Source organism: Mesoplodon mirus (genome assembly GCF_964341445.2).
Source record: "Mesoplodon mirus genome assembly, chromosome: 11".
NCBI lineage: Eukaryota > Metazoa > Chordata > Mammalia > Artiodactyla > Ziphiidae > Mesoplodon > Mesoplodon mirus.
Window position 1 is genome coordinate 6696112 of NC_138987.1, and position 121896 is coordinate 6818007.

The window sequence follows — 121896 nt, forward strand, 5'->3', positions numbered from 1 at the left end:
TCTTTAAATTCCTTTTAAGGACATCCCTTTGGACCATGAATCCAAAATTATGTAGGTATTTTCCCTATTACACGATTAGACTGATTGGTTTGCACAAGGTACACAGTAAATGAGTAGCAGGATCAAAGGTCAAAGTCTCTGCTCGATATCCTAACGTGCCAGGATCACTAGGTCACACCTTTGCTAATAAGATAAAACTGTGACACCCTCTCTAATACCAACAGAATTCTCTAAGCTGAGCCTTAGTTTAGCCATCAGTTCCCATGCTAAATCTTACCAGATCTGCTTCTTTCTCTTTCTCTATTCATGCCTAACAAGCAAAACAACAGACAAAAAGAAAGCTGTAAATGTGGAGCAAAGAATCTGAATAATCCACAAGCCAGAAAAACCTGACTGAACAAGAGTTAACTAAATGGATTTCTTTTCTACAGTTTAGAAAGTGAGTTTTCTTTTTTTTTTTTTTTTTTTGCGGTACGCGGGCCTCTCACTGTTGTGGCCTCTCCCATTGCGGAGCACAGGCTCCGAACGCGCAGGCTCAGCGGCCATGGCTCACGGGCCCAGCCGCTCCGCGGCATATGGGATCCTCCCAGACTGGGGCACGAACCCGTGTCCCCTGCATCGGCAGGCGGACTCTCAACCACTGCACCACCAGGGAAGCCCAAAAGTGAGTTTTCTTAAATCATGTAATGAGTCCAAGGATTCAACAGGCTACAATGTGAGTTTGTATTAGAATTTTATTTTCATGAAAAAATTTTCAGAGTCACAAAATGGAAATAAGAAAATGCACAGGGACTTCCCTGGTGGTCCAGTGGTAAAGAATCTGCCTTCCGATGCAGGGCATGCGGCTTCGATCCCTAGTCAGGGAACTAAGATCCCACATGCCGCGGGGCAACTAAGCCCGCATGCCACAACCACTGAGCCCGCCGTGCCGCAAACTACAGAGCCCATGCGCTCTGGAGCCCACGCGCCACAACTAGAGAGAGAAAATCCGCATGCCTCATCTAGAGAGAAGCCCGCGTGCCGCAAGAAGAGCCCACATGCCGTAACTAAGACCCAACGGAACCAAAAAATAAAATAAAATAAATATTTTTTAAAAAATAAGAAAATGCATAAGTTGGCCTACAGAAAGAGAAAAACGCCTGTGAGAACTCTATCACAGGACAAAATTGTAAAAAAATCACAAATATCTTTCAGAAAAGGTAATCTAATCACCCAAAGAAATGTATAAATTGGCTGGAGAAGAGCTACTGAAAAATACAGACCCTGTCCTTAACAGATTAGTAAGAAATAACAATAGTAATAGTTCTGCATTTTCCATGTAATACATATTGATTTAGGCATTTAAAAAAAAAAACTTCGGGCCTCCCTGGTGGCGCAGTGGTTGAGAGTCCGCCTGCCGATGCAGGGGATACGGGTTCGTGCCCCGGTCTGGGAGGATCCCATATGCCGCGGAGCGGCTGGGCCCGTGAGCCATGGCCGCTGAGCCTGCGCGTTCGGAGCCTGTGCTCCGCAACGGGAGAGGCCACAACAGTGAGAGGCCCGCGTACAGCAAAAAAAAAAAAACAAAAAAAAACAAAAAACTTCATCCCTTAAAAATTGCTAGATCCCTAAGAAGTTTCACGAGTCCTTCAACACCATCTCTCCTTCCTCTGTGCTTGTTCACATTATATCGATCCTTTAACTATATGTAAACCTACTGAAGACAGAGACAGTCTGATTTATTTTACGACTGCCTTCAGCATATACCACAGTGCCCTGCCCAGTAAACAGTAGAGTTTAAAAGAGTGGTTTTCAAATTTTGGGTGCATAAGTATCACCACCAGATTTTGTTAAAGGGGCAAATCCCCAGACGCCAGACTCCAGAAAATTGGGTCTAGTATATCTGAATTGAATCTAGTGATTAATTCAAATATTCAATAAACATTTATGAAGTACTTACATGGTAGGTGTCATTCACTCGACTTTACAGATACAGAGCCGTGAGTAAGGTAACTTGCTAAAGGTCACAAAACATAATAAATAACGGTCAGGCTTAGGTTAAAGTAGCAACCAAGGTCTCCCGTTTACTTATTCATTCATTCTTGTATTCACTTATTTAACTGGTAATTGAAAACCTCCTATGGGTGGGCCTTTGAAAGGAAAATGTACACAGACACCAAATGCCAATCATTTCTGTACTGTTAGCTGACAGTCCCAGAAAACGTTATCCCCACCAGCGTAGTCCTGGCGTAGCCATCAGAAAGGGTGCAAGAAAGAAGAGAAGAGGGATGTCCTAGTTTTATTTCTAGGAGATAGAAGCACTTCACGATTTTAGGAATAGCCTTTTTCTTTGTACATTAATTTTTTTCATTGGGAAATATATTTTTTAAAGACGGCTTTTTCACATTTTTTTCTGTTTAGTAGCTTAGTCAGCTACCTTTTAGATGTTGAGAAAATCCATCTGTCTCTTTAAATCCATACTACCTTTCATAACCTCCACCAATTTAAACTGAAGTTCCAAATATTTTTGGTTGAAAAACAGTCTATCGCTTGCTTTAATTTTTCTCATCAATCTCACTCATGGGAAAAAACATTCCTACTATTTCTGAACTTAATTAAAATAGAGATTAAACTTTCTTATACTCCACAAATTTCATATAACAAGTAAAATACACATGTTTAAGCTGAACAGAGTATTTTCCTACTAGAGTGATATGCATATGTAAGGTCTAAGAATGGACACGTGTAAGATCCAAGATAATATCTCAGGAGAAAATACAACAAAAGGAGATACACTGTGTGTACAATTTCAAATTAATACATATAACTGGACAAATAAAATGTCCACATTCCAGTTAAGATTCTTTTTCTAAGTCAGAAGACGAACATTACTTTTAAACTTGTACAATTCAGGAGGGAAAAAAAAAATGTCCTAACCCTTTCATTGCCACTGGGGTGCCCTGCTTCAGTGATAAAAAAAAAAAAAAATCATCCCTAGTACTGACACCTGTAACTGCCATCCTCTGCTTTGCTGCCTAATAGCACGGGTATCCAAGTCAACAAAAACTGTTTCTTGTTGTACAGGAGCAGGTCAGGAGACAAACAACCTCTTGCTTTGATATGCTTCCTGTTTTCTGCTATCAGGACATACCAGTCTCTAGTCATCAGGTACACTGAAAAAACAAGTGGAGAAGTAGAGAAAGAAACTGACTTGTTGCCAGCCTTCGTGAATTCAAGCTGATTCACCCTGTTTGTTTAGTTCCCGTATCAGCTCGGTTAATGATACTCCTCTGGAATATATTTGTTCAGGAGTCCGGGCAGAGACATTTCTTAGTAGGAAAACAGGCCCAGGTTGAGCCTAGGGATTTGAAAGGAAGAGAAAGCTAACTGAGAAATACTCTGAGCTTCTCAAGTAAACTAAATCAAGAAGCTCTTTCTTTCTAAAATATGTTTGCCTTCAACCAAGATTTTGTTCAGTGTTTCTCGGGTAGCCACAATTTTCCAGGGGCTATAGAGATTGTTACATTAATATCAACACATAACGCATCCTCTTTCAGGACAGAGCTCTGACTTGCTTCAGTTGGACTTCTGAGGACGTCTCCCTAGCAAAGCAGATATTTAAGACCAGAGGGCAGTTTTAGTACTCATTCAGAGCCTCCTGATTACGTTTTGTTTAATTTCAGGGGGGACAATCATTATCTTCTTAACTTCTTCACTGGTAAAAATCACACTAAAAAAGGTACTTCATTTTAATTCTTCTCCCATCATAGCTATGAACAGGCATTGCGTCACATTTTCATTTATCCTTAACAATGAGTCAACCAAGTTAGGCATTGTTTTGTCCTGGTTGCAGATGAAATTATAAAGCAACTTGTCCAAGGTCACTCAGCTAGTAGTGGTACAGCCAGGTTCTGAATCTGAGTAGCTCTAACTTGGAAGCCAGCACTTCATGAGGTGGTGTGTGTATGAAGAACCTTAGCTGCAACCCTCGGGGGCGATACCATGGCTCATCAGACGTTGAGTATTATTTTCCTAAATATTCCTATGACTGACACCAGCCCTCCCTCCCCAGTTCCTTCAAACTTGCCTCAAATTCTAGGTCCTAAAGGTGTCTCCTCAGTCCTTTAAGGAATTAATCTCCCCCTCCTCTTTTTTGTGCACATCCTGTCTAATCCTTAACCACGTATATGCATTTTGAGAACAAACAAAGACAGTCTGATTCATTTGGGTGTCCCTATGGACCCCAGGTGATTCTGAGGCGGGGAAGAGGGACTATCATACTTAAAGAAACACTGCCTCCAGCTGTTTGTGACTTTGGATTGAAATCATGTTCTAAAGAGACACGGACAAAATAAAATTTAATTTCCACTCTCCCTCCGCTCAAAAAATTTTTATGATTTCCTATATCTTATGGTTTTATAGTATTGTTTAATCTCTGACCTTTCTCTAAACAGGTCGGTGTTGCAGACTAATCTTATTAGTGGTCAGACACCTCCATTTTCAGGTTCTAGTAAGATATGTGATTCTGTTTACATCACTATGTGACCTCAGAGTAAATAAAACACTCCTCTCGGTCTTATTTCCCCACCAACGCAGAGATATTCAGCTTTTTAAAGTTATTAAGATGTTATAAGCCTATTTGAGACCAAATACGAGAAACTTCTCAAGTACCCTGGGGAGGGGGAATAATTCTTACCAATTTAAGTTACTTTTAAGAGTTTAAAATAATCTAAGTATAAAAGGGAAAGGGCTATCCTAAGTTCGTAAGTGAATCGGGTAAATCCTCAAAACTGGTTCTAATTCCCCCACATATGTTCTTCCCCAAAGAAATAAATCTTTAGGTAACTCACAGGAAAAGGATAAAGTGTCCTGACCACTCAATTACAAAAAAAAAAAAAAGTAAATGGATGATGATTTCACCGTAGGGGGAGTGTTTCTCAAGTAACTAGACACCAAAAGCTTGTAAAGTACACTGTACTTAGTTCCATCTCAACTGCAGAGCTCAGAAGGAAAGAAAAACACACAAAGAAATAAGTTTTATTTAACCATGGGTGACTTTGGGAACTTTATGAGCTATAGGAACATAGATCCACATTTGCAAATCCATCATAAAATTAAGCATAGAAATGGTAAATAATTACAAATCTTTCAGATGATCAGAATGTACTGGAAAATGTGGAATCCTGACCTCCACTAAGAACTTACTAGCCTTGGCCATTAAGGACATGATTTGGGGGCAAAAATAAAATCCATGTAACAAATTAAATGAATGGAAATACAAATTTATGCTCTAAATGCCCAATTTCTCAAGATTAGGGGAATAAATCTGCCTTTTCCAAACATCAGACCTATCAGCATGTTTATAACACAAACTATAGCCCATGACACGTATTGAGGCTACTCTCTCTGTCAAAAGAGAAGTGAATTTCAAGTCTCATCTTTTGGAAAGTTCCAAAGGACATTCTGAGAAGCAACCACCCTGTGCCAACACTCTTTTTAGGGCAACAGAGAATAAAATGGTGTTGGCTAGGATTTGTCTTTTCATTCACTGTGATATACCAAGTACCTAGAACCAGAGCCTAGCACAAAGTAGTATACAAGGAGTACTTGTGAACTAATGCAAGATGCAAAATACAAGAATTCTAGGCTACAGCTGGTTTCCATGTCCTGGAAGAAAAGAGGGGATCCTTCTTTCTGGATGGATATTGGCAGGAAGAGAAGAAAGGTTTTGTCAATGTTAATTATCAGGTGGTCCCCTAGTCGATGGCTGCCAGCAACCTGGCTTTATTCTAAGCACCGCAAGAACTCGTGGTGGCTCATTCACAGGGCGACTTCACAACCTGCCTCTAGCCGTCATCCAACACTCCACCTCCTACACACCAGGACTGCCTCACAACCAGCTGTGAAAACTTGCTTGGCTGGCACCTCTACATAGACCCTCATTCATATGTGACTAGAGATGGAAGTGTCTAGCATCTATTAAAACCCCTACTCTGAGTTTGCGCCAAATTTTAATGGGGTGAGGAATGAGAATTTGCATACCACTTTTTAATTATGATTTTATTAGCTTAATTAACTTATTATATAAGCTCTCTGATGTCTTTTCACATCCAACTCAATGAACATCTATACATGTTGACATTAGTTCTGTGCTGCATTCTAATTTGAATACCACTTTACTGTGATTTAACTACTAAAAAAAAAAAGAAAAATATCTTGACTTTTATAGTCAATCTCCTGAGGTTCTCAACAGGCATGAATAGATTTAAATTTTTTTCAAATCCAGATATGTAAGATCTGCTTACCATTTATTTGCACAGAAAATGAGTGAGAGAATGAGAAATCACAAAGCAACAAGCAGCTTTCTGTCATCTTTTTAAAATTTTCTAGTAAAAGTATGAGTTGGAAAATGTTTCAAGGTCCTTACAGCTTTTACAGTTAAGAAGAACTCTGTAAGTGCTCTCTGGCTTTTATTTCATCTGATAATTCAGATGGTTATCAAGGATTTAATTTTCTACAAAGAAAGGTAGCTCTTAATTCCAGGTCTTGAAAAGGCAATGTACATGATGAGACTGGAACACCTAATGCCAGAAAACAAGGAGGCTATACATGACCAAAAGGACACAGGAGCTAACTTGGAAGAGGCACCCACTGGCCACATATGAAATAATCTGGACATAAAAAATAATGACTGCAATGGATTAAAACACTTTAACCATATAAGACAAACATATAACTTACCTTTGGAGGTGGCCTGGACTCTGGCCCATTACTGTAAAACTGGTAAATAAAGGAGAAGAATGTGATCTTATCTTCCTTATATTTTAGGGAAACCAAGTAACTGATGAAGAAGAGTTTCTCTTTAAAGAATTCCAACTACTAATGTAAACAGAATGATAGAACTTGAAAATTATCACTGCAATACCTAATAATATAATAGATCTGGACAATAATTATCAATGTTTGCTAAAACCATTACATAAAAGGTTGATGTGGAATTTTTAAATAGAGCAATCAAACTAATAACATCTGAATTTACTGACCTATCTTAACATCATTAGAAGTGAGACAACCAGACATTATGCACCTTCTGATGTGATTCAACAGAAATACACAACACTTATAAATTACTGCCCAAAAGGTATACATATATTGAATCTAATAAAGTCTCTTCATCTAATTAACAATTTATAGAAAATAGGGGGGATAGAGGGACAAGTTAAACAGCATCTTAAAGATAGAATCAGCTAAATCCAGAATGTGGGAAATTCTACAGCACAAATGATCTAATTTCTTCAGTTTGAAAAAAGGCATAAAACTTGGGGGGTTGTAATTTATAGGTTAAAAAGGCTTAAGAGACATAGTAACCAAATGCAATGAATGACTCTCATTTGGATCTTTATTTGAATAAACAGTAAAAGGACATTTTTTGAGGTATCTGGGGAAATTTGAACACGAAGTATTACAGGATGCGGCAGCCATGAAAATGGGCTTCTCCATGCTCCTACTGTGGGGTGGGTAATTAACTGACAGCTGCTGTGATTTGAATCTGCCATGGTGTTCAGCTAAGGCCCTGCTTCCTACTGGCTACTCCCTGCCAACAAAGGAGCATAGCAGGAATACAAAGGCAAGCCCATTCCTGCAAGATGTGGGACTACTCTGATGAATGGGCATCTTTGGCATGAAGACTTTTACAGACTTGCTAAAACTTTCTTCAAACTGCACTGTGGATTAAGACTTCCTGCTCAACCATCCTCCTTCCCTCTCTTCTTCACAGCAGTCAGATCTATACTGAGGTTTCCCAACCTGCCCTACAGCTCCTGCCCCATTTTTCCTCACCGGTGTTTTCCCCCAGTAGATCTCTTGCAGGCCTGCCAGAACCCAAACTAAACAGATGATATGAAGAAATTAGCATTAAATGAGTTGGGTATGATAATATTGTGATTATTTTTTAAGCCTTATCTATTAGAGACACATACTCAGGTATTTACAGGTAAAACGATAGGATGACTAAAATTTAACTGTAAAAATGCCTCAGCAAAAAATGAGAAAATGGGGGATAAATTAAGATTGGAAAAATATGGGTAATTTCTCTTCTTTTGTGTATATCTGAAAACATCCATAGTAAGATGTGAGAAATACCTGACCAATAATCCTCAAAACTGTCGAGGTCACCAAAACCAAGGGAAGTCTAAGAAACTGTCACAGCTAAGAAGGGTGTAAAGAGACATGACAACTAAGCATCATGCGGTATCGTAGAGTGGATCCTGGAACAGAGAAAGGACATTTGGGAAAAAGTGAGGCTACATGAACCAAGTATGAACTTCAGTCAATAATAATGTACCAGTATTGATCCACTAATTATCACAAATGCACCACATTAATGTAAGACATTAATAACAGGGGAAGCTGGGTGTGGGGTATTCGAGTACTCTCTGTACCATCTTCATGATAATTCTGTAATAGAAACTTGCTCCAAAGTTTTTAAAAAAGTAAAAAAAAAACAAAACAGTAGATTATTTAACTATCTCATCATATAAGAAAATAATGATCCCAAATAGACTTTAATGTTTTTCTTTACTCACTGGGATGCAATTTTGTGGCTTTATTCTCACTGGTCAATTAGCTAGAAAATGCTATTGAATTTCTGAGTGCACAGAGAGTAAACTGAAAATTCAGTCTCCCCATGGACCACCCCACAGTGTCTATACATACAAAAAAATGAAAACAAAACTATAACTCTGATGAAACATACATTTATTTCTTCCCATCAAGGTTTAAAATTTGACAAAAATGCATTTCTGTTACCAAAAACCTTCAGGCAATAACAGAGATCGACCTTAACACAGAAAAACAAAGATTTCATTCCACAGACTCTCGGACTTAAGAATTCATTTGAGTTCCAGAGATAATACTAAACTAATGGGGTCATGTCAAGCTGCCAGTATCCATACTGAGGCTTTTCCTGATACAATCTTTTGCAATGTAAGCAACAATGAAAAGATCACTTTTTTTTTTTACAAGTTCATGTTATATTACTTATATCATGTCCAAACACAAAAGAAGGACCAAGATCTTTGCTTAAAAATAGAAGCGCATAATGCAAATTTGCAAGCTTTGACCTGCATCAGAATCATTTGAAGGGCTTGTTAAAACACAGATTGTTGGGCCTCGCCTCATTCTATTGTTGGGTGGGGCCCACGAATTTGTATTTCTAACAGGTTTCTAAGTGAAGCCAATGATACTAGTGCGGGGACCACACTTTGAGAACCACTGGGAAAATATTTAATAGGACAATAATTATGTCATGAAAGTGAGTATGTCATAGCAAAAGGCACAAAGTATTGCTCTGTGACCTTGGGCAAATTAACCTCCCAATCTGTACCTTGCATAAGTTTTAAGGAATCAAATAAAAACAATATTTAAAGCACTTAACACAATACCTGGCATATGTGGCTACTAAATTATTAATTATTGAATGTTTTTACGCTATATGAAATTAAGGTTAAGTTATGTTCATACTGTTAACTGTTCATACTGTCACTATGCTTAACTGAACTTAAGATATATTGATTTCAAAAGAGTTACAAGAAACAAGAGGTACTTTTAGTCTTATCATCACTAATTACCATTCTGAAGTGTACATTTATTCATCCAATTACAATTTTCACTGATTAACTGATTTACTTTAAATAATAAAGAATACAGTTAATATGAAAATTACTGGCATAATTTTACTTTAGATTAGTGATGTTGTTTACTATCCTGAACTATCCATTCATGAAACTTTCAATCTGCTACAGAAGGCTAATAATTTTCCTACTTTTCTTAACACTGTATCAAATGAATGCATTCTTACCAAAACTGATTTGCAGGTTCTTCAAATGGAATTTCCTATGCCTTTGACTGATAGCTTTGTTTATACTTTTGCACTACAAGAATAATAAAAGGAATCAGATACCTTTTTATTATTTTTCCTAAAACTTTGCTTCCATAAAGCTAAAATGTCCACTGATGACATCATCTACCTTTGTTTAACCACAGTAAATAGTTTACATTTCAAAGGAATGCAAACATTTCCCTGGATAAAAGCCTGTAATGTAATACAGACTGTAAATTTCATGTCCCGTAGTATATCTAAGCAGGTATAGCTGCTGATCATATATGGATTAAGACAATAATTTATCCTGAATAATTTTTCACACTTCAACATGAAAAAACATACCTAGTAGTCAAAACCCTTATTTCGTTTTTCTTTCACAAGTATAAAGTCAAAGTCCAATCTACCTTTCCTAACTAGCTCATATTAATTTTTTTTCATACTGCTCAACTATCTGACACCAAGTAGCATTCTCCTTTATGAAAAGCATCTTTATTCAGTCAGAGCAGTTTTTTTAAAGTGAGAGTTGAATTGTGCATTTGGTCCAGAATTAAGAGAGAAGTGTTTTGCTTTCTTTTTAAACTTACATGGTTAGACATTAAAAAAAAAAAAAAAAAAAAAAAAAGGTTTGTAAAGGGTATTATAGCCAGCCCTACCTCTTTAACATGAAGGTCTAATACTACATAATTCTTTCCAAGAAGCTGACCAGGAGTAAAATGTAACCTCTTGTAGAGGTGAAAAGAGAAAACTAGAGGCATGAGATTAAAAAATCATATGGGTAGTTTATAGCTACTCATAGAATTGTGTGCACTCACAGAGTGAATCTAGAAGCAAAAAAAAAAAAAAAAAAAAAATAGGGATTTGATGAAGTCTAAGATAAAGAGATCCAGTTCCAGTTGAGACTAGGAGACCTTGCAAATTTTTTCAATAAACTTGCAAATGGAGTACATTCTTACATAATGACTTGAGACCTTATCTAAACAGTCTGACTGAAAGATGCTTGTTCACTTGTTAGACATGTATGACATTACTGAGAAGATTTAGAGCTCTAGAAGTAAAGAAGACTGATTGGCCTGTGCAGGTGTATGAAGAATGACACATTAGGCAAGAGGTTATGTAAACCATTTACTAAAAAAACACAGACCGGATTTTTACATTCCCAGACCTCTACTTATCTTTTCTAAGTATGAGGGGCCTGAGATTCTTTGACCACCATCAGATTTAGTGGATGATAGAGCCAATTTCAGATTAAGAAATTATTTGTGCAGTTTCAAAACACAAAAACAATTAAAATTTTCAGTCAGGTTGAACATGTACACTTCCTCACTCAAAAAGCCCCACCATGAATGTATTCAGATCTTATCAATACTATATTTTTGCTTTTTAAAACCCAATTCCTTCTACAATAATATACTAATAAAGATTCTAAAGTACTGCATATACTGTGTCAGTAAGAGGCACAGAATGAGAATATTAACCTTGTCCTTTAACTTCGAAAATAAAACTCATGGTGAGGGTTTCACCGATAGTACAGGAAGGAAAAAAATAATTAACCAGTGTTAAAAATTAAACAAAAATTTACTTTTTATTGAGTATTTATTACTTTACATGCAAAGCATATTAAAAGTGAATCTATATCACGTTGACTACCCCAGTGAAAACCTACGCAATGGGAATTATGAAAGCTGTCTACACAATACTAATGTGATCAATAAATGATCCAGATGTTTCTCTACAAATTTGCATTACCTGAATTAGCTGATTTTTCAACAAAACAGTAATTTTAGCTTTCATATGGTCTTTACTGGTAACAGCAGACATCTGATACTTAAATTTAGCAGAAAAGCATAATAATAAAAACCCTGAATAGCACAGTGAAAACTTTCAAGAAACAAGTTCACCAAAAAAAGGTAATATACATCTATTAGGTATCCAGAGGGGGAAACAAAACAAAACAAAACAGGCATGTAATAAATGTCCATCAAGTGATCATCACTAACATTCTATTATTAGTCATTCAAAGTGACTGCCAATATGTGAACTGTTTATTAGACTTAAATACCTAAAAACAAACCAGTAATCAATAATGTATACAGAAAAACTAACTTAAAATTACATTTGAATACCATTAACAGTTTGGTGTATCTGACATACACTGAATTCTTTTTACTTCACCACTGCTACAAATGCCTTTAAAATGTTCTTTTCATAATACATAATTATCTTAAAGAAACATGGTAAGATACTTCCCAATATGCATCAGGTCTTTCATGCACCATTCAGTAAATGCTGCAGCAAATTAAACAGTACCTATTAACCAGACCTAAAATACAATGGCTGGATAATAAATATAAAAAGAATACTTTTGAATGAACTATTCAGATTAGACTGGCTAATGCTACTTAAGATATAGCACTCTTAAGATAGCACTGACACACACTATACAGATTGTACAATGCTAGATAGAAGGGCTGGTCCGTGTCCATTTTTTGGAAACTTCTGTAATATCTAGAATTGTATACCCAGTTGACTAATAAATACTTGCTGAAAGAATAAGTATGAAAATTTAACGTAACCCCCTCAACCACATTTTTCTCACATATAATTATTTTGGGGGGGCAGGATGGGGATATGACTTTAATATGCTGTGAGATTCTAGCTAAGTAAACTAAAAAAACAACGTGGGCTCAGGTTTTCTTGGACCATGATTCAAGTCTACACTGAGAATGAAACGACCAACTTCTATACATCAATGAGAAAACCTAACAGGATGGGGGGAAGTGCCTTTGTTGATGGACCTGATGAGCAAAATGTTTGTCTTATTAGTACTATGTTTTCCGTTTATTGAAACAACAAAAGAAAAGTGTCACTAGTTCTCAGATAAGTCGTACAAGTTACAATCCTAATCAATGGGATGTCCTTTATTTATGAGAGCATAGTTCCAATGCAAAAGAAGTCAAGTTTACTGTTACATATTAGGAATGGTTTAGATATAATAAGAGAACGTTTACCACTGACTTTAACATGTTATTTTAAAGTTCTGATTCCTGAATGTTAGTTCCTTCTCACTTAATATATTCTCCCCAGTGAAAAGCTGGTGTGTTTGGTTTTTCGTCTTATAAAATGAAAATATATGCCTGAATCTTATAACAGGTTATTAACAACATTATGCATAGTTATTAAATAAGTGCCAACATTACATGAACTTACTAGGTACTGAGTCAAGATCAAAGAACTACAAAAAAGAGGAAAGATAACTATCGCTATACATATGAATACTGTGTAGGACATCAGATTAAAAAAATCATCAAACCCAAGGTCCTTCCTATTTCGTCTTTTGGTGTTGAACATACAGACGTGCTACTACATTGACTTGCATTATTTTCCACAAAGTATTAGTGGACTCAAAAACTTGCATTTTAATTTCCAATTATAAAAATCCAGAGTAATCCAGAAAACAGAAACCACATGTAACTGAGGTAGGTTTTTTACCTTAAGAATACATTGCTTTCTACTGCAACTAGAAAGTTATTTTAAAAAACACATTGTTTCAGGTATCTGCTCCTGATACTTAACCTTCTGTTATAAACTACTTGAGCAAGTATTACAATGTTAATCTACTATATTTAATAAATTCCCTTAGAAATACACACCCTAAAGCCTTCCTCTTCCTCTCTAAAGGTAACTATAGTGCAATAAAATTAGTAACAATTCTAGACAGATGAAACAGATATTACTACAGTAATTCCCAAGTTAATGCATGTCAGAAATCAAGGAGGAGAGTCATGTTCATTTTAAAGATGATAAACTTACTGTTTTGAAAATAATATCATAAACACATTCGAACTTTGGATATGCTTTATTATGCCACAAACTCCCAAGAGATATAAGAAATATTATTTCTGAACGGGACTAATAATTTCACAAATACTAGCACTTTATTGACAATAGCCAAGTTTTTTAAGGTCATGCACATGTATTTAAGTAATCTTTTTAAAATCTCAGTGCTTTTTATAAAATTTAAAGGGAAACTGTAGCAGATCCTACTTTATTTTTCAATATTCAGTGTAAAAATCTATATGTGATATAAATATACATTTTAAGGACAGGAGGGAGGACTGCAAATGAACTGCTTTGCCTAAGTTGTCAGGCTCCTGCACATTTGCACTAGGTACCGTTATGTAAAAGATCACTGTTGGAAATGCTCCTGATAAACTGAAATAAAGGAAAAATTTTAAAACAGCTTGGTCTTTAAAAGCATTAATACCTGGTATAATTTTAAAGGGGGAAATGAAATATTCCTTTACTTCCAAATGGATTAAACAGAAAATTCAGAATACTTCTCTTATTGAAAAACGAGTACACTAATACATTTTAAGGCTGGATACTAACACCATTTTCACAACATCCAAAGTATGGATGGGAAACTAGGCAACACCAATATTTCTGCCACACGCCTAGGGGTAAACAAAGGGAGATGAGGATTTCACCCCCAAAGATAGTGACTGAGCCTGGCATACCACTTTGACATGTGGGCAGCAGATCACTGTTCCCATGCTGGGACTATTCTCCAAAAAGGATGCCCTTATGCAGTAATTCTATAACTTTATCAAGTTTGGTAATCTAACATTGAACCTTTTGCTAAATATATATATGGACATATGTGAACTTCTCCAGTGACCAAGTTAATTATTAAATAAACTAAACAGTGAAAAAATGCTAATAGCTAAAATTATGTTAATTTCAGGGTTTCCAATGTAAGATATAGGAGGAAAGAGGCAAGGGTAGCTGTTTCCAAATCTAAGTTATGATCAGAATCATTAGATGTTGAGCTTTAAAAATTCTATCCAGGGTCTCAACCTAAACCTATCTAGAAGCTATAACCCAGGAATTCTTTTTAAGCAACCCAAATGATTCTGATGATTAGTCAAGGTTGAAACTTCTGAATTGGGGGCATGGGGGAGGGGAGAGGGCACGATCTAGGTTATTGCAGAGTTGTAGAGTTCAACATTGATATTTATCATTTACTCTGCATTTCTTCCCAATTGTCTCACCTTCCCTATTTTTCTAACAGTGAATAATGAAGTGGCTTAGCACATAAAAGGAAAAGAGTCAGTAGGGTACCCAAAATGGGTTTTTACTATGTTCAAGCCATTTACGTACATTAATTGGATAAAAGGGTACCAGTATACTGTTTGAGATTCAACTTCAGACAGATATTTCTTAATGTATTTTAAAGGAGGTTTCCTTACTCAACATGAGAATGTAATATAAAATAATTCTAAACATTATTGTTACTTAATAAAAGAGAAAATTTGTATAATTCTTCAAAAGAATTGTTTTTAAAAATCCAATGTTAGGAAGAAAATCCCTTAAATTTGAGGTAGGGGAATAATTCTCTCATATGGGAACAACTGTGTCACAGTATTATACTCCAAATTAGAAATTAAGCAAAGTATTTCAGTACTATTTCTGTTTACGTACTGTTTTGTTACAGTAAGTACAAATGTTTTAAATGTGGATAAATATTTTGGTTTTGATTTTAATGCATATGATAATTAAAAATATGGATTTTTTTTCCTTCTACATTGAAATTGTATACACTCTCTAGGCTTGATGAATAAACAACTTTTAAAATACCCCATGTTCACTTATAAACCTTGGAATAATAAAAAAAAAAAAGTAGTACCTACATAAGAAATTTTACATTAAGATTACAATTGTATGTTTTTCTGAAGTCAAAGTGATTTTAAATTTATTTCAATATTGGAATACAAAATAGTACATTTTAATTTACTATAGCATAATTCAAGTATTCTCTTAAATTCTGTGTTTAGCCAACTAGTATATGATATTAACTGACTTTTTATAATAGCTTTCCTTTTTAAAGATGACTGTTATACAAAAGAGTGTGACTCTATGTTCCTCTAAATTGCTTAGAATAAGTTGAGAGAACAAATGACAGTAGATAAAGACCTTTATGAGTAAATCATCAACATATAAAAGGTCACACACATCAGTAATAAAGCATTTGCAGGTAACTCCCTAAAAAGTATTTGAATTCATGTAAACAAAGACTATGTATATTCTTTTAGGGAGAAAATGCACTACCATAGATGAAATATATTCAGATGGTTGTGACTTTAAACCATATATTATTTGAATACCACACAAAACCGAAAGAGGCATAACCTACCAGTTTAATAACTAAAAGATGTTACTTATTCGTGAACTAAAAGGTTGATACTTTTTGAAGCTGATACTGAAAAAGAAATATTTTGAAAATAAACATCCACTGTTTTCTAGAAATAAATATACATACTTAGTTAGTTTAATGTATTACAGCATAGGAATACTGTCCTAGCGCCCATAACATTCAATCAGTAGTTTTAAAATATTTTTCCACACTGAGCCTTGAATCTTCTACCTTGTTAGCTGTCCAACAACTTTCAAAAGAGTTTTATTCTCCTGCTTTAGTTGTTCATTTTCATCTTCTATGTCATCTAGGTCCTTAAGGAAACAAAAAGGAAAATAATACGTAAGTTTTTAAAACACTTAAAAGTATTCTTCAGGTGATTAAAAATTTTTTCAAAAATATACAAAGATAATTCATACAAGCAATTAGTCTGCAAACGAGGGCTAGTTCTGAAAACAACTTTGGAAGGGATATGCCCCACCTAAAGGCAGCATCCACTACTAGACTCCTCACTGGTATCATGATAATGCAGGCCAGCTCTTGCCAGATCTTTCCGTTTTTAAAGAGAAGCCAGAAATCAGAACTCTTTATGGTGAATCTTCCAATTTTTAATCACTATAAGTAAGTTTTTAGTTAAAAACAAATCCCTCCTCCCCCAAATTGAGGGCTAAATACATATGCAGTCAATATGAGGTTTGGGGCCTTGGACTGCAACCTTGTGTCAAATTAGGCATCAAAAAGATCCAGGTACAAGTTCTAGATGTACCCCTACCACCTTGGTGATCTTTGACAAGTATGCATGTTGCAGGGGGGAGCATTTGGGGAGGTGATAGAACTGAGGTACACAGAAAAGGAGGCCCGGGGCTCACAGAGTTGATCTGGTTCAATTTACGTTGGCCTCCTCTATGACATTTTGTTGAAGGGAAAGTTTTCGAGCTGAAAAAAATGCGAAAGCCACTAAACTAGGTGCTTTAAAGTTATCTGATTCTAGCTCTATGTTCCCCATGTTAATCTTAGTACCATATATACAACCAGTTGGTAAATACAAAGACAATCCACTGTAAGTTTTCGTTTGAAGAAAGACTATGTCAAGGTAGGCTATTTACTGATGGTTGGAAAAGCAGACATTTATAGATTTATCCTTGCAATTCAAAATACTAAACTTGGAGAAATCAATTTGAATTCTAAGTGTACTACTGGATAGCAAAATTCTGATACATTTAGTATACTGTCTTTGAACAATTAGGTAAATGATTTTTAAATGTACAAACACAAAACCTGTATTTACTCGCAAACTAAATGAATGATATTAAGAAACTAATTTGTTGAAACTAACAATAATAAAGATACGGGATTCCTAAAATCACTACAACTGAGACCTACCTAAGGTTTAGAATTAAATAATAAAATACATTCACATATCATTACTAGATTATAAACTCTGTAAGGGCAGGTGTTTTATTCTTCTTCTTAATGAACACACTGCCTAAGACAGTGCAAATACATCATAGACATAAAAATATTTGCAGATTTTATTAAATCATATTCTAGAACCAAAAGAGGAATGCCCGTGTTCCAAACCAAGATGAAAGGCAATCTATAAGAATGGAAGAGCTTACTTAGAATTAAAACTATTGAATACCTGAGGGTCAAATACTGGCTCAGCAGATAACTATGTGATTACTACATATGACCTTGAGCAAGTTAAACTCTGAGTTTCAGTGTCCTCATCCAAACCCTGCAGTTAATGCTATAGAGCTGTATTAGAATGAGTCTGCACATAATGAAGCTTTCTAATTTCTCTTCTTTTAGAATTAGAGTTAAGATTGGATTAGGAATTTGTTCCATTTCTCCCTGAAGCAAATTTATTTCTTTCCTCCATCTTATGTAAAGCCTTTGAAAAAGGGAAACTATGAAATCTCTCCTCATTACCATTACCTAAGGCTAGCATTAATTCCTGCTTCTTAAGCAGGGAGTAAATTCTAGGGCTGAAAGAGAAAGAAAAAAAAAAAGAGAGAGAGACCTTAGGTTTAGGCTAAACCTAAAGCTGGGGATGCATATGCATATGTATAACTGGAGGAAAAAAAGTGGTGAAAATACCACAAAGACAAGGACATATGGAGTTTCTTATGGCAAGACAGTAGCAATTTTAGTTCTTCATTGGGGCAACTCTGTACCAGTACCATTTTATGTGTGGCACTGACCAAGCTGCCTCTTACCTCCAGACTCTAACAAAACACAGAACAAATCCATTCACTGGTCCATCCCCAAAAGAACCATGTTAAGTAAATACAACTGACTGGTAACTGGCCAGAGGAAATCAGTTTATGGAATGAAATGATGGTTCTGGCTACCACAAATTACTATCACATTAACAAAAGAATGAACTATTTAGTTCATATTATTATTTAATAAAATTAAATAATTTCTTCATATTTATGTATTTTCATCCAGTTGACAGAAAAAAAGGAAACCATTAAACTGAAATATGTGAATACTCACTCGATTTAACAAATCAATTTCTTCTTTGAGTTTTCCAATCATTTCCTCTTTATCTTGCATTAGTCTCACAAGTCTTAAGTTTTCTTGCCTTTCTCTTACCACTTCCTGGTAGATATAATTACAAAGTATTAATTGGGAAGTAACAAGTTGTTTATAATCTTAAATAGCATACATCTGCTAAGTCTGGTGAAGTACCTTAGATACATGAAGATTTCCAATGAATTTCTTAAGTCACTTGGTAAGAGAAGGAGGACCCCATCCCAGAAAAGAACCAGAGAATGAGAGGAATACAGGAGTTGTAAAATATACTTCTAATTAAATCTATGTTTACCCAAGTTTTTAACAAATACCAATACTCAATGACTTTAGCTCTTTAGTTGTTCACCACCATTAGTAATAAAATATCTTAACATTTAATGACTAATACCCTGTTGAAGGAAATTCAAAATTTTAATAAAAAATACGAAGTTTAAGAAAAGGAGATGGCTCTATGGAAAACTCTAAACAGAAAAATAATGATCGTCCATTTTACTTCTGGCTCGGCCAGTTAACTGACAATGGATAAAATGAAGGAACTGAAAACGATTACTGGTTTTTAAACTTTTTTTTTCTTTAAACAATGCAACACCTTTTCCAAAGAAATCTTATTCAGAAGCCAGGACTTTACGCTGGGTCAGCCACCTTGGGGGCAAAAGTGAAGCAGAACTGAAAAGGTCTCACATAGAATTTGGCTTCTTTCTTACTCACCCTCAGAGGAAAGCAGCCAGCCTGCCTCATTAATCAGCTGCTGCCAACTACTAGGAACTCAATCCAAACTCTTGTGGAACTTTAAAAGCCCTTCTGAAGAACCCCCTTGAAAACTATTATACTATGTACTCCTTAAAGTTTTTAATTTAAACTCACAGAAATTAGGGTTAAAGTTCAAATGTGAACTAAAAATAATCATAATATTATAAAAAGAAACAATTTTTAAAATTCAATCTCTACTTAAAGCAATTTTTATATCACAAGGAATAGTTTCAGTTCAGCAAAATAAAACACACTTTCAACAATCAGAAAGTAATTCAGCACCGTTATCAATTTTAGGGATTGAATGTTTACAGAACAAAGTTGAGACCCCATGGTTAATAAATTAACGCCAATATTCATTTGAGATGTTCTCAAAGATACTCCTAAACAGGTTTATCCTTAAAATTGTTTCAAACACCACAGTGGCTCTAGGCTCTAACTCACAACCCAGAAGAAAGTCTACAATCTGTACAGATAATATAATAAACACACAGTAGTACATACTGCTAGCAGAGACTTCTAACCATTTCAAAGGCAAAGACTGTTTTCAATATATTAAAGATAACACTTGGCAAAATGAGAGTATCCATTAAATATTAACCAATTCAAGAGCTGGCTCCATTTCTAAAAGTTTTAACATCAACAGAACTGGATAGAAAAGTATTAAGGAAATCAGAAAATGCTTAGCCACTATGCATCTAGAAAATATATAATTAAGAGTGATTCAAAGCGTTTATTTGGCTACACATGGAAGTACCGATTAACACTAATGGTATCTTCCATTAGTGCCCCTCATTCTTTTCCCTTTTTTGACACTGTCTCTTCCTTACACATTTCAATTTTTCTCTCTCTGCTGCTATGAAAGTGAAAAAGGCTTTCTAATGGTATATTAATTTCATAAATCTTAAATAATTTGTAATTCATACCTTTTCAAGATCTTCAATTTTCTTTTCCAATGTGCTACTTGAGACCAAATTACCTGAAGCATTTGCATCCCTGTTATACCTGCTGAACCCACTTCTATCTGTTCGGGGAAATCTACTTGAGACATCTTCTTCAGAGGCAGTGGTTGTGCTATGGAAATAAAAAAGATACAAAAAAAATTTTTTTTTTTAGATGTTGGGGGTAGGAATTTATTAATTAATTTATTTTTGCTGTGTTGGGTCTTCGTTTCTGTGCGAGGGCTTTCTCTAGTTGTGGCAAGCGGGGGCCACTCTTCATCGCAGTGCGCGGGCCTCTCACTATCGCGGCCTCTCTTGTTGCGGAGCACAGGCTCCAGACGCGCAGGCTTAGTAGTTGTGGCTCACGGGCCTAGTTGCTCCGTGGCATGTGAGATCCTCCCAGACCAGGGCTCGAACCCGTGTCCCCTGCATTAGCAGGCAGATTCCCAACCACTGCGCCACCAGGGAAGCCCCCCAAAATTTTAAAGATACCTAATATTCAGCAAGAAGAGTGCCAAGAGTATTTTCTATTCACCCTAAACAATTTTCATTCCCCTGAGGACACATGGTTATAATAGCCAACTTATTTATAATTATGGAAGTTAATCATTATTTCAACACAATAAAAAAAATTTTTTTAATTAATTCTTTTGACCAGTATCTACTGAGTAGCTGCTAAGTACCAGACACTGTTATGAGTACTGAAATGGAACAGGAAACACAGACGTGCAAACACGGACTCTGAGTTTCATAGAGCTTTCAGTGTAACAGGAATATAACCAGTGACAATAAAGCAAGACAACCATCACAATAAGGTAAGTGTAAGGTACTCTGAGAACTATGACAGGGGACCTAATGTAGCCTATCTGTAGTGAAGAACCACTTTCTCTTCTCCTTTTATTTTTAAATTCCATTACATCATGGACCAACACTTTTTTTTTTTTTTTTGGCCGTGTTGGGTCTTCACTGCTGCACACAGGCTTTCTCTAGTTGCGTCAAGCAGGGGCTACTCTTCATTGTGGTGCACAGGCTTCTCACTGAGCTGGCTTCTCTTGTGGCGGAGCACAGGCCCTAGGCACACAGGCTTCAGTAACTGCAGCATGCGAGCTCAGCAGTTGTGGCTCGCGGGCTCTAGAGCACAGGCTCAGTAGTTTTGGCACACAATAGTTGTTCTGCGGCATGTGGGATCTTCCCAGACCAAGGCTCAAACCCGTGTCCCCTGCATTAGCAGGTGGATTCTTAACCACTGTGCCACCAGGGAAGTCCCCATGGACCAATACTTTTGTAAGACCAAACAAAAATTAACTGGAAAAATAAAAGTTAAAAAGGCCATACAAAATACAAGCCTAAATGTTTTATTAGATTCAGACCCATAAAATTATATTTCAAAAATAGGATAAACAAAAAAGAAAAGGATTACATAAAACTGCATAATTTTCATTGGAAGTATGCATATAGGCAATTATAGAAAACAGCTATCGCACTAGCAACTTTTGTCATTTCATAATTCTTATTTAACCAAAAGTTATCACTGAAGTAGCCATTCTTCATATTAAATACCAATTCACACATTCTGAACTAATAGCGTATGTCAATATTTAAAGTTTTTAATATAACAAATAAGCTTACTTCTTGCTTTTGCATTAGTTATCTATTACTGCATAAAAAAATATGCCAAAGCTTAGTGGCTTAAAACAACACAGTTATTATCTGACAATCTCTGTTGGTCAGGAATCTGGAAGCAGATTAGCTGGGTGTTCATGATTCAGGGTCTCTTATGAGGTTTTAGTCAAGATGTTGGTTAGGGCTACGGTCATCTGAAGGCTTGTCTGGACTAGAGAATTTGCCTCACTCACAGAGCTGATGGTAAAAGGCCTCATCAGTTTCTCACTGGCTGTTGGTCAAAAGCCTCAATTCCTCAGTATGAGGGCCTCTCTACCGGGCTGTTCACGACAAAGCAGTTGGCTTCCAGAGAGAAAGCGACACAACAACCAAGACAGACACTGCAGTCTCTTTTAGGACCTAAACTCAGAAGTGACACACTATCACATCAACCCCACGTTGAATGTGGAAGTGGATTACACAAGGTGAAAATACCAGGAGGTAGAGCTTCCTGGGGGCTCTTTTGGAGGCTTGCATCATTCTTGCTAATCTACCTCATCTAGGTTGGACTGATGACAATGCTGATCACAAGGGGTAAGGTATATCTAAACGACCTCTAGGATTTGTTTTAGTAGCACTCACAACAGAGAAATTAGTTTCACAGATGTATATTGACCAGAACAGGGGAAGAGATTTTAGCAAGCTCAGGATATTCGGTTTTAACTTTTACCCAATATGCAGAAAATGACACTTTTCAAAATTTGTCCTCAATTCTTTATTGGTAGCCAGTTCCAATAATTTATCCATCAAAAGTATAGTTAAATCTAAAATAACTTTTGATGAAAAATAATAGATTCTTGATCTATTAATTTCCTATGCATGGGTTTTCTTTTGATGGAAAATAAAATTCAAAGTGTCTTATCAAATTTGTAAGGTATATGATTATAACATTTTGCAACAGTGCAATACTAAAATCATCACCTACTTACTGATAAATTGTGGAACCCATCATAACAATTTGAAGAATCTTTTCCCCCAAATTTCTAACTTTCATTATTGTCCTTTGACCTTATGTAACACTGAAAACATTTGATATTTCTTTCTTGCACGAAAGGCTAATTAAGATCATTTTTTAAAAAAGAATGATGCTATCAGACAAATAAACTTAATTCACATATTTTAAAAGCTGGGGACCAAACTAGTTTCTTTTTTTAAAAATTGAAGTATAGTTGATTTACAAAACCTGATTTTTTATCTTGTAAAAACATGAAGTGTTCATGCCAAAGGTCAAATACTTCGCCTGAAAATTCCCCTTTAAAAATTATTGTATACCTCAGCATATGGTAACAGCTGATTGGCTCAGCTTCCAAACTATCATTTAGTTTTTTTAAAACCTCAAATTTAATGTACTAGTGTTTAAGTAATTCACACTCTTAGTGAACTGTTAATTTAGTTGATATACCAATTACACTATTTAGTTCAGCCGACATAACAAAACTTTCTCAATGAAACAAGCAGGACGTTGATTTACATTCTGGCACAAGTTTCAACATTTTTTCCCTGTCACTGTTTATATAATAATCAGAACATACTCCTGCAAAGCAAAGCAAAACACCAAACTACATTTGTTGACTTGTTAACTCTTCCAAGTTTTAAATACTTCACACAAGCTGTGTTTGTCAGCAAGGAAGCTGAAAAATAAATTCTTCCTTCACATTACTGTCATGTGAGCAAAATCAATGTGTTGATCATATTGTAACAAAAATTCCTTTGCTATCCTGATTTGTCTAAGAGTTGGTCTTCTGTATGACTAAACTGTCCCTAAATATACCAAGCTATGGGTGTTGCTGGGAAGTATTACATGAACTACCTTCTTTGCTACAGATTCAACCAACACCTTCCAGCAAACATCTTTGTCTTGTCATTTGTGTGTAGTTTTTTAATGTTAGCAACCTGAGGTCAGACTGTAAAAGAAACTCACAAAATACTAATGAAATCCTGAATACATATGAAATCCTGAAGATCTGCTTCTGTCAGCTTCTTAACTGTAATAGTTCTTCTTTCAAATAAGGCATTTGTGGTTATGAATATAATTATGTCATGCATGTAAATGCCACTTAAATTTTGATGGTTTTATTGTTTTAGCAGCCAGTACATCACTGCAAATAACCCGCTGCGGTTTTAGCACTTCCCATCAATAATGGCTAAAAATTGAACGGGAGAATACTTCCCAACAAAACTAGTACAAACTCTTTTGGTCTGTACCTCTTTGAAATTACTTCCATCATCATCATTTGGTTTAGTATTACTGTCACATTCAGAAAAGATGTATCTTTTATTAAAAAAAAATCTAGGAAAGCTTCCTTTATCATAAGTAAATTAAGACTGAAAATAAAGAATATAAATTTTAGGGCTTCCCTGGTAGCGCAGTGGTTGAGAGTCCACCTGCCAATGCAGGGGACACGGGCTCGTGCCCCGGTCCGAGAAGATCCCACATGTCGCGGAGTGGCTAGGCCCACGAGCCATGGCCGCTGAGCCTGCATGTCCGGAGCCTGTGCTCCGCAACGGGAGAAGCCACAACAGTGAGAGGCCCGCGTACCCCAAAAAAAAAAAAAAAAAAAAATTTTACTTCCTAGATTTAGATAATACTAACAAAAGCAGAAATTGAAAAGAATAAAAAAGATTTTTAGTTTTTATTTGTTTTATTTTGATTTAACTATTATATATTTACTTTTTAATTATTTTACTTATGGAACAAAAATATGCCTGATTAAATTTAACACATGATTTTAAAGGTAAATAAATCCTTCTTCAATTCTTACACATTTTGGGTTACAAATGACTAACATAAAAATAACAGAGGTAGAGCAGAATACACATTCTTCTCTAGCTTGCATGGTATACTAACCAAGATAAATCATATTCTGAGCCATGAAACACACTTTCACAAATTTAAAAGAATAGAAATCATATAATGTCTGCTCTTAGACCACAACAGAATTAGACTAGGACCAGTAACAGAAAGATAACTGGAAAGCCCCAAAATAACATGCAGATTAAACACTGCACTTCTAAATAACACATAGGTCAAAGAAGAAATCTCAAGAGAAATTTTAAAATATTTTGAACAAAATGAAAACGAACCCACAACTTATAACTTGTGGAATGCAGTAAAAGCAGTGCTTAGAGGGAAATTTATAGCAATGAATGCATATATTAGAAAAGAAGATAGATCTAAAATGAATAATCTAAGCTTCTACCTTAGGAAACTAGAAAAGAAAGAGCAAATTAAATCCAAAGTAAGCAGAGTAAAAGAATAGCAAGAACCAGAGCAGAAATCAATGAAATTGAAAACAGGAAACCAACACAGAATAATCAATGAAACCAAAAGCTATTTCTTTGAAAATATCAATATAAGCAATAGGCCTCTAGCCAAGCTAACTAAGAAAAAGAGAGGACACAGATGACTAACATCAGAAATGAAAGAGGGACTACCACTAAAGATACCATGGACATTAAAATGATAATAAAGGAATACTGTGAACAACTCTGACCACAAATTTGATAACCTAGATGAAACAGATCAATTCCTTCAAAAATACAATCTGCCAAAACTCACACAAGAAGAAACAAACAATCTGAATAGGCCTGTATGTATTAAAGAAATTGAATCAGTAATTAATAACCTTGCAAGACAGAAAGAAAGCATGAGGCTCAGATGGATTTCCTAATGAATCCCACCAAACATTTAAGGAAGAAATTATACACATACTCTAAAATCTCTTCCAGAAGATAAAAGCAGAGGGAACATTTCCTAACTCATTTTATGAGGCCAGCATTACCCTAATACCAAAACCAAAGATATCGCAAGAAAAGAAAACTAAACACTAAGATGTCTCATGAACACTGATGCAAAAATCCTCATCAAAATATTTGCAATCAAATTCGAGAATGTATAAAAAGAATTATACACCAAAATCAAGTGGGATTTATTCAAGGCTGGTTCAACAGTTTAAAAAAAATCAATTAATGTAATCTATCACAGTAACAGGCTAAAGAAAATCACATGATCACACATAAATTCAGAAAAAGCATTTGATAAAATCTAACATCTATTCATGATAAAAACTGGACAAACTAAGCACAGATGGGAACTTCCTTGACTTGGTAAAGAATACCTACAAAAAACCTACATCATATGAAATGGTAAGACACTCAAAAGCTTTCCTGCTAAGATCAGGAGCAAGGCAAGAATGTCCCCCCCACCACCACTCCTTTTCAACATCTTACTGGAAGTCCTAGGTAATGCAATAAGACAAGAAAAGGAAATGAAAGTTATACAGTCTGGGAAGGAAGAAATAAAACTGTCTGTTCACAAATGATAAGATCATCTATGGAGAAAATGTGAAAGAATCCACACCAAAAAATTCCTGGAACTAATAAGCAATTATAGCAAGGTTGCAAGATACAAGGTTAACATACAAAAGTCAATCCCTTTCCTACACGCTAGCACTGAACAAGTGGAATTTGAAATTAAAAACACAATACATTTACATTAGCTCTCTCCAAAATGAGATACTTAGGTATAAATCTAACTAAATATGTACAACATCTACGTGAGGAAAACAACAAAACTCAAATGAAAGATACCAAAGAAGAACTAAATAGAGAAATAATCCCCGTTAATGGATGGAAGAGTCAATATTGGCAAGATGTCACTTGTTCCCAACTTTGATTTCTCACTGATCTACTGGCTCAATGCAAGCCCAATCAAAATCTTAGCAAGTTGTTTTGTGGCTATTGACAAACTAATTCTAAAGTTTACATGGAGAGGCAAGATCCAGAATAGCCAACACAATATTAATGAACAATGTTGGAGGGCTAACACTACCCAACTTCAAGACTTACTATAAAGCTACAGTAATCAAGCAGTGCAATACTGGTGAAAGAAGAGACAAATAGAGCAATGGAACAGCAATGGAAGCAGAAAGAGACTCACATAAATAACCCACAAGTGATCTTTGACAAAGGAGCAAAGGCAATACAATGGAACAAAACAGTCTTTTCAACAAATGATGCTGGAACAACTGGACATCCGCATGCAAAAAATGAAAAATAAGACAAAGACTGTATACCCTTCACAAAAGTTACTTCAAAACGGATCACGGACCTAAATGAAAAATGCAAAACTACAAAATTTCCTAGAAGATAACTAACATAGGAGAAAATGTAGAAGTCCCTGGATATGCTGATGACTTCTTAGATAAAACACCAAAGGCACAATCCATGAAAGAAACTGATAGCTGGACTTCATTAAAATGAAAAATTTCTGCTCTGTGAAAGACAATGTTAAGAGAACAAGAAGACAAGCCAGCCTGGGAGAAAATATTTACAAAAGACACATCTGATAAAGAACTGTTATCCAAAATATATGAAGAATTCTACAACTCAACGATAACAAACCACCCGATTGAAAAATAGGCCAAAGAACTTAATAGACACCTCAGCAAAGAAGATATACAGATGGCAAATTAGCATATGAGAAGATGCTCCATATCATGTATCATCAGGGAAATGCAAACTAAAATGAGATACCACTGTACACATATTAAAATGGCTAAAATCAGGATCAGTGCTGGTGAAGATGTGGAGTAACATGAACCCTTATTCACTGCTGGTGGGAATGTAAAACGGTACAGCCGCTTTGGCGACAGTTTCGTGGTTTCTTATAAAACTAAATATACTCTTACCACCAATCATGCTCCTTGGTATTGACCTAAAGGAGCTGAAAACATATGTCTACCCAAAAACCTGCACGTGGGTGTTTATAGCAGCTTTATTCATAATTGCCAAAACTTGGGAGCAACCACGATGTCCTTTCAAGGTGAACAGACAAATAAACTACAGAAAATGGAATATTATTCAGCACTAAAAAGAAATAAGCTATCAAGCCATGAAATGATATGGAGGAAATTTAAATGCATATTACTAAGTGAAAGAAGCCAATCTGAGAAGGCTATATACTGTATGGTTTCAGTTACATGACATTGTGGAAAAGGCAAAACTATGGAGAGAATAAAAAGATCAGAGAGTAAAATGATACCATAGTGATGGATACATGTCATTATACATTTGTCCAAACTCACAGAATGTACAACACCAAGACTGAACCATAATGTTAACTACGGACTTTGGGTGGTTATGATGTGTCCGTGTAAGTTCATCAATTGTAACAAATGTGCCTCCCTGTTGAGGAATGTTGATAATGGGGAGCCTATCCATGTGTGGGGACAGGTTTATATGGGAAATCTCTGTACCTTTCCCTCCATTTTGCTCTAAAAACTTAAATTAAAAAAAATCACGTACGTACCACAGCACCTGAACTAGTCGATATCCTGTTCAGAAAGGATTCTGCTTATCATGCACTTAGGTGTGATGATGACAATGTTAAAATGCAATTCAGGCTTCTAAATATTTACTCTCAAGTTTTATTCTGACCTTGTCATGGATTACTTACAAACAGTTCAAAGACCACACTTTGAGCAGCATTATGCTAAAGAATGTTTAAACTCAGACTTAAAAGAGGAATAAGAATGTGTAAATATCTAGAAACAAAGAGTATGTGGCCCTTTGAGAAACAGAAAAATCTAATATGGCTAAAGCATGAAAGGTAAACATAGGGGTGATAAGATATGACACTGGAAAAGCAAGCAGGAGACCTGAAAGCAAGATATGACACTGGAAAAGCAAGCAGGAGACCTGAAAGCTATTTTATGAAGAATTTCAACTAATGGTCTCCAAATTTATTCATTACATACACATTGGTATGTATATTTATCTACTATCTTTATAATCGATTTACAATATCATTATGTTTGGTTATGTATTATATATTACATATTCATATATCCTTTATTGTACAAACATATATGTAAATCAAATAACATGATTTATATGATATTGTTAAAATATTATCTGTATCACAAAAAACATAACATAAAGGGGTGAAAAGAATTTTAAATGTACATCTTTTTTTTTTTTTGGCTGCGTTGGGTCTTTGTTGCTGCACGCAGGCTGTCTCTAGTTGCGGCGAACGGGGGCTACTCTTCGTTGCGGTGCACGGGCTTCTCATTGCAGTGGCTTCTCTTGTTGTGGAGCACGGGCTCTAGGCGGGCAGGCTGCAGTAGCTGCGGCGCACAGCCTCAGTAGTTGTGGTGCACAGGCTCAGTAGTTGTGGCTCGCGGGCTCTAGAAGGCAGGCTCAGTAGCTGTGGCGCATGGGCTTAGTTGCTCCATGGCATGTGGGATCTTCCCAGACCAGGGATGAAACCCGTGTTCCCTGCATTGGCAGGCAGATTCCTAACCACTGTACCACCAGGGAAGTCCCTAAATATACATTTTAATTATTTACGGTACAAATTTTTTTGTTTTCACAGAAATTGACTACAGTATTTTTTTTTTTTTTCGGTACGCGGGCCTCTCACTGTTGTGGCCTCTCCCGTTGCGGAGCACAGGCTCCGGACGCGCAGGCTCAGCAGCCATAGCTCAGGGGCCCAGCCGCTCCGCGGCATGTGGGATCTTCCCAGACTGGGGCACGAACCCATGTCCCCTGCATCGGCAGGCGGACTCTCAACCACTGCGCCACCAGGGAAGCCCGACTATAGTATTTTTAATGAAAGTATAATTTGAATATGCTTTACTTCTGAGGAACTTATTTTAACTCTTTGTGATATACAGAGATTTGAAGGTGTAGTTCTAAAATGAGCATGCATATTTGATTTTTAATGTCTGTAAAGTCTGTAAGGCCTCACAGTAAGAATTTAAAGTTTTTAAAATTTTCACTTAAAATTTTCACTTAAAACTCCAAAGCAAGCATCAAAATTTTTTTCTAATTTATAAGAACAGATCTGATTTTATGTATCTTGCCAACTGAACAACCACATGATCACCTTTGCGTTTATATACTTGTTTTTATATTCTCCTTAAATTCCCCCCCGACCTATCCATTTTGTATTAAACAACATAATAATTCATAAATCCATCTAACCATTCAAATTACACTATTGTGCAACATTTAGAAAGTGAACAAAACACACTTTCCTCAGGATACCTCAAATACTAAGTAATCATCTGATACATAGAACAAGGGAATAAATAACAAGTACATAGTGCTAGCTATAAAGTATACAGTGGGTCCTATGAATCTGTGGGTTCCACATCCACAGACTGAACCAACCCACATCGAAAATATTCAGGGGGGGAAAATGCTAGAAATTTCCAAAAAAGCCAAACTTATATTTATATAGCACTCACACTGTATTAGGTACTATAAGCATTCTAGAGATAATTTAAGTATACAAGAGGATGTGCATAGATTATATACAAATACACCATTTTATATAAGGGACTTGAGCATCCACAGATTTTGGTATCCTCGGGGTCCTGGACCCAATCCCCCCTCCGTGAATATCAAGGGATGACTGTAAATGTCTTACTGTCTTTTAGATTAAAAGGTAAATATAAACAGAAGATCTAATATTTTCCTCCTGCATCCTAACATTATCTTGTGCATCACCCTGCCTGCCTTGGAGACCAGTTTAGACTCATTTAAAGGTAATAGGAAGTCATTAAAGCAGGGAAAGTGACAGAATCATTTTAATAAAATGCACTGGAAATGAGCAAAACTGAAGGCAGAGAGACCAGTTTGAAGGGTATTGTAATCATCTATGTAAGAGATGATGGTGTCCCTGGACTTCCCTGGTGGCGCACTGGTTAAGAATCCACCTGCCAATGCAGGCAACAAGGGTTTGCTCCTTGGTCTGGGAAGATCCCACATGCCGCGGAGCAACTAAGCCCGTGCACCACAACTACTGAAGCCCACACACCTAGAGCCTGTGCTCCGCAACAATAGAAGCCACCGCAATGAGAAGCCCGGGCACCACAATGAAGAGTAGCCCCAGCTCGCCACAAGTAGACAAAGTCCACACGCAGCAACAAAAAACCAATGCAGCCAACAATTTATTTATTTATTTATTAAAAAAAAAAAAAGATGATGGTGTCCTAGTTGGGGGGTTGGCACTGGAGCTACAGTGACTGAATTTAAGTGAGGTAGTGAAGAAAGGGGAGGGGAGGGGAGGGGAGGAAAGGAAAGGAAAGGAAAGGAAAGGAAGGAAGGAAGGAAGGAAGGGTCAAAAGCAATGTCCAGATTTCTAACTTGAGCAAGAATCGATTTTGATACCAACTACTGAAATCCACTAAGTTTCACAAGTTTACTTTTGAACATGCTGAGTTTAAGATGCTTCTAAGATATCTAAAAGTAGATATTTGAAAGTTGTTGGTTATATAGGTATAGAGCTAATGATTTAGAATCATCAACATAGGTATATGCAGTAACCAAAGTCACCAGAGTGAAAGAAATTTCTAGAACAAATACACAGAACAAAAAGAGAATAAAGTCTAAGACAAAGAGCTGAGTAACACCAACACATAAAGAGTAAGTACAGGAAAGGAAGAACTACAAATAAAAACTGGGAAATACTGGCAAAGTGGTAGGAAGAAAATCAAGAGGGTAAGGTATCACCAAAGCCATTATCTATCATGTTATAAAAGATCATTAGAATCATTTTAAAGGACCTCTTTTCACTTAAAAAGAAGTCCACTTATCTGCATCAACCACAGATTATTCAAATAGAAACCACAATGCTGACAACTACAAACGAAAACCTAAAAATGTGGATATCCCTTAATATGTTTGTATTTGCTTGATGTACAAGCTTAAAACAGTATTTCAAAAAGTTTAACTTATTAACAATTTTTAAAATCCTTCATATTAGGCCTGTCAATACACAAGGGATAATATCATACAAACTCAAAACAAGGAATAATTATTACTGAAAAACATAATCAGTGATTTATCCCCATTATGTATTAGGTCTGTAAAGAACACTGTCATAATTGTGAATAACTGTGTTAACTTGATCTTATTACCAAATTTAGCTCTGTTTATTTTAAAAACAGAAATGTTTTTAACCTATTTTTGAGGGCTGGATATGTACAGCGCAAAATACCCAGAATAAAAGATTGTTTTACTAACTCCAAAAAGATTGTAACGTTCTATTCAGGAATGTTAACACAAATCTCTAACCAATACAATTCCAAAAAGAATCCCCCTCTGCCCTTAGCTACAAAGTATTAACCATAATGTGCAGAAAAGGAAAAAGAATAAACAGTATCATCAAAGATAAATACCACCATTTACTGAAATTTTCCCCCTCTGGGAATTTTCATATTTTCTGTGGAAACACTAGAAGGTGTTGTGTTGGGGGATAAAACTATCACGAGAACAAGATTGGCAGCATTATGAGATTACAGCTAGAGGAATTTTGCACTAAAATAGGTATTTTAAACCTTAGCAATTAGAAGAAATACAAGACCCATGAGTAAAATCCTAGTTTTAGAATGGATACCAAATATTTAGAAGTATTAGGTAAGTCGTGAAATTACTAAATAACCAAGAAGTACATGACTGGTCTCCATATTTTTAATGTTTCACTACCTTATTCAATTCCACCACCACTGTCCCAAACAGCCCCTCACTCTGGGTAGGTCTTCTCTCTCTTCTCCTTTTAAACACACACACACACACACACACACACACACACACAGAGCAACAACTAAAGATCAAAATCATCTCTCAGACTCTTTATTAAAATTGTGATACATATTCACTGTGGGAAACAGATAACATGAATCAATATCTCCAGTAACTCCACCAACCCAGAGATAACGGCTGTTATATTCTACAATATATTAGTAGTTCATAACCTTTTTGGATTGCAGATCTCTTTGAAAATCTGATGAAAAATATAGCTCTTCTCCCAGATAACCATGATATTCTTTTACATAGAATTTCAGCAGCTCATCAATAGAGTTCAAGAACGCTTATATATATTATGATAGACGTTGTTTTACATCATACTCTTCGTTATATGCTTTCCCTCTCTCCATTTAACATAAATAGGTAATAATTTTCCTATAATTATTAACTCCTATAATTAACAGTTTTCTAAAGAATCAGTTTAATGCCTGTATTGTAAATTTATATTAATATGCTATAGCTTATAACCTATCTCATTGTCAGAAATGTAAGTTTCTCCAGTTAGGGGCTATCATACATGTTCATTTCTGGTAAGTTAAGTATAATGAATTATCCTAAAGAGTGATTATATTAACCAAGTAAACATTCTACTAAGAAAATTACACATTGGGGGAAAAAAAACCCAAAAATACATGACCACTGATCCATCCTTCTTAAACCTTGAGTTTCAGACATTTCAAGACCCCCCCCTCCAAATAATTATCCAAAGTTATTTAAACATGTTTTAAAAAGGAGTTCAGTGAATATGTTAAGAGACGTTCTAGGTAAACAGGAGCTGACTCAATAAAATAGAGCTCAACTACAGTGACTGCTTAACAAACTCAATGCTTAAAAAGTACATCCTTGATATTTGTAAGAAAAAATTTAATATTTAATCCATAATTTACAAGAGCACACAAACTAGTCTTGTGGGTGGCTTGTACCCTCTAATGACTTTTTAAGTTTGTCTAGTCGTATATATATCATAAGTTATTTGGTTTGCTGAAAATATTTTCTAACATATAATGCCAAATTTCTACCCTTTAGCCCATTCCTCCTTTTTTCACCCCCATTAATCAGCAGACGCCCTTCTCCAAAAAACATACATTCTCCAGTCTTTGCTACAACTTGCTGACAGATTAATGAAAGTCATGAACTGTTGATATACAATGTAACAAATACCTCTAGATAAGCAATTGATAATTTCAGATCTAGATTTTGTGTTTGTTTTTATTTGGTGTGTGTTCAACTACGAGTTGCTATGAGTCCATGAATAATGACTAGAAACTTAAAAAATTTTTTTTTTGTTGTTTGTTTTATAACAGTATTAAACATGGCTAAACCTTTGAGAGCTGAAAAGTAACAAACCATGTGCTTTAGGCTATGAAAATAAAAGAAGTAACAAGTATATGAACAGGTCACAAGTAAAATAATGGTCTAAAAATGGGTGGGATAGGGAGGGGAGGGAGATCCAAGAGGGAGGGGATATATGTATACATATAGCTAACTAACTTCACTGTGCAGCAGAAACTGACACAACATTGTAAAGCAATTATACTCCAATAAAAAAAAAGCTTAAAAATAAAAACATACACCATGTGAAATCAATTTTCTACCTAATTTAACACAATATGTAAATAAAGCTTTTGATGAGGATTTGTAAGAAAGTTATTCCCCTAATGATTCTAACTAAAGAATGCAAACCTGAAAAGTGCCAATTATAATTTAAGGTTTATAATTTAATAAGGATTAAATATGTATGAATGATACAGCAAACTTGATAAGTTACTGAAATTTATTTTTATTCCCCAAACCGAAAACTGATGATAAAAACTCTTTTGGTTTGAAAATGTGGCCTGGAAATAGGCCAAATCAAAGCTATTTGATTGGCAATGCTTGCTAGCAAAAGACAAGAGTCTTTCCAGTTTAAACTATTCATGTTAAGTAAACATTACCAAGCACAAGTTTCATTATATCTACAACAAAATTACTCAGAAATGAGAATAAAAGCAGCAGCAGTGGCAAACATATCAGACCTACGTAGTCAACTGTTGATTACCTTGGCCTTCTTATCTCTTTTAAAAGGTAAACACTGGGCTTCCCTGGTGCCGAAGTGGTTAAGAACCTGCCTGCCAATGCAGAGGACATGGGTTCAAGCCCGGGTCTAGGAAGATCCCACATGCCGCGGAGCAGCTAAGCCCTTGCGCCACAACTATTGAAGCCCACGCACCCAGAGCCCGTGCTCTGCAACAAGAGAAGCCACTGCAATGAGAAGCCCGCGCACCGCAACGCAGACCCAACACAGCCAAAAATAAATAAATAAATTTATTTATTTAAAAAAAAGTTAAACATTGAATTTTATCTATATAATAACTTAGTATTAAAATTAGAGCTCTTCTTAATGTTTTATTTTAGATGAATTATAATAACCACAACTTTTAACCAAATATTTTAAACTTTAACATAAAAGTAGGGGGAGACAGAGGTTTTATATGTATAAATCTAGGTAGATTGTCTTGTGCAAGCATGTGGGTTCTGGAGTCAGGTTGCCCGAGTTAAAATCCAGACTCTTCTGTTCACTAGCTTCGTAAGCACAGTGAAATGATTCTACCTCTTTATCCCACTTCACTCACCTACAACATGAAAGTAAATATTATACCTACAGTACCTAACTTACAAGATAACTTTGAGAATTGAATGAGATCTCTATGTAAAGCTTCTTGGACATTATAAGCACTTGATAAGATTTACCATTATTCCATACTTATTAGCACAAGCATGATCACACCTTCTGCAACCTTCATGGCTTCAACAGGGAAAGAAGCTAATATCTCAGTCATGTCCATTAAACAACTTATACTTAATTGTGATTTTCCTCCTATACATGTGCACACACACTCAAACACATTTTCTGATAAAAGCATTACTCCTTGTGTATAGCTGGTGCTATGGACTTGCTAGGGTCTGAATGTTTGTGTCCCCCCCAAAATTCTGTTGAAATCCTAATGTCCAATGTAAGGGTAATAGGAGGTGAGGCTTTGGGAGGTGCCTAGGTCACAAAGGTGGAGTCCTCATGAATGGAGTTAGTGCTCTTATAAAAGAAATCCCACAGAGCTCTCTAGCCCCTTCCACCATGTGAGGACACAGTGCGAAGCTGCAACTGGCAAGAGGGCCTTCACCAACCAGAACCTGACCCTGCTGGCACTCTGATCTCTGACTTCCAGGCTCCAGAACTGTGAGAAATAAATTTCTGTTGTCTGTGACATTTTGTTATAGTGGCCTGAATGAACTAAGATCAGAATGAATTGGATACTCCCAAAATTCATATGCTGAAAGCACTAACCCCGATGTGATGGTATATTTGGAAGCAGGGCATTTGGGAGGTAATTAGGTTTAGATGAGGTCATGAGGGTGGGGCCCTCATGATGGGATTAGTGTCTTTATCAAAAGAGACACCAGGGAAGCCACCTCTTCTCTCTCCACCATTTGAGGACACAGTAAGAAGGCAGCTCTCTGCAAGTCAGGAAGAGAAGCCTCATCAGAACCAGACCACGCTGACACTGTAATCTTGGACTTTACAGCCTCCAGAACTGTAAGAAAATAAATTTCTGCTCTAGCCATCCTGTCTATGGTATTTTGTTATGGTATCCCAAGCTGACTAATACAGATGGTATATCTGTATTTTCCATGTTTAAATACACAAGGGAAAATGACTCAGTTTTTCTTTTGCTAAGTTCATCAAACCCTTACAAATTCATGGTGTGTGCAGTGTTCAAAGACTGCAGAGTATGTCAGAATAAGTCGTGGTCAGAAAGACATTACACTCCTGCCTACGATGTAATTTCTTTTTAAGAGCACAATATTAAGGTTTCTTATTTTTCAAACAGCTGCTTGAAACAGTCTAGTTAGTTAAGCCATGGTCAGGAAGACATTACACTTATGTCTACAATATGCTGTTCGTCATAACTTAAGGATTCTTACCTTTTGTATCTGCCTGAAACTGTTCTAGATGGCTCCTGTAAAGTAAAAAAAAAAAATGACATATCAGTTTGGGTATGTGTATAAGCACACAATTCCGTGTTCCATAAAACTACTGATAGAGAATATTGGAACAATTACCATTGTTTTTTTTAAAATAATTCTTTTATAGATTTATTTATTTTTACTTATTTATCTTTGGCTGCATTGGGTCTTCGTTGCTGCTCGCAGGCTTTCTCTAGTTGCAGCAAGCGGGGGCTACTCTTTGTTGTGGTGTGTGGGCTTCTCATTGCGGTGGCTTCTCTTGTTGTGGAGCACGGGCTCTAGGCACACGGGCTTCAGTAGTTGTGGTACGCAGGCTCAGTAATTGTGGCTCGCAGGCTCTATGGCGCAGGCTCAATAGCTGTGGCGCACAGGCTTAGGTGCTCCGCGGCGTGTGGGATCTTCCCGGACCAGGGCTCGAACCCGTGTCCCCCTCATTAGCAGGCGGATTCTTAACCACTGTGCCATCAGGGAAGTCCCTTTAAAACTATTTTGAAACCACAGTAACTAGATTTAAATGTTTAATCACTGGTTATTTAGTTAAAGCAGAAAGAAATACTAAGGTTATGTGTATGCACTCAAAGTACATTTTATTGAATGTAGATAATAATGATTTCATATGGAACTTTACCCCTTAAGTTTCACAAACAGTACTCCAACTAACATTTTATCAAGGTTTTCTTTCGTAAACGTCCCTAATCTTATTCTATATGAACTAAAACTTAAGGCACAGACCTTGAATGATATCTGTCTAAATATGTATTAGAAAAAATGCTAATAATGACTTAAGTTACAAAACATAACACCTCTCTCACTTTGGTTATAACTGAAATATTTCAAAACATGACATCAGCTTGATTATCCAGACTATCTCTTGCTGCAATGAAATAGGCAAAATTGCTAAATAAGAATAGCCCTTGTTGCATTTACTGATTTGTGGGTAACTGATATATTGATTGTAATGGTAGAAACAACCTGGCAATAAATAATATTTCTGAGGTTTAAAGTAGGCATTTTCCCCTAACATGGTAAAACTCAAGACTAATACACATTTAGAGTAGAATTTTAATAAATACAGAAAGGTGAAATGGAGGATGTTTTCAGCAACACTACACTATCGTGGCATTACACTAATGTTATACTTTGACCCAACTATAAATAACTTAAAGTCAGTTATCAGGTAAGTTTCCATTTAAGTATGCTAATAAGTTGTATAATATCTGTTTTCTACGTTTCTCACAGCTTTTTTTTTAAACAACTAGTCACTTAAAACATATCTCAAGTTTTACAGTATTTTCTCTACAGCTAGTTTGGTGCAACTGATCAAATTACAACTCGGACATACTTGATCAAATTACTCCATGCTCATGTCCAAGATGTATAAACAATTAGATTTAAGCCTATTTCTGTATAACTAATATTCAAGAGCTAAGATTCTAAAGCAGACCAACAACTCTTAAGCTTACTGATTATTGGTCAGATTTGAGTACAGTTTTATTAGATTATACATTTTGTAACTAAATGTTATTTCACAGTGACTCTAGCAATCAAATTCTATTGCTTAGGGACTTCCCTGGTGGTGCAGTGGTTGGGAATCTGCCTGCCAATGCAGGGGATACAGGTTCAAGCCCTGGTCCAGGAAGATCCCACATGCTGCAGAGCAACTAAGCCCGTGCGCCACAACTACTGAGCCTGCACTCTAGAGCCTGCGAGCCACAACTACTGAGCCTGCGTGCCACAACTACTGAAGCCCGCGCGCCTAGAGCCCATGCTCCACAGCAAGAGAAGCCACCGCAGTGAGAAGGCCGCACACAACTAAGAGTAGCCCCCGCTCACCACAACTAGAGAAAACCTACGCACAGCAACAAAGGCTCAATGCAGCCAAAAATAAATAAATAAAAAATAAATTTATATATATATATAAAATTGCATTGCTTAACAATGGAATGTTCCCCAAATTGGATAGACTATATTAATATTAGCAGAGATTGGGAGGGGTGGTAGCCTGCTTCTCATGTGTATTCAAGACTCACATTTACAGATGGAATTTAACTATGCCCTGCCAAAAAGAGGAAACTGAAATGTTAGATAGAAAAAAAAAAAAAACAGCCCCTATAGTGCAGTAAAAGAGTCCTTATAACTTTAAGGAGGAGAATTCTTGATGCTTCTATACATTAATACAAAATTCTACACAAATATAAACCTTAGATTTGTTAACTAGAAGCCTCTATATTTCTGTGACCACAAAGATTTCCAAGCAAAGAGTGATAACTTCATAATTACTATAACTGTTAAAGTTGAAAATTCCATTCTAAATGTCGGGGGGGAGAAGAAATACCTACAGTATCACTGAAATTGCTTGTAAAAAATACGAATGCTAAGACTATATTGGTCTTAAAGGTTTCAAAGACTATGTAATTAGACCTTCCAATAACCCTGAAGTTTATTATACAACTGATTTAAAATATACTTTTCCTGAAATAATCTTTCTTATAATAGGATGGTTTGTATTACAAAAGGGAGGGGGAAAGACCTATGTAGAGCTTAGAAAACGTTGGCGAAGCACGAACTGTTTTATGTGAGTTTAAATAAAACATTCTGATTCATTCAAGCTTAGAATGGTCAATAAGGAAATTCCACGAACACTGTCTTTACAGGTGCAGTGGCAGATCAGCACTTGTAAAGTATAAACGAATATAAAAGCATATGTGAAATAAGATAAGACAAATACAGGCCCAGGAGAATATAGTAAAATAATACTGAAGTTATTCAAATAAACTTGAATAACTTCAGTATAGCCCTCGGTAAACTATGGCATACCATGGTAACTGGCCCTCAGGACTAACTTTAAAATACTTATACTGGTATATATAATGTACTAAGATACAATGTTGAAGATGAATGCAGAACAGAATATCTGTAATGTACAATTGATAAAATAACTTTAAAAATGAGAATAAAACAAGGACATTATCAAATTAACAAAGATTTTAAAAGGAAAAACTAAATAATAACCAATATTTGTAACTATATATGAAGTATAACCTTTAAAAATTGTGAATCATTATATTGTATACCTGTAACTTGTATAGTATTGTATAGCAACTGTACTTCAATTTAAAAAAAGGGGGGGGGCTTCCCTGGTGGCGCAGTGGTTGAGAGTCCGCCTGCCAATGCAGGGGACATGGGTTCGTGCCCTGGTCCAGGAAGATCCCACATGCCACGGAGAGGCTGGGCCCGTGAGCCATGGCCGCTGAGCCTGCGCGTCAGGAGCCTGTGCTCCGCAACAGGAGAGGCCACAGCAGTGAGAGGCCCGCGTACCGCAAAAAAAAAAATAAAATAAAATAAAAATAAAGGAAAAGCTCATTATTCCCCTCTTTTCCTGAACGACTTAGTCCTAAAGCCATTAGGTGGGGAGGAAACAAGGTGGCCCCAAACAGGCTATCAGAACACCGGAACACTCCATGAAGAAGAGCTGTTTGGCAAAAAGAGTCAGAGTCCAAGAAAACTGAGGACAGCATCCATACAGCAGGGGGACTTAGTCTCGCATCAGAAATCAGAGCCTGAGCAGAATGAGGAGGGGTCTACAAAGCATGAAAGGGAAGTCAGGTTATCAGGCCTGAGGCAAGGTCAGAAAGGGAGTCCCAGGAAGGGATACTGAGAGCCCCAAGCAGGGTGTGATGGTCATCCATTCATAAGGGGGGCCCAAAATGGGGATTTAGCACCCCAGAAGGGTAAAGAAGGTGTTCCCTCAAAAAGGCAGCCTGGGGCTTCCCTGGTGGCACAGTGGTTGAGAGTCCCGCCTGCCGGTGCAGGGGACGCGGGTTCGTGCCCCGGTCCGGGAAGATCCCACATGCCGCGGAGCGGCTGGGCCCGTGAGCCATGGCCGCTGGGCCTGTGCATCCGGAGCCTGTGCTCTGCAGCGGGAGAGGCCACAACGGTGAGAGGCCCGCGTACCGCAAAAAAAAAAAAAAAAAAAAAAAAAAAAAAGGCAGCCTGGCATGGAGAATTCACAGCCCTTGCAAGGTGTGGAGAGCATCTCTGTAGGGGATGACCAGGGCTGATATGCCGGAGCCCAAATAGGATGAAGAGAGTGTCCACAGAGTGGCAGTCTGGCCTGGGGGTGTCAAAACCCAATCAGGTGACAAGGGGTCCCCATGGAGTAATCCAGCATGAGGTCTCAGTCTGAGCAGGAACAAAGAAAGGCCCTAGGGAAGAGCAGCCTGTCACAGGATGGAGAAGCTAAGCAGGGTAAGGACGGGATCCCCAGAGGGGGTGAACTGGTGTGAGGAGTCACAACTCAAGCAGGGTAAAGAGGGCAACCTGCAGCTTCACAAGGGATGCCCAAGCCTGAAGAAAGTGAGGAGAGTGTCCATGCACAAGGTAAAGCCAACGTATGATGTCAGAACCCACTCACGGTGAGGAGGGCATAAGTGTGGGGAAGGAGTGGCAATGGGAGATAGGCTACATATGGGGGAATTGACTAAATAAGAAAACACATTAACAATAACGGGAAACAGGTTCCTCAGTGTCACAAAAGGGAGTTACAAATACTAGATTTAAGCCTTGTGATATCAGATTAGAATTGGCCATACTGGTATAAATTAATTTCAGTATCTACATAGATAAATGTAGTTACCTAGGTAGGTAGGCAGGCAGCAGACAAACAGATATGTATACGTATGCATGTACATATAGACACACACAGTAGGTCTGCACATAGAGAGGGACTACGAATGGTGACATCTCAACAACATGAACATAACTACAGCCCAGATCTTGGCTTCACAATATCATTTTCCGGTAAAAAGGAATCAGGGCTCCTTAGAGAAATAGCTGCTAGCTTCCAAGACTGGCGTAAGAAGCTAAAGATGAGTCTGCATTATCTTATTATGCCAGAAAACGAAGTATTCCAAGAATGATGGAGACGTAGCAAAGGATACAAAAGGCTAAAGGGGCTCCCACTGGCCAAATTTGGGATAATGTGACTATTAAAATAAATAATGACGGTGTGGTAGGCAGAATAATGACCCTCAAAAGATGTTCACATTCTAATCTCTATAACCTTCAAATATATTAGGTTACATGGCAAAGGGAAATTAAGGTTGCTCATCAATGCCACTAAATAGGGAGACTATACTGGGTTATCTGATGGGCCCGATGTAATCACAAGGGTCACTGAAAGTGGAAGAAAGAGGCAGAGGAAGGTCAGAGGGAGATATGGCAAAGAAGAAAGGTCACAATGCTGACTTTGAAGGGGCAAGAGGGACAAGGAGTACAGGTCGCCGCTAGGAGCTGAAAAAGGCAAGGAAACGGACCCTCCCCTATAGCCTCCAGAAAGGAATGCAGCCCTAACTTTAGCCTTTGATTTCAGTCCATGATTTTATTAGTCCAATGAGACTTCGAACTTACAGAAGTGTAAGTTGATAATTTTGTGTCATTTTAAGACACCAAATTTGTGGTAATTTGTTATAGCAGCAATAGAAAACTAATACAGATGGTAAGTAAAAGCCATCAGATAAAATAGGTAATAGTGAGTTGATACAGATATACAGATATAAATAGATGACAGATAAATGGATAGAGATAAACAGAAAGTTTGATGGAGATTAAGATATCTACATGGTTCAAAGCACTTATCCACAAAATACTTATTAAGAAGGGGCAGTGAAGCCTGGCAAATACCACCTTCATCACACAACCAAAGTGATCATCATCAGCAATGGAACAAATTAAAATCATGTGTCATCTGATAGGATACACAATGAGAAAAACATAGCACCAATTCTGTGATATTCCTGACAAAGACATACAACCTGAATCTAATTATAAGTAAATATTAGATAACCCAAACTGAAGGTCACATCACAAAATAAATGACCTATAATCTTAAAAAGTGTTAAGATTAAGAAAGTTAAGGAAAGACTGTATCAAATTGAAGGAAACTAAAGAGATATAGTGACTAAATAGAACATGTGATTCTGAATTAGACCCTCTTGCTATAACTTAGGACATGATTGGGACAACTGGCAAAACTTGATGATGGCTGAATATGTTAGATGATAAAAGAATGTGTCAATTTTAATTTCCTATTTTTAAGAGCTGTGTTGTGGTTATGGAGGAGATCTTGTTTGTAGAAAACACACACTGTAGTATTGGGGGTAATAGGGCATCAAGTTAGCAATTTACTCTCAAACATTTTAAGAAAAAAAAATTCTCTGTACAGTACCTGCGACTTTTCAGTAAACTTGAGATTGTTTTAAAAGGCAAATCAATAAATAATCAAAGAAAGGAGAAAAATAAAACTCATAAATGTCCTCTCACAAAATGCCATTGTTTACATAAACTGATAAACTTTTCTTTATAAGTAATTTAGGCAATATGTATCAGAAATTTTTAAAATCTTTAAAATGCATTATGGGGAATTCCCTGGCGGTCCAGTGGTTAGGACTCTGTGCTTTCACTGCAGGGGGCACGGGTTCGATCCCTGGGGGAACTAAGATCCCACAAGCTTCAAGATGTGGCCAAAAAATAAATAAATAAATAAATTTACAATGCGATATGGCTTTTGGCCCAATAAGTTCATCTCTGGTAATCTGGCCAAAGAAAATAATTCAAAACACAAAAAGCTTAATCTCCACAGATGTTAATTCCAGTATGACTTATAATAGTAAAAACGTTTAACCACTGAGGATTTCTATTAATGGGAAATTTGTGTCACCTATTATACACATTAAAAAAGAAAATTCTATGCCACTGAAAATAATACACAGAGTTTTGAATAACATGAAAAAAAATGTTCATGCTATAACACCTACAAAGAGAATTTTGGCAATACCATCAAAATTACAAATGCACAATCCTTTTCACCCAGAAATTCTAGTGCTAGGGTTTTATCCTACTGATTTACACACACATATGCAAAAGAACATATATTGGAAGGTTTTCACCACCACATTGTTTGTAAAAGCAAAAAACTATATATAACCTAAATGACCATCAATAGCAATTAGTTAGAAAAATTATGATACATATATAAAATAGAATATTCTGTGTTTACCAAAAAATAATAGGGAAGCTCTTTATGTACTCCAAAATATTAAATGAAAAGAACAGGATGCAAAACAGTGTGCTAAAAATTAGTGAATACATATATAGACATATATATACACACATATAGACATAAATTTGTTTATGGACTACCTCGAGAAGGATCTAGAAGGATGTGCAAGAAAAGAAAGCATTAGTTGCCTCCAAAGAAGGTAACCAGGTAGCTGAGGAAGACTTTTTACCATACACCTTCTTATGCTTTTTCCATTTTTTAGCATGTGACTGTATGCTTCTTTTAAAATTAATTGAGCCTAAAGCTTAAAATTTAATAAACAGTTCATAAAATACATAAGGAGACCAAACTAGGTAATTTCCCCTGTCTTTTACATTTTCATTTTTTTCAAATTTTCTAATTGATCATGTATTATTTAATCAGAGAATTAATATATTACTTTAAAAACTGGCATATTATCTAGAAAAAAACATGGTTAAAAATGTGTAAAATCATAGCTAAAAATATAAGAAAAAAATAGAAAGGCTCATTTTTTATTACCACTACTCCATATTATTTGAAAAATGCCAAACAGAAACTTAAAACACTCTAACCTTTCACAGAGCTTACTATTATGCCAAATTCATGTTCCCATTTCATTCTTCATTTAAAAAAATTTAACTGATTCACATACATAATGCTAAGAAACAAAATCTCTGTCCTATTCAAAAAAAGCCTTAAAACAACCAATGATGCCAATATTTTCTTTTTGTTGTTTTTGAAGTTGGAGTTATAAATAAAATCTATATCTTATCTGAGTAACAGAATATGTGAGTTTAGGTAGTAACTCAGAGAAAGGTCAGCTATGTAGACAGAAAAGTTCCTGTTCCCATTCCAACTTCAATGTGGCAATTTGGGATCCCTGGGAGAGTTTTTGCCTCACTTTCATCCTAAGCACATAGCCTGGAATATACATACTTAAAACCAAGGTCATCAGTGAGTTACATCCTAATTGCTAATGAAACAAACAAACAAAAATGAGAGAAATGCAGGGTAGACCTAGGAAGAGATTAGAAAAGCTACAGGAAAGAAGATAAACTGGGTAAGGCGGAAAGCTCCTCAGAGAGCCCGGAGCAGCAGAGACGGCTACATATCTGGGTATAAACTTGGAAATAAACTAAACACTAGGCTCCTCGGCTTTGACTGGGTAAGGAACAGAAAGAAATCAGCCCTCTTTCCAAAAGCTGCTGCCTGATGTTAAGTGACATGACCAAGAACTGAAACCAGTTCTAGACTCAATCAAAATGCTATACTGTCTCTATCCCAATAAATTAAGTCTATTTCTTCACCTGGAATAGGCACAGATTTAATTTCAACTTTGCTGTAATACACAAAAACAAAGGATACAAAGATACCTTAGATTAGGAACAGTCACAGAGGTGCTGAGAGAAGCACTGATGGTTAGCTTGCACTGTGTTATAACGGGGTATTCTGGCAGTAGCAACTTTAGTACAGCGGCACAGACAGACCCACGTTACCATTCCTCACATCAAAGAGCAGAGGAAAAAGAAGTTTTGCATTCACATCCAAACCATTTCAAAATATTTTGCCTCTCTCTGCCAAATGCCTTCTATCATAACCTTGCAAATGAACAGACAAGTGTACATTTCATTCTTTTCATCAGTAAAACAGGGAGATGTGTGTACTGCTCGGAAACTCCTTTTAGAGTAGTATCATAATAAAATGCATTTAAAAAGTCAAAGCTGGAACTCTGAAAAGACAACACAGTAGCTTATGATCTCAAAGTGTCATCAAATTAATTTAAGATTAGATATATCAAGATAATTCCCAAAGTACAGTTTATATGGAATGATTCTGAAGAGGGATTTGCTTTAAACTCAGGCACCCCAATGCCAACAACTCCCAATTTTCTGTGCTTCAAGAAGCCAAGATAACAGCTAATTGGAAACTGACTTAAATTTTGTTTTAAAAAGTATTTTATGATTACAAAGAAATACGGGGGTTTCTGGCAATTCACAATACTACATGTTGTGTTTTATTATGTTTAAACATTTGACTTGGTAGACACTTGTTATTCAACTCTTTATTTGCTACATAATTCTAATGCAAACCTCAGCCTAGAACAGAACTCTCCACTCAAACTCACTAATCCTTACTTTTTTAAGAGCAAAAGGGTAATTATTTTTCCTGCTTATTTTTACAATGGATACTGTTTAAACCTTAGTCAGTAAATATTCATTGATCAGGAACTAAGGACCAAATACTGCTTACGTCAAAAAGTGTTTAGATATAAGGAAAATCACTGGTTAAATCCATTGAAAGTACTTAAATGGAGTTGATGCAACCAAAATGAAACTGGAAAAATTATTAACAGTAACTTAAAAATTATTGTTAAAATAGCTAGTGACATTCTAGAATTTTTAAATACTCACTTGTAACAGATAGGAACTTCCTGGATCTAACAAGCTTACGGCCTCATTTTGCATCGTGTTCTGTTGTGTAATTGCATCTTCTCGTTTCCGCTCTTTCTGCCCAGCTTCATCATCTTCATACTCATCTAAGCACTGAAAGAAAGAATAGTTTCCATTTTACTTCTATATAATATTAATAAAATGTTTTGATAGTACGTGAAGATACATTTGATACCATTAAGAAATACTAAGCATTCAGAAACTACACAATAAAAGTGTTCCTTTCAACAACTGGTACATTTAATTCCTATAAACTAAATTATCTGCTTAAAATCCAAACCTCCACATTCACACCCTTGTCAACATCTTTCTAGGCTCTAGGCTCTAACTACCAGTGACAAGGTTTGCTTAAAGGTAGGGTTCACTCTTTCTTCATCATTCAATCTTCAAGTAAATGGACTACCTTAAAGCACTTTTTGGAAGGTAAAAAAAGACACACCACGCAGACATGGAATGTAGAGTCTAACGGGAAGGGGTGTGTGTCTGTGGGTACATGTGCAGATAACTTAATAATAAAGGCCACTGAAGGTGTGTGTGTGTGTGTGTGTGTGTGTACGTGCACAGATAACTTAATGTTAAAGGCCATTTTCTACCTTAGTAGCCTATGAGTATCTTCACCTAGGGAGTAAGTCTTCTACAAACACTCTGTAGAAGAATTTACAATTTAAAAAATGCGTTTAGGGGTTTTCCCTGGTGGCGCAGTGGTTGAGAGTCCGCCTGCCGATGCAGGGGACACGGGTTCGTGCCCCGGTCCGGGAAGATCCCACATGCCGCGGAGCGGCTGGGCCCGTGAGCCATGGCCGCTGAGCCTGTGCGTCCGGAGCCTGTGCTCCACAACGGGAGAGGCCACAACAGTGAGAGGCCCGCGTACCGCAAAAAAAAAAAAAAAAAAGCGCGTTTAATTTGGAATTGCAGATATAAAAAAAAAAAGAGAATTTCAGATGATGGAAAGAGCATATGGAAAAGCTTACATGAAAGGCTGCTGTTTAAAAAACGGAATCACCACCTGTGTTATCTATCCAGACTTTTTACATTAATAAAAAAAACAAAACCAACAACCCATAAACAGAAACTAAACTCTATCCATTACACCCACTGTGAAATAGGTCATCTGTTCCTTGTAACTGAACACATTCTTAACCAATACACTGCCTGTGTGTGTTCTGTAAGAGACAAAAAATAAATAATATCTCTGCAGGCACTTTGTAAACACTAAGACACTGACCAAAGCACAGAATAGCAGGAAAGACAATAGTATTTACAAATTGTGCAAAGAGAAAAGAAAGGCTGAAGCCACTGTGCAAACCAAGAAGGATCACTGGAGCATCTGAAATAGGAGAACACAGAAAATAAGCAGCACATTCAAAGACACAAGGTCCATAGCAGGGGGGTATGGAAGAAAGCATCTGTCTGAGATGGAGTCTTAAATCAGGATGATGTGGAGGGAAAGCTGGGGGACAGAATGGAAGGGATGAATTAAAGAAACAAGTAGGGGGCCTCCCTGGTGGCGCAGTGGTTGAGAGTCCGCCTGCCGATGCAGGGGATACGGGTTCGTGCCCCGGTCTGGGAGGATCCCATATGCCGCGGAGCGGCTGGGCCCGTGAGCCATGGCCGCTGGGCCTGCGCGTCCGGAGCCTGTGCTCCGCAACGGGAGAGGCCACAACAGTGAGAGGCCCGCGTACCGCAAAAAGAAAAAAAAAAAAAAAAAAAAAAAGAAACAAGTAGGCTGAGATTCCAGAGAATGTTTAGGGTCTCTCCTATAATGCAACTAACTATGTGTACAGGTGTCACCTGGCCCTCTTCTCACCCTGTGGGAACTGGGGCTTAGGTAACTGGTATAAGAAAAATGATAACACTGTGGCTACTGCTATTGCTGTGAGTAACAAACTGTTCTTGACTCCCAAGAGACTAGTGTCTTCTGCCAGGATCCATGAAACCATAGCAGGCTAACTCGTTAGCTTGTAAGCAGGGTAAGATCTCAGATCCTTCAAAGTCCTTGACAGAGGTGGGTACTGGAAAGGCATATGCTCTGATCACAAAGAAATACAGATAATAAATAGCCTAAGAAGTCTAGACTTTTCATTACATAACATTGAAACATGTTATAGTGCTATAATTCCCTGGAATATAAGTAAAACATTATCAAAACTGATTTGGGGAAAAGAACCTGTATACAGCAATTCAGAGTTCTGATTAACAGGGACCAAAAGTGGAGAGACTAAACAACATAGTAGGCAATGGGATCCTATGAAAAATGATATATCTGGGAATTCCCTGGCAGTTCAGTGGTTAGGACTCAGCACTTTCGCTGCCAGGGCCTGGGTTTGATCCCTGGTCGGGGAACTAAGATCCCTCAAGCCTCTCAGCATGCCCCTCTCCCCGCCAAAAAAAAAAAAAAAAAAATGTATCTTAGGTGCAAACAGAATCAATAAAAGGAATCTAGTAAAGGGTACCAAAGTTTAAGAAATTAGTCCTGATTAGAAAATGAATCTCTCTTAGGACTTTTAAAAAGACTTTCTCAAACCAATAGACAGTATCATGTTTTATGCCAAAATATCAACAAAATTTAAAAGCAAAGCCAGACTTAAGACACTGATGTCCACTACCAACAGGGTGGTTACCATCACTCTGGAAGTACTATTTGGTAAAACTAGGGAAGAAGAATAAGAGATTTCAGCATCAGAAAGGCAAATGTTCATTTCAAATGATACAATTTTATCAAAAATATTTTAGAATTACTACAGTTCCTTAAGATGGTTTTTCATTAAGCACACAGAAATAAATAGCTTCTCAGAGTAACATCAATAGCTAGTTAGATTATATGATTTTAAGAGTAACCATAAAAATAAACTAAAAAAACTTTATGAAAAAACTATAAAACTTTACTGAGTGGTATAAATTAAGATCTCTTCTTAAGAAAAAAACTAATACTGAAGGTGTCAATAATCTGTAAATTAATTCATAAGCTGAATTTATTTGGAAAGTAAGGGTGGATCATCTGGATGCATAATTACATAAGACATCCAGAAAAATTACTTTTTAAAGAGAGAGTTATGACAGAACACTGACTCTAACTAACATTAAAAATGTATAAAACCACAACACCGAAAACTATGTGATAAAGACTAGAACAGAAAAGAGAATGGAGTACAGAAATTCTTCAATAGATAGTACTGAGACAAGAGGTCAGCAAGACTATAAGATCTAGAAAGAATAAAAAGTGGTCTCATCTAGCCTTCTACTCTGTGAAAGCAATCATTCTCTGGTACCTGGGATGTAAAAATCCCTGACCGTAGAATCAAATGTCAGTAGCATGAATTCTTAAATCATAGAGTAATATAGACTCACCAGCATTAAAAGAAAGCAGAAAAAATAAACTTCAGTAAATGTTTGATAAATGAGTTAACAAGATGAGACAAATCAGGGAGATAGACTGTTGCACCCCAAGTTAAAAATTCTGAATGTTCTTTTTCTCGGCAACACTCTTACCCACTGACCTGGGAACCTATTTATCACACATACTATCTCTGTGGAGAGTGTGTACATCTTACTTTCCAGGAAGCTTTTAGAATAGGGATTACTTGATGAATCACAATTTCCCTCCAAAGTTCTTCTAGAAACCAGTATAGTTCTTTTAGCAACAAGCATCTTACAATTTCCTTAAACTATCTTACTTAATGGGGGATAAGTACACCCGGAGGAACAATTTGGTCGAAATGGTGAGAAATAAGAAAAGACTGAAAGCAAAAAGGAACTGAGTTAATGGACAAAGGTGGGTAAAGACATCTTCTACTTCTATTTCTTGCAAAGATTAATAATTTTCTAAGCACAGAAGCTGGCTGGTATCCTCAAGGGAGAGAGAGAGAGTTGGTCTTTAAATAAGTACTAGCAAAAAGAAACCAAAAAGAACCCTAAATATTTTTTAAAGATTCTTTCTATGAATTATAAGCTTTTCATCTGGGAGGGAAAAAGAAGAGAAGAAAATAGCTACTGATTTTATAGTATACTTACAACAATAATGTGGGACTGATTTTATAGTATACTTACAACAGTAATGTGGGACTGAATCTCCTACCTCTCTTCTCAGCTTTCATTTATAGATAAATGTAAACATGTAAAAGTTATTCTCTCCTTTCACACAGATGAGAGGGGAAGTTGCATGGGAACTGAGTTAACAATTATTGGAAACAAACCAAAAGGTCAGATTTTATGAAATGATAATAATAAGCATCACTAATTCTCATCAAGCTCTTTGCTCTTCCCAAAGGTACATTTAGAGTGTTAATATTTTAGCAAATAAAACCTCAGAACAAAAAGGGAAATGTATGATTTTCATTGCTAATAACAAAGTATCAACACTGAAAAAAAAGAAGCTACTTTGAATAATTTTTATAACATCTAAGATTATTGCTCAGCTCTGACAAAGTAACCAAATAAAAAGAAAATGGATTTTTTGTTAAATCCTATTAGTTAGGATTCAAAAAACTGTACTTCATAGGAGCACAACAGAAAGTTCAGAAATAGATCTAAATAGACAAATTGTGTTTACAATAAAAGTAGAAACTCTCACTGGTGGGAAAGAATGGGCTTTTTTTTCTTTTTTTTTTTTTTTGCGGTACGCGGGCCTCTCAGTGTTGTGGCCTCTCCCGTTGCGGAGCACAGGCTCCGGACGCGCAGGCTCAGCGGCCATGGCTCACGGGCCCAGCCGCTCCGCGGCATATGGGATCCTCCCAGACCGGGGCACGAACCCGTATCCCCTGCATCGGCAGGCGGACTCTCAACCACTGCGCCACCAGGGAAGCCCAGAATGGGCTTTTTTTAAAACACATGGTTCGGGGATAACTGGATAACTATATATTTTTTAATGTGAAATTGGATTTATTCCACATAGTAGGATAAATTCCAGTACATCATTAAAAATGAGCAAGGGCTTCCCTGGTGGTGCAGTGGTTAAGAATCTGCCTGCCAATGCAGGGGACACGGGTTCGTGTCCCAGTCCAGGAAGATCCCACATGCCGCGGAGCGGCTGGGCCCGTGAGCCATGGCCGCTGAGCCTGCGTGTCCGGAGCCTGTGCTCCACAACGGGAGAGGCCGCAACAGTGAGAGGCCCGCGTACCAAAGGGAAAAAAAAAAAAAAAAGAGCAAAAATTTGAACACTCTGCCGAAGAAAATATAGGGGTGACAAATAAATACATGAAAAAAAGGCTCAGTATCAGTACTTATTAGGGAAATGCAAATGAAAACCACAATGGGCTATCACTACATACCTACTGGAATAATAAAATTAAATATCGACTAAAATTAAAGTGTTAATGAGGATTTGAAACAACTGAATGTCTCCTATATTGCTGGTAGGAACTAACAGTGGCATAGTCATACAGGGGAAAGTTTGGCGGTTTTTATAAATTTAAATATACACTTACCATATGACCCAACAATTCTACTCCTAGTTAGCTACCAAGAGAAATGAAAACATATTCACTCAAAACTTACACAAACACTTGAACAAAAAAAAATCAGTTTTCATAATAGCCAAAAACTGGAAACAGTCCAAACGTACATCAACTGGTGAACAGATAACCAAGAGTAGTACAGCCATGCGACAGAATATACTCAGTAACAAAAGAATTATGCTAAGATACCAGGAAATGAAGACTATATGCTGTGTGATTCAATTTCTGTAAAATTCTAGAGAAAGCAAAATCACAGTAACAGAAAGCAGATCAGTGGGTGTCAGAAGCTGTGTCTGAGGAGAGGGGGCGGAATGAATGGTGGAAGGGTTCTATATCCTGATTCTCACGGTGGTTTGCCCAGTTGTGTGTATTTGTCAAAATTCATCAAATCACACTCTTTAGACAGTAGCATATTATTATATGTAAAAGACACCTTAATAAATATGACTTAGCAAAGAAAGAAATATCGTGGAGGTATTGAACAAATAAAATGAGTTTTTAAAAACTGAACCTAAATCTGATTAAGACTCTAGATCCAACTACCAATTAATGGGAATAGAGGGAATAGAACAGTATATTAGACAACACCATGGAGATGCAATCATGAAAATCCAGATTGTGGGAATATAAAAGACCACAGAGCAAACAGTCATCTGGGGCTACATAAGGTTTGTTGCTTTTTTAAAAAAAACAAAACACTTTAAAAACCATTCTCAGCTCTCCATCATATAGAAATAAGCCTCTGCTGATCCCTGTTATAACTATAAAATACAACTGGCCAGTTCCTACAACTAATAAATTATAAGAAGGGGAGAGAGAGAGAGAAAAGGAGAAGAGAGCCACAAATTTGAAACTCAAAGGACATATGAATGAATACCAATATATTGACCCCATTTGCATCCTTACTCAAAGAAACTATTTTTTAAATAATCATTTAAGAGACAGTTTGAACAATGATGAAATTTGAAATTAAGGAGTTTCATGAGATTAAGGAACTATATTTAAGGTTTGATAGTGATATTGTTCTTTTGTTTTAAAAAGATTCCTTATATTTTAGAGATATATGCTGAAATATTTAAGAATAAATTAATAAGTCATCTGAGATTTGCTTGAAAATAACATAGGGATAGAATGGGTAGTGTGTGGTGGTATAGGTAAGACAAAACTGGTCAGGAGTTGATCACTGTTGAAGCTGAAGGATGTGGACATGGGGGACTTCACTGCACCATTCTCATGACTTTTATATTTGACCAAAATTCTCACAATGAAGTTCTAAACGTAGCAATAAAATTTGAGTGTGTACTGACTAAGTAACTAGAACTAGGTAAGTATCTTTCCTATGAAGCATAACATTTCTGCCTCTAGAGAACAAAATGGTGGAATATTATTTGAAAACTGTTTTCAAAGAAATGGAAATGTCTGCAATTTAATGTAGAGTGGGAAAAAATAATACTATGATGAATGATAAAAAGAAAAATATACATTATCTCTAGATTGATTTTTTTAAAATTTATAACTGTCTATAAGTTATATTTTAGATTAAAAACATATAAGAACTCAGATTTTGGAATCAGAGAGACCTAGATTCAAATCCCAGGTTGGTCACTTAAAATAGTAATGGCACCTGCTAGTAACTGAATATTTTCTAGGTGTGTAGAGAGCACTGTTAAGCTCTAATATCTAGTACTTCAAATACAGATAATTTTCACAAAAACCTTAGGAGGTGGGTACTGCTTTATATAAGAGGGATGGGAGGATTCGAAGTAAGTAACAGGACACAAAGTTGTTGAGGGGTGCAGTCAGAACTCCAACCCGAGCAGCCTAACTACAAACCTCAACCTCCATTTTCCAACTACCAGTTGTAACCTCTTCATCTGTCACGACATCCATTTAGTGCCCTGCAACCCAGAGTTTATTTGAGGAAAAAGAAAAGGAACAGGGGCTCCCCTGGTGGCGCAGTGGTTGAGAGTCCGCCTGCCGATGCAGGGGACGCGGGTTCGTGCCCCGGTCCGGGAAGATCCCACATGCCGCGGAGCGGCTGGGCCCGTGAGCCATGGCCGCTGAGCCTGCGCGTCTGGAGCCTGTGCTCCGCGACGGGAGAGGCCACAGCAGTGAGAGGCCCGCGTATAGCAAAAAAAAAAAAAAAAAAAAAAAAAGAACAGAAAATATCAGTGAGCACTTTTCTGTGAAACTCTGGTTTCACATTATCTCGTAAGGGTCTTGGATCACTTTGCAGAACACAGAATTACTGGAAGTTACAGGAAAAAAAAGAGTGGTTATGAGTTGACTATTGTTGTAGCTGGATGACACTTATATAACGGGGGTTCATTTACTCTGTATTAGCTCTGTGTATGTTAACATTTTAACTTTTTTCCCCCCATTTTTAAAGGGACTTTTAGTAATTCTACCAGGCCTCATTTCCATGTTTATTTCAGTCACTGACAGCAGACCAAACTTCCCCAGGTCTCACCCATTCACTTGTACAGACTCTCACTTCCATACCACTCTGTACGTTCCCTAATCTGACCCAATCCTGTGTCCTTCCTCTCCCTTCCAAATCATTCCTCTGTGCCCTCTGGAATTCCTGCTGATTAACATTTTGCTTTCCTCAGCTACAGGATGAAACCTAGTTGGCTCCCTGAAAAAGCCCTTTCCCCTGTAGCTCACTCAACTGGAAGCTATTTGTCTTTGAAGTTCTTTCATATCTTTGGGCCTGGTGGTAGGATTAGAGTATTCTCTGACTACCTCTCTGGAGCAAGTATCTCCTTTGGCCACAGTGTTCTAGGCCAATGATTCTTATTCAGTCAATACCACTCCCTACAAGGCATGGAATTTTGTGGTGGCATTTTTGGTCATATTGATGACTAAGAAATACTACTTGTTTATGGATCGGAAGCATGAAATGGATATCTTGCATTTGAAAAATTAGTCCCTCTAAGATAGAACTGACCCACGTCCCATCCAAATGTAAAATGTAACACCAAAAAGTCATGCAGGTGAAAAATCTATTTATAATTATCTAAGCCTAAACACATTTTACGGGGCAGTGGTGTGGGGGATTGGGGAGTGGAGGTTCCAGAGTTTTAAAATACATACGGATTTTTCCAGGAAGACAACTACCCTTTAAATCCAGAGAACATGATATTTCATTTGTTAGTAGTCTTATTTTTTTTAAGTTGCTCAACATTTTGGAAAAGGTCGCTGACAGCAAAACTATTTGTGGTATTTGACTCATTAATAAAGCACACTTTTATCAGTCCAAAAAAAGGTTTTTAATAATCAACACTTAATAAGTTCATAGACTAAAATAACTAAAGAGGATCCATTTCATGGTAGCTTTTCCCTATTAATTTGAAAAAGCAGAACTCCACAAAATTCAGGAATCCAGAAAAAGCAACCAACATACCATTTGCCTACTTTAAACACAACTTGTATTAACATTTTTAAATGCTTCTAATATATGGAGAAGAGCATATTCCATAGAACTTTTTACTTAATAAGAATTCTTGGACAGTAAGTAAGCCTCAACAGACAATCATAAGTAAGCCTCAACAGACAATCATCACTCACAACTATTATTTATCTGAAACTATGCACACACAACTAAAGAAAATACAATTTAAAAAAATATTTCAAATGCATTAAAGATTGTTAAAATTAATTTTTAATAAAATAAATGCTGAAGCCAAGTTTTGACACTTTCATAACTAGAATAAATTGTGTGGTATACTATCTAGTTCTTGGAAGAGCTCAGCTAGAGATTGTTTCACATTCTTTTTTCTTTCTTTTTTTTTTTTCTTTTTTTTTTCTTTGCTGTATGCGGGCCCCTCACTGTTGTGGCCTCTCCCGTCGCGGAGCACAGGCTCCAGACGCGCAGCCCCAGCGGCCATGGCTCACGGACCCAGCCGCTCCGCGGCATGTGGGATCCTCCCGGACCGGGGCACGAACCTGCGTCCCCTGCATCGGCAGGCGGACTCTCAACCACTGCGCCACCAGGGAAGCCCTCTTTTTTCTTTTTTCACATTTGTTCCCTTTCATAAGTGAGGAGTCTTACAAGTGAATTAAACAATTCATTCATCTCCAAACACTATTAACAATAGTTCATAAAATCCATTTAAAAATACTAGTCCCCTTAATTTTCAGAATCCCTCCCCAAAAGTGTAATATCATGTTCTTCTTCCCAAATGCCTCAGTCTCTGTAACCTATGAACACCTGATCATAATATAAGGAATCCATACAAATTCCTTAGGTGTTTCAGTTTTTCAGTAAATTTTTGCAAAGTATAATTACTTCTCTATAAAACTCTAACACTAGGGAATAGCACAATATTTTCAACATATGAATCAGAATGAGGAACAGAATTACAATAGAACTAAACAGCCAAGTAAGTTTAATTTTATTTATGTACAATAAATCATATAAATGTGGCTCTAAAATCATGCTGATTTCCCTTGGCATTTTAAGCAATCTTAGCAAGGCTTTTAGGGAAGAGAAAAAAAACTATACAGCTCCAGGAGAGGGAAAAAAAGTCTGTATTTGGGATCACACAGTTACAAACCATGAGTGTGGATAAGTGCCTGTACTTTCCAAAATGAAAAGTTACTGTGTCCGTGAAAGGTATTAGGGGAGTTAAGCTAGATTCCACTCGTTTTCTTCAGAGAGACCATGCCATCCTCTCAGTACTACTGCTGCTTTATCTGCCTCCGCCTCTGGTAATACCCCCTTTCATCCTCCATTAGTCCTGTATCTAGCATATACCACTCTGTCATCATTCAACCTCTGCCAAGCTATTCCTTCCCTCCCCTCCCTGTTCCTAAGAGGTTTCTTTTGAAATGGTTAAACAAAAGGAACTTTACAACATAACAAAAAGAAGAGTAAGATCAAATTAATAAGCACCTTTATGTGAAAAGAACTGAGCAAAATAAACAAATGACTGCTCTCCTCTCATTAGATAGCTGAAAAAGCCACATATATAACACAATGCTTAAAAACTGCTACACACACACAGCCTTAAGCTAGAAAGTTTGGGAACTAAGTGGGATAAATTAAAATGTATGGGGCTTCCCTGGTGGCGCAGTGGTTAAGAATCCGCCTGCCAATTCAGTGGACACGGGTTCGAGCCCTGGTCCGGGAAGATCCCACATGCCGCGGAGCAACTAAGCCTGTGCGCCACAACTACTGAAGCCTGCACTCTAGAGCCCGTGCTCCGCAACGAGAAGCCAACGCAATGAGAAGCCCGTGCACCACAACAAAGGGTAGGCCCCGCTCTCAACAACTATAGAAAACCCGCCTGCAGCAGCGAAGACCCAATGCAGCCAAAAATTAAATAAATGAATAAATTAAAAAATTTTAAAATAAAATGTATGAATTTTCCAGACTAATTATTAAACATCCTGATTAACTTTGTAAATTAGCAATGAATTTCATCTATCATACTGAATTAGGCTTTCTAACAACTTGCTAATATATTGATACTAATAAGTACTTTGATTTCATGGATTTAAAAGCTGAGTTTGCACGAAGGTTATTAGCATTTTAGACAAAAATGAAATCTTATCTGTAAAGAATCTGAAAATATAACACTCCAAAACAACAGGAAATGAAAACAGAATTTCACCCTTCCAAAATCATCCTTCCATAATTTTAAAGTACCTTCCCCACCTTAAATTCTACACCAATACTATCAGATATGACTCAGCCATGGACAATCCAACCATACTACCTCATGCTGGGATCCCATCAGATCTCAGGGCTAAGCAGTGTCAAGTTCTCTAAAGAGCAACAATATTCATGATTAGAGAGGCAGGCAGCATTCTCACTTTCAGCAATCTCAACAAATAATAATAACAACAATAACTTAAAAACTATAGTTGGGTACTTCTTATTTAAACAGAAAATGAGATTTTCCTAATTACAAAATTAATGTACATTTCAAGGAAACTTTTAAAATAGAGAAAAGAAGAAATTAAAAATCATCCTTTATCTTAAAATAAACAACTGTCATCACTTTGGTACAAATCATTCTAGTAGAACTTTTTCTTTCTTTTTTTTTAAATCCATATAATTGTAGGCACCCTGTTTTGAGACCTATTTATATGGCCTCTTCATTTTCAACAAAAATTTTAGTAGTTGCATAGTATGATATTAGATTTGTTTAATCAGATCTATGTTGTAGGACATATAAGCTAAACAGCCTTTCATATAAATTTGTGTGACTATCTCTCATTTTTATGGCTCTATAAACATGCTGCCAAATTTTCCTCCAAGAAGGTTAATGTTGTCTCACCCTTATTATTTTAACTCTCTCCGAACATATTAGGCAAATAATGGTTTCACTGAATCCTAGGTGAGTGGGAGGAACTTGTGCTCTCTTTTTATTGGCTTTATGTATTTCTTTATGTATCTTCACTTTCTTCACTGATATCCTCTCTCAATTTTTATACTGGTTTATTCATTTCCTTAGTATTTCCAAAAGCTCTTCATATAATAAGATGGTAACCTTTACTGTCAATTTTTTTCTAGCTCACCTTTTAATTCTGTTTAAGTTTTCCTTCTGAGATTTACTCCCTGTGGTTTCATGTTAAGAAAATGTTTTTCTTACTTTAAGATCTAATAAACAAGGACTTCCCTGGTGGCCCAGCGGTTAAGACTCTGCACATCCATTGCAGGAGGCACACGTTCGATCCCTGGTCGGGAAACTAAGATCCCACATGCCGCTCGGTGCAGCCAAAAAAAAAAAAAGTCCATGAATTCCAAAGTTCATGAATTCCGGAATTTGTGGATATTCCTATTTTTAAAAACTCTAATAAACACACATACTTTCTAACTTTTACCATCTCACTTTTTTAAACTTTTTAACTCATCTCATATTTAATTTCTTGTATAGTGAGTGAGTTTGGAATCTAATGATTTTTTTAGGGTAAGCCATTGTTCTAGCCACAGAAATGGACTAACCCAGAACTGCAACACTGGTGGGAGGCTGTATGAGTAACAGCCCTGGGAGGACCTAGCTCAGCACCCCCTCCAGGTTCACACCTAGGGGCTCTTAAGCAACCCCTATCTCCTCACCACTGATTCAAAATGCCATCTTTATATTGATATATATGTCTATGTTTTAGCTTTCTATTCTGTTCCATTGATCTATTTATGTTAATGCCCAAATCATATTATTTTTATCATTAAAAGCTAATAGTTATCGGGCTTCCCTGGTGGCGCAGTGGTCGAGAGTCCGCCTGCCGATGCAGGGGATGCGGGTTCGTGCCCCGGTCTGGGAGGATCCCATATGCCGCGGAGCGGCTGGGCCCGTGAGCCATGGCCGCTGGGCCTGCGCGTCCGGAGCCTGTGCTCCGCAACGGGAGAGGCCACAGCAGTGAGAGGCCCGCGTACCGCAAAAAAAGAAAAAAAAAAAAAAAAAAAAAAACAAGAAACACTATATAAATGCAGTAAAGCTTCGTTTCTTCAGCAATAATCAAGCAAAACTTCCCTCTTACATAATGAATGTGGATCACTCTCAGCCTCAAACCCCTCCCCTCAAAGAATGAAAAGCAGTGATTAATAAATTCAGAGGACCTGAAACTAAGTCGAGTCTAAAAGAATTGCAGGCAGAAGCCCTGAAACTTTTAAAATAAGTTATCTTACTAGTTTTTGTGGAAATGTTTATTTATAAAAACACTCAGAATTTCCTATAGTCAAACCACCTATTGAGATTTTAGGCAGCAGGGAGAGAGAAGATTATAGAACAGAAGGCAATCTACCACACACTGCGATTTCCCCAATGTAGTACACATTTTCTGAGAATTCAGAAATATTTGGATAAACACAATGATAGAATAATTTGTGTACATACTTGAACAAAAAGAATGATAGCACTGAATCCTCTGAAAATGAGCAATTATCCTGGAATCTCTTTTATGCTTAGAGAAACAAAACCACCAAACAGCTTCTCTGTCTCCTTTAACCAATGGTCAGTGGTACTAAAAAGAAATAACTAAATAAGGAAAGGTTATAGGAAAAGGGATCCTAGAGAAGAATACGTGGAGACTCATAATTTTGCTAAGGTGTCCACATGCACAGCTAAAGCTCTGTAGAGGTCCTACGGATGACATACCTTTCTGGTCTAGTGTCTGTAAACTTCATTTTCAGTCCTCTTTCCCCCTTAGGAACATTTGTCTAGCCCCTCTCAAGAAGCTTTACATTTCTGTTTAAATTTCCTCGTCCCCTATGCATATCCTTTCATCCCCCAGATAGTCAATCTGAAAGTAATTTTTTTTTTTTTTTTTTTTTTTTGCAGTATGCAGGCCTCTCACTGTTGTGGCCTCTCCCATTGTGGAGCACAGGCTCCAGACGCGCAGGCTCAGCGGCCATGGCTCACGGGCCCAGCTGCTCTGCGGCATGTGGGATCTTCCCGGACCGGGGCATGAACCCGTGTCCCCTGCATCAGCAGGCGGACTCTCAACCACTGCGCCACCAGGGAAGCCCTGAAAGTAATTTAATTTAAACTTATCATACAAATCATTCATACTAATATATGCCTCCATTTTTAAGAACAGTTCCTCTCACAGAAAAATAAAAAGTTTTGTCTATATTAAAAAAAAAAATTAAAACTGATCTTGAATGTAAGCTAGCACTTAACACAGAGGCTGGCACACTACCAGTACTTGAATATTAAATAAATGAATGAACAACTTAAGTAAAGTAATTAATCTACTTGAGCATAGCATGCTCCGCACCCAACAAGGGTCTTTCCTTAGCACTCCCTTAGTCTTAAATCTTTCACTCCTCTCCCATCCCTTGGCCCGAGAATCAAGGACTCAGTTCTATTTTATGCTGTACCTTCTCCCTTTATCCCAGGCTTCCAATCATAAAATGAGCCAAGTAAGCAATCCAACCCGTACGACCACGAAATTCCAACTTCTCAAGCTCTTTAATACTTTGGGTACACACATTTTGGGTATGAAGAAGAGAAAGGAACTAGGAGAGAACTGATCAGCTAGGAGTACAGGAATGCAGCTTAAAGAAAATCAATCCTGGAATGGTTTGATGGGTGGGACTCTTGAATGAGAGCGTATAAGTATATGTGTATGTGCATCTAAGAGTGAGGTTAGGGGAAATAACTAAATTGTACTGGCAGTGGCTAAATAAAGTAAAAAGAGAACTAAAAATGTAATCTCAATTTTGTCTAATTACCATATAACACCCATCTTTAAATGATGGGTTCATTTTGCTTTAACTTTCATTAGATAACTAACTCTATTTGTGCCCTTAATTCTCACATTTACTGATTATACAAAGGAAGTTAACCGAAATTTTTAAAATGCTTTTAGAGAGAACACTATTGATGTTAATTCAAATATAATAACGACAAGAACACTAACAATTATACAGTACTTATGTGCCAGGCACTGTTCTAATTCTTTCCAGAGCAAAATTCTTTTAACCTACACAACAACCCTATGAGATAGGCACTATTATTATCCTTAGTTTACAAATTTGGAAGCAGTTAAGCAACCTGCCTAAAGTCACACACCTAAAAAGTGATGGAACTGTTATTTAAATTCAGACAATCTGGCTGCAGAGTCTAGGCTCTTAACCACTAGGCTATATTTACTAGTCTGGGGTGACTTAGCTTGTTCTCTACTTTCACTGTTAAAAAAATAAAAGGTCTCAAATACAGCAGATATTTTATACAATGTTTATTAACAGGATTAAGAAAGTCTAATGATTTACCAAGGGAATCTGCATAACAACTCCTTTCCTGAGCATTTTAAGGAATCATAAACATTCATTTACCTCAGATGCTACAGGGCCAATCTAGGGTGGGGGGCAGATAATCAGAAAAATATATTTCATTGAATCTAAAGATGTCATTGACTGAAAACATACCATTATTTTATGTGCCACTGAGAAAGAAAATTCTGCCAAACTATAATACACCATTAGTTTAAAACATACCCTTAAATAAAAAGTGCACAAAGTATAACTAAGTCAATGAACTACAGTCACTTATCAAGGGCACTTTTAATACATGGTTGCATAAAAGATGAGACCATGTAAAAGACCATTAGCATTTCTTGAAATCTGCTGTATCATTCTGGGAATCCACATATTTGGAAGAACTTAAAAACATGAGAACAACATATGATTAGAGTTTAAGTTGTGGTTGTAGAGAACATCAGGACAACATGAGAAACTGGTTTACCAAACATAGGCTTAGGTCAGGGCATATGTATTAGTTTGTTGGGGCTGCCATAATAAAACACCACAGACTGGGTACCTTAAACCACAGAAATTTATTTTCTCATAGTTCTGGAGGCTGGAAGTCCAAGATCAAGATATCAGCAGGTTTGGTTTCTACTGAGGCCTCTCTCTTTGGTTTGCAGACAGCTGCCTTCTCACTGTGCCCTCTCATGCCTTTTCTCTGTGTGTTTTCAGCCCTGGTGTCTCTCTCTCTTCTTAGAAGGACACCAAACATATTGGATTAACACCTCACTCTAACAATCTCATTCAACCTTAATTATATCCTTAAAGGTCCTATCTCCAAATACAGTCATATTGGGGGTTAGAGCTTCAACGTACGAATTTGTGAGGGGGGTACAAAATTCAGTGCATAACAACATATAATAGCTGATCTTAGTGGAACCCATTCCTGGAAGACAAAACATCACATCTCTTCTAGCAAGATACTACTGAGGTAATAGAACTCAACACAAGTCATTCCTACATTAGGGCCAACCACTCAAACAAACAGAACAGCTCTTCATTGGAGACTAAAATAACTTACTCTATGGGACTTCAGAAAATTGTTTAAGCTCCATAAAGTGTCCTTATTTTTGGTTTTTGCTACATTCTTGTATTAGAATCAATGCACATTTTATATTACAAAGGAAAATCCTGCTTTCAGGCAATTTTGGCACACTATTCTCTATATTACTTAAGAATTAGAGCCACTATTTACCTTTGATTCACTGGCACCTTACAAAGTGCCTAGCATATAGTAGCGACTCAATAAATATCAGAGGGAGAAAGAGGAGAAGGAAAGAAGGAAGAAAGTGAGTTAGCTAATTATCAGTTTAGGGTACCGCACTCTAAACTCCTATCTGCTTTCCGTTTTGTACCCTCCGGATTCCTTGAACCAAAATGCTTAACATTCAAAAAACGTATAAAGATAACAGCAAGTTTAAGGTCTAACACAGACTTCCGCTGATTCTTAGATTCATGTCACAGTTCATAAAAGTAGAAAGCAAGCAAATCTTATGAACAGAATGTCCAGCCCCACCCCCACCCACGAATGAGCGTTTAAATGCTATTTGAAAGCAGAAACAGACACACTTTAAAAGACCTTTCAGAGCTCATGGGCCTATGTAATTGCCGGGAAGTCTACTAGTTCAAAAGCTGGCTTTTGAAGTCAGCTGACTCTACAGTTTCAACAAGAAATTTTTACATTTTATCCCCCCCCCCCAAAAAAAGGCCTTCATAAAACACAGCATTTACATATAATACCTACTCTAAACCCTAGATATTCAGAAACCATCCACTGAGTAGTCAACTCATTTAGTATTTATCATCTACATTCCCTTGTGGCTCCAAATCTACAAGGGAGAAGTGGAACCATAGAGTAAGCTACAGCTATATGAAAAGAAATATTCTTAAATATTCTGCTATTTTCAACTGTCAAGGAATATCAAAAGGAAAGCAATATTTAAATGTTTCATTGGGGGCTCCCCTGGTGGCGCAGTGGTTGAGAGTCCGCCTGCCGATGCAGGGGACACGGGTTCGTGCCCCGGTCCGGGAAGATCCCACATGCCGCAGAGCGGCTGGGCCCGTGAGCCATGGCCGCTGAGCCTGTGCGTCCGGAGCCTGTGCTCCACAACGGGAGAGGCCACAACAGTGAGAGGCCCGCGTACCGCAAAAAAAAACCCAAAACAATAAAAAAAAAAAAGTTTCATTGGGGTCTTAACCATATGAAAAATATTTCAATCACACAGGACTGAATAACAGATAACATAAACAAAGGTGGACCATTTTTGGTCTACTATTTGATGTGTCCACGCTTCTCTATAAATTTAGACCATTGAGTATGAAAGCAAATGTTAAGATAATAACACTACTTTAATTTGACATATCTGAATTAATGAACATTAACAAACAATAGTTACTTATTATTTAGAAAGGAAAACATTCCTTCAGTACAAACGTGCTTATTATATGGTTTCTTTTCTTTATAATTGAAATTTAACATATGTTTAAATTGCCAAAATCCCGTATCATTGAGTTTCAGTTTATTTTAAAGGATCCAAAGTTCTTGATCTCATATGTCAGAAGAAATGAACAAGACTTTTATAATAAGAGAAAAAACAAAATGTCTATAGTAAACGATAAGTTCATTTTGTCTTAATTCTCATTTACTGAAAAATGCTCTTGTGTAGCCTACTTTTCAAAGCCTTTTAAAGAATGATAATAATATGCCTTTCCCATTACATAATTCAGATCAAATTATATGCCTAACAATTACAAGCATAAAGTATTCATTTACATACCTTCCTTCAGTATTCAGAATGCATTTATTATTAACCAAATCACTTACATAAGAGATTTAAATAGGACACTAGGTAACAAAAATTCCATTTCTCCTTGCCTTAGTTGTGTTCTTATTCCTTTTATCAAATAACTGGTATTTCAATAGTGCCCTTCTTCAGAAAGTTTTAAAAAACAACTTTTACCTACAACAATGATTCACGTTTTGTGAGCAAAGAGAGGAAGCTTTGTATTTCTGTTATTTTTGTCTGTAAATATATTTTCCCTTTAACGACCAGAAACCTAAGGTAAAGAAAATACAACTTATGTGAAGTCTAAATTGAAACTAAGATTTCAAATGGAAACTTACATTTCAAATAAATTTGAATTTATACATTCTGTCCCTAGTAATTCTTAAATAAGGATGATGGTTTCCAAACAGTACCCCAAGGTGGAGTGAACTGAGAGGCTCCTCCAACGGAAACAAATAATTTTTGATATCTGTGGAACACTGCATGAGCCACTAGGCTCAAGGCAGTTCAGTTTCAAAATCAGATCCTACTGCATTCCTTTATACGCACTCATTATCTTCGCAAGACTAAGTCTCTGCAACTAAATTTTAAATTTTTCAAAAGGAGAAAAAAAATAATGGCCAAAACGAAAAATAAATGTGGAATACAAAATGAGAGAAGTTCCCATCTGATTCCATTCCAAGTTTTATGAAGTTGCATAGTATGAACTGTACACATCCCATTAGAAAAAAATTTTAGCTACTTAAGAATAAAATTAAAATATTTCTTGGGGAATTCCCTGGCAGTCCAGTGGTTAGGACTATGTGCTTCCACTGGAGGGGGCATGTGTTCGATCTCTGCTCAGGAAACTATCCCGCATGTGGCGTGGTGCAGCCAAAAAAAAAAAAAAAAAAAAAAAAAAAATTTCTTCAAAGGAGAAAGTCAAAGGGACTTCCCTGGTGACACAGTGGTTAAGAATCCACCTGCCAATGCAGGGGACACGGGTTCAAGCCCTGGTCCAGGAAGATCCCACATGCCGTCGAGCAACTAAACCCATGCACCAAAACTACTGAGCCTGCGAGCCACAACTACTGAGCCCGCGTGCCACAACTACTGAAGCCCGTGCGCATAGGGCCCGTGCTCCACAACAAGAGAAGCCACTGCAATGAGAAGCCCGCACACCACAACCAAGAGTAGCCCCTGCTCACCACAACTAGAGAAAGTCCGTGAGCAGCAACGAAGACCCAACGCAGCCATAAATAAATAAATTTATTTATTTATTTAAAAAAAGAAAGTCAAAGAATTCATATGTGTTATTTATTCAAGTTGTTAGAATATAAATACTTAAGTCGTTTAGACCTAAGTAAATGGAGTTATTTGGTATTTCTTTGGATCTAAGGGCATCATGAACGAATTACTGGCACACTAAGGGTGTGGTGAATTGAGAAAGTTTGGGAACCTTTTGATAAGAGTATAAAATGAAATGCCACTGGGACTGTTACTAAACTTAACGAAACATTAAGTGACTACATTATCCTCAAAAGACCATATATAAAAGTTACTGTGTAGGCTCTAATAACTCTATTTACAAATGTCTGAAGTCATCACCTGTTCAAAGAACATTCTCCACCCCTCCCTCTTGTTTAACTGAAGTCCAGCTCTTACCCTAAAGTCCAGTCCCTCTTCAGCTGTCTCTGGGGTAAAATACTCCTCACTCCTCATTTGGGCTGGCACAAATTCATCTTCCTTTTTCCATACTTAGGAAAAAGAGCTACATAGTATTCTTATGATGAAGACCAAACTTCTTCAACAAATTCTCATGGGTCTTGGTAACAATATATAGACAGTAACAATATTAATATTATACAAAATTCTCCAAAATACTTTCAGAGCCATCTCCTGAAATATCAATATCCTCATGATACCAACAATAGTGCTGCTCTGTATAATTTGAAGGCACACGAAGTCAGCTCGATGTTGACCTGGTTATAGCAATTCAAAGAGCTTTCAGTCGTACCAAGTGCAAGATCTCAATTAAGAACAAGTGGGTAGAAGTCAAGTTCCGCTACCGTTAACTTTAAGCAAGTCCCTCTACCTCCTGAGTCCCAGTCTCCTCAGCCATAAATAGGGTCATTTATTTATATAACAACATTTAGGAATGTTCTAATGAAATTATGCTTATTAAGCACTTCAGTACATATTACTTATTATACAAACAAACGGATCCATCATTCTTCCAAATATATACACGCAAAGCACTGTATTAGCAAATAGGAATAGAGCAAAACACAAGACCAAAACACCCTCTCCTCATGGAACTTAGATCCTAGTTGGGAAGTAATTAATAGATTTAATCTCAGCTCCCTTCCACTAAAATGACAACGAAGACACGTTAAAAAGATATGAGTACCTATCAACAAAACTGGAGACAAAAGAGTGAGAGATGACAGCTAAATTCTGTCTATAAAAAGTCGATGGGGACTTGTCTGGTGGCGCAGTGGTTAAGAATCTGCCTGCCGATGCAGGGGACACGGGTTCAAGCCCTGGTCCAGGAGGATCCCACATGCCACGGAGCAACTAAGCCCATGCACCACAACTACTGAAGCCCGCGTGCCACAACTACTGAAGCCCGCGTGCCACAACTACTGAAGCCCGCGCGCCTAGAGCCCGTGCTCCGCAACAAGAGAGGCCACTGCAATGAGAAGCCCGCGCACCGCAACCAAGAGTAGCCCCCGCTCACCGCAACTAGAGAAAGCCGGCACGGCAACGAAGACGAAACACAGCCAAAAATAAATTAATTAACTTAAAAAAAAAAAAGTAGATGAACAATTGCTGATTTTGCAGTGCAAAGAAAGCTGAAATCTACATGTCAACCAAAAAAAGGGGAAAAAAATTATACCAAAGAATTGGGGAAGAGGCTTACGAACCGAAAGTTCAGAAGTCCCTAATGGCAAGGGAGAGGAGTGGGCAAAAACAGGAGGAATGGTGAAAAGTCTGCATAAGAGGAAGTTACGCGTGTGGCGTGGTGCAGCCAAAAAAAAAAAAAAAATTTCTTCAAAGAAGAAAGTCAAAGGGACTTCCCTGGTGACACAGTGGTTAAGAATCCACCTGCCAATGCAGGTGACACGGGTTCAAGCCCTGGTCCGGGAAGATCCCACATGCCGTCGAGCAACTAAACCCATGCACCAAAACTACTGAGCCTGCGAGCCACAACTACTGAGCCCGCGTGCCACAACTACTGAAGCCTGTGCGCATAGGACCCGTGCTCCACAACAAGAGAAGCCACTGCAATGAGAAGCCCGCACACCGCAACCAAGAGTAGCCCCTGCTCACCGCAACTCACTCACTCCCTACCCTCCTCAGTTAGGCAACTATCTTATCCCCATGGACAAGGTTTACTCTCTACAAATACTGAACCAAAGAAGTGCCGGACTCTGAGACATCAGTAATCGTCAAGGGTGGAGGTGAGGAAGAATCATACTGAAACAAGGAGTGAAAGTGTATGTATAAAACAGTGGTATTTCCAATCCTCTTCCCCAAGTGCATCTCAAAACATCAAAATGAAAAAAGTTTATATAATAAATATTCCCCATATTTTCAGACTAAGAGATAGCTATATATAGTAACTATTTGTAATGGTTCCTGTTCACCAAAAAGCTGTATTTCGCTATTAAAAAAAAGACTTATTAGGTTCAAGTTTATATAGAAAGGGAGAAAAACAAGAAAGAAAGGGAATTACATTTAGAGGCTAGATGATCGTCTTGTCAGGGAAGCTTTAGGCAATGAATAAAGAGGTAATTCAATACAATTTTTAACAGTACACAAAATGTTATGCAGTTATTTTAATATACATTAGAAACAATATAGCTAGTTTACTGAACCTATAATTTCAAAATTAGTATTGCTTAGCTAAGGCTAAGTTTACAAAATATTAAGTAAATATTAACACAGGCGTTTTGCAGAAATGGTAGTAGTATGTAAATGTCTAACCTCTGAGGCACCTACTGCAGAGACAACAACTACACTGGGTGGTAAAGTTAAGGCCAGGTAGACGAAAATCACGTCACACTCCAAGGAGGCCTTCAAGTCTGATTCTAGGAACATGTTTAATAGACATACTTTAGGAAACAAATGTTTTCTGGATATATATTGACATAATGTAGGTTGACCAAAGAGATGCTTTTTCAGAAACATTTTCCCAAGATATAACATTAGATAAAAAGTATTCTTTGAGCAATACTAATTTAAAGTTCTAAAATAGAATGATAGATTAGATGAATAAGAAAGCAGTTAGATAAGGTAGAGGAGAATTATAAATTATATTAATAGAAACTACCATTTATTGAGCTTCTACGGCGTACTAGGCACTGAGTTAGCCAATCAAAACAGGAAGTCTTGGGCTTCCCTGGTGGCGCAGTGGTTGAGAGTCCGCCTGCCGATGCAGGGGACACGGGTTCGTGCCCCGGTCCGGGAAGATCCCACATGCCGCGGAGCGGCTGGGCCCGTGAGCCATGGCCGCTGAGCCTGCGCGTCCGGAGCCTGTGCTCCGCAACGGGAGAGGCCACAACAGTGAGAGGCCCGCATACCGCAAAAAAAAAAAAAAAAAAACAGGAAGTCTTTACACAACTCCCTTTTACAGGTTAAAATTCTAAGACTCAGAAGTTTAGTAATGTACTTATGGTCCCAGTTGGGGGGAAAGAGGGGTAGCTGAAGGGGAAAAAGTGTGACATAAGGGAAAAACAATCTTTGATAATCAACTAAGTATCACAATTAAATGCCCAGTACTAGTTTTCCACATTCCTAACATTCGGAAACCCTTATAAAAATCCACAAAGTAAACGACTAAAAACTAGTGGTTAAACAAATGGCCGATAAATTAGATGTATTCCACAGAGATACTGTACCCAGGAAAACAACTTCAGTTTGATAAGAGTAGATTCATCACGTGATCTTACCCTAGCTGAGGACTTAATTACATTGCTGGTTCAGCCAAAGAAGAGACATAGCAAAAAAAAAAAAAGCCCAAAACTTCTTAAATGGTTACATTTCCAATATTCAGTTAAACGAAGTCAGACGTTACTGAACAGCCCAACCAAACAACAACAAAAATAACTGCCATATGCTTTATAAGTCTATGATCTGTGTCCTTAAAATGTCAAAGCATGTTTAGCAGTTAAAAAAATTCTCTTAAGTTTTCAGAAATCGTCCCATATTTACATTATCATAAAAAGCAGTAATTTTGTAAAACTGAAGGGAGACTCTGCTATTCATGCTTTTAAAATGTGCTCTTAATTTTTTTGACTACTAAAGGCTATAATAATGTCACTTGGAAAACAGAAGGCTGAGTGAGCATCTGAGGGTAAAAAGGAATGTTTTCACAGGCGCAGTTGGTAAATACCACTGGCTCTAGACGAGCATTCTTCCCTAACTGGAAGCCAATCCAATTTAACTTTAAAAATCTCCTTGTTACATAGAGCAATGGGAGATCATATTATCTCAATTATCCCTTCACATTAAACTCAAGGGTTGAACTAATACTTTAAACATTATCAACATCCAGTCCTTTTTACTGTGTTTCCAACTGAGGCCATAGCCAGAGTTAAGATTTAGCTAAACTAGTCAACAGGCTTCGATGTTGTTCTCTAGTCTGGGCACTACAAGAAGCTGCTTTTTATACTCCATACTTTCCATTTTGATTATGCAAACATTCAATTTGCAAGTTATAATACAGTACCGGTGCTCTCAGGGAAGGAAAGCTGGTGAGACTCAACCCAAACTTTAATGCCATAGCAATCCTTCACTGTATTACTGCACAGCAGTGTGAAAGATGCCAGTATGGCATGGGAAGAAACAATCCTATACAAACATACTTTACAGTAATGAATCTGCAATCAATAAATCTTTTTGGATATTGGAGTAAATGAGCTTGAACAGAGAAACTTAGGTGCCTAGGAAATGAATAAAGCATAATCACAAGAAATAAAATTTTAAAGTAAAGCAAAATATTGCATTTCTGACATTTAAAGTAGTTTTCTTTCTTCACACTTAAATTTTTACACTAAGTGACTGCATAGAATATATACCATAAACATGAACAGGCACTTCGGAAAACATAAACACCCAGTAAATAAGTAAGTAAACATGTACAATTCTCAAAGAAAAGCAAATTACAACCAAAAGAGAACTCGTTACAGAAATTACGGCACATATATAATGTGCATTTAAAGCTTTCCCTTCCAGGCCTGAATCCTGGCTCCCAGATCCTTCTTCCTTATCTCAGCTCAATCTCTCAATATAGCTGTCTCATGTGGTATCTCAGCTTAGATCTGGCTAGAGGATCAGGCTATTCTCATATCCAGGCTGGACTAACAAAACAAAGACTCAAGTGACAATAATAAAAATCAGGGAGGAAGGGATAGTCAGTCCCAAGGCTTAACTCCCTCAGTCCCCTTTTATAGTAGATTTCTAAACCATTTTTGTAAACACTAAATGGGACTGATAAGATCAGTATGTTTTTTAGTTTATTTTTTAAAATTTTTGGCCGCACCTCGGGGCATTCAGGATCTTAGTTCCCCGATCAGGGATCGAACCCATGCGCCTTGCAGTGGAAGCGTGGAGTCTTAACCACTGGACTGACAGAGAAGTCCCAAGATCAGTATTTTGAATTTATGCTATAAAAGGAAAGAAAAGGAAGCAACCCAATGTCATTCAACCCATGAATGGATAAACAAAAAGTGGTATACATAACCAGTGGAATATTATTCAGCCTTAATAAGGAACTTCTGACACACACTACAATATGGATGAACTTTTGAAGATATTATGCTAAATGAAATAAGCCAGCAACAAAAGGACAAATATAGTATGAATCTCCTTCTGTGAGGTACCTGAAATACTCAAATTCAGAGACAGAAAGTAGAATGGTGGCTGGTAGGAGTGGGGGGCAGGGAGGCAGGGGAAATAGGGAGTTACAGTTTAATGGAGTTTCAGTTTGGGAAGATGAAAAGTGGTTGCACAACAATAAAAATGTACTTAATGCACTGAACTGTACATTTTAAGATAGTTAACATGGTAAATTTTATGTTATGTATATTTTACCACAACTTAAAAAAGGGAAAGGAAAGATAAAAACAATTAAGCTCACAACTGCTAAGACCCTGAAAACCTTTCAAGAGCATTAGTGGTATTTAAGTATTTAATTTATTAAGTAATACAGACACTCATTGGCTAAATATACCTTGTAATACAGACCACAACCTGACGAATGTGAATATTTGAGTGGATTAAAGAAAGACTTTCAATAGGAGTCACTTTAAATCTTTTATATAAAAAAGTTTCAGATTTGTGATTCTGTAGGGAATGTCTTTTCAAAAGCTCTTTGGAAAGAGTTCAGTCATAAAAGAAGACAAAAATATGGACCATCATGCGCTTACTTCATTTTCCAACCTCTATATTAACCTGTTCCTGAAATGTATTTACAAAGAATGCAGCAAATCTTTTCATCAATCACCATGTGAAAACCTTTGGCAGGGACACTGTGCATTCCTGGGAGGATTTAAATTAGTTTGTGAGGGACGGAAACCTGGCTTAAAAGCAAAGAATTGGATTTAGGATTTGACAAAGAGTTTCTTTTCTGAGGAACTTAAAATGTTCTATCATGAGTTTTCACATTTATTTCCTCCATTATTAGCAAAGACACAAAATAACAAAGAATTTCAATTAAAATTATCCTTTGGTAGTTTTCTACACATTATTGTGTTAGCTTTATCTGTCCACCACAGTACAGTATTTGAAATCACATTTCTACTTTAAGCAAAAAAGGAACTAAATTAAATATTCCAAAGGCAGGAAATCCTGTTTCAATTGCATCATTTAAAAACTCTTAACTGATCTACTTTGAAGAACAAGAGTTCTCTACCAGAAAGTAGGATGATTTTTTTAATTGATGCAATTTCAATCTCCTTAAACACTTTACACTTGAATATGTCAGTGCTTATTAAAAAAAAAATCACTCTTTTTTTAAATTTCAAATTCTAGTTTATTTTTTAAAATGTTAGTTTGACAAATTATTTTAATTGTAGACAACAGGCACTTAATTTAATTCTGCAACTTTTAGTTTAGGCCTAAAAACTCACATTGTTCGAAAGGATCCTTGTGTGTAGTGTGGTAAATCACAGAAACGCAAGTACTACGAGACGTACTATGTGAACGATACGCACTCTTCCTATAAGAGCCAAATTGTCAAATTAGCTTAACTTAAGTAGTCAAACATGTTGAATAGCTGCAATAAACCTGAGAGAACAAGAAGAAAAGATTAGCAAAAATAAATTGACGGTCCTTAAAGAATAGAAATGGGGAAAACCAAAAACATCCTTGTGATAATGCTGGAAGAATCTTCCAGTCCTATGACTCAGGGAAATAACATTCTTACTGGCACAACAATAGGGATTAAAATAATGGATGAAAGTCTACCCATAATGGCAGCACCCACTATTTGCATAAATAATGTTTGGTTAAATATGACTACATTTAAATTTTATCTTAATTACAAATACTATTCCACTAAAGCACCAGCAAAGAAGGTGTGTGCAGAGGGAGGAGACATGGACTAGCCAATCCAATAGTTATAATATGGCCAAAAATAATAACAGTAATAGTAATAAGGTAGTACCTGTAATCAATATATTAAAAAGAGAGGATATGGTCCCATTTAACAGACAAAGCTTGGCAATAATTCTAAGACAATGGCTCAAAAGACAGCCTTCTTGTCCCTCTGTGCAAAAGGAAGGTGTTCCTCCTTCCCATAAGTCAACCAACTAAGGAAGGCTCTGGGAGAGTTAGCAGATGGAAAGCTGCTCAAAAAGCCTAGCTCTGGTGATGCTTTACCATCCCTTGGGTGGGGAAATTACCACTTGGGAACTGGGGACTGCAGTATTTAAATGCCCTTTCATTTCCGTTCGGTAACAATCAAGGAATCCTTTCAGCTTGTGAAGTACTGCTACTATACTGAGGGGGAAATCAAGGAAGTAAAAGGAAGTACACATCTGTTTTCATTAAAGTTCCTTAACATCTCTACTAGTTTCCTAATGCATTTAATCTTGCTAAAATGCACAATCTCAGGCCTCACCCCAGATCCTTCAAAAAAAATCTGCATTTTACAAAAGCCTCAGGTGATTTGTATACAGATTTAAGTCTGAGGTGTCCTGGTCTAAAGTGCCACACCTGACAGCCTGACATCCCCAACTAGCCCCATGCCTAATTGCATATCACTACTTTCCAAACATTTTAAAACTTGAGAATGGAAAATGAAAGCAACTCAAAATCTGAATATAATTCTGATAATGGAGAAAGTGTTGAACTAACTAAAGAGTTTGGACTTCCTAACTCCTTTTCCAAGAGGAAAATTGTATGAATAGATTTGTGTTTTGAAATCTAGCTCTAACAAGATGAATAATATACTGGAGGCATATAAATTAATTAGGAGCTACTGTAGTGATCCAAACGAATGATAACGGTGGCCTGAAACAGTATAGTTGTAATGAGGATATGAGGGAAGTAGATGAATCTGAACGGTATCTAGGAACTAAAGTTGACAACATGTGATGAATGAATAGATGTGACATGGAGGTGGGGCAGGGAAATATGCCAGATACTCATGTAATTCAGAACATTCATATCAATAACTTGGAAAAACCAAGCAGACGGCCATACTACTCACAAGTTAGGGAACACCAGAGCAATAAGGTTTAGCAGAAAAGACTAAATTTTTAGGAAAAAAACAGAAATGTTCAGTAGACAGACTGGCACACAAGTCTTAAGCTCAAGAGGAAAATAGGCGCTGGAAATACATATTCATAAATTAACAGTAGTAACACCCACTTCTGGCCAAGTTGGAGAAAGAGGGACCAGATTTACCTGCCTGCTTGAAACAACAACAAATACATAAAATGCATGGAATAATGGTTTTCAGATAATAACTATCAGCACACAGTAATGAATCCTGAGAGACAGAAAACTAAAAACTCTTCAATTGCTTCCTAGAGAGAGTTTCCAGACAGCAGCACAGTGAGAAAGAACCTGGGCAGAGACCAGCAATCTCCCTGAATTGAAGACGTGGATATGGGAGCCCAGCAAGGCCAAGGTAGCTAGAGTATGCAGGACCGAATTCTGAAGAGAAGAAAGCTGCACAAAAATATGCAGAGATCTGAAAGTGTCCCCTCTCTAGATTTAAGCTAAGCATTGACCAGTGGAGGCACAGAGGAAGCACCCCAAGGCTAATCCATCTGAAAGGATTAGAGGGAAACTGATACAAGAAGAATGACTGTGCTCAGTGAAGCCAGATTTTAAGGAGTACGCACTATATGATTACCTTTATATAAAATTCTAGAAAATGCCAAGTAATCTATTGTGACAGAAAGCAGGTCAGTGGTTGCCTTGGATGGGGGAGAAATTACAAAGGATCACGGGTAAACTTTTGAGGGTGATGGATATATTTAATATCTTGGTTGTTGTGATGGTTTCATGGGGTTACACACATGTCAAAACTTGTCAAACTGTACATTTCAAATTTATGCAGTTTATCATATGTCAATCTATCTCAATAAAAAAATTTTTTTAACTATCAGCATATACACAGAACCTGAAGTTATGAGGGTGGTTGCGACGGCTGAGCAATTATACACAGATTGAGAAGGTGGCCTAGGAAAGGACCATAAAGAATACCTACATTTAAAGAAGTAATAAAGCAGAGAGATTGTGAAGGAGTTTTCAAAGAATTAGAGGAGAAACTTGGAGAGTGTGGCATATTTGAAGCAAAGGAAAAAGAGTTTTCCCTCAAGGAGTCTTTAAAGGAAAGAGCAATCTATAATGTCAAATTAAGATAAAGCCTAAAAAATGTTCAATGTACAAAAGAGAAGAATATTATGAAGTAGGCATGGTGTAGGAGAAGGAGCACCAAGACAGTCATCCTTGATCCAATAATTTGTTATTTTAACTAGAAAAACTAAGAAATATAGTAAAAAATTTATTTAAGGTTTGACAGTTAAGAAAAACCATGAATCCTAGATACTAATAGATTATTTTTCGTCTGGCACTGGCACCCTCCTAACTAATATGCTACATTCAACATAAACAACAGTAATTAACTGTCCTTAATTGAGTCTTTAAAGGAAATCAAATCAGAATCAAGCTAACAGTAATTAATGCATATACTCATTAAGCATGAGTGGAAGTCCAACTTGGAGGTCTATCTTCCCATCTAAATTTAATAGGAAACTAAATACTTGAAATTCTTTCAGTTTTTCTTTTTTAATGAGTAATAGGGTTATTTATGTTCTTCCTATCAGCCAACCAAGAAGAACAAGATTTTTTTTGCCTCATGTTAAAATAAAAATTTATGTTTACATACAGATGCACATCATCAGCACACATAAGAATTTAATTCAGTAAATTAAATTAAGTGAACAATCTTCAAAACAAATGCAGATTTATCTATGTTCTATAACACTAAAATTCCAAGAGACCAAAGTAGTCATCCTTCAAAATAAATAATACCAAGAAGTAATTATGTTTAATTGCTTCTTTTAAATTTTTACACAGAATATTTTATAACATTTTTTTGTTTCATTACAGAATATTTAGTAAATTCAATCTGTTACATCTCTTGACTATCAACATACTTTTGAAAATCTAAACTCAAGCTAAAAATCTCTGTAATATTTTGCAGCAGGGGCGTTTTAAGATATTGGATAAAATAGGCCAATGTAGAAGGCCAAATACGTGTATCATTCACAGAGGCAGATTTTGTTCTTGTCATTAAAAACACTTCCCCTGCTCCCTACCTCATCTTACTAGCTTCATTTCCATTTGTACAGTAGTAATAAATGTCTGGAGAAAGCCCACTAGTTCACAATATTGTCCAGACCAACCAATCCCTAAATAAGACTAAAATGTTAAAAAAATTTCACAGTGGGACTTCCCTGGTGGCGTAGTGGTTAAGAATCTGCCTGCCAATGCAGAGGACACAGGTTCAATTCCTGGTCCGGGAAGATCCCACATGCTACGGAGCAACTAAGCCCGTGCGCCACAACTACTGAGCCCGTGCTCTAGAGCCTGCGAGCCACAGCTACTGCAGCCCGCGCGCCTAGAGCCCGTGCTCCACAACAAGAGAAGCCACTGCAATGAGAAGCCCGTGTACCGCAACAAAGAGTAGCCCCCGCTTGCCGCAACTAGAGAAAGCCCGTGTGCAGCAACGAAGACCCAACACAGCCAAAAAAATAAATAAAAATTTTAAAATTCACCTTTAAAAAAAAAAAAAAGGAATTACAGAGGAAATCCGTCTTTAGTTTAAAAATTTTTTTCACAGTAAATCCCATTTTACAACTATGCACATTTCTATCTGTAATCATTCAGAACATCAATTACACTCTTATATAACATATAATTTAAGAGGAAGAAAATAACCTATAGTAGCTTGAGACGAGACGTTCATTAAAAAATACTTACCAATGAAAGACAGAACATCAGAAGTTCTAAAAAATTATTTTCTGTGATATTTAGAAAGGATTTTGTCTGCGGCCCATGCTGTTTCCTTTTTTTTTTTTTTCTTTTCTGATATTTAACAAAAGAAAATACTTGGGTTTAAAAGACTACATTACATTACTCCCCACAAGCAGTTTTACAAATTGTGCAAAAGAAGAGAGATTAAAGGCGGGGGTTGGGGGGTGGGCATGGAAAGAAAAGATTCACTCTTCTTAACCAACTATTTTATTAGACACGGCTGCAACAAATATAGTTAAAAAAAAAAAAAAAAAAACCCGAAGACAATAGCTCATTATGTTTAGTGCCAGGCCCATGATAACAGTTTGGGAGACACAACTAGACATTAAAAGCAAATCTACCACAGACATAGTGGGTTATAAATGTAAGTACCTGGACTTCTGCAATCAGCTGAGGTGAGCAGCCTCTGATCAATTTATCCTAGTCAGGAGTAGCCAGAGGAAATGAAATGAAGGAAACAGGAAACAGCAAAGATAAAATGCATTTTCCTAGGGTAAACTTCAGCGTGGCATTGACAGGAATCTGGTCCTTTCCTGATCAACTGACCATGTTAGGAACAGGGAATGAACGTAGTTATTAAGCACCACAGGACAATTCAAGATGACAGACATAAAAAAAAGCAGCAGAAGTGCTGGGAGCAGGCATTGAAAAAAGGAAAAAAGAGGAAAAGAATGAAAGAAAACATAACTTAAAATACACTTCATGGGAATAACCTCCATACTTACACACCACAACCACCACTCTCATCACCTCACAAGGTAAGAATACTTTCCTGTGTTAAAATTTCCTAATAGCCTACGCCGAAGTTCTCAAGTGCTACGACGCAGCAGCATTACCTGGAGCGCTTGCTAAAACAGTAGGTCTGGGATGAAGCCCAAGAATTTGCGTCTCTCACAAGGTCCCAGGTGATGATAAAGTTAGACCCCAAAATCACACTTTAAGAAGCACTGCCCTGGGCTTCCCTGGTGGCGCAATGGTTGAGAGTCCACCTGCCAATGCAGGGGACACAGGTTCATGCCCCGGTCCGGGAAGATCCCACATGCTGCAGAGCGGCTGGGCCCTTGAGCCATGGCCGCTAAGCCTGGGCGTCCGGAGCCTGTGCTCCACAACGGGAGAGGCCACAACAGTGAGAGGCCCACATACCACAAAAAAAAAAAAGAAAAAAAAAAGAAGCACTGCCCTATACTTACCCTTTTGTAAGACTCAACCCACTTACGTTCACTTATTTAATTAATATCTGTCATCTCGAGGAGGGCAAAGACTCTGTTAAACCCATCACTGTCATCACTGTATTCCTATCACCTAGCACAATGCCAAATACATCATAGTCTCACAATATTGCTTTACTGAATAAAGACCATTGTGAAAAACATGGAATGTAGTGAATGGCGGCAGGGAGGGAGATGAAAAGAGAAAAGTATGAAGACATAGAAAACAAAAGCACAATATAAATGTCCAAGTATTTGCTACAAGGACTGCCCAAGTCTTAATGAGAACGGCAGTAACTGGACATCCATCTAATTTCATAGGGAAGTCATAAGCCAAAGAAATTTGACAAGGGCAGAAAAAGCAAAAAAGTTAGAAGTAAAAGAAGAAAAATCAACGAATATTTTATATCATTAAAAAGATGGTATTTTTAAACAGCAAGAGTGATAAATTCAAGTGGAGAAGAGAATATGTTATGGATATACCACCATTAGATATCTATAATCTTAATCATCATCACTAAAATTCATTAAGTATCTATGAGTCAGACACTAACACTAGGCAGTTACATTTACTCAACCACTCCAGATAATATTCTCTACATTTCAGAGATAAGTAAACTAGGCTGTAAGGGATGAAATCATTTGCCTTTAGAGTCAGATGGACCTAGGCTCAAATCTCAGTTTTTCCTACCTCACCTCCGAGTAGAATGGCCTTGGGCAAATATTTTGGCCTTTGAGCCTCTTGCTTAACTGTTATTTTTTCCATTCTGTCAGTTTTTTTGTTACAGCTGTCTTGTTTTGTGCTTATTTCTAACCTACCATTTAATGAGTTCCCCGTGTGCTAAATAACATGGTGGTCAAGGGCATTAATGTGTAAACTCAGTGAACACAGTAGTGCGTGGATCTGAATTCCAAATAAAGCCAATTTCTTCTTTTATTAAACAGGAGTAATAATAATAATACCAACCACATAAGGGCTTGGAAGAGTGTCTAGCAATAAAACCTAGCTTCTATTGTCATTATCATCATCACCATTATTACTACTAATCCATATATCAACACCAAGATAAATATTAGTCCCATTTTACAAGTAAGGAAATTGAAGCTAAAAGAGATTAAGTCCTGGGATTTGTAATTACTATAACTATTTAAGTACTTTGTGTATTTGGTTATTTTAGCTATACTCAAAGTACTGTTAACTAAAATTTTGTTTTTAAAAGTTGTTATTTATAAACCCTATAGTTTTGAGTCTTCTCGTTTACAGGAAAAGATTTTGTAAATGTGATGGGGATGGGCGGAGACCTGTTTAACAGAATTAACCTCCAATTAAGAATAGTTAGAAAGGTAGTGTAAAAGAGAAAAGAAAGCAGAGGCATCATCTTCTCCTATATTATATCCAGAACTCATAAAAGAGGCCTTCAAGAAATACTTGATCTGATGTAGTTCCACTTTCTTTAAAGCTGTGTTTCTCATTTTAGGGTACATATACCCTTCCTGGAAATACACACCCTCATATGCAGAGGCACAGTTAATATATGACCTATTCCTAAAGTACTAAATGTATTCAAAGATTGGGGGGAATAGTTAAATAGTACAGAACAGTACAGAAGACTTCAAAGAACTGGGCACCCATACTAGTAAAACTTGAGCCCCCTGGGATATAAACCATGTCCTCTCCTACCCAAGTAATTTGATGGCAGTCTGAGTACACCAGTTTGTATGATAAACCTGTTAGTGGCATAACATTAAATCTGTTTCTACAATTACCAGAAATGAGGTCAATGTGATCAAATCAGATAATACATGTTCATTTTCCTCAAACTGTTAAGCCCTATCTATATAAATTAGTATTAATGTCTGCTTTGTTTTTTAAAAACTATGGCCCACCTCCTTGAGGAAAGGGCACATGTAACAAATAGTTGTTTTCTCTCTCTCCAAAGTCAGTTTTGTTTTTTTTTTTTGCAGTACGCAGGCCTCTCACTGTTGTGGCCTCTCCCGTTGCGGAGCACAGGCTCCGGACGCGCAGGCTCAGCGGCCATGGCTCACGGGCCTAGCCACTCGCAGCATGTGGGATCCTCCCGGACTAGGGCACGAACCCATGTCCCCTGCATCGGCAGACGGACTCTCAACCATTGCGCTACCAGGGAAGCCCCAAAGTCATTTTTATAATTAACATTTATAGAAGATTCTCTACCACTGTATCTTTAGAATACATATGCAAATTGCTATTGCCAAGCAATTTAAAGATAACAGATGTGTGTTAATCTTTTCATAACATTATATGATTCACTATCTAGTTCATCTCTTCCCTTCCCTTTCATCCACTGACAAATGCCAGAGTATTAAAAGTTGGATGTTCCTATTTTAATTTTCTTCCCCCATATCCATGCTGTCCAATGGAAATAAAATGTAAGCCACATGTAATTTTAAATGTTCTAGTAGCCACATTTAAAAAAAGTAAAAAGAAACAGGTAAAATTAATTTTAATAATATATTTTATTTAATCCAATAGCTTGAAAAAGTATCATTTCAATATGTAATTCATATAAAACATTATATATGAATGTTTAATATTTTAATGATTTAATATTCACATTTTTTCAAACAAAGTCTTCAAAATCCAGTATGTATGTATTTTATACTCACAGCACATCTCAACTCAGACTAGTCACATTTCAGGAGCTCAACAGTCACCTGTGGTGGTGACTCTGTACTAGATAGGGAAACCATATATGGTGACACAAACAAGAATTTCCCTGACCTGAAGGCTACAAATTCCTGACATTCATGCCTACCTAATCTGCTAAAGCAATTAAAAGAGAAAAACTTTATTTATTTCCCTCTCCTTTTACTATATATCAGAGTACAACTGTGAAATTTAATGAAAAAAGGTATGAGTAATTCAACATAATAAGTACAAAAAGTATAAATCTCTGCACTAGCAAAACTGAAAACATTCTGTGGTATATCAACAAAGCACAAACCAAAAAAGACCATTTGGTGAAAGTTAAAATTTATTAACTGAGTACCTACTATGTGTAACATTAATCTATAAAAAAATACAAGGGACTTCCCTGGTGGTCCAGTGGTAAAGAATCTGCCTTGCAATGCAGGGGACGCTGGTTCGATCCCTGGTCAAGGAACTAGGATCCCACATGTCACGGGGCAACTAAGCCTGCACACCACAACCACTGAGCTCACGCGCCTCAACTAGAGAGACCAAGTGCCGCAAACTACACAGCCCACGTGCCCTGGAGCCCGTGCACCACAACTAGAGAGAAGCCTGTGCATCGCAACTAAGATCCAATGCAGCCAGAAATAAATTAAATAATTAAATAAATAATAAATAAATCTTTTAAAAAAAAAATACAAATAGGATCAGTCAGTGATTCTCAAATGTGGCTGGAATTCAAACACAGGCAAACTGACTTCAGAATTAGGAAACTCCTCTAGGGCCTTTTTGCTGGTACCACGTCCTCTCTGTAATAAACCCAGGATGACTTTCCTTTTGGTAACTGCTAATACCTCCCCAGCTTCCATGCCACACCCACCTCCCCCCGCCAGCCAGGAAATGGTAAACTGTCTCGACTGCAACCCTTTCCTTCTGCCCCCAAGGCAGACATACAGAACCGTTCTTTAAAACATGTAGAAAACCATAATTCAGGAAGACACATGCACCCCAATGTTCACTGCAGTGCTGTTTACAATAGCCAGGACATGGAAACAACCTAAATGTCCATCAACAGAGGAATGGATAAAGAAGATGTGGCACATATATACGGTGGAATATTACTCAGCCATAAAAAGGAATGAAATTGGGTCATCTGTAGAGACATGGATGGACCCAGAGACTGTCATACAGAGTGAAGTCAGAAAGAGAAAAACAAATATCATATATTAACGCATATATGCAGAATCTGAAAAAACTGGTATAGACGATCTTATTTACAAAGCAGAAATACAGACACAGACATAGAGAACAAACGTATGGATACCAAGGGGGAAGGGGGGGGGCGGGATGAATTGGGAGACTGGGATTTGACATATATACACTACTGATACTATGTATAAATAGATAACTAATGAGAACCTACTGTAGAGCACAGGGAACTCTACTCAATGCTCTGTGGTGACCTAAATGGGAAGGAAATCCAAAAAAGAGGGGATATACATATACATATAGCTGATTCACTTTGCTGTACAGTAGAAACTAACACAACATTGTAAAACAACTGTACTCCAATAAAAAAAATTTTTTAATAATAAAATAAAATGGAAAAAAAAAGTGATCAAGAGAATGGAGTAGATTAAACAGACTGTAAATCAAGATAAGTGTCCCAGTCCTGAAGTTGATGCCGATTTGCTAATCGACCTCTGTTAAGACATCTTATTGCTTTGTGTCCATCCTTTGTCAGCACTGAATGAAAACCCACAAAGCACTGTTTTAAAACATGTTGGAAATGTTTGCCCCCTACCAACCAACCACTGGAAAGTCCTAATAAAAATAAAAGGAAAAAAAACCATGTAATTCTCTCCTCAGGAATTTCTTAAGTCCTTTACCATGTTTGTGTGTATTCTGAAACTTTCAAGAGAGTGATATAACATGAAAGATCTTCCAAATTTATTTAACTACCTGAACTTTTCTCCTTCTCCTGGCAGGACCTCACCCTACCTCACCCCACCCCCTGCCCCCATTAATTAAAGGTACTCAGCCCTCAGAATTCTGTCTGCTCTTTCAGACCCAAGCTAACTCAATCTATCTACTCTCACATGGTTTGAACAGCACAGATCTCTGGTTCTCAACGTGTGGAATCAGAGTAGCATCAGTATCACTTGAGAACAAGTTAGAAGTGCAATTCTTGGACACCAACCCAGACCTACTGAATTGGACACTGGGTGGACATCAGTAATGTGTGTATAACAAGTCCTCCAAGTGATGATGTGCACTAAAACTTGAGAACCACTGCCACAGACTGACTAGCTCCAAATTGTTATCTCTAGGCCAGACCTCTTCCCTAAAATCCAGACACAGTCTATCTAGTAAGATTGTCAAAAAGCATTTTATTGAACTTTGAAAAAAGATGAAATCATACAAACTGGAGAATATAAATAGTAACTATATATTCACAGCTAAGGAAAAAAATGTGGCCTTAAGAACTTGTATTTCAAACTCTTAGCCATAATATTTCTAACAAGAAAGTTACTAACAAAAGATTTCAAATTCATGGCAGTGTTCATCACCAGCCTTGAAAGAAAGAATCTCTGGGGATATCCATACATATCTGTTGGCAAAAGTAGAGAATATCTCTGGAAGGTACACAAAAAAATAACAGTGGCTGCCTGTATCATTTGAAATTTTATCATGGGCATGTAACTTTTAAAAATTAATATATTACATTTAAGGTAATATTTCACTTTTAGTTATAAGAAGATAGTTTTCTTATTTACTTTCTAAAAAAATTCTTATATTAGTAACACTTGAATTTAAAGCCCTATTAGAACTAGGAAATTTGTTTTCTGTGAAGTTTGATGCTGCCTTTGCATCATTATGTTACATTCAACCAAAGCCCCCTCCCTTCATCATGTTCCCTTTATCTCCATAAACATTTTTTTCATTAAGAACCTATGAAACGCCATGTGTCATCAGTAAAAAAAAAATAATATGATCAAACAGGGCCATACCTTAAGCAGGGCTCAGAGGCGACAGGATTCAGGGAATTATAATATAGGAGACTTATAGCCTGTCTAATCATATTCAGAAAGTAAAATGGGAAAGCAATAAAAAGTAAAAACAAATAAAAATATCTCAAATGAAAACCCAAATGTTGTCACTTGAAAAGAATGCTAGAAAAGATCCTCAAACTAAAAAACAGCCTTCTCAAAAGAAGCTGAAATGCAGTAAATGTTACCTGAAATATAGAAAAATCTCAGTCAATATGTACAGTAGAGCTTAAAAAAATCCAGATATCTGAGACAGGAAAGAGTGATAAAAAGCATTTGTAGGGATAACACTTCACATTCCACAAAACAGTTTTTATAGATAACCTCTCATGTGAATCTCACAATAGTCCCGTAAATAGGCTGTGAAATTAGAACAACTATGTTAAGATGTATTCTAACAAATAAAGAAATCAAAGATGAGAGAAGTTAGGTAAAAGCTGTAGAAAAGTCAAAAATCTTTTAGTCTTTACCCTGTATCTTTCTAATGCATCAGTCCTTTCCTCTGTATCTCCACATGGGTAAATCTAGACAGCCTGAGATTACTGAACTCTGATTTCCATTCACATCCTCGTCTGGCCCATTCACTAATGGACCTACCACTTTGTCAAAGCGAACTAGAATTCAGTTCAGCTTCTTTCCCTTTATCCTTTCTTGCAAAGCAAAAGCATCATTCACACATAAAGGTCAAAGCAAGAACCCAGCTCTTACAGATTCCAGAGTAAGAAATCCACAAAGGCTTACACCAAATCACATTAAGTCCATTTATGCATCTGCAAACTTCAAGTCATAAAATGGCACCCATTCCCATCAAGTCTATTCCTAGAGGACAGAGGACAGAAGATAAGTTCTAAAATGTGTGAACCAACACTTAAAATCATGAGAGAGACAGGAAAAATGGGCAGGGCACCAAGAAGAATCTCAGCAGATTTCCATACCCCATGTGAAAAATATGGTAAATACAGAGTAAGTGATCAGTGCTCCAAGGCAGCAAGCCTCACATTACCAAACAACTATCCACTCATCATTTTCCCATTATACAAATTATTGTTAATGTAATGTTAATCTTTAAGAATTATTAATTCCTATCATTTATTCTTCATATTAATTCTTAATAAGTATTATTGAATATTGTTAATTACTAATGATGTTAATGATTAAGAAGGATGGATTCAGGATACACCTAGATTTTAATCTCGGTACCATCAGTTACTTCCTGTGTAAAATTGAGCAGGTGCAGAGTTCTCATGAATAAAATAGAGATTCACTCGCCTATGTCTAAATTCAGGATTAAATAAATTAAATGTGTTTACGTAAAATATCTGTCAAGTAAAAGTCCTCAAATAAGTGGTAGCTATTTTTTTTTTTTTTTTTTTTTTTTTTTTTTTTTGCTGTACGCGGGCCTCTCACTGCTGTGGCCTCTCCCGTTGCGGAGCACAGGCTCCGGATGCGCAGGCTCAGCGGCCATGGCTCACGGGCCCAGCCGCTCCGCGGCATGTGGGATCCTCCCGGACCGGGGCACGAACCCGTGTCCCCTGCATCGGCAGGGGGACTCTCAACCACCGCGCCACCAGGGAAGCCCAGTGGTAGCTATTTTTATTTACAATGCCAACACAGTATCATTTTCATTATTTCCTTAGGATTAGGGCTTAGCAGTTTTTAAATTGCATTTTCTCAAGGCTTCCTTACTCTACCTTCACAGGCAAAATACCAAATGTTTAATAACTCTACGAAATCTTTAAAAAAGTAGGACTTCTAAAATGAAAGCCAAGAAAAAATAAACCACAGATTTAAATTGAGTAATCTGTTTTAGCTAACATGAAGCTATTAATAAATTCTGTAAATCATTATTTCTCAAAGGTATTGTTGATGGTCCACATTCATCAAAACTGTCTGCTGAAATCTTTAAAATGCAGACTCATGGGTCCTATCCTAGACTTACTAAATCTCCCTTAGTAATTCTCTGGCAAATAAAGTTTTATAAATTTGTTTTAAATAGGCTAGTGTGAACTTTTGACACAGCAACCAACAAACGAAATAAATTTAAAGTTATACTATAAGTAGCAATTAACTAGGCTGTGTTTGTAATGTAATAAATAAAGATAAATCCAACTACAAAGCACATGCAAAATATGCATTCCAGAAAAAGTACTAAGTCTTGGCAAATATGAAATTGTCAAAGGGAGTAATAGCTCATATCTTAGTCCCTTCGGGCTGCTATAAACAAAATACCATAGACTGGATAGCTTATAAACAACAGAAATTTATTTCTCATAGTTCTGGAGGCTAGACGTCCAAGATCAAGGCGCTGGCAGATTGGGTATTCTGGTGAGAGCCACTTCCTGGTTCACAGATGCAGTTCTCTGCTTTTCTTTCATGGTGGATGGTGCAAGGTAACTCACTTGGACCTCTTTTATAGGGGCCCTAACCCCATTCATGAGGGCTCCGACCTCAGGACCTAATCACCTCCCAAAGACCCCTCCTCTAAATACCATCACACTGGGGATTAGGTTTCAACATAAAAATTTGGGGGGGACATAAACATTCGGTCAATAGCAGCTTACAATAAGGTAGCTTATTTTACATTCTAAACAAAAAATTGCCTATTAAAAATAACTAGACTTGGCAAGAAATTTAGTAGGACTATTTACCTATTTTACATAAATGATTATTTTCATAAAAGCTGTATAAAGCAAAAAACAGTCCTTAAAATAGTCACTACAGGCTACCACTTCAAAGGTTTGGAGGTGTAACTAGTCCCCAGTTTTTTTTGAAGTGAGTTTTCATTACTCAAAAGTACATAGAGATTTTATAAAAGGAAGACCAGAATGATCCTATTCTTTCACTACACCTCTGCAAAACCCTCCCCCAATTAAAAAAAAATTATATAATTTCAGGACTTCCCTGGTGGCACAGTGGTTAAGAATCCACCTGCCAATGCAGGGGACATGGGTTCGAGCCCTGGTCTGGGAAGATCCCACATGCCGCGGAGCAACTAAGCCCGTGCACCACAACTACTAAGCCTGCACTCTAGAGCCCGTGCGCCTAGAGCCCGTGCTCTGCAACAAGAGAAGCCACCGCCCTGCTCGCCACAACTAGAGAAACCCCGTGCACAGCAACAAAGACCCAATGCAGCCAAAAATAAATAAATAAAACAAATAATTTTTTTAAAAAAGTCCTAAGTGTGATACCAAACTATTTCAAGGTCAAAGTAAGCATATTTTTTCATAAAGCTCCAAAGTTTATACTTAAAAAAAAAAGAATGAGAACAAAACACATACTGATAATTGTATAAACATAGTAAACATGCATCTATCACTACCTTAAGTAAACCAAAAATCTTTTTAACTTTGTAGTGAACATTCAGTCACTGCATTCTTCATTAACAACTAGAAAACTCTTCTTCAATTTCCAGGAAGGAGGGACAGTTCACCAAATATTTTTCCAAAAATCAATACTTACATTATGGGCTTCAACTATGAAGAGGTTTGATAATACCCCCAATATATATGAAAAAAAAAAGATTAAAACAATGAAAGAAAAGATTTAATTTCTTCTCCAAACAGATATTTTTCCATGGAATGATGGTGGTTACTCAAAAGATTCTCCAAAAAATGTAACTTTTTTCAAAGAAATTTTATAAATGCAAAAATTATTCAAATTTTAAAAATTTTCTTATAGTCTACAAATAAAGCTAAAACAGATACCTTCAAGCCATAACTATGCTATTTAATTCTAATCCCTAAAATAATTTTCACCAGATCCAAAAACAACAAGAGATTAAGTCCAACTGGAAATGATTTATTTTGCTGACATTATTCTATTTGGTTCAGTTTCTTTCCATCCTTCAACTCACATCCTTTCTCACTTCTAACCCACATTAAATAACTATTTAAACTGCCAAATATTTTAAGATCTATAGATGGTTGGCTCAATAAACTCATCTCAACATATTTCTATTGTATCATAAAAATTCCAAAAGTCAATTAAAATAAAAATTTTTAAGTACAGGAAAACTGAGTCTACATTTCATCTCAAGTACACAGGAGTAAGAAACTAGGACGACCTTCCCCTTTCATTTGTTTTTAAGAACAAGAAATTAAGTTTTATTATGCCTAATTAATCTACTGCTTATACTTCTCTGACACACATCTCCTCTCTCCAAACTCCATTCCACTCCAAGTTTTAGTTTCTGGATTTTATCATTTATGACAGCTTACAACTCCCAGTCTTGCTTCAAGAGTGCTCAAATTTTGGAAGCAATTCTGGAAGTAGATTAGAAAGTTCAGTTTTCTAAAATCAAACTGCAGCAAAACTTAACATCCCGTAAGAGAGCCTATATTCTTCCTTCTATGGAGTTAACAGTAATACATCTCACAATATACAAGAGCTTTAAACTATTCACAGACATTATCTTGTTAATCTTTACAAAATTTCTATAAGGAAGCAGATAGGTAAAAGCATCAGATACCTTGGAAGCTTTTCAATCCTTTTTAGACTCTCCAAGTAGTTTCTTAAAGAGATTATAATGTTATATGATATACTACTAAATAAGCAACCTGTAAGATACAAACTGCACTTTAATAATTTAGGAAGGCAACTCAAATGTATTAGCAGAGGAGACTTCCCTTCCCTTCTAGGAGACTCTAACTGGAAGACATGGTTTCAGTTAGTACAAAGTGGGCTTCATGGCCCTCTCTTTCTCTTTCTCACATGGCAAAACAAATGCAATAAAGCTTCTATCTCTCTAAAGGGAAAGAACCAAGCATTTAGCCTACCTTATTTGTACAGGCCATATCTCAAGGTAACTAAATAGTTGATAAAAGTTCTCTTAATAAAATACTCCAGCTAATAAATTACAAGAGAATGACAGAATTAAGAGTATCACCCTTTTGCAACCCTTAACAAAATGGAGCTAGACCAACAGACCCCAAAGCATGGTCCAAGGAACCCCTGTGGGTGGGTTCCCAAAGCTCTTTCAGAGAACCTGCAGAGTCAAAAGTATTTTACAATAATACTAAGATGTTACTCGCTTTTTCCCCCTCACGCTCTCATGAGTGTACGTGAAGTTTTCAGAGTCTACATGACATGTGATATTACGACAAACTAAACGATAAAGCAGATGAGAATCCAGCTGTCTTCTTTTAAGCCAGACAATAAAGAGATTTACAAAAATGTAAAACAAAGCCACTCTTCTCACTAAGTTTCTGTTTTGGAAAATAGTTTTCACAAAAATGTTATTTATTCAAACATGCAATGGGTTTATTTTTGTTTTTTCTAAATAAATAACAGATATTTCTGAATTTTTTTTAGTTTTAATTTCTAATAAGGTAAACACTGATAGATACAATATCATTTACACATAAACAAAAGGTCTTTAGGTCTTTAATAATTTTTAAGAATATAAAGGGGTTCTGAAACTAAAAAGCTTGGGGACAGCTGATCTAGGCAATTCATCAGCATCTGCTAACATCACAGAAAAAGAGCTGACCAGAGTTTTAATCCTCCTGATGGAAATACAAAATATCACCTATGAAGTATTCTTGAGAAAATAAAATTGAACATGAATCTGATCAAACATCTAGTTTAAATAAAAATCTACCTATTTACAGGAAATACAACTTTCAGAGGATTACACTAAACCACGCCATAGGAATGCAATCAGCAAAATCCAGGCTGTAGAGAATACTACAGGACAATCAGCTTTATTCAAAAAATAAACTGCAAAAGAATAAAAGAGGAAGAATGTGAAGATTAAAAGAAACTTAAGAGACACAGCAACCAATTGCAGTGTATAGACTTTATTTGGGCAAATATAAAAAACATGCATGAGATAATCATGGAAATCTGAACACTGGATATTTGATATTAAGGAATTACTATTTACATGTAATAGTGGTATTATGGTTATCTTTAAAGAGTTCTTATCTTTATAAATTTATACTATTTACAATGAAATGACATGATTCTAGAATTATCTCAAAATAATGGAAATTGGGGAAAAGAGATGAAATATTATTGAACCTGGGTAATACATTTATACATAGGGTTCATCATACTATCTTGTCCACCTTTGTTCATTTTATTTTTCCATAATAAAGGTAGTTGTTTTTTAATGATTTAAGTTAGGAAAAAATTTTTTTCTGTAGGTAAGCTGAATCATTATCATTTACTCTTAAGCCAAAGGCTATTATAACCAGTATTTCTTCCCATTAAGCTGCCTGATGATGTGCTGTTTCTGCTTCAGAAGACAGCCCTGAACAGTATGTCTTTGGTTTTCCAGCGTTTTATTTCTGAACCCTTCGCCTCCAAGAGTATCAAAACAAAAGCAAAAACAAAAAGGACAACTGGTAAGAAAGGAAGGTTATAGAGAGGACAAACATAAAGAGAGGAATCAGTGTAGCAAGTTGGGAACTTCACACTAGAAGGATATAGTCTCATCCCAATAGAACAAATACTGGCATGCTTACACACATGCATCTCTGATTGTGTGCTATAGCTGAGACCCTGAAATGAAGAAAAAGTTCAAAACAGGGCCATGGGAAGGAAGGAATGAGTGCACGTTAAAATAAGTTCACTCTTGTCTTTTTCTATTTCACATATGGACTTTGATTTGTCTTCACATTTTGGTTTTCCTGGAGGTGTTGAAAGACTAGCCCTAAAAGTTATTGGCTTGGGCTATAGATGAGATTCCCCACCCAATGAGGCTATGTAAAGAAAGATCAAGGATATAAAACCAATAACCTTACATTGAGGGTTTCTTGTACTATGATTTTAACAGAATTTTAAGTAACTTGCATAATAGATTTATGAATCACACAAATCTCAAAAGTTTCCCCACATGACAAGAAAGAGTAAGCCATATCATAGACTAGGGCCATGTCTATTTTTCCAGGATCATCCAAATTTCAAATATCCTATCTTGTCGTCAGGTCTTATATCCTGATTACTGGTTTGCAAAATACAGTCATCATATCCATGGAACTTAAATAACTAAGAAACATATTTAAATAACATCTCCCCATCTAATAATCATCTTAAATTATGCTTCATTTTCAAGTCCTCCAAAAGAAGCAACTCTAACAAACATCTTGATAATCTATCCTTAGCTGAGTAACTCTCAAGCGTTCTTTAAAAAAAAATCAGATAATAAATGGAAAAGTATACTGAAACTGGTAAGTTATACTCTATGAATACCAGTTATTCTTTGTTTTTAATGGATTACTTTTCTGAGAAAAAAATATCAATATTTTTAACTTATGGGTGCATAAAAAGCTAAAGATAGGTGTTGGTTTTAAATAAGAAAGAAATAAAATTTGTTAAATCACACTGTTTCATTCCTTGCACCAGAGCAAATTTCTATTATTTTTCCCCATTTTAACAATGTAAACAGTTTTAACAACAAATTTTAAAGAATTCAATGACAGTATGTTAGCAAGGTCTAAAACAAAAATGCATGGAAAGTTAATAAATTACAAAAGGGTTTTACTATTTGTTTGTTTTTAAAACTATTCTCAAAGATTACCGTGGAATCAGGTAATTTAAACTTAAAAAATGAAACTATCATCCCAGTTAATGCAATAAGAAAAGGAAATAAAATGTATACAGATTGGGAAGGAAGAAATGATACTGTTCACAGATGACATGATCATCTATGTAGAAAACCTGAAAGAATCAACAAAAAAACTCCAGAACTAATAAGGAATTATAGCAAGGTTGCAGAATATATGATTAGTATTTTAAAAATCAATAAGTTTCCTATATACCAGCAATGAACAAGTGGAATTTGAAATTAAAAACACAATAGCTCCCCCCAAAATTAAATACTTAGGTATAAATCTAACAAAATACATACAACATCTATATAAGGAAAACAAGAAAACTCTGATGAAAAGATATCAGAAAAACTAAATAAAGGGATATTCTGAGTTCACAGAAAAATTCAACACTGTCAAGATTTCAGTTCTTTCCAACTTTATCTATGGATTCAATGACAGCACAATCAAAGTTCCAGCAAGTTATTTTGCGGATATCGACAAACTGATTCTAAAATTTATATAAAGAGGCAAAAGACCCAGAATAGCCAACACAATATTGAAGGAGAAGACCAAAGTTGGAGGACTGACACTATCCAACTTCAAGACTTACTATAAAGCTACAGTAATTAAGATGCTGTGGTGCTGGTGAAAGAACAGTCCAATAGGAGCCATTAAACAGACAGTGAGCCCAGAAATAGATCCACATAAATACAGTTAACTAACAAAGGAGCAAAGACAACACAATGGAGCAAAGATAGTCTTTTCGGGCTTCCCTGGTGGCGCAGTGGTTGAGAGTCTGCCTGCCGATGCAGGGGACAAGGGTTCGTGCCCCGGGCCGGGAAGATCCCACATGCCGCGGAGCGGCTGGGCCCGTGAGCCATGGCCGCTGAGCCTGCACGTCCAGAGCCTGTGCTCCGCAACGGGAGAGGCCACAACAGTGAGAGGCCCGTGTACCGCAAAAAAAAAAAAAAAAGATAGTCTTTTCAACAAATGGTGATGGAACAACTGGACATCCACATGCAAAGAAATGAAACTGGACACAGACCTTATAACTTTCACAAAAATTAACTCAAAATGGATCACAGACCTAAATGGAAAACCTAAAACTATAAAACTCATAGAAGATAACTGGGACTTCCCTGGCGGTGCCCAGATAAAGACTCCTTGCTCTCAATGCAGGGGGCCTGGGTTCGACCCCCGGTCAGGGAACAAGATCCCACATGCACACCGCAACTAAGAGTTCACATGCCACAACTAAGGAGCCCACGTGCTGCGACTAAGGAGCCTGCCTGCCGAGCCTAAGGAGCCCTCCTGCCACGACTAAGACCCCATGCAACCAAATAAATAAATAATTTTTTTTTTTAAAGATAACTAACATAGGAGAAAACCTAGATGACCTTGGGTTTGGCAATGACGTTTTAAGTACAACACCAAAGGCACAATCCATGAAGAGAACTAGTTGACGAACTAGAAGACAAAACACAGTCTGGGAAAAAATATTTACAAAAGACACATCTGAAAAAGGACTATTAGCCAAAATATCCAAAGAGTTCTTAAAACCCAACAAAAAGAAAATGAACAACCCAACTTAAAAATGGGCCAAAGACCTATTAATAGCCACTTCATCAGGGAAGATACACAAATGGCAAATAAGCATATAAAAAGATGCTCCATATTATGTGTCATCAGGGAAATGCAAATTAAAACAAGGTACCACCACAGGACTTCCCTGGTGGCACAGTGGTTAAGAATCTGCCTGCCAAGGCAGGGGACATGGGTTCGAGCCCTGGTCTGGGAATATCCCACATGCCGCGGAGCAACTAAGCCCGTGCGCCGCAACTACTGAGCCTGTACTCTAGAGCCCACAAGCCACAACTACTGAGCCCTTGTGCCACAACTACTGAAGCCTGCACACCAGGAGCCCATGCTCCGCAACAAGAGAAGCCACTGCAACGAGAAGCCCGCGTACTGCAACCAAGAGTGGCACCCTCTCACTGCAACTAGAGAAAGCCCGCTGGCAGCAAGGAAGACCCAACGCAGCCAAAAATAAATAAATTAAATAAACAACAATAAAATTAAATAAATAAATAAATAAAAAGCAGTATTTAAAAAAAAAAAAAGAATCCACCTGCCGATGCAGGGGACACAGGTTGGAGCCCTGGTCCGGGAAGATCCCACATGCCGCGGAGCAACTAAGCCTGTGCGCCACAACTACTGAGCCTGCGCTGTAGAGCCTGCATGCCTACAACCTGTGCTCCGCAACAAAGAGAAGCCACCGCAATGAGAAGCCCACGCACCACAACGAAGAGTAGCCCCCACTCGCCGCAACTAGAGAAAGGCGGCACACAGCAACGAAGACCCAACGCAGCCAAAAAGTAAATAAATAAATAAATTTATTTTTAAAAAAACCAAACGGGGGCCTCCCTGGTGGCGCAGTGGTTGAGAGTCCGCCTGCCGATGCAGGGGATACGGGTTCGTGCCCCGGTCTGGGAGGATCCCATATGCCGCGGAGCGGCTGGGCCCGTGAGCCATGGCCGCTGGGCCTGCGCATCCGGAGCCTGTGCTCCGCAACGGGGGAGGCCACAACAGTGAGAGGCCCGCATACCGCAAAAACAAAAACAAAAACAAAACAAAAAAAAAAAAACCAAACGAACAAGGTATCACCACATATCTATTAGAATGGCCAAAATCAGGAACAATGAAAACCCCAAATGCTGCCAAAGATATGGAACAACGGAAACTTTCATTCATTGCTGGTGGGAATAGTACAGCTACTTTGGAAGACAGTTTGACAGTTTCTTACAAAACTAAACACACTCTTACCATATAATTCGTTGATCATGCTCCTTGGTATTTACCGAAAGGATCTGAAAACTATGTTTACACAAAAACCTACACGTGGATGTTTACAGCAGCTTTATTAGTAACTGCCAAAATGTGGAAGCAACCAAGATGTCCTTTAGTAGATGAATGGATAAATAAACTGGTATATACAGACAATGGAACATCATTCAGCACTAAAAAGATATGAGCTATCAAGCCATGAAAAAATATGGAAGAACCTTAAATGCATATTACTAAGCGAAAGAAGCCAATATGAAAAGACTACCTACTGTATGATTGCTATTATATGATGTTCTAGAAAAGGCAAAACTATGGAGACGGTAAAAAGATCAGTGGTTGCCAGGGGTTAGGAGGAAGTCTGCATAGGTCTCTACCTATGCATAGGTCTCTATCCTCTACAGAGGCTCTTTAGGGTGGTGAAACTACTCTGTACGGTACTATATCGATAGATATATGTCATTATACATTTGTCCAAACCCACAGAATGTACAACACTAAGAGTAAACCATGATGTAAACCATGGACTTTGGGTGCCTGTGTAGGTTCATCAGTTCCAACAAATATACCACTCTGGTAGGGGATGTTGATGATGGGGGAAGCTAAGCACAATGTAGAGGGAGGAGAGATGTGGGGAATCTCTACAACTTACACTCAGTTTTGCTGTGACCCTAAAACTGCTCTTGAAGTCTATCAAATAACAAAACTGTCAAATCTGTTTCTGGCGCCAAAATAAAATTAAATGGGCAAAACATTTTACCATTATCATGCCCATCTTATGTGTTACTATTACACATTTTTTCTTGAACAAAAAATTCCAGTCAGTAACAGTGAAAATTCTTCACAGAAAAATCAGTGGGTTACAAAATGCTAAAAATGTCTCTCATACAGCTTCATTCTAAAAAATTCCATGACATTAAAAAAAAAAAGAGGTTTCCTGAGACACAAGTATTGCAAAGGGAGTAATTTACAAAATATCAAAATAACAGCAGTTACTGTAACTGACTCTTTCTTATGCCCACACAAATTTTTTGGCAGATATTTTCTAGTATTTGTTATCCTCAACTATTCACTGGAATAGATAACAATATTACCAACTGCAGTTCACAATAAAAAGGAGCTATCGTAAGTTTAACTCCAATTTTAAGTCAACTTCAAGATTTTGTGATTTTAGAGCAGGAATCTAGGAGAAAATATAATTTATAAATGAAATCATTTACTCAGATTTGCCACATTCTCAATAAAGTCTTAATTCTGCATAGCAAGCAATGAGCTAAGTGTTGAGGATATTAAGATAAGTGGAGTCTCAAGGAAAGCTAAGCTTAAAAAAGGAAAACATTACATTCTAATAATTATTTCAGAACCAGGTATAGCTTAAAGTTGTTTTGCGTTCACCCTTTTAACCTTGAATTCAACAAAATAAAAATTTGAGGAATGTAATTAAAGTTCCTTGTCTCTAATCAACTTACCATCTAAATATTCCACCAATCTCAAGATTGAGTCCCTTCTCTGGGAGAAGTTTGTGGATAGATTTCATTGACACAGGAAAGGTTTTAATCAACAGGCTAGAAACACAGGCCTTAAGTTCTATATACTGAAGGTGGAAGTAACTTCTCTGAATTCAAATATATTGCCATCTAGAAATGAAGCCAGGCATAAAGATAGCACTTAAGCTCTAGATGTTTACCCTTCTGGCATTTCACTGAATCAATAAAAAAAATGAATTAAAGGATCATTAGAATTCATAAAAAATGAATTCTAAGGATCTTTGGAAAGTCAAAGATACATTTTTATTTGTTTCTTTGTGGAAACACAGGATCAGATATTTAGTGGAAAACCACATAAAAAACTACAAATGTGGACTAGGAAGTAATGTGATTAATACTTTAACATAAAACATATTCTAACTGACATGATCACATAAGCAATAGGACCTTCTCAAGGCTTTCTATACACCTTATGAAGTTGTACACACTTTATGAAAATATCATTAACCAAAATATTTTTTAGTGCTCCTCTTTTGATATTTCCATTAAAGCTTTGGCATACGCTTCTGAACAACTGTTCATTTGATAAACATTGACTCAACACCTCATTTATGCTATAACTCCTTACTGGTAATAAATGTTTGTCATCTGAGGGTAGATAATGATGCTTTGAAAAAAACTCATCCCAGGTCATCTGGGGAAACTTAGGTGATTAGGTTAATTAATACATTATCTGATTTAAAAAAAATGAAATCTTAGAACCTTAAATGCATGTTGCTAAAATCAAAGAAGCCAGTCTGAAAAGACTGCATAGGAGAATTCCAACTCTATGACATTTGGGAAAGGCAGAACTCTAGAGACAGTGGAAAGATCACTGGTTGCCAGGGGAAGCGGAGGAGGTATGAATAGGTGAAGCATAGGGTATTTTTTAGGGCAGTGAAACTATTCCCTATGATACTGTAATGGTAGATACAGTGACATTATGCATTCAACAAAAATTTTTTTAAACTGTACAACACAGAATGAACCCTAATGTAAACTACAGATTTTATTTAATATTGGTTCATAAATACTGGTTCATCAATTGTAACAAATGTACCACACCAATGCAAGATGTTAATAATGGGGGAAACTAGGGAGTGGGGAGTATAGAACTCTCTACTTTCTACTCAATTTCTCTACAAACTAAAGCAACTCTAACAAAGTCTTTACAGGCACACCTCATTTTACTGTGCTTTGCTTTATCTCACTTTGCAGATATTGCATTTTTTATAAACCTGCGTTGAGCAAGTCTTTCAGAACCATTTTTGCCGATAGCATTTGCTCACTTCCTGTCTCTGAGTTAGATTTTGGTAATTTTCGCAATAGTTCAAACTTTTTCATTATTTTATTTGTTATGGTAATCTGTGATCAATGATCTTTAATGTCACTATTGCAATTGTTTTGGGGTGGCACAAACTGCAACCATATAAGACAGCCAACTTAACTGATAAATGTCTGTGTTTTGACTGATCCACTGACCGGCTGTTCCCCCATCTCTCTTCCTCTCCTCAGGCCTACCTATTCCCTAAGACACAATAATATTGAAATTAGGCCAATTTATTACCCTACAATGGTTCCTAAGTGTTTAAGCAAAAGGAAGAGTCCCAAGTCTCTCACTTTAAATCAAAACCTAGAAAGGATTAAGCTTAGTGAGGAAGGCATGTTGAAAGCCAAGACAGGCTCGAAGCTAGCCTTCTTGTACTAAACAGTTAGCCAAGTTGTGAATGCAAAGGAAAAGTTCTTGAAGGAAATTGAAAGTGCTACTCCAGTGAACTCAAAGATAAGAAAGCAAAATAGCCCTACTGCTAATATGGAGAGAGTTTTAGTGGTCTGGATAGAAGATCAAACCAGGCCACAATATTCCACTAATCCAAACCCTAATTCAGAAAAAGGCCCTAACTCTCTTCAATTCTATGAAGGCTGGGAGAGGTGAGGAAGCTGCAGAAGAAAAGTTTGAAGCTAGCAGAGGTGGGCTCATGAGGTTTAAGGAAAGAAGCCATCCCATAACATAAAAGTACAAGGTGAAGCAGCAAGTGCTGATGTAGAAGCTGCAGCAAGTCATCCAGAAGATCTAGCTAAGATCATTAACGAAGGTGGCTACACTAAAAAAACAGATTTTCAGTGTACTGATAGAAAAAAATAGCATTATATTGGAAGAAGGTGCCATCAAGGACTTGCACAACTAGAAAGGAGAGATTCAATGCCTGGCTTCAAAGGACAGTCTGACTCTCTTGTCAGTTAGGAGCTAATGCAGATGGTGATTTGAAGTTAAAACCAATGCTCACTTACCATTCTGAAAATCCTAGGGCCCTTGTGCTCCATAAAAAGAATAACAAAGCCTGGATGACAGCACATCTGTTTACAACACAGCTGGCCCACTGTTGAGACCTGCTGCTCAGAAAAGAAGATTCCTTTCATAATATTACTGCTCACTGACAATGCACCTGGTCACCCAAGAGCTCTGATGGAGACGTACAATGAGATTCATGTTGTTTCCTTGCCTGCCAATACAACATTCATTCTGCAATCCATGGATCAAGGAGTAATTTCAACTTTCAAGTCTTATTATTTAAGAAATACACTGTGTGGGCTTCCCTGGTGGCGCAGTGGTTGGGAGTCCGCCTGCCGATGCAGGGGACGTGGGTTCGTGCCCCGGTCTGGGAGGATCCCACGTGCCCTGGAGAGGCTGGGCCCATAAGCCATGGTCGCTGAGCCTGTGCTCCGCAGCGGGAGAGGCCACAACAGTGAGAGGCCCGTGTACCGCAAAAAAAAAAAAAAAAGAAAAGAAATGCACCGTGTAAGGCTATAGCTGCCATAGACAGTGATTTCTCTGATGGATTTGGGCAAAGTAAATTCAAAATCTTCTGGAAAGGAGTCACCATTCTAGATGCCATTAAGAACATTCATGATTCATGGGGAGAGGTCAAAATATCATCATTAACAGGAGTTTGGAAGAAGGTGATCCCAAGCCCCATGGAAGATTTCAGTGGAGGAAGTAACTGCAGGGGTGGTGTAAACAGCAAGAGAACTAGAATTAGAAGTGGAATCTGAAGATGTGACTGAGATGCTGCAAATTCATGATAAAACTTGAGCGGATGAGGAGTTGCTTCTTATGGTTGAGAACAGAAGGTGGTTTCTTGAGATGGAATCTGCTCCTGCTGAAGATGCTGTGAAGATTGTTGAAATGACAACAAAGGATTTAGAATATTACATACACTTAGTTGATAAAGCAGTGGCAGGGTTTGAGAGGACTGACTCCAATTTTGAAAGAAATTCTACTGTGGGTAAAATGCTATCAAACAGCTTTGCATGCTACAGAGCAATCACTGGTGAAAGGAAGAGTTACCTGATGCAGCAAACTTCACTGTCTTATCTTAAGGAATTGCCACTGCCACCCCAGCCTTCAGCAACCAGCACCTTGATCCGTCAGCGGGCATCCGGCAAGACCCTCCACCGGCAAAAAAAATCACGACTTGCTGGAAGCTCAGATGGTTAGCAATTTTTTAGCAATTAAGTATTCTTTAATTAAGGTACGTACATTTTTTTAGATATAACGCTAATAGACGACAGTATAGTGCAAACATAACTTTTATATGCACTAGAAAACCAAAAAATGCATGTGACTTGCTTCATTGCAATGTTCACTTTATTACAGTGATCTACAACAAAACCCACAACATCTCTGAGGTATGCCTATAAATTAAAAAGAAATATTACTATGAACAACGTTGAGTGCTTCAAATGATCTACAGAGTAGAGCTCTGAAGGTAGCAGCAAAGCAAACCACCAACCGGAATACCTGCATCCTTCCACTCTATGGGTTTCCTAATATAAACCCTCTATCCCAGGAATTCCCTGGCGGTCCAGTGGTTAGCACTCGGTGCTCTCACTGCCAGGGGCCTGGGTTCTATCCCTGGTTGGGGAAATAAGATACCACAAGCCACGCGGTGCAGCCAAAAAACTAATAAATAAATAAACCCTGTATCTCAGTCAGGTTGCTAACTCCCACCCTGGTACCACTGCCCACTCCGCTCTCTCTCAGTCTGAAATACGACTCTCCTCTTCACCTGCCCATTTCTTATCAGTCCTTCAAGATCAGCTCAAATCTCACACTTCCTCCGTGACACTTCCTGGACTATTCAGTCCTCTACGGAACTCTCACTTCTCTGTACTAGGAGTATGGTATAATTAAACGCTTTATTACACATTCTTTTAAATGTTTCAGAATTATTTTACTTCTCCAGATAGATTTTAAATCGCTCAAGGAAAACACCATGAATTAGAGTTTGTCCACATCCTGGCAATGCCAGTAACAACAGACATAGAAACTCAGATGCCCGAAAGGCCTACTTCAGCGGCTAATCTGTAACATACACTACGGAGGTAGCAAATGCGTTGCAGCTGTACCGGAACACCTAAATCATTAAATAGTCTGCAGCCGGTAAGAATAACAACACAGCTATACATATATATTCACTGACATATGAAGATGATCATAAGACACGACGAGCAAAAAGGTTATAATATTTGTAGAATGACTAAGTTTCTGGACTTATATATGTATTTTAGGTGTATGCCCAAAAATATCCTCAAAAATTGTACACTGGGCTTCCCTGGTGGCGCAGTGGTTGAGAGTCCGCCTGCCAACGCAGGGGACACAGGTTCGTGCCCTGGTCCGGGAAGATCCCACATGCCGCAGCGTAACTAAGCCCGTGAGCCATGGCCGCTGAGCCTGCGCGTCCGGAGCCTGTGCTCCGCAACGGGAGAGGCCACAGCAGTGAGAGACCCGCGTACCGCAAAAAAAAAAAAAAAAAAAAAAAAAAAAAAATTGTACACTAAAACTATAAAGTAATAGTTATCATTGGACAGTGGGAATTACATATATGAAACCAAAAAATTAACATCTCCGCTTTCAAAAAAAGTTTAAAAGGAAATAATATTCATGATATAATGTCAAGCTTAAAGATAGGTTATAGGGGCTTCCCTGGTGGCGCAGTGGTTAAGAATCCACCTGCCGGGCCTCCCTGGTGGCGCAGTGGTTGAGAGTCCGCCTGCCGATGCAGGGGATACGGGTTCGTGCCCCGGTCTGGGAGGATCCCATATGCCGCGGAGCGGCTGGGCCCGTGAGCCACGGCCGCTGGGCCGGCGCGTCCGGAGCCTGTGCTCCGCAACGGGAGAGGCCACAACAGTGAGAGGCCCGCATACCGCAAAAAGAAAAAAAAAAAAAAAAAAAGAATCCACCTGCCAATGCAGGGGACACCCCCTGGTGTCCTGGTCTGGGAAGATCCCACATGCCGCAGAGCAACGAAGCCCGTGCGCCACAACTACTGAGCGTGCGCTCTAGAGCCCGCGAGCCACAACTAGCGAGCCACAACTACTGAAGCCCGCATGCCTAGAGCCCGTGCTCTGCAACAAGAGAAGCCACTGCAATGACAAGCCTGCGCACCGCAACGAAGAGTAGCCTCCGCTCACCACAACTAGAGAAAGCCCGTGAGCAGCAACAAAGACCCAACACAGCCAAAAAAAGTAAATAAATAAAAATTTTAAAAATAAAAAATAAAGATAGGTTATAAAAATGTACATAGAATATAATCCCAATTAATAAAAATGAAAGAATGTATGTCAAATCGATAGCAGTAATCTATAGCTGATGTTTGCACAATCCTGTTTTGGCTGTTTAATTTCAAATTTTCTGCAATGAGAAAGCACTGCCTTTAAATCATCAAAAATAAACACTATTCCTAATACGTGATTTGGAGAAGCACTTAACTTCCTCTCAGTAAGAGAGGGCAGCAGGGAGGGAGACAGGCAGGGAGGAAGGGAACATCTGTAGAAGCTGAATGAATAAAGGCAGGAAAAGAGTCAAAGGCGATGCCCATCCTTCAGCAACTGTATTCCAAGCATCTGGATTCCAAGATGAACTAACAGAATCTGGGAATGGAATTAACACCTCTCTTTATATCAAATACAGGAAAAAGTCTAAACCCAGGGACAATATTAAGCTATAAACCTCTCCTTGATTACACTCAGAACAGAATCCGACAACTTAATATCACCAGAGCCCCCATCTCCACTCCATCCCGCTCCCCCAAAAAGTCACCCCTAAATCTTCAGTACAGAATTATTTTTGGTATAACTTTGCTTAGGGCCTATCCTCTCGTTTCTTTTTAACCCATGTGAAAATCTGGATTTATTTATTCTATTATATGCATATTATTTTTACAGGATTTGTTTACCATTCTTGAATAGGTACCTGTCTCTGAACAAGAAAATTCCCTTAATGACTTCAAGTTAGGCAGGCAAAACTTATTCCATTCTGGAAGCTGTCAGAGTTATTGTATAAATAGGTATGGAGAAAGGAAGGAAATGCTTAGCCAATAATACTAACAAAGAACAGCAGAATAAAGTCTGAATTCCCTGGCATGACATTCAGATCCATCACAATTGGTCCATATCATTCCTATTTAGCTGTTCTCCATTCACTCCCAATCATGAATTCTCTGCATATCAGTTTCCTCTGTAAGAACACATCCCTCCCTCTTTCCAACAATGATAACCAACAAATGTGGAGTCCAAGTTTGCCAGTATAGCTCTGGGCAAGTTACAACTTCTCTTAAGCTCAACTTCCTCGTCTTGTAAAATGAGAAATATTAAAAAATCTATCTTGTGAGTTAATGTGAAGCTCAGAGATAATGCATAGAAAGTTCCAGCACCGTGCGCTGCACACAGTAGGCATGCAATGTAACGCCATTATCTCCTGGTGCTGTGCCTTCCCTTATCTAGAATGTTACTGGGTCCCCCTCTGCACTTGGGAAGTCTTCATCAGTCACGTCTCAGGGCTTACTACCACGTCATCAAATGTAAAGCTCCCTTTGACCCCCTCATGTAACTGGTGGCCCCCTTTTCTGAGCTAGTTCAGTCCTTTGTTCTTTCTACATTGCAGTGTTTATAACATCAAATTATAATTATTTGTTATCTGCTATGGACTGAATATTTGTGTTTCCCCAAAATTCCTATGTTGATAATTCAAAAAGGGTCACGTAGGACAATGTTCCTTGCAGCTCTATTTACAACAGCCAGGACGTGGAAGCAACCTAAGTGTCCATCGACAGATGAATGGATAAAGAAGATGTGGCACATATATACAGTGGAATATTACTCAGCCGTAAAAAGAAACGAAATTGAGTTATTTGTAGTGAGGTGGATGGGCCTAGAGTCTGTCATACAGAGTGAAGTAAGTCAGAAAGAGAAAGACAAACACCGTATGTTAACACATATATATGGACTCTAAAAAAAAAAAAGTCATGAAGAACCTAGGGGCAGGATATAAATAAAGACGCAGACCTTCTAGAGAATGGACTTGAGGCCACGGGGAGTGGGAAGGGTAAGCTGTGACGAAGTGAGAGAGTGGCATGGACCTATATACACTAGCAAATGTAAAACAGATAGCTAGTGGGAAGTAGCCGCATAGCACAGGGAGATCAGCTCAGTGCTTTGGGACCACCTAGAGGGGTGGGATAGGGAAGGTGGGAGGGAGATGCAAGAGGGCGGGGATGTGGGGATATATGTATACGTATAGCTGATTCACTTTGTTATAAAGCAGAAACTAACACACCATGTAAAGCAATTATACTCCAATAAAGATGTTAAAAAAATAAAATAAAAGACTAAAAAAAAAGAAAATTCCTATGTTGAGATCATAAACCGCAATGTGATAATATTAGAAGATGGGGCCTTTGGCCGGAGATTAGGTCACGAAGGTGGAGTCCTCATGAACGGGATTAGCGCTCTGATAAAAGAGACCCCAGAGATCTCTCTGAAGCCCTTCCACATTGAGGACAGCGTGAACCAGGAAGCAGGCTCTCACCAAACGCAGATTCTGCTGCTGTCCTGGTCTTGGGAGTCCAAGATCACAGCCTCGAGAATTGTGAGAAATAAATTTCTGTTGTTCATATACCACCCAGTGTATGATATTCTGTTATAGCTGCGTAAACTAAGACATGATTTTTTTTTCCCTAAGAGTAAACCTGAAGTTCCTTAAAGACTGGTGATAACGTAACTCATTGTATCACGGAGCCCTGGGCCTGGGGCACAGAGAAGGCACTCAAATGTTTTTGAGTAAACCAACTAAAAAAGAATCTACCCAAAGTGCTGTAGCACCCAAGGGAGAGGAGTGACAAGAGCAAATGCTAAAGAAGTTCAGGGAGGATGAAAACGGAAGAGAAGATGTCACGTTGGGCAATTATGAGGCCATGAGCAAACTTGGCAAGATCAATTTTAATAAAGTAGTGGGACTGAGCAGTGAAATGGGAGTTAGCAGGTGAAAACAATGCCTTTAAGTTGAGCAATTAAGGAAAGAAAAGTCAGCTGAAGGTGAAGCAGAATTAAGGGAACATTCCTTCATGGCAAGATGAACCAACAGAGGAAGGCTGGGTATTGAAGAAGGAATAAAATAAGCGAGATTCCAGATGGTAATCAGGATAGAGTTAGCCCGGCGGGGGCGTGGTGGGGGAGAGGCAGGATGGCACCACTCAGCTAGAGGGAAGAAGGCTGAGGCCGAAATACACCTTCAATTTTGAGATGAAAGTAGTCTGGGAAAACCAAGTGAACACGTCTTTCTGACGGACTAGATGATCTCTAAAGACTTTTCCAGTTCAAAACACCCAGTCCTGTAATTTTCTAATACCAAAGAGAAACCCTCTAAAATCCGTCCGCTGCTTTCCTTTTCTATCACCACTGCCCAGCAATCAGTGTCAGCATACGGTTAAACGCGTATTCTCAGCTCTAGTCACTGTCTGCTCCCCAGATCTTTCTCTACCTCACTACTGGGATTGATCTTCCCATACCACGGTGTTACACATTTTGGATCTACGGATGTGGATATGAATACAGATACAGACAGATACACAGATATGTAAGTACGTATGCATGGGCATATACACATACACTCTAGCACTTGTCTAGAAAACTATTTGTTCCAAAGCAGCTAATATGTGAGGGAGCATTGGAGCGTGACACACATTTCACATCTGCTTCTGTGCGACAGCAAGGTGAGCAGAGAAAACACGCGCCAGCCACACAGAAACGCACAAAACACACACACCACACAGCTCTGCCAGGTGGCTCCGCTCACTCACCGCATGTGTTATGAGCTACACCCATCCATATCCGGTGTGAAACGTTCAATCCAATGTCACACAGCCCTTCGCCCACCACGTCACAAGGTGCAACCCTTTTGACACCCACTTCTGTAAGCAAACTTCAGGCCTGTTACAAGGCACAGCGTCGTATGTACTGCAGTACTTTCCCATTTCTTAACCATCCTCCGTGTACAAAGCTGTGCTAGTCTTTACCAGGTTTCTGTCTGTTCACATGTCACTGACAAAGTTGTTCAGTGTTCGTCCCCTAAACTCCATGTTTCCACACACCCTGTGGTTTGTAATCATGTGACTTTCGCATACCATGTTGAGTTTTATGAACTTGTATGTTGAGTTACAGCTTACACACACTCACAATTCCTGCAGCTCTAATCACGAACTTCCCGCCAAAATCAAAGGCAACAGAGGTTAAAAAAAAAAAAATCTCTGGGCAACCTTCACAATTATCTGAAGGTCCCAGTACCTATAAGATGCTTTGAACGACCCGAACACATTTCTTGAATGGTTCAGGAAACACAATATTTGAAAAGGAATAAATGGCTGTTTAGCAGTAGGGCCAATAAAGCAATGTTGAAATATTTTAACATCAAAAAACACAAACATATCCATCCCTAAAGACAGGGAGTATACTGGTGGTTGTCAGGGGCTGGAGGGAGGGTAGAATGGAGAGTTATTGTTTAATAGGTATATAGTTTCAGTTTTACAAGATGAAAAGAGTTACGGGGGTGGTAGTGGTGATTTCTGCACAACAATGTGAATGTGTTTAATACCACTGAATGTACACTTAAAAATGGTTAAGATCTTATGTATGGGTATTTTACCATGATTAAAAAAAAAAATCCATCCCTTGGGCTTCCCTGGTGGCGCAGTGGTTAAGAATCTGCCTGCCAATGCAGGGGACATGGGTTCGAGCCCTGGTCTGGGAAGATCCCACATGCCAGGGAGCAACTAAGCCCATGCGCCACAACTACTGAGCCTGAGCTCTACAGCTCGCGTGTCACAACTACTGAGCCCGTGTGCCACAACTACTGAAGCCCGTGCGCCTGGAGCCCGTGCTCTGCAACAAGAGAAGCCACCGCAATGAGAAGCCCGCGCAAGACACAACGCAACCAAAAATTTTTAAAAATTAAAAAAAAAAATCCATCCCTATTTTTGAAGAACACCATAAAAATATTCGTAATGAATGACTAAATATACACACAAATCTGTATAGTGTGGTTCCATTTTTTATGTAGATAGAAAAAGGACTAGAAACAAATATTAATATGTATAACAGGTGATAGGTTTCTCTAACTTTTTTTGTATTTACACAAGGGAACTACAATGAATACATTACTGTTTTAACACATTTTTACCAGCAGAAAAAAAATAATTTAAGATACAAATTTGATTTGGATCAACTTTTGCTGGCATTACAGAATATCAAGAGGTCTTGTCAAGAATTTGAGATCTAAAGTAACTTCTTTGACTATTTCAGCTAAAATAGTTTCTATTCATATTCCTCTGGTACCATCTTCTGAATGTTCATTTTGTTCTTCATAACTCAGATTTCCATTATTTTTAAATACTACTAAAAGTATTCTGCAAGGAATTCCAAAAGTAATAGAAAATCATTTCATACTTTATATAACCTGAAAATTTCTCAAATAAGATTAAGTAGTTCACTTACATGCCCATAGATAAGCTGAATATTAAAAGGTATCTTTTAAAGTTAATTTTGTTACAAAACATGTTTTCATCACGTTCTTCAAACTGTATTTTATTATTTTTATTTATTGTTCAATTAGTCTCTTAATAGTTTATAAAAAGAGCCTATAAACAAAATTTTAGCTGTCACAACTGTAATCTACAACATAAATTCTCTCCTATCTGTTCATTTCAGCAAAACTCTAATAAAATACCCACTTTCAGAACACAACAGCCCTTTTTCTTTAAATTCAACTTATAAAACAAATGAAACTATTATTGAAAACTACATTGTAACCTATAAAAATTTGGTGAAGGAAATTTCTAAAGACTATCACAGAATAAACGTTTATTAGCCAATTCACGTGTTTAGTTTTGAACTCACTGGAGCTGTTTTTGCCCTTTAAGTATATAATTTTGCTGCTTTTAGAAATTAAATATTGTTATAATTTTATTCAGACATGGTGCCTGGCATATTTTTAAGTAACCCAAGAAGAATGTAATAAATAGCTGAGGCTCAATTCTAACACCAATATGTACACAGCTATAAACAAAACTGCATAAGACTTGGGCTTCCCTGGTGGCACAGTGGTTGGGAATCCGCCTGCCAATGTGGGAGACACGGGTTCGAGCCCCAGTCTGGGAGGATCCCACATGCCGCAGAGCAGCTGGGCCCATGTGCCACGGCTGCTGGGCCTGCGCTCTGGAGCCTGCAAGCCACAACTACTGAGCACGTGTGCCACAACTACTGAAGCCCACGCACCTAGAGCCCGTGCTCCACACAACAGGGGAGGCCGCCGCAGGGAGAGGCCCGCGCACCGCAGCAAAGAGTGGCCCCCACTTGCTGCAACTGGAGAGAGCCCACGCACAGCAACGGAGACCCAACTCAGCCAAAAATAAATAAATATATATATTTTTTTTTAATGGATAAGACTTACACCAAAAGTTGCCTCAGCAATAAGCAAATATGTTAAGAATCAACTGGCTAGCTAAGGACACCAACAGGACTAATATGTGAGAGGAGTAAACAAAAGGAAAAAAGTCTTCACTTGAGACTATTTTGACAAGATGGACAAAACCTGTTTTAAGAGTTTGAACTAATTATTAAACATATTTACAAACATACACTTTCCCTTAAAGAATATAAAAAAGAAAAATGAGTAAAAGTACAGTTCAAATTACACATGAAGTATTAGAGGTTTTTTCTGTAGGCTAGGTTTCTGCAAGAAGCAAGGCAGACAACATTTTGTACTAAATATATGACATTACATAAATGTTTAAGATACTCTGAATTTCCAAGTACCTCAAGTTGTCTCTGTTAAAATATCTATAAAGTTCTTAATTAAAAGGGAAAAATAAGAATGTTTAACATCCCAGTAAGAAATTTCCACTAGACATCAACAACCACCTTTCAATGTAACCTATACAATAACTATAATTTACCATTTAGTCATTCTTAGAACATTTTCAGAAATGTTATCTCACAGGATTATTATATGAATTAAATAAAATAATCAGTATCAATTTCATTTCACAGATCAGTAAACCAGTACAGAGCATTTAAGTCAGTTCTTCTCAAACTTTGGTATGTACAAGAATCACTCAAGAACATGTTAAAATGATGTCTTAAGTAACTCCTTCCCACCCGCAGACTGAGGTGGATCCCAGAAATCTGCATTTTAAATAAATAACACAGGTGATATTGGTACAGGTGGTTCCCCCCACCCCAACCCAGCCACGTCTTTTAGGACCCTGATTTAAGTAATGTATGACTAAAGCCATTAATGGCATAAAACTCCATTTTTACTCTGAATCAAAGTTCCCAAACGTTTAGATGGTAGAGCTTTACAGATCTCCATGAAAGATATGTAAAATTTTAAACAAGTTGAAAATATTACATTCAATTAAATTAAGTACCTCTTATACTAAATTCCAGTAAAATCAAGTGGTAGTAGACGCCTAAGTTTTTTAAGAAACTTAAAACTGAGGAGATTCTACCATTTCATTTCTCTGTGAAATGCAGGAAAAGCTGAAATTAAATTATATTAACTTAATAGCTTCTCGTGGTTTGAATACTGTTGCACTTTACTGAGTAGGGAGCTAAAACTTAGGTACCACAGGTTCTAGGAACATAATAAAAAAATTAAGATGAAAATGTAAAAGCACTTAGAGCACAACTTTGTGATTACACTGAAAACCACTGAACTGTACACTTTGAAAGGGTGAGTTTTATGGTATGTAAATTATCTCACTTTTTAAAAAGAAAAAACTCTTAGAAAATTTCAAACTAGTATTTTCCAGTAATTTTAAATTTCTAAGACATTATATCAGCATTACTATTAAACAGCGTAATTATTTTCTGGCCTATATCACAGATGCTGAAAACCAGTACAGAAATAATAAAGAGCATAAATAAGGCTACTAGCTTGACAAAGATTTTAAACAAGAATTGTAATGCCACTGTTTATATATTTATTTGCTCTCAAATTCTTCCAGTAAAGTCCCACTTCATCTGCCTTTCTATAACAGGGTTATTTTCAAATTCTATAGTAATTTATTAGCATCTTATAAAATAATCTTTGTATTTCTTAAACTAGGTATATAGTATGTAATACACTGAAATATAATAAGATGGTTATTAAGCACCAGGCTTTGAAGACAGACTACTTTGCTTCTTACCACATATATGGCCTCTGGCAAGAAACTTATCCTTTCTGCCCCATTTTCCCATAGGGTTGTAGAGAGAATTAAATGCGCCAATATACGTAAGATGCCTAAGTCAGTGCCTGGCACTTAATAAACACACCATAAATATCATCTACTTTAATTACATAATAATTATTTTATGTAAAAAGGCCTCTCAGCTTAGAAAACTCATTACAAATCCTGATAATATTAAATTTTCAATTTTCTTTATCAATTTAGGAAAGCTGCGACTAAAATATTATTAAGGAATCTAGGTGTTTATGCTGTTTCTATCCTATTCACAAGTCCAATTTTCTCCAACTCTGAGTCACTATTAGTTCTTCTCCTGACTCATCGCATAGAAAGGTAGACAGTCTGGAATATAATGGGCATACCAAAAGGCATTTCTTAATCTATCTGGATTTATAAGATTTACTAAGTGGAACTTGTCCTATATAATGGTAAATATATATGCTATATAATTATGACTTAAATTGTGTTCACTTAAAAGTGTTTGTATATATCAAATGTTCCTTCAAAGTATGTAGTAGGTGTTATAACCCCATCTTGACTGAAAAACAACCTATCACTTAAGTAAAATCAAAGATCCACATTTTCTGACTGCTAGCCAAAAGCAGATTAATAATTTGCTGATCATCTGGTGTTCAAAATTTTGCAGAGCAAACTACAGACTAGAAGCTCAGAAGCAATCTCTGAGCCTAAAAATTTGACCTTAATTTCTATTCAATTCCAAACTTTCATTGTTTTCCCCATTCAGATGTTCCAATCATTTAAGATAACCTCTAATAAAAAGTTATTGAAAAAAATCTAGGGACATAAGCTAAATAATGCAAGATAGATTAATTAAAAACTCCACTTTCCCTAGACACAAATGTACACAAAAAACCAAATACTTTTAAAATACTACTCTACCACTTATTCACTTTCCCTGTGATCTTGAGTCATTTAAACTCTCTAAGCCTCCACTTTCTCCTCTGGAAATGGGGATAAAAAGAGTAACTATAACTACCATATGGGATTGCTGTGAGCATTAATCAAAACAACACATAAAACACTTTAGCCAACCACTATGAAAACAAGTTAAGTTTCAATAAATGTTAACTTTTATATATAAATCCAAACTTTAGCACCATTTGACCTCTATCTATTGAAAGATTTTATTTTCTATGAAAACCATCTCTGTTAACCCATTCATGCACAACTACCCAATGGCAATAACTTCACAAGCACTCTGAAAATGTGGATATAACAGTCGAGGAAGTTATAGCCCCCTCCTCTTGAGTTAGGTACCCTGCCTAATAGCCTGTACTTAACACTGTACTACTTAACACAGTTCCCTATATTACTTGAGAGCCCCTTGTGGGCAAGGCCTGTGTCCTACTATTCATTTCTGTATCCCGAGACTGAAACCCAATAGTTCTAAACCCTGACTCACAAGGGGAGCTTATCAAAATATTAATGCCTGGGATCCATCCCAGACCCATTAAATCTAAGGAGGTCAGGGAGGTAGAAGACAAGTGATCCGCAAGGGGGGAGCAGTGTTTTAATATCCTCACGTACTGTTAGTGTGCTGCCATAGTTAAGAACCACTGCACTCTGACATTTAAACTACTATACAAACAGGTATGTATACGTGTGTGAATATATAAATACATAGGTAAAGAAATATAAGTCTCAGCTCAAGATCCTCAACCCCACAGCTACTCCTAGCCCCATCATCTCTTTCCTTTAAACAGACAACACTGTTAATAAACAATTAGTTACATGCTGCGTTAAGATGGCTTTTAAACTGTTAACTCAGTACAGTACTTAAGTTTCTTCATGTAATTATGCCTTAGCTTTCTTCCTAGATTACAGTCTTGCTCCTTGAAAAGATACACTGCCTTATTTTTCTTATTTTCTCCACAGTGCTTATGATAGTGCCTTGAACACCAACATGTAATAAACATGTGGCTGATCTAATAAATGCATACAAAAATTATCAGCAGGAAGTATGTCACATCCAAATTAACCAATTTGGGCTATGACTCAAAAAACAGAAAAAGTAAAAATTCAGAAAAAAGTTTAAAAAAACCCTCTAACTTAGTAAAAAAGAACAACTAAAGTTTATCTCATTAATGAGCATCTATATATTTGCATTTATTACAGCCATCACATGCAGTATCCCATCACCATCCACCACTTTCAGATTCTGAACTGCTTCCTTACTAAAACTATCTTCCAGTTGCTTGTGGTATCTTTAGCTGCTGTCATGTTCTTTTGTAACAACTTTACGATACTCTGTAATTAGTCAAATAAGTTAATGAAAGTCACAACAAATGTGTCACACATGCTTAATAAATATGTCTTGAAGAAACAATGTTTATCAACCACTAAAACAGACTCTTTGCATACAAGTTACATGCTAATCTCTAATATAAATTTAGATGGGAATACTGTCTGAAAATAAGAGAGTCTTATTCAACACTATATATAATACAAGTCTAATTGTGAGTACTGACAGACTGATGATTTTCTGCTTTTATAGTATTTTCACACCTGAAAATTCTATTAAATAGTATATTACTTTTAAAAATAGGAGTGCTAAGAAAAAAAAGAAAAAAGAAAATAAATAAAATAAAATAAAATAGGCGTGCTAAGCTGTATTACACAAGAAACTCCACAGCAACTGGCATTCGCAATGTTGAAACTACTAAGAGAAATGAATGGCACACAATTCTAAAAAAAAAAAAACAATTTAAAGATATGAAAATGATTCACCTTAAAAGTTTTGTGTCATACGTGTATCACTATTAACAATCTGAAAGACTTACGTTGTTTTTAAAAAACTGAAAACATGGGGACTTCCCTGGTGGCGCAGCGGTTAAGAATCCGCCTACCAGTGCAGGGGACACAGGTTCGAGCCCTGGTCCGGGAAGATCCCACATGCCGCGGAGCAACTAAGACCGTGCGCCACAACTACAGAGCGTGCGCTCTAGAGCCCGCGAGTCACAACTACTGAGCCCGAGTGCCACAACTACTGAAGCCCACGCGCCTAAAGCCCGTGCTCTGCAACAAGAGAAGCCACCCAATGAGAAGCCCGCGAACCGCAACAAAGAGTAGCCCCCGCTCACTGCAACTAGAGAAAGCCCATGAGCAGCAACAAAGACCCAAGGCAGCCAAAAACATAAACAAATTTTTTTAAAAACTGAAAATATGGGGAGGAGGCACTCAAGAAATATGCCTGCTAATTAGATACTGTGGTAAAACATTACCATGTTTTGTTGGTTCCTACAGCATTAAACAGATAGAGCCGGAGTTACCACAAAAAGAAAGCAGTACACAATTCCCTATTCAATAAAAAAGGTTCAAATTCCACAGACAAAAAAATGGTACCCTGGGTTGTTTGTTTTTAAGGAAGATTAAATTTAGGAGTTGCCAACACCCAAACGAAAAACATTCCAGAGTATCAGACTCAATTGTAGTGGGGAGTCATCTACATTCTCAGCACTACGTTCCCTTACCCAAAACAGGAATATTAACAAAGGATGCTTCTTAGGATCTCACGAGATACACCATACTTATTTCCCCCAGTAAACATTATCCTTGTTTAAAAACCAAAAACAAAAAGGTACTTGAGAAATAACAATTTTAGCACAAGCAGCCAGACAAAAAATGAAGTTTAACATCTGCCAAGATATTTCCCAAAATAAGACCCTGTCAACTGAACAATGAGGAAGAGATTGCAAATGACAAATTCTTTTATTTGGACCATCAGCTACTTTTAAAAAGAAAGTTGAGGAATGTAGCTTTTCCAAAGCCTTGTCTTCAGTTTCCCCCTAATCTTCATATTTTTAACTTAAAAAAAAAAAACCCTAGAAATTTGATTACCACTCTTATGAATTCCTTTTAAAGCAATTTAATGAGTAACAGATCTTTTGTGCAAGTAGGAAACCACAGAGGACAGTTTTGCTGGCTGATAAAAATCTCTCTGAAACACTCATAAAAATATACCTTTCAAAGACAAACTCTGATTTTCCAGGTATGGAAATTATATTAAGACTTAAAAATTTGGGTATGTTTGATATACACCCTAACTTACTGCAAATGCTTTTACTTGAACCACAGTTAAAGTTGGTGAATTCTTACTATTTATTTACTGTGTGTCAAAGTTGAATAAATTAGAAGGCCAGGAGGGAAAAAAAGGTAAAACCTAGAACCAATGAGAAAAAGATGCAACTGCTTCAGGTGAAACAAGATTATTGAATCACTTCCCCAAACCGGTGAGTTACTATTAAAGTAACCAAATACTTGTTAGAGGATTGTTTTGTTTTGTTGAGGGTAGAGAAAGGTGCAGTTATACCCCAAGTAGACATGTTTCACCAGGCACTCTGTAATGGGAAGATGCTGCTGCCTGCATAATGGTTTTTGAGACTGCTCAAAAATACCAAAAAAAAAAAAAAACCAACAACAACCCAAAAAACAAAAAATCCCCAACCCTACCACAAATGTTTTCCAGAACACACAGAGCCAAATACTTAAATACAGGGAGAGAGCATTTTAGCAAAAAGAATTGAGGGTTGCTACAACGTTCCCAATGTCCACGTTACCACTCAGAAAAAAACTCGTGTGTGTGTGTGTGTGTGTGTGTGTGTGTGTGCGTGTGTGTGTGTGTTGGGGAGCACTATTTCCAAAACCTGGTTTATATATGAAATAGAGCATATGCTCAGCTGGATATACTTATCTTGGGTTCATTGAAAGATAAAGCTGTCTGGGATAGTGCTAAAGCCACGTTTTCTTTACAGGTGGTATTAAACACTGTTAAGAGAGACGAAGAGATAAAGTATCTGATAATTTGAGACGGGCACGTGGGAAACTAAAGTACGTGGTCATCACCATTAATCAATTTTTCTAACTGATCAAGAATAAACAAACAAGGCTAGGTGGGCAAGTTCTGGAGCCCCGAGCTGTCTTTCCAACACTGAAAAGGATCCTGGGTCTGAGATCTTAGCCAGGAAGCCTGAAAAGCACGCGTCCGACTTTGGATTTGGGGAACTTCCCAGCAAGCATTTGTTGAGAGTAAAAACTCCATCACCCCCTGCCTGCCTAACTCAGTGAAAGGCTAAGAAGTGCAGGCTCGAGGGGGAAAGCTCTGGGCCCGGGAGAGAAGACACCAGGAGGCGGCAGCCCTCCAGGGTCCGGCCGCGGCCCCCGCCCGGCTCACCTCTGCTGCAGGGATGTTGACCACGCCGGTGGAGCGCCGCTTCTCCCGCAGCTTTCTCTTCTCGATCTGCCCCTTGCCTTTCCTGGCGCTGGGGCCCGAGCTCTTGCCCTTCTCCGGGGCGCCGTCCCGCTCCTCCTCGCCGTCCCGTGCGGGCGCGGCCCCCGAAGCGGCGGCGGCGGCGGCGGCGGCGGGGGACTCATCCTCCGGCCGCCGCGGGCCGGGGGCGGCGCGACTCAGCTGCGCAGGGCCCACGGCGCAGTTCACGCCCCCGGGGCCGGGGGCGGCAGGTGCGGCGGCGCCGCCTGGGAGGTTGTTGTTCAGCTCGTTGGCCGCAGCGGTGGCCGAAGTACCCAGGGGCCCCGGCGGGAGCTTCCCGGCCGCGTCGCCCGTGCCCCCACCGGGGGCGGCCGGGCCCGGGGGATTCTGCTTGGCGCGCATCTTCTCGCGCTTCGCCTTCCACTCCTCCAGGAAGTCTGTGGTGCTGCCGCTGCCGCCGCTGCCGCCGCCGGTCCGGTAGCCACCGGTCGCCATATTCCCAGCGGGGCCGGCCGGGCTCTCACCTCAGGCCGCCCGCCCCGACTCCGGCCACCGCCCCCTCTTCCTTCCCGCCACCCGGAGGAGGCAAGGGAACGACCCCCGGGTGCGGGGGCGGCCGCGGCTCCCCGAGGGACCGGCTGGTCTGCAGGGAAACACAAAAGGGGGCGGAGAAGGGAAGCGTAAGATCCTCGCCCGGCCCGAGGGTCTGCCCCGCGGCCGCGCCCCTCGGAGCCCCACCGAGAGCGCGCCCACTCAGCCCCGCAGGCGAGGAGCCGCAGAGTCCCCACTCTAAAGTTTCTCCGACGCACCTACACGGCTGGCCCGGACGATCACCGCCCCTCGAGGGGTGGAGAGAGGCACGGTCCCCACCCCTGGCCCGCTTGCCCGCCCGCCCGCCCCATCCCCGCCGGGGTCCGAGCCTGTGGCGGTCGGGGGACCCGGGCCAGACCCCCCACCTGTCGACCCGTCGCATCTCCAGCCCTCGCTCCGGTCCGGGGTCCCCGCGACCGACACACTCATTCCCGGGACGAGGCGCGGAGTCCCCTAACCGACTCGCGGAGGAGGCGGGACGCCTCCCGACCCAGCAGTCCAGCCGAGTCCAGGGGGACGGGTGCGCGTGTGGAGCGCGGACCGACCGGGCGGCCCCTTACCTGGGAGGAGTTGGGGGGACGAGGAGCGGGACTGGGAGCTGGCGCCCAGGTGAGCCGAAGCAGCCGCGCGGAAGGACCCGCGGCCAACTCTCCGTCCTGAGCCCGCGGCGCTCCCGGGCTGGGAGGGAGGGAGGAGGGAGGGAGGGAATGAGGGAGGGGAGAGAAGGGAACGAGGGGAGCCGAGCGGCGCCGAAGCGCCGGCGGAAAGGACCGAGACCGCGCGCGAGGGGCGCGGCGCGCGGTGGGGGCGGTGGGGCCCGCCGACGCCCCGCCCCCGGCGCTCAGGTGCGCGGCGCCGCGTCCAGCCCGCCGCTGCCGCCAGCCCCGCGCCAGCAGATGGGACCGCACATTCCTGGGCGCCCAACCTCGCGGCGGCCGACCTCCCGGCGCCTCCGACGCTGGAGCGTGAACCGCCCTCCACGCCCTTCTCCCCGCGCCTCTCCTCCGCCTCTCCAGTCTCCCACCACTCTTCCTTTTAAGTACAAGACATATTCTTCCAGGGAAAATCTCAAATACTGCTGGCTGAGGGGGAAAGTGCATGATTCAGGGCCTGACTAGCTGCGATGGAAAAATACTCTCGCGTCCCTTTTCCTAGTCGCTGCCCCCTTTTCAGATGTACTGGGGTGGCAAGCAGGAGAGTGGAAAGGGCTGAAACCCAGGCCCCTCCTTCTAAGTCTGTGGTCCCAGGTGAACGTGTCGCCTGAAAGGAGAGACTTCAACTGTCCGTGTATTATCAAGGCTTTACTGTTATCTTAGGCTTGCAGGGAAAAAAATTTAAAGCTCATTTTAAAATGTATTGTGTTGGCGATCCCAGTCCTACTTGGAGTTTCCTCTTAACCCTGTCTCTACACCTCCTCTTCAGAGATAGTGAATTTAGCAGCAAAACTCCCTACCAAAGTCCTAAAGCTGCATTGAGGCTGATTTGGTAGGAGCTGGGGCGGTGATTGTCTCTATTCTTCTACCCTTGACATGCCATAGGGTAAATCTTATCTTCAGAAGCAAGTCCTCTCCGATTTCTGGATCAGGGCTGGGTGGACTGCCACTGTCAAGCACTTGCGCAGACAGACGTCACTGTATCCGAGTAACGCCAGGGCACATCACTGTCATAGGGTACAAATGCCTGGTCACCATTTTGCAAAAAGTAGGCGAGCCCTGAGTCACATTCTTACCTAACATAACCCTTTCTTCCTACTTAGCACCTGTTTGCCCAGGTGGCACACGATGGGTGAGCTGTCAGCCTGTGCCTGCTGAGGAAGGAGAATAGGAGAATGTGATTCACACGCTCCTTATTTATCAGAGGGGAAGGCCACACAGTTCTCGTCTTTTGTCTGACTGCTGGAGTGAACTTGTGGATAACCCGGATTGAGTTCTGGAAAAACTCTTTAAAAAATTAAAGGCCTACGTTGGGAATCGGTTTAAAAGGCTGAGCCTGGCTCGTACCAACCTGGGTGTGCCATCTGAAACTCCTCAATTAATGATTCATTACTTTGTTTTCTGAGTTTTAAGCGGGGGGGAGGGAGGGTTGGGCATTAAAGAGATTCACATTAATATTCTTTATAACTTACCAGAGGATTTCCTCTTGGAGGGACTGCAGGATATAGTGGAAAGAGGATATAATGTGCCTGAGTACAAACATCTAAATAGCTGAGAGATCTTGGGCATGTTGTTTAAATTCTCTGAAACTCAGCCTTCTTTACTATAAAACCAGTAATAACCGCGTGTGTTTTTATGTTGTTATAAGAAATGACACTGTGTGCTTGGTCAAGGAAAGCACTCAGTAAATATAGTCTCTTTTATTAATAGGATATTGAACAGAGTCCTGGGTTTCTAAGGGGGGCGCAGATGAAAAAAGATAAGGTACTCAATACACAATATTAACTTGAAAACAGTAGACTTTGAATGAACTAGGATAACACTCTGCCACATAATTTATCAGTGCATCTCTTTGACCGGTTCTCTTGGTATTAACAAGCGCTGAGTCAGGAATGTTGGCTACTATGGACTCCTGTGTCCGAGATCCTTAGATAAAAGATAGTATGGGAGTACCAGAGTAGTTATTATTAGTCTATAAAGTGCCCTAGGAACCATGGATGAAAGAGATTACTTAGGTACAAAGCGCTGTGTATTATTATTGTTATCGTTTATTATACCTTTTGTCTTTACCTTACCATTCTCAATATTCCCAAAGGTATATTTCACAGCCAGACTGCTTCCAACATCGCATCAAGATATTTAGCTGAGTCAGTTCTAAACTGCCGTGTTTGCATGTCGTCAATCTTCATGTACAACGTTCTGATGAAATAATCCTTAAAGAGTCTGAGCCTGGTTTCTCAACTGCAGCACTACTGAAATTTGGGACTGGATAATTCTTTAGGGTGTTGTCCTGTCCATTGCAGGATGTTTAGCAGCATCCTTGGCTTCTGCCCACTAGATGCCTACCAGGGGCTGCCCTCCACCCCCAGCTGTGAGTTTGCCAAGTGTTTCCTGCAGGGCAAAATCTTCCCCAGTTAAGAACTTCTGAGCAAACCTAAAACAACTAATTCGGGTGACACACTTGCCCTTAATAATAAAGGGAAATAAGATGATGATGACAAAACAAAGATTCATTTTAATATGTCAGAGTCAAACTTATTCTAAATGTTAAGTCTTACTTAATGTTTTCCAGGCAGTGGATTAACTATATGTGAAATAGCCTATTTGTATGTGTTGAAATAATAGGATATTAAGAAATAACCAATTTGCCTTCAATGCAAATATTTCTGGAAGATATGCAATTCGCCCTCTAAAATCAAAATAATACATGCACATAGTCTTAATGGTTAAATACTTCAGTTCTACAAGGATTATAACAAAAGACAGCAATCCTCTACCTAAAACCCTACCCAGAACTTTGAACGCTTATAACTGTTTCTGCTAATATAGATCTTCCTATTTATATTTTAATGCCCTCAACTGCTATTCTACTGCTTGACTTCTCCGGTTTTTAGACATCCATTTTTGGCTTCCTGATACAGAAGAAGAAAATTTAGTTCTCCTATACTTAAACTACACCTACACGTTTCTTACTCCTAAACTCCTGCTATACTTGTATTGCAATTTTTATTGAATAAACATTTAACGTTTGTAGTGTTCTGACTATGCAAATATTGTTCACAGCTCAGCCAGGCAGTGTACTATATGTGTTTTTCTCTTTTTTTCCCCTGACTTATTTTCTTGTTACACAAATATTTCTTTTTCCTACAGTTAAAACTTGCCCTTTTTTTGATGTATTTTTCTATATATCAGTCACAAATTTACACCCAGACTTTCTTCCTGTCGATGCAGTTCATCACGTCAGATGACCTGTCAGTTCTATTTCTCTTTTCCTTGGAGATATCTCTCCTGGAGCCCGCCATCCCCACTCTAGTCTGGATTGATTTTAAGGCTCATTGCTCTGTGGTTATTCTGGGATTATACTTCCCTAACATCCTGGGAATTGTTTCCTGTGCAGACTCCTTGTTTCCTGAATCCCATATTGTCCTCTTTCTTTTCCCTTCTTTTAGTTGAGTACTTCTTCAGTATTCTCTGGAGAGCGGATTGCACGTTCTTCGAGACCTTGTGTGTTAGAAAATATTTTTAATTTATCTTCACACTTGGCTAATAGTTTGGTGAGGCATAGACCTCTACATTGGAAATCATTTTCCTTTATAATTTTGAAGGCATCACTATATTGTCTTCTGGTTTCCAGAGTTGCAGTTTGGAAAACCAATGGCATTCTGATTCCTTTGTATTTTCTCTCTGGAAGTTTTTGGAACTTCTTACCCAGATCTACTTGAATACCTTAAAGATTTGCCATGATTTGTCTTTTTTTTTTTAATTCATTTATTTATTTTTGGCTGTGTTGGGTCTTCGTTGCTGCACACGGGCTTTCTCTAGTTGCGGCGTGAGAGGGGGCTACTCCTCATTGCGGTGCGCAGGCTTCTCATTGCGGTGCGCAGGCTTCTCATTGAGGTGGCTTCTCTTGTTGCAGAGCACGGGCTCTAGGCCCGGAGGATTCAGTAGTTGTGGCGCACGGGCCTAGTTGCTCCGTGGCATGTGGGATCCTCCCCGACCAGGGCTCGAACCCGTGTCCCCTGCATTGGCAGGTGGATTCTTAACCACTGCGCCACCAGGTAAGTTCCAGCCGTGATTTGTCTTTTTTCATTCTTATGTTAAGCACTCAGTGGGCCCTCTAAATCTGCCATGTGCCTTTCACTTGGGAAATTTCTTTATCCTGTATCTTTGGTAATTCTTCCCTTCCATTTTCTCTATTTTCTCTTTCTGGGGCCCCTGTTAAATAGATGTTGAACTTCTAAGTGTTTTCTAGTAAATATTTGTCTTTTCTCTCCTAGTTTCCATCTCTGTGGCATGTTATTATACTTCCAGGGAAATTTCCTGTCTTATTTGCCAACCTTTCAATTGAATTTTCTGTTTCTGCCACCATTTTTTATTTGATCTATTTCTTAGACTCTAAATGTTCTTCTTCCATATTATCCTATTTTTGTGTCAGATTCATCATCTTTTCTCTTTCTAAGGAAATTCCTTTAACTTTTCTTCTGCTGGTCCTACACTTTGTCTCATATCTATTTGCTCTCTTTTATCTTTTTGATTGTTTTAGTCTTCATCTTTCATGTTAGAGGATTTCCTTGTCAGTCTGCTGTTCATTCATTTTTTTTTAATTTTTTTTTTTTTGGCCACTCTCCGTGGCATGCAGAATCTTAGTCCCCCGACCAAGAATCAAACCCGTGCCCCCTGCAGTGGAAGTGCGGAGTCTTAACCACTGGACCACCAGGGAAGTCCCTGTTCATTCACATTTTAGATTGAAGCATTGAAAAGTTGTTTGGGGGACTTCCCTTGTGGCGCAGTGGTTAAGACTCCGAGCTCCCAATGCAGGGCACCGGGGTTTGATCCCTGGTCAGGGAACTAGATCCCATATGCATGCCTCAACTAAGAGTTTGCATGCCACAACTAAGGAACCTGCCTGCCACAACTAAGACCCATTGCAACCAAATAAATAAATGAAAAGTTGATTGCTTGCTCTTCTTTCAAAAGGCAGAGCTTGTTGATTGATGGTCCCAATTTAGGGAGCTGGTGTTTGGACCCAGGCATTTTGTGGAGGCATGTGTCCATTGTCAGCATCTATGAGGCTTTTCTCTTGGCCAGATCAGTTTCCCTGAGAGAAACTGTGTTTCTGCCTGTATTGCTAGTTGTCAACTGTTTGCAGTTCCAAGCAGAAAAAGGGAACTGGGGGAGCCTTAGTACTCAGCATGCAGGTTTCACTCAGTCCCTATGCTTGGATGCCTGGGGTGCTCAAGTTCAGTACATTTGTAATTCAGCAACTTCAGAGCATGAACTTCCAGTCCTCTGCCAGGATCAGGAGAGACAGCCTCCTTGCCCCTGGGCCTTACAGTGGGGACTTGAGAATCTACCTGTCCCTGATGTAGACTTTTAACGAATCTGGCTGTTTTCACCCCCATTCTTTCCTCTCCGTCAGTATATGCTGCTGCCCCTGATTTCTGAGCTTTCTTCAGGACAAAAAGGATTCCTTCTGGCTGGCTTGGTCTCTCTTTTTTTTTTTTTTTTTTGCGGTACGCGGGCCTCTCACTGTTGTGGCCTCTCCCGTTGCGGAGCACAGGCTCCGGACGCGCAGGCTCAGCGGCCATGGCTCACGGGCCCAGCCGCTCCGCGGCATGTGGGATCTTCCCAGACCGGGGCACGAACCCGTGTCCCCTGCATCGGCAGGCGGACTCTTAACCACCGCGCCACCAGGGAAGCCCTGGCTTTGTCTCTTGCCCGTGGTTAGAATTCACCTTTCTCTTCTCTGCTAACGTCTGTCTGTTTTTCATCTTCCATCTTCCAAAGTTTTGCTCCCATTTCCCACCCTCTTGGTTGTTCCTGGTTTATCACTTTACTTTTATTTTAGTGAAGTTACTTGACGGTGTAGAGGTGAACGTGTGTGTTCAATCTGTTATGTTTAACAGGACGTCTAATCTGTCCAGTTTGCAGATTTCTAGATATTTTGAAATCTAATCTGTGATGAGGCTAGATAAGTAGAGACCTCTACCTCTTATTACGTCTTAAGCCCCTATTGATTTACACTATTAGGAAGAGTTTTATGAAATGTGTTGTGTTTTCTGGAGGCTGTTTATGAAGATGTGGCTCATTACATTACATAATGTCCCCAGGAAAAAAAATGTCTGACATTACTACTAAGAATAGTTGTATGTATTTCTCTTTTGTTACTTTTTTTTCTTTTTTTCCAAAGGCTTTGTTTTTTGGATGTGGACCATTTTCAAAGTCTTTATTGAACCTGTTACAGCATTGCTTCTGTTCCACATCTTGGCCCCTTGGCCCCGAGGCACGTGGGATCCTAGCTCCCAGACCAGGATCGACCCCGCCCCCCTGCCCTGGAAGGCAAAGCCCCAACCACTGGACTGCCGGGGAAGTCCCTTTTTGTTACTTTTTTTTTTTTTTTTAACCACAATAAAAC

General features: G+C 38.1%; 1 protein-coding gene across 1 annotated transcript; it reads right to left on the bottom strand.

Annotated features, from left to right (window-relative positions):
• Nucleotides 1-11418: 11418 nt before the first annotated feature.
• Nucleotides 11419-114845, bottom strand: PAWR (pro-apoptotic WT1 regulator). Its single transcript, XM_082636134.1, has 6 exons — nucleotides 114202-114845; nucleotides 46040-46171; nucleotides 36506-36540; nucleotides 20273-20420; nucleotides 18558-18662; nucleotides 11419-16369 (listed from the first exon to the last, which is right to left on the bottom strand). Exons 1-6 carry the CDS (start codon nucleotides 114730-114732, stop codon nucleotides 16283-16285), a joined length of 1038 nt encoding a protein of 345 aa, XP_082492260.1. The 5' UTR covers nucleotides 114733-114845; the 3' UTR covers nucleotides 11419-16282.
• Nucleotides 114846-121896: the final 7051 nt, after the last annotated feature.

Coding starts and splice junctions, on each gene's coding strand:
- PAWR (XM_082636134.1), bottom strand. CDS start 114,732: ATGGCGACCGGTGGCTACCGGACCGGCGGCGGCAGCGGCGGCAGCGGC. Junction 46,172..114,201: donor TCAACATCCCTGCAGCAGAG/GTGAGCCGGGCG, acceptor TCTTTCTTTCAG/TGCTTAGATGAGTATGAAGA. Junction 20,421..36,505: donor GTTTCAGGCAGATACAAAAG/GTAAGAATCCTT, acceptor TTATTTCCATAG/CACAACCACTGCCTCTGAAG.